The sequence below is a fragment of the Corylus avellana genome, chromosome ca7, assembly GCF_901000735.1.
Source record: "Corylus avellana chromosome ca7, CavTom2PMs-1.0".
In the NCBI taxonomy this organism is placed as follows: domain Eukaryota; kingdom Viridiplantae; phylum Streptophyta; class Magnoliopsida; order Fagales; family Betulaceae; genus Corylus; species Corylus avellana.
In genome coordinates this window covers 29364328-29501184 of record NC_081547.1, presented here as the reverse complement: position 1 = coordinate 29501184, position 136857 = coordinate 29364328, and the positions used below count along the sequence as shown (strand labels likewise).

The following is a 136857-nucleotide window of genomic DNA, read 5'->3' as shown; positions in this document are numbered from 1 at the left end:
ATCTGCAAAAATAAATAAATAAAGTTGAGAGAATGATGTATAAGATGCCTCTCTTATATTTTGAATTAACTGAGTCTCGTATTATTATCCAAACTCACATTTGTATTGATTAGAGACAGCTAGGCAACCCTAATTGATCTAATTTATCAATGTAAGTATCCCTAACTGAATTGCTGTTGGACCCCATCCCTGTAATAAGTAAATAGGTACGTGCCACCTAATAATTAAAAGAAGAATTCTACACTCATTTTTTCGTTTTTTCTTTCAAAAGGAGACTTGTGGTCTAATTTAGTCGGTGGATGGATATGGTCCACATTTAAACTAACCAATTATAGACTTTAACCGTCGCGCTCCATGTTGCGTTTTTACATGCACGCAAAGGAGAGAGTGAAAAACGTGTTCATCGCATCTTTGTACGAAGAATCAGTCATACATTAGAAGATCTAGGAAAAAAATAATAATAATAATAATAACAATTATTGTTTTTATTTTATAGATGAGAGAAGAGTTACAAAAGAAAAGAAGAGGCAATTACAAATATGAAGAGGGTACATTCGTCTTTCAACACTTTTGTAATTATACTTTTTATACTTTTGAAAGTGTCAATTTAATATATCAATTTTTATTTTATTATTATTATTATTATTATTATTTTCAATTTTAACCATCAGTTAGTTTACCATTATTAAACGATGGATTTTTAGGCACAGCCTTCTCGTTTGTCTTGGTTTTTTTCTTTCTTTCTTTCTTTTAATTCATGCCCACTATTACGAGGAAGAGGCAGCTTGGACTAATGCAGATGTTGTACACTGTTCCTTTCTAAAAACCTTTAGCACCTATCAAACTCATCCAAAACATAAAAATGCTCTATATATATATATATATATATATATATAACGTTTTCTTTTTTGTCATATCATAACATTATTTTTCAAATCAAAAAAAAAAAAAAAAACCCGCAAAATAAATTAACAAATTAACATATATATTAGTCCTTTTCATTTTTTTATTTTTTTTATTTTTTAATTATCGATGGTGATCCTCTCTATATATATATGCCCTTGGTATAGTATTTTCAAGGGTAAAATTGGTTATTAGAAATTAGTCTCCACGAGTAATGAGTACTGCTAAAAAAAGGGTACAGATTTGACCTTTTTCAAATGCACATCATTGAAAACATTAAACACAAAACCGTAGAATAACGATGCTTTATTGAAATTCAACCCCTAAAGAAAGAAACTTGTCAAGCAAGTTAAATTTGAGAGGCCAGTGGGTGCAACAACTGCCATAGCTAGGTTTGAACTAAGTTTGCTCCATTAAAACCTAACCTGTCAGCCTCAAACAACTATCTCTCTCCTCTTCTCTCCTATAAAAAAGCCTCCTGCTGCCGGCATGTCTCTCACTCCTCACTTGCATTGCCACCTTAAGCATCATACAAAGGCTTAGTAGAGATGGAAGCCCTCAAGAGCTCTTTTGCTACTTCTCGCTGCTCTCTCATTTTCTTTGGTCTTTTACTTCTCTTTGCTTCAGCAATGTCCTCTTCACAAGCCAAAACTCACCTGCATGACTTTGTCGTACGCTCTCTCTCTCTCTCTCTCTCTCTCTCTCTCTCTAATTATTATGATAAAATACCAACTGTTTGGCATGACAGATTCAAGCAACACCAGTGAAGAGGCTGTGCAAAACCCACAACATCATCACAGTGAATGGCCAATATCCGGGTCCAACCTTGGAAGTCAACAATGGTGATACTTTGATTGTCAAAGTCACAAACAAAGCTCGCTACAATGCCACCATTCACTGGTAATTACATGCATGATCGAGCTTTTGAACATCAGCATACATATTTGTCCTTTACTAAGCTAGCTAACTCTATATATATATATGCATGGGACACGCATGCATGCATGTTCATATTTACATGACTATATATAATATACATACATGATACATACGTATACATTTTAGGCATGGCATTCGGCAAATGAGAACAGGATGGGCAGACGGTCCAGAATTTGTGACACAGTGCCCGATTAGGCCAGGAGGGAGTTACACATATCGTTTCACCATTCAAGGGCAAGAAGGAACATTGTGGTGGCATGCTCATAGCTCATGGCTTAGAGCCACCGTTTATGGAGCCCTCATTATTCGTCCCAAAGAAGGAGATTCCTATCCATTCACTAAACCAAAGCGTGAAACACCCCTTCTTCTTGGTAATTCTCACTTATTAATTAATTTAATTCACAAATTAATACCTCTTAATTTAGATTTTCTTTTTCTTTTTCTTTTTTAACATTTTGATTGCATTGATGATTAAATGATCAGTAACTGACAATGAATAATTGCGATGAATATTATTAGGTGAATGGTGGAATGCAAAACCCATGGATGTTGTGAGGGAGGCGACTCGCACAGGAGCATCTCCAAACGTGTCAGATGCATACACCATTAACGGTCAACCTGGCGATCTTTACAACTGCTCCAGCAAAGGTTTGCTTCTAGAAATTAATCTAAACGGGTCAGATGCTTGATATGCTTCAATATTATCGATTTCAATTTCAAAGATGATGCCTATGCAGACACCGTCATAGTTCCAATAGACTCCGGCGATACAAACCTCCTTCGAGTCATCAACGCCGCCCTGAACCAAGAGCTGTTCTTCACGGTTGCCAACCACAAGCTCACAGTTGTTGGCGCTGATGCCTCCTACACCAAACCCTTCACCACCACAGTCATCATGCTAGGCCCTGGCCAGACCACCGACGTTTTGATCAGTGGTGACCAGCCTCCAGCTCGCTACTACGCCGCAGCACGCGCCTACGCTAGTGCCCCAGGCGCACCATTCGACAACACCACCACCACAGCCATTCTTGAATACAAGTCAGCTCCTTGCGCTGCCAAAAACTGTGCATCAAGCAAACCCGTTATGCCCTCTCTACCGGCCTTCAATGACACACCCACTGTCACCGCCTTCAGTAAAAGCTTCAGAAGTCCCAGGAAAGTGGAAGTCCCGACTGTGATCGATGAAAACCTCTTCTTCACAGTCGGTCTAGGACTCAACAAATGCCCAAAACATTTTAGAGCCAGGCGGTGCCAGGGCCCCAATGGAACGCGCTTCACTGCCAGCATGAACAACGAGTCTTTTGTGCTCCCATCCAACATCTCCATACTGCAGGCTTATGAGCAAGGCATACCTGGAGTTTTCACCACCGATTTTCCAGCAAACCCACCCCGAAAATTTGATTACACCGGCAATGTCAGCCGCTCACTGTGGCAACCTGTTCCGGGGACTAAGGGGTACAAATTGAAGTACGGGTCAAGGGTGCAGGTGGTTTTACAAGGCACAAATATCTTCACCCCTGAGAACCACCCAATTCATCTTCACGGATACGATTTCTACATCATTGCAGAGGGTTTTGGAAATTTCAATCCCAAGACTGATACACCAAAATTTAACCTTGTTGATCCACCTCTGAGGAACACAGCGGCAGTACCTGTGAATGGATGGGCAGTCATCAGATTTGTCGCCGACAATCCAGGTAAGAGTTACTCAGAAGTTCACATGGATTACAATTTCCATTATATTTTCAGTTGTTTCACATAAAAAAAAAAAAATTCAACCATCTCTGTTTGACTTATATAGGTGCCTGGCTAATGCACTGTCACTTGGATGTTCATATCGGCTGGGGTTTGGCCATGGTGTTCTTGGTAGATAATGGAGTAGGAGAATTGCAGTCGATCGAGCCTCCTCCAGTGGATTTGCCACTTTGTTAAGATCATCAATAGAATAATTACCATTAAATTCATAAGCCCATAACAAGGTGTTTTTTTTTTCTTCCTGCTATTAGTACACGATTCCTCTGTTGTACTCCCTGCATTTGGGGACCTAGTGCTTGCTCTGTTTCATTGTTCTTTTTGATAGATAAAGCGGGTTTATAGGAGATGGTGAAGTGGTTGCAACACTGAAGTACGTACCATCTAATTTAGCTGTAGACCCGAGGCATGTTTCTTGGTTTGAGATGTATTTTTTATTGTTTTTCTAAAGATAATGTTGCAGACAGATTTGAAACTCAGAATGTTTTTATGGTGTACGAGTCTCATTATATTTCAATCAGTATAAAGATCCTTCCATTTTTTTCTTCTCAACAGTATCAATATAGATAGACCTGTAAAATCAAGAACATTCTAATGCCGAAAGCAACATAATCACAAAATGCTAGATAATGAAGGTATTCCGTCCGTAATATTATTTAAATGGTTAAATTCAGTATTTTTTTTTTTTAAATTTTTTATTTTATCGACTTTAGAGATAAATCCTGAGTTAATGAACCTTATCATCTACCATATTTCAATTACATATTTCACTGTCGGTCCAACCAACAACCTCAGCTCATAAACAAACGAAAAAACCTCCACTGAACCAAGCTACAGGGGAAACAGGGTGAGAACCAAATTCTGTGATTCTTCAGCTCCTGAAGCAAGAAAACAACGAGAATGAATGAGAGGAAAATCCAAGAATGAGTTTCTTTACGAGTCCAAATCCAGAAATTAAGCTAAAAGGAAGGATAGAATCCATGTTGGCCAGGAAAGAAGTGAATATGAAAAACCTTTTCCTTTGGAGGGGGACAGAGGAAGAATTGGGTAAGCTTCCAAATACGACGGCAACTTAGCAATTTGGTTAATACATGCTAATACTTTGTCGCTTTATTCATTCACTAAAAAATAATCATGCATAGTGGGTCTTCACTGCAACAGACTGTATAGGTGAAACGGGGAAAAAGATAAAAGATAAAGGAAGCAAACTACAAGAAAGTTAAGAAACACAAGCGAAACTAGTTTTAAATTATTATTTTTTTTATAAACTTAATAAATTAATTATTAGATTGTCTACCCCACACAAATTCAATGATAGACTCATCTATTACTATGGATATGGTTAAAATATGTTTGAAAAAGATTGAAATCTATCATTTCTAACTTTTTATAAAGATTGTAAATAAAAATTACTCAGAGTTGAGTTTCTTCTTTGTTTTCCTTCAAAATCTAAATAGTATCTGACTTTTCAAGAAGATTTCTTAAATTATTTGGTAGAATCAAGATCTAGAAATACTTGTCCGTTGCTTAATGTTGTTATTCGCTGCAGCCCACTAAGTCACGCTGCATCATACATAAATAGTAAAACATAGAAATCTCTAAATTAATTAGTTTATCTATTAGAATTGAAGTTCTAAATTTGCTTCTATCAGGTTTCTCTTACTTTGCGCGAGTATTGCTCAAACAATCTTTTAATAAGTGAGGCTCAATACAGAAATATTTAACTTATATGAGGGTAGATTTATAGAATCAGGATTCAAACTTGTGACATCTGACTATAATACCATGTTAAATTATCACTTATTACAAAAGCTCAAACGGATAGGAAAATGTAAATTTAATCATTGAATCAATAAGAAATGATAAAAATCATTATTTCAATCATCTTTCAACCATTTCCGTATAGTGAATTGGTAAATCTACTATTAAATTTCTGTAAAACCCACATGAATCCACAAATTCAATGATGAATCTATTAAGTTTGCAAAAAAAAAAAAAAAAGTAGAGAGAATGATTTATAATATGCCTCTCCTATATTTTGAATTAAGTGAGTCTCGTATTATTATCCAAACTCACATTTGTATTGATTAGAGACAGCTAGGCTACCCTAATGGATCGAATTTATCAATGTAAGTATCTCTAAGTGAATTGCTGTTGGACCCCATCTCTGTAATAAATAAATAGGTACGTGCCACCTAATAATTAAAAGAAGACTTCTACACTCATTTTTTCGTTTTTCCTTTCAAAAGGAGACTTGTGGTCTAATTTAGTCGGTGGATGGATATGGTCCACATTTAAACTAACCAATTATGGACTTTAACCATCGCGCTCCATGTTGCGTTTTTACATGCATGCAAAGGAGAGAGTGAAAAACGTGTTCATCGCATCTTTGTACGAAGAATCAGTCATACATTAGAAGATCTAGAACAAATAATAATAATAACAATTATTGTTTTTATTTTATAGATGAGAGAAGAGTTACAAAAGAAAAGAAAAAGCAATTACAAATATGATCGAAGAGGGTACATTCGTCTTTCAACACTTTTGTAATTATACTTTTTATACTTTTGAAAGTGTCAATTTAATATATCAATTTTTATTATTATTATTATTATTATTATTATCAATTTTAACCATCGGTTAGTTTCCCATTATTAAACGATGGAGTTTTAGGCACAGCCTCGTTTGTCTTGGTTTTTTTCTTTCTTTCTTTCTTTTAATTCATGCCCACTATTACGAGGAAAAAGCAGCTTGGACTAATGCAGATGTTGTACACTGTTCCTTTCTAAAACCCTTTGCCTTTAGCACCTATCAAACTCATCCAAAACATAAAATGCTCTAACAAAAAAAAAAATAAACAAATAAATACAAAAAACGTTTTCTTTTTTGTCATATCATAACATTATTTTTCAAATCAAAACAAAAAAAAATCCCGCAAAATGAATTAACAAATTAACATATATATTAGTCCTTTTTTATTTTTTAAGGATAGATGGTGATCCTCTCTATATATATATATATGCCCTTGGTATAGTATTTTCAAGGGTAAAATTGGTTATTAGAAATTAGTCTCCATGAGCAGTGAGTACTGCTAAAAAAAAGGGGACAGATTTGACCTTTTTCAAATGCACATCATTGAATACATTAAACACAAAACCGTATAATAACGATGCTTTATTGAAATTCAAGTTATTCAACCCCTAAAGAAAGAAACTTGTCAAGCAAGCGTTCAATAATGAAATTATTGAGTTAATTTGAGAGGCCAGTGGGTGCAACAACTGCCATAGCTTGGTTTGAACTAAGTTTGCTGCATTAAAACCTAATCTGTCAGCCTCAAACAACTATCTCTCTCCTCTTCTCTCCTATAAAAAAGCCTCCTGCTGCCTGCATGTCTCTCACTCCTCACTTGCATTACCACCTTAAGCATCATACAAAGGCTTAGTAGAGATGGAAGCCCTCAAGAGCTCTTTTGCTACTTCTCGCTGCTCTCTCATTTTCTTTGGTCTTTTACTTCTCTTTGCTTCAGCGATGTCCTCTTCACAAGCCAAAACTCAGCTGCATGACTTTGTCGTACGCTCCCTCTCTCTCTCTCTCTCTCTCTCTAATTATTATGATAAAATACCAACTGTTTGGCATGACAGATTCAAACAACACCAGTGAAGAGGCTGTGCAAAACCCACAACATCATCACAGTGAATGGCCAATATCCGGGTCCAACCTTGGAAGTCAACAATGGTGATACTTTGATTGTCAAAGTCACAAACAAAGCTCGCTACAATGCCACCATTCACTGGTAATTACATGCATGATCGAGCTTTTGAATATCAACATACTTCTTTGTCCTTTACTAAGCTACCTAACTCTATATATGCATGGGACACGCATGCATGCATGTTCATAATTACATGGCTATATGTAATATTTATACATACATACATACGTATGTATTTCAGGCATGGGATTCGGCAAATGAGAACAGGATGGGCAGACGGGCCAGAATTTGTGACACAGTGCCCGATTCGGCCAGGAGGAAGTTACACATATCGTTTCACGATTCAAGGGCAAGAAGGGACATTGTGGTGGCATGCTCATAGCTCATGGCTTAGAGCCACCGTCTATGGAGCCCTCATTATTCGTCCGAAACAAGGAGATTCCTACCCATTCACTAAGCCAAAGCGTGAAATACCCATTCTTCTTGGTAATTCTCACTTACTAATTAATTTAATTCACAAATACCTCTAAAATTAGCTTTATTTTTTTATAACATTTTGAGTGCATGCATTGATGATTAAATGAGTAATTAAGTAACAATGAAGAATTGCGATGAATATTATTAGGCGAATGGTGGAATGCAAACCCCTTAGATGTTGTGAGGGAGGCGACTCGCACAGGAAAAGCTCCAAACTTGTCAGATGCATACACCATTAACGGTCAACCTGGCAATCTTTACAGCTGCTCCAGCAGAGGTTTGCTTCTAGAAATTAATACCAATTGATTGCCACTTTCTGTCTTAATTATGGATCATTAGACCATTATTTGTGCCAGGAAAATGGTCAGCTACTACATTTTAATTATTAATGTAATAAATGAAATGCAAACTGCCACGTCTATATATAGCACGTGGTACTCTCCCGTGCTATATATATGCCCCGCAGTCATCACATGCATGAACATCTAACACGGTACCACCTAAAAGGCTTTTAAATTTTAATAGGCAAAATAGTGATTAAATACATACAGCTAACTCGAAGCTTCTTTTTCGGTCACGATATAAAAGTCCTTGGGCCAGGCCACTTAGCTTTGACATGGCCCACCTGCACTCTTGTTATGTTTGTTATGCGCCTTCAATATCGATTTCAAACAAGATGACTCGATTAATTGCTTATGCAGACACCGTCAGAGTTCCAATAGACTCCGGTGAGACAAATCTCCTCCGAGTCGTCAACGCCGCCCTGAACCAAGCGCTGTTCTTCACGGTTGCCAACCACAAGCTCACAGTTGTTGGCGCTGATGCCTCCTACACCAAACCCTTCACCACCACAGTCATCATGCTAGGCCCTGGCCAGACCACCGACGTTTTGATCAGTGGTGACCAGCCTCCGGCTCGATACTACGCGGCAGCACGTGCCTACGCTAGTGCCTCGGGTGTACCATTCGACAATACCACCACCAGAGCCATTCTTGAATACAAGTCAGCTTCTTGCGCTGTCAAAAACTGTGCATTAACCAAACCTGTTATGCCCGTTCTACCGGCTTTCAATGACACAGCCACCGTCACTCGCTTCAGTACGAGCTTCAGAAGTCTCAGGAATGTGGAAGTCCCGACTGTGATCGATGAAAACCTCTTCTTCACAATCGGTGTAGGACTCAAACAATGCCCAAAACATCTTAATAAAACCAGGCGGTGCCAGGGCCCCAATGGAACGCGCTTCACTGCCAGCATGAACAACGTGTCTTTTGTGCTCCCATCCAAAATGTCCATACTTCAGGCTTTTGAGAAACGCGTACCTGGAGTTTTCACCACTGATTTCCCAGCAAACCCTCCCGTGAAATTTGACTACACCGGCAATGTCAGCCGCTCACTGTGGCAACCTGTTCTGGGGACTAAGGGGTACAGGTTGAAATTCGGGTCAAGGGTACAGGTCGTTTTACAAGACACAAGTATCGTCTCCCCTGAGAACCACCCAATTCATCTTCACGGATACGATTTCTACATCATTGCGGAGGGTTTTGGAAATTTCAATTCCAAGACTGATACAGCAAAATTTAACCTTGTTGATCCACCTCTGAGGAACACGGTGGCAGTACCTGTGAATGGATGGGCAGTCATCAGATTTGTCGCTGACAATCCAGGTAAAATTTACTAAGAAGTTCACTTAGATTACAATTTCCATTATATTTCCATAGATATGAATTCCACCATCTAATCTCTAAACTCATCTGTTTTGACTTATATAGGTGCCTGGTTATTGCACTGTCACTTGGACGTTCATATCGGCTGGGGTTTGGCCATGTTGTTCTTGGTAGATAATGGCGTAGGAAAATTTCAGTCGATCGAGCCTCCTCCAGCGGATTTGCCACTTTGTTAAGATCATCAATATAATAATTATTTACCATCAAATTCATAAGCCCGTAACAGGGTATTTTTTTTTCTGCGATTACTACACGATTCCTCTGTTGTTTTCCCTTCATTTGGGGACCTAATGCTTTCTCTGTTTCATTGTTCTTTTTCATGGATAAAGCAGGTTTAGAGGAGATGGTGAAGTGGTTGTAAAACTGCAGCACCATCTAATTTATAAGCTATAGACCCGAGACATGTCTCTTGGTTTGAGATGTATTTTTTATTGTTTTTCTAAAAATAATGTTGAAGACAGATTTGAAACTTAGAATATTTTTATGGTGTACGAGTCTCATTATAATTCAATCAATATAAAGATCCTTCCTTTTTCTCTTGAACAGTATCAATATATATAAGACTGATAAAATCAAGAACATTCTAATGCGGAAAGCAACATATATAATCACAAAATGCTAGATAATGAAGGTATCCCCTTTAGCCCCTTGCATCCTTATTGGCTTCAACATTATTGCCAATATGCTTAACATGTTGATGATATTCTATAATTAATGATGAGAAAATAGGAAAATGATCAACAAAAAAAAGCAGGAATATATATAGTCACATGAATTTTTTATATCATTATGGCTATATGTTTTGGTATGACAATCCATTTTCACTGATCACTTGACATTCTAAGAGCAAATAAGGGAATTAAAGTGTGTATATAGTACAAGTTCCTTTATCTACAAATAGTCTGCAAGACCAACACAGACATCCAACTTCCATTGAAGTTCAACGAAGCAAGTACATCGCCGATGAGTCCCAAGTCCTCATGCTCTACAAAAGCAGGCATTTCTATGTCGCTTGCCACCATGGCTGGCGCCTGGTGGTGCCGCCCCACCATCACAAGGTCGTAATTGCACTCAAGAGAACAAATTGCATCCACCACCGCTACACTATCCTCCACCACAACCTCCCTACGCACCAAGGACTCATCGGTAAGAGCATTTTCAATGGAAGAGCCAAATATTACTTTTATCTAAAATAGCTCTTCAAATGTTTAAAAAACCCCTACATTGGATTAGCCAAAAGAAAATGTAAAATAGATATTTGATTGGAAGAGCTAAAAGAAAAGCTAAATGTAGCAGCACTTTTCAGGGGAGCTATTTTATTTTTCGTTGTTTCTCTCACATGTTTTCTCTTTTTCCCAAATCTTTTCTACTTTTTCTCTACATGTTCTTTTTTTCTCAAATTTTTTTCCATTTTTCCTCACTCATGTTCTCTTCTTCCCAAAACTTTTATTACTTTTAATAATATTTTAATATAATAGATGAAAATATAGCTAATCGGATGTAAAGACATTTAAAAATGACTTAGCTAAACTAGATAAAAGTGAGTTATGAAGAGTCATTTTACATAAAAATATGGCTCCTCCATTGGGAATGCTCTAACACTCTTAATCTTTAACTCGTCAAAAAGATCATCGTCCAAAAACCTGTCCAACTTCTCCACCTCGTTCTCCCATTTCTTCTCACGCACGACGACGCACATCACGGTGACCCTCACGTCCACGTGGCCTGACATGCGCGCCGCATACGCAAGGGCCTCGCGGTCATCCTGTCCTCCAATGAAAACAACCGTGACATGGTACGAGAAATGACTGCAGCTCGAGGCACGAAAGCTCCTGTCGACCAGAACCCCCACTGTGCAGGGGGAATATGTTTGTATATTGGTATTTAGATCACGTATTGCTGTGGCGATGATGTTGCCTTGAATAGCTTGCTGGTCTTCGTGGTAGGGAAAGATGATGAGAGTGGCGTGTTTGTCTTGAGCGAGCTTGCAAATGTTTCGGTGCATGCCCCTGTAGGGGGCGATCATCATCAATGGCTGGACGGTGACTCGGCCACTACTTGTTTTCGTGGCGTAGTTCTCAAAGGCGGACACGGAGCTTGAGTAGCTGCCGGAAAACTTCATGAATGATTTCCTCTTTCGCTTATTGAGATGGATATATATATATATTTCTTTCCCTAATTTTACCCCTTTGTAATTCTTTCATTTGCTATGAAAAGTGTACGTGTATATATATATATACACGAGGGTATTTATAATTTATGTATGGGCTACATGTACTCACCTTGTTTGTGTTCCTAATGTACGTGGCAGGTAATTGATGAGCAATCTTATGTTGTAATCGTGTTGTCCATGCTGGCTATTACCGCAATTGTATCTCCATTGACGGAAATCTTGTACAAGCCTAAGGTGCGAGTCGACACGTCAAAAAAGCACGAAAACATGAGAGCAATCCAAACCATGCCGAAGCCATCCGAGTCTCGGATAATCTCATTGGTCCACAGCGAAGAACATGTGCCCAGCATGATCAGCCTCCTTGAAGCCTCCAATCCAATAGAAGAAACCCCAATCTGCGCCTACGTGGTCCACCTCATGGAACTTGTGGGTCGAGCCGCTAGCTCCACTTCTTAATTTAGAAGGTGAAATTGAAAGTTTTTGAAATTTTGAAGATCTTTTCAAAATGCATTATAATTTAAGAGTCCTGAGTGAAGTTTTCTAAAAAAAAAAAAAAAACAAACACAAGGTCGTTAGTCATAAATTAAAGACCCACGCACGGCCTAGGGCGGAACTAAAATTTTAGAAGGGGGGACAAGATCAAAATTAGACGGTGGTAAGTGAAGTAATATTTTTTATGTTTGTATAGGACAAGGTCAAACTTGTGTAAAAAGAACGTATAAACAATAATTTCCCAAGATTAAAATGCAGAATTAAGAGGCTAAGAACTCCAAGAAGCATACCGGCCAGGACATTGCAGACAATTTTGGGTTGTTTCAAAGGTCTAAGAAGAAAGTATAATAGCCGGGATGTGGTGACGGCCAAGATGATTTGGATCATCATCAACTCATGCTGTCCTGACCAAGAAGTTTTGGAGTAAGGTTTCACAACATATTGTCTACAGGAATCTACCGATCGAGCCTGCCCCAAGGTTGTAGACGGTTTCGTTGCTTGGGGAGGACATTTTGCCACCCCAAACTCCTTCAGGAGAATTCTCAATCAACACCCAGAAACCTCAAGCAAAAGAAGGAAATACAGGGAAAAAAGTGAGAGTTTTAAGATTTAAGATCAGTGAAATGGCGGTAATTATAAGTAGGAAGCTGGCGATCGACAAAAGCATGAGTTGTAAAGAGGTTAAAGAAAAACAACATTGCCTGAACATCTTTCCCATGTGCTCAATAACGTAGCTAAACAACAATATTGGCAATCTTCTGCCCCTCCGCTAATCTGTTGCTGGAGTCGTTGCACAAATTTAAGGTAACTTCAGAATTATTTGTTTCTTAATTGACAGCCTTTTTTATCGTTGGAAGTTAATAACAATTACAAATAATTACACGAGCTCAATCTTCCAATTGCATTTTATGGGATAGCAATAAAAATTACAATTAGATTTTGGGTAAATTACTATCAAATTTTAGATTTAATAGTAGTTTTTAATGCCACATCATATATATATATATATGTGTATGTGTGTATGTGAAAAATATTAGATATATAACTCTTTCACAATATTTTTTTTTGATAATTACAACTTCTTCTTTTTTGAAATAATATCACTGCTTCTCATTAAAATCAAGTCAAAGAATGATTTTTTTTTTTTTTTTTTTTTCAGGAGTTTTTCAATTCGAACCTCAATATTTAAAAATTGGCAATGTACCTCCTAATGTTTTAAAAATTTTTAATTTAGACCTTCTGTTACTAATTTCCATCTAATTTGACAAAAATCATCCCACGAGCGTCTCACGTGGGATTTTGATGCCTTCTATTTCAATTTTGCCTTCATTAAAACCTATAAAATTAATTACTTAATTTTATAGGTTTTAATAAGGGTAATTACGTAATTTAATATGTTTTAATGAGGACAAAATTGAAATAGAGGGCATCAAAATCTCACGTGAGACGCACATGTGATGATTTCCATCCAATTAGACGAAAATTAGTAACGGGGTCTGAATTTAAAATTTTTGAAACATTATGGGACATTGTCAAGTTTTAAACATTATGATTCGGATTGAAAAACCTTTTGAAACTTCAGAGATAAAGTGAATTTAACCCTACAACTTTTAACATGTCTCAGTATGGGATTTTTTATTATTTTTTTTAAAAAAATCTCGACTTTTATTACTTTCTTTAAGTCGAAACAAATATCTAGAAGACTAGAACCCGCTAGGTTCAAAATGGTAAGAGCATGGAGCTCTAATCTCGGTATGGGATTTTGAGAGGGCGTTAAAGGATGATAAATGCTTATAACTTTTCACAAACTAACACAACACGTGTCAAAATTTGTATCAAAGTGTATGTGTAACATTTTTTGTTTAAAGTTTGTAAGGATTTTTTTGTAAGAATTGTTTGTATTTGTAACAATTCTCTTCTCGTATACATAGATGTAAAGCTTTCATCATCCTTAAGCTATTCCAAACCAATACGCAACATCACCAATTTGATGACATATGCCCGCACGTCAAGTAGACAACAAGTATACTCAAAATATAGAAAGAAAAAAAAGTACACTCGGTGACGCGTGGCTCACATGCACGCCTACGGACTTGGCTGATGGGTGATGAGATGAGGATGAGGAAGAGGAGACATTGAGACGGCATCCGTTTTCTTGTTTCCCCTTCGCAATAAATCCTAGTGATGGGACACGAGAAACGAGAAGGGCACGTACCACTCCAAGTCTCCAACCAAATAAATAAATACTCTTAAGTTTGTATTAAAAGAATTTTATAAAAAGTGAGATATTTATATATAGAGGGATGATAAACATCATACGGACTTAGCACGTCCATGTGATTTAATATTTTAAAATATTAAAATATTTTAATTATAAAAAAAAAAAAATTTATACGAGCGTACATGACTATTCATGCACGAATCGGAGTGATGTGTATCATCACTCTTATATATATATATATATATATATATATATATATATAAAAGAGTTAGAACAAACATGAAATTAATATGTCTTCTACACAGAAATTACGACAAAAAATATATTAAAATCCATTTCTTTTTGTCTAAAACATATTATAGTACTATTTTATAATATTTATAACTTATTTTATTGCTTTTTTTAAGAGAAATAACACTAACATTCATTATTAAGATGCAAATTATAAATAGCATAAGGAATTTAAGAATTTGGTATTTGATGTAAGAATATCCACCCGACTGACGAAACCAAAGAGATACATTGGTTTTTTATATTCCCGATAAAAAAAAAAAAAAATCAAGCAACGCTCTTAATGTGATTAACGGACACATAGCACAATTTAATCCAATAAAAATTTTGAAAAGTAGAAAGATCATTGAAGAAGGAAAATAAGAGAAGAGTTATATTAGGTACTATCTTTTCTTTTTTTTTTTTTAATTTTTTTAAAGTTAATATGACTTTTAAAATTATCATTAGATCAAAATTCAAGTATAATTCATCTAAAATTTAATGATATTTTTAAAAGTTACATTAATTTAAAAACAATTTTAAAATAATAAAAAAAGATACCTAATATTACCCATAAGAGAATGCACGGTAAATGTCTTTATCCAATGCATAACTCTTATCTAGTATTGTGCATTTCTCAAGCCTCTTGCTTTTGCAAACATTTTTGACCGGAGGTCAATCGCGTAATTTATTGCATGATCAGTGTTCCCTGGCATAAAACAAACAGATCAAGATCTTCTTTAATAATTAATGTTTTATGATTCTTGGGATATTCTTCTGTATAAATTTTAAATTAAATAATCATACAGAAATGGATAAAGACGAAGGAAGGAGTTATGAGAAAATTGAGAAATACTTCGGAGCAAAGAAAGCTACAGCTGGGCTCGGAGTGGCTCAGGAAGCTTCAGGTGCCACGCGCCACAAGGTTCGGGTTCCCGAAGCGCTCAGAAAGGACTAGAAAGCGCCACGTCAAAATATCCAATTAAAAAAAAAGGCCCAAAAGCAGAGGTGGGAAATATCAAGAGAATGCTATAAATTCCCTTCCCAACTCGCGCTCAAAATGATTTCTGGATTTCGCTGCCTGAAAAAGACGTCCAAAAAGCCTTGCTTATCAGACGGCAAAGTATCGCACAAAGCTTTTTTTCACAGCGAAGAGAACAAATTGGAATGTTGTCGAAGACTACACCGGCTGAGAGGTTGGTTCGTTCAAACCTCTTCCTTTCATTTCTTTGAATGTTATTAGTTCTTTTGTTCTTTCGATTTGTGCATCTTGGTTGGTTTTTCCTGGAGTTTGTGATTGTGTGAGTGTAATTTTTGGTTTTATTCATCCAAAAAGAAAGAAAACAAAATTTGGGTTTCGGGAAATTCGATTTTGTTTCTTGGATCATTCGGTTTTCCTTTCCAGTGTGGTTTTTGATTTCAGTGGACGTTTTTGTCCTCTATGGGTTTAGGGTTTATGAATTATGGTTACTAGCGTTTTACATTAAAAAAAGGAAAAAGAAAAAAGGTCAAATACTTGGAGCCGAAGGAAACTCTAGATATCGTGCAAAGTTTGCATACTATAATTAAGTGCCACAGCCGCCAGTGCGTTGGGAATAAAAACTCTGTTCTGATAGGACTCAGTTTCTTGTCTTGTATTTGGATTTCCAGACGTATTGATAATCTATGTTACAGCAGTTTCGTTGTTGAATTTCAAGATTTTAACGGAGTGTTTGCTTCCAATCTTAGTGCAGATTCTGAAAGTATCATATTAGGAGTAATACCCATATTACGGATTTGGTTGTTGATTGACTTCGGAGAATAGCAATAGCTTTATTGCTTGATTGTTGCTTGAAAGGTGGTTGCGGTTGCTGTGCAATACTATTAAACGATCTCTTGTGTACTGAATTTTGCAAAGATGGGTGCTTGTGATCGAGGTGCTAACGAGACCTCTCTGCCCTTAAATATTTCCAGGAAGAAGTCGCGGATTAGAGGTGATGGATCCATGTCCGTGGCTGAAATCCTCGCCAAGTGGAAAGAGTATAACGCCCGGCTCGATTCTTGCAGTAATAAAATCAAACCTATTCGTAAAGCTCCCGCGGTTGGTTCGAAGAAGGGATGTATGAAAGGGAAGGGAGGACCGGAGAACTCGCGATGTAATTACAGAGGGGTGAGGCAGAGAACATGGGGCAAGTGGGTTGCAGAAATTCGAGAGCCAAACAGGGGGAAGAGGCTTTGGCTTGGTACTTTTTCAAATGCCGTTGAAGCTGCCTTTGCGTACGATGAAGCTGCAAGGACCATGTATGGTCCTAGTGCTCGCCTCAACTTTCCGGGTTATTGTCCGGCCACCACCTCCTCAGGCTTTTGCTCGGTTTCAACTCCCTTCGGTTCAGATTCTACGACAACATCAAATCACTCCGAGGCCTACCCCAATGTGAAGAATGAGGATGGGGAAAGTGAATCGGGAATCAATCCTCTGCATGCTGCAGTCTCTGAAACTAGTACGGTGCAGCCAGAAGCAAAGGTGGAGTCCTTACATGTTACAAATGGCACTTGCAGTGACATCCATAAAATTAAGCAGGAGCCAAAGGATGAGCCTATTGGGTTCAAGAACAATTGTTGGAACAATGGACAGGAGAAATTGGTGGGTTACGTGGATGAAATGTTTGATGTGGATGAACTGATGGGGCTCTTAGACAGTAATATTCCTCTTGGCAACAATAAATCCATACTGGGTGTGGGTTATGATGCTGGTCAAATAGGGCTCCCACACAGCAATCAATACGAGAAACCATCAATTTTGTCATACCAGTTTCAGAATCCAGATGCCAAGTTGCTGGGGACACTGAATCATATGGAGCAGGGACCTTCTGGAGTTGATTATAGCTTTGACTTCTTGAAGCCGGATAGGCTGGATGATGAGAAGAATGGGACGGATGGATACTATACTTCAATTTAGGATCAGATTTTAGATTTTGAGAGATAGGATGAATCTGCTTGATAGATATCCTTTGTATTTTTTCATTGCTGACCGAGCTTACAGCTTTTAGATTCCCCAATTTAGCTTGTTTTTCTTCATCTTATACCACTTATGAAAACACACTGTTAAATGGAATGTCCTTTAAAAGTGTGGACTTATGTTGGAAAAAAAAATTTTGGTTGTGCATTTGTGTTTGTTTACTCTGTTGATCTGTGACCTCTCAAAGGCGGCAGAAGACATCATAGAAAGGCAACTTGAAATATTTTGGTAGTTCTTAGGTTGGAGCAGCGGTAAATCTTAATTGGAGGTAAGTTTTGACAATAAAGTGGGGCAATTTATCCGATCCATAAGCTTAACTGCAATAATAATACGCGAACAAGAACAATAATTGATTGTTATCGTGTTTTTCTTTCTTCTATTGTATCTTTCAAGAGAACCTGATACCTTTGCAGAAACAGCATCCTATGAGACAGCCGCATAGTGAGGCGGCTTGTCGATGCTTTGTTGCAAGGATCTTGATTTCAATCCGAATTTTACTAAAATTCGGACAATTTAAGAGATAAGCTTTGGGTCGGAGTAAGTTCCACACCCTAAATCACTTGGAGCACATGGGCCTTGCAGCCTCTCTTTATTCGATGTCCGGGTTTCACTTACGGGCCCAATTATTGTTGCAATTAGGACCACTTTTGAAAGCTTGGGCTAAAAATTAGGACCCATGTTGCCACTGTTGCAGCCCGGGCCTAGATGCCGGCAGAATGTCATTCTTCCGGCCAGAAATATTATTCGTGACCACTGACCATGCCATTGATAATGACGAATATCAGCATGCAAATGTACCACTCACATTGGCCCAATAAATATCACATGGTTGCTGGTACTTCTCTTTTGTTTACGTAGACCTTTATATTTAGATGCAATGTCTCTCTTGCCTTCATTGTCGCGTACTTCTCTTGTCAGATATCACGGTATTGTTCCACTCCAATGGTTCCAATCTAGCTACTATTAGTGCTCTCTTTCCTTTTATAGTTTTCAAATTTGCTTCTTGTTGTAGTGAGTGATTTTCACCTTGAATTTTTATTTTTTATTTTTTTTTTTAAAAAAGCTATTTTTATGAAACGAAGCTCTTAAAATTAATTTATACCCGCCAATTTTTTTTTTTTTTTTTTTTTAGTTTTATTCCCTCTTTCTTCAAATTATAATTCTATCCCTTATGGCTGCCCGTTTGGTGTCTAGTGGGTAGGCCTGGGTATCGGTCAAAATTGTCCGGTTTTGGCTCTTATCGGTTATTAACTGATAATTTTCGGTTAAACGGTTTATTAACCGATACCGGACCAATAAGAATTTTAACTGAAATTATCGGTTATAACGGTACACGGTTAAACGGTTTCGTTAAACCGGTTAAATGGGCTTTATATTGATTTATTTTGTTTGGCCAAAAATGAGACTTTACTTTTGAGAGCCCAAATACTTTTTGTTGGGCTAAAATAACTTATTAAAAATTAATTGTTTTAGGGCCCAAATACTTTTTGTTGGGACCCAAATATTTGTTTTTTGGGCTAAAAATTGAAGCTTTTTTATATTGATCTACCACAGCTTTTTTTATATTATAAAATACATTTTTTCAAAGCAAATGGACTAATTAACATAATGAATGCTAATTAAACTAACAACTAGTTAATGAAAAATGCTTTCACTATAGACAAAGAAATCCCATCCATTATCATCACTAAAAAAAAATCAAACCTACCCAAACCCAAATTAAGATAAGGTTACATAGGTAAATATATAATCTCAAAACTATGTCGTTTTGGCATCCCTACTTAACGGTTTATATCGGTTAAACGGTTAACCAAAATGAAATTTCTAACTGGACCAAACTGAACCGATAAGCATACTGGTATAAAAAATTTAACCGATAAAGATATCGGTATATCAGTTACGGTTAATATCGGTTCGGTCGAAACCGATACACAGCAAGTAATCGGTAATCCATTAATCTGCCCACCCCTACTAGTGGGCCAAGAATCCAATGTAAAGAACCATTTATTGAACTCAATTAGCTATCCCACTCGTGTGTTTTTTTTTTTTTTTAATGTATTATTTCCTTTTCCTTTTCCTTCTCTTTGGCAGTTACTTTAACCCAACAAAAAAGAAAAAAGAAAAAAGTGACCTTTTTTAAACTAAAGCTAATACCGAAATAGACACGAAATAGACAGAATCACGTGTCAAATCTAATACAAGAACCCGTGGGAAAGAAACACTGAAGTTTCCAGCTCACACAAGTTAGTTACTTTCCGAATTTTGAGAAGCATCTCATTAACATTATCCCTTAGAAGTTACCCAAAATTTGCTAAAAACATTAATGGCAAAACACATCTATATGCAAGGTATGAGTAGACTTGTCAAATTTGGTTGGAAATTTTTTTATTTAAGACAGTACATTAAATTAGCACTTGTATTTACTTCATACATGCATCTTTAAAAAATATATATATATATAAGAATCACGTGCCATGTTAATAATGGATAAGGATCCCCTCTCATTAGTGGGAGAATATGAGGCTCTCATATTGCTGATCCTGACCATTAAATTTAATCAAACAACCCACATTATGTCACGTGTCTTAATCAAAATTAAATAATAAAATATTAATTATCTTTTAAAAAGAAAATAAAATTTAAAATAATAAAAAATTTAAAATCAAATAACAAAAAATTTAGGGAGGCCGGCCACCCTAATTGAGCCTAGGGGCTAGGGGTGGCTTCGGCCACCCCAACTTTTTCTTTCTTTGATTTTAAATTTTTTATTATTTTAATTTTAATTTTCTTTTTAAAAATTAATTAATATTTTAGAATTTAATTTTGAGTAGACACGTGGTATAATGTGGGCTGGATTAAATTGAATGGTGAGGATCAACAATATGAGAGCCTCATCTTCTCCCAATAATGGGAGAGGATTTGGATCCGTTAAAAATATATGTAAAAATTAAATAAATATCAATTTAATAAATCGATTTTTTTTTTTAAAAAAAAAAAACAGTTGAATAAACTTTCTCTCAACCAATTTGGAGGATTAATTGTCTATTATTTTAGAAGACCGAAGAATAACAATAATGCTACTTTTTATGCCAATTTTACACCAATAATTAATGTATCATGTTTTAAATGACTTTAAATGTTAGCAACTTTTACAAAACTGTTAAACAAAAGTAGTAATGACTTAAAACGTGTAGCATTAGTGACTCCCCTATATTCCAACTCCCCTATTTTGCTTATTTTATGAAGCAATAAATGAGTATAAAAAGTAAGACTGGGCTCAGCCCACTAACCAGAATGAAGAACTTGGTTCAGCTCAAAGCCCGAAAAAGTCAACAGCGAGACAAAAGCATATGACTATTGACTATAAGGTTTCACAACCGAATATTTGTCCCAGTCACGAACTCACACGCTTACACTGACATCACCCCGATGGTCCCACCCAACTACCTCAGACAACTCATCAGAGCTGTTAATCCACACAGAATTTCTGTTCTACCCTCCTCATTTCCACTTATCTACTCCACCTGCCCTTAACCGCGAGTGTTCCCAGTCTCAACTACCACTTTTTGCTCATGCAAAAGCACGAAACTCAAGGATTTCAGACTGCCCCAGTAAAAGATAAATCAGTTTTATAGATTTCTTCTATGCTGTACTGTCCTTGTCTCCCGTTACTCCGTCACTCAGCTATTAACTCATTCACTCTCTCTCTCTCTTTCATCACTTCACTTTCTTTGCCCAATATATACCCAGTTTTTTCCCCTTTTAGACATGACCGTTATCTGATTTCCAAGCACCAAACTCGCCGGAATCTGACTTTCATTTCAGTCAGACCCAGATCTTTCTTTTCTAAGGTAAAGTTTTGGTATTTGATGTTTTTTCTTGGGTCTTCCTGGAATTGTAGCAGCTTCTGCTCTGTCGACTGTCGACACAGTTTGGATAAAAATCTTGTGGTGATTTAGTTTGTGTAAATTGATTGATTCTCACACTGTTGTAAATGTTTTGTGTGATTAACAATACTTCTAGTTTTTTTGCGTTTTTCGGGTATATAATCATAATATGCATTTTTTGCCATTTGAAGAAAACTTTCTCTGTTTTGATCCATCTGAGTGAATAACCAACGTTGCTTTGTGCTGCTATCTAACGCCATTTATGACTTTGGGGGTCTCTGTCTAATGATGTGATTGTTATTTTTTTCTTTATTTTCTTCGGAAAAGGAATAACCTTTTTTTTTATTAATAAGATAAAAGTGTCGTTGGAGGTTTTCAGGGAAAGTTAGTGGCTCACGAGTATATTCTGGAGCCAGGGCTCTGAATGCATTATTGTCTTTTCGGTAGTGCGAATCTTTTAAGCCTTTTACCTTTTACACTTTTTTTTTTTTTTTCTTTTATTATTATTATTATTATTATTATTTTGTCCCTTTTGGTACCGCAAGGAGATGAGGTTGGATGTTCTTATGATTCTAATATTTGATTAGTAAGGCTCTTCTGAAATTGAATGAAGTTAATAATTGCTATTAATATGATGTGATATGAAGCTTGTTGTGCTTCATGTAGAATGGTAATAGGTTTTCTAATATCATTCTGAGGTTAGGACTTAGCAGAAATTTGCAGAAATGGAAATTTTGAATGCATAACCTTCATGCAAACCAATCCTGTAGAAGAAGAACCAGCCATCGCATTATTACATGTATATAAGTAGAAGCCTAGTCAACTTTGATACAACCTGCTGGAATTTCTGTAAGCCTTGGGATCTTGTTTGAATTTTGCACCTTGTTCAATTAAACTTGGGTTTGAAATGCACCTAATTGTCCATGTAATGCAGATATATGTGACTTTGTACCTATGATTGTGGGAATTGTTGAAACTTGAAAGGATTGAGCCTGTTAACTAGTCAACAATGATGAAGAAAAGGCATCTGCATCAATCCAAACATGTATTTGATGATTACCGTAAGAATTACCTCCTCCCTCTTATTCGTTTATTTTATTTTACTGTTGATAAGTTGTATACTATTTCTTCTTTTCTTTTGAATTGAAACTATATAGATTGTCTTCAGCTTATGATTTCTGGTAAGATGAGGATTCAGTTGCCATGTTTGAACCATTAGGTAGGTATTGCCATTTTTGCATCATGAGTTGGAAGACTGTTTATTCCTATCTATACCAAAAAAGGAACAAATTGCTGCCGAATTTCCATCATTGATGTTACTATAGAACCTGTTCTGAGTGTGATGAAGTCCTGAAACATGAGAAGTCACTGGGCACTTGAACGCCCTCCCTACATTTGTTTTTTTGGTTGTGGGAGGGGGATTAAAATTTTTGTTTTATTTTTTAATTTTGCTCCATGATGTTAATAACTTTACCACCAGGGAAGACTACTGTGATAGGGTTATAGGAATGGAGTTATCAAATACGTTGGAGAATGTAATGAATATTGAGAAATTAGTCCTTTTTGAACCATGAATCGATTGCTATAATTTAACGCGATGTGTTCATTTCAGTTGATACGTTGGAGTCATCAAATACGTTGGAGAATGTAATGAATATTGAGAAATTAGTCCTTTTTGAACCATGAATCGATTGCTATAATTTAACGCGATGTGTTCATTTCAGTTGATACGAAACAATTTTATATAATTTCTGTGGTTATCGAATACCAGAGATTTTTCTGTGGGAGTTATGTGAATGTTCTTAAACCTGTTCCAATTCCTAGGAACTTACTGCTTTTTCATCTGACAGCTTTTGAAGCTCTTTTGTATGGCTCATGGGAAGCAGTGGAGCTCATCAGAATCATAAATGGGACTATGGCCATGCATTTCATGGATAGTCAGTACATAATTGAGGATAAAAGTCCCTTCTCAAACCTCCGTATACGGTCAAGGCAAGCTACTTTATCTGACTGCACCTGCTATCTGAGACCCGGCATCGACATATGTGTGCTTTCAGCATCTCAACATGCAAAAAGTTCAGATGAGGAAAACCGGGAGCCTGTAAGTCACATTTTTATTAGTCTTTGTAACCTGGATTTCTCTGTCACAGCTTCAACAGGCAACGCTGACAGCCCAAATGTTTCGACATGTTTTGTGTGTGTGTGCATGCGTTCGTGTTGCGCATACATAATATATTTATATTTATTTACTTATCTCTCATGTGTAAAACCTACTGACAATATCAAGCCAATCTTTTTTTTGCAACTCCCAAGTTACATGTCCACTTTTTTGTAGTAGCGGTGTGTATGTGCGTGTTGGGTTATAAAATGCATAGCTTTTGCTTATGTCTGCAATGTGATACTTCAGTACCATGGTTTATTTTATTTTTAAAGTTATTCTTTGTTGACTTGTTGAAATTATCACACCCCTTCCCCCCTCTATTCTTTGTACTTCTAAATATTTTTGCAATTAGGACTGAGTTCTAAATTCTTTTCTTTTACTTCACAGCTTTTAGCAATTTTATGTGATGATTGTAAGTCTATGTTCCGTAGTATTGTTGCACATTCTGGTGCTAGATTGATACCTTAGAAGGAAAAGAAAAAGGCTTAGGTGCTCTTTTGAGCTCTAAGAGAAGGGAATGCAATTACCAAACTCAAGTCCTAATACCGAAGGTTCTTCCTGTGCATGTGAAACTCATGCATTTTTACTGGCTTGACTGATTGTCACGCCACTTTTCTAGCGTGCTCAGCTTGCATATGACTATTATTTCTTATATAATACTTAGCTTGTTTTGTTATACATGTTTGATTAGCAGATTTCTCTTTCTAATATAGGTGTGGCTTGATGCTAGAATAAGCTCTATTGAGAGGAAGCCTCATGAATATCATTGCTCATGCCAGTTTTATGTTAATTTCTATGTTAACCAAGGCCCTCTAGGTTCAGAGACAGGAACACTTAGTAAAGAGGCTAGCATAGTGGGAATCGATAAAATCTCCATCCTCCAAAGGCTTGAACGTGTTCCTTGTGAAGATCGACACTATCGTTGGGCTTACTCTGAGAACTGCTCTGAGTTGCCCAAAACTAAATTGTTTCTGGGGAAATTCGTTTCTGAGCTTTCATGGTTGCTTGTTGCATCACTTTTTAAACAGATTGCTTTTGATGTAAGATCGGTGAAAAACAAGATTGTCTATCAAATTTTGGGAGCTGATGACGACAGCTGTACATTAGACTCGGGTAATTACTTAAATGCTGTAAATTTTAGAGTAGAAAATGATATCTTACTACCCACTGTAGTACAATTTTTTCCGGCAGATGCCATTGAGGCAGGTCCAGCTTCTGAAATGCAAGAAGCTGGATCACCATCTTATGATCTCACGGGCTTGCGACGTTCCAAACGTCGAAATGTACAACCCGAGCGCTTTCTTGGCTGTGATAGTGCGTCAGAGATAGATGTTGGCTTTGTCCGAACCAGGCCATACAAGATAGAACAGTGGAAAGATGACGAAATGTTATTACCACTAGCTTGCCTGTTTGGTAATCATGCAACCAGTTCAGAAGTGCAAAATGAGGTTGAACAAAAGATCTATTCCCGAAGTAAAAATCCCTGTAAAGATCTACTAGTCTGCAAAAGTAAGAGTAAATCAAGGGAGGTAAAATCGAGCATAGCTAGTCAAATAGAACATAAAAATCAACTTGCTATTGTTCCTCTGCCTGATGAAAGTGATCCAATAGCCTTTGAACACTATCACCATCATGCCAAGAGTCGCCGAAATTATGAAGATGATATCACTGAAATTTCCTCCAAGTATTATTACATTGATAGTACCCCTAAAGCACAGACAAAGAAAATTTCTGGCTTGGAAGATATGGATTTTGAAGGTGGATGGGAAGGAAAAGCTTCTGAGAGAGAAGTCCAAAGAAAAAGACATCACTCTGTATATACAAAAAGGGATATTCCTAGTGAAGAAAGAACTTATCAGAAGAGATCCTTGAGTTTTGGTGCATACAAGGATATGATAAATTCTTTCTTGAAGAACATGGATACAACAGTCAAGAAAGATGAGCCACAGATCATTGACCAGTGGAAAAAATGCACAGAAACAAACAGCTTGGACCAAAGCACGGGGTTGGAACCGCCCCCAGATGAGGATGAGGGGGAGATCTCAGAGACTGACATGTTGTGGAAAGAAATGGAACTAGCCATGGCATCAAGTTATCTTTTTGAAGACAATGAGGTATAGACTCTTAACCTGTTATCAGGATCAAAGTCTCTATTTATTTGATCCTCAGTTGATAACTCTGTGTGTGTGTGTGTGTGTGTGGAAGCTCTTGTGGAGTAATGAGAAAATGGTTTAAAGAAGGGATGTTTGAAATTATTAAACACATGCTTATCTTAATCTTTTCTAGTCTTTATTGGATCTGCATCCCTTAAGGCTCATTCAGTCTGGTAAAATGATTTTCAGGGCTCAAACGCTGGAATGTCCATTGGGATCATGAAAAAATTAAGTGAAAGTTGCCAGCATGAATACAAATTGGATGAAGAAATTGGAATTCTGTGCTCTAGATGCGGCTATGTGAGCTCTGAGATAAGAGATGTTTCAGCACCCTTTGTAAGTTTGGAACTCATGAATGCAATTATTTTCTTCAATTTTTTCTAATCTTGCCTCCTCTTTGTTTTTTCCTGCCCTCTAGACGGAGGCAGGATGTCTTTGATACCATTCTGCTGCCATATGTGCTGAATATGCAGGGGAGAATGTTTAATTTTTTTGAAACCTATAAAGAACAATGAAGTATATGATCCTGGAGTGCGATGTACCATTTCCTTTTCAGGCTATCCATTTGTCTTAGAAAATAACATAGACGCCTCTGAATGGGGGCCAAATTATCTGATTAGGTTTATCAATGATATTAAATATTAATGAAAAAAAAAATTGACCTTTTTCTATCCGCTTAAACTTTTGGGATAAGTGATTATTTATCATAGTATCAAAACAAAGGTCATAAGTTCCGACCCTAACTCCCATAGTTTACCTTCTATTTCAATTAAAATATTTCACATGCTGTCCGCTTATACTTTTAGGATAAGTGGTGGTTTAACACATGACAGTGCTCTACTACATGGTACAATGAATGTCGGGTTCATACCCCTGTACATTCATCACTTTTCATTATTCTATAGTGACGGCGTTGTTTCACAAGATACCTGCTTACTTGTTTATTTCTCCAGATGCAATTCACAAGCTGGAACACAGAAGAGAAGCAATGCAATGAAGAAAATTCTATGCATAAGCCGGATGAAGATGATGGTTTGGAAGTTCTCTGTCGTCAAGCCTCTGCTGATGTGCCATTATCAGAAGAAAATGAGAATGTGTGGGCCTTAATCCCTGAACTTAGAGGAAAATTACACTTGCACCAAAAAAGAGCTTATGAATTTCTATGGCGAAATATTGCTGGGTCTTTAAAACCTTCACTTATGAAACCAGCATCCAAGAAAACAGGTGGTTGTGTTATTTCTCATTCTCCTGGAGCTGGGAAAACGCTTCTCATTATTTCATTCCTTGTTAGCTATTTGAAATTGTTCCCTGGAAAACGACCCTTGGTTCTTGCTCCAAAGACTACACTGTATACCTGGTACAAGGAATGCATCAAGTGGGAAATTCCTGTTCCAGTTTATCTAATTCATGGTCGTAGAACCTACAGAGTCTTCAAGCAGAAATCACCATCCTTTCACAAACCTATGTCTTTTCCAGGAGTTCCAAAGCCCACTGATGATGTCATGCATGTTTTGGATTGCCTAGAGAAAGTACAGAAGTGGCATGCACACCCAAGTGTTCTTGTCATGGGTTATACCTCATTTCTAGCATTAATGCGAGAAGACTCAAAGTTTGCACACAGAAGGTTTATGGCTAGAGTGTTGCGGGAAAGTCCCGGGATATTGGTACTAGATGAAGGGCACAACCCTAGAAGTACAAAATCAAGGTTGAGGAAGGTTTTGATGAAAGTTGAAACAGACTTGAGAATATTGCTTTCAGGTACATTGTTTCAGAACAATTTCTGTGAATATTTTAACACCCTCTGCTTGGCAAGACCCATGTTTGTCAATGAAGTTTTGAAGGAATTAGACCCAAAATACAAGAGGCAAAAGAAAGGGACAGAAAAAGCACTCTATTTGAGAGAAGCCCGAGCAAGAAAGTTCTTTTTGGATAAGATTGCTAAAAGAATTGATTCAAACGTCGGAGAAGAGAGGAGGCAGGGTATAAACATGTTGAGAAATATCACAAATGGATTTATAGATGTGTATGAAGGTGGAAGTAGTGACAGCCTTCCTGGTTTACAGATTTACACCTTATTAATGAATTCAACTGACATACAACATGAAATCTTGGTTAAACTGCACAAAGTAATGGCTGAATGCCATGGATATCCGTTGGAATTAGAGCTTCTCATAACCCTTGGGTCAATACATCCTTGGTTAGTGAAAACCACAAGCTGTGCTAGCAAGTTTTTTAACATGAGGGAGCTAATGGAGCTTGACAAGTACAAGTTTGATCTGAAGAAAGGCTCAAAAGTAAGATTTGTTTTGAACCTTGTGTATCGCATTTTCAAGAAGGAGAAGGTACTCATCTTCTGCCACAACATTGCACCTGTTAAATTGTTTCTGGAGTTATTTGAGCACATCTTCAAGTGGCAAAGGGGTAGAGAAGTTTTGGTCCTTACTGGGGATTTAGAGTTATTTGAAAGAGGAAGAGTGATGGATAAATTTGAGGAGGCAGGGGGGGCATCAAGGGTACTTCTTGCTTCAATCACAGCTTGTGCTGAAGGGATTAGTTTGACAGCAGCTTCTCGGGTGATATTATTGGATTCTGAATGGAATCCTTCCAAGACAAAGCAGGCTATAGCAAGGGCTTTCCGGCCTGGTCAGCAGAGGGTAGTTTATGTGTATCAGCTCTTGCAAACGGGCACGCTCGAAGAAGACAAGTATCGAAGGACGACGTGGAAGGAGTGGGTGTCAAGTATGATTTTCAGTGAGGCATTTGTGGAGGATCCTTCTCGTTGGCAAGCTGAAAAGATTGAAGATGATGTTTTAAGGGAAATGGTGGAGGAGGATCGAACTAAAACATTCCATATGATCATGAAGAATGAAAAGGCTTCAACAAGTTGATCAGAGGCAATGAAAGTGCAGTTGCCTGCCTTTTCCATTGGACGCTCCTTAGTACTCTCAGGGAGATGCATGGCTTAATGCCATAATTCATCATGCAGATCCGATCATGTTATTATTGCATATGTGAATTCTCATGTGCATCAAGATTTATTTGCTCTCGTCATTTCATAGACCACTCTCCTTGTATGAAACTTAGCTGAACTGCTCAAATATTGCACACAGCCTGAACTCAACTCATATGTGCTTCGTTAAATCACCAGTTTCTCTAAGAGTTTAAGTTGATAAGAAATTATGAATTTAATCATTTAATTAATGTTCTAATATGCTCCTTCTAGTATAGCTTACTTTTGCCATCTAGAGCTTAAGCTCTGCATGTATTTTGCTGGAAAGGAAGATTTTGCGAAGTAAATAAGAAAAAAAAAATTTTACTCTATAATTCTCTCTCCCATCAATTTTTTTTTTTTTTTCTTACAAATAAGAATAAAGGAATTGGAATAGTAAAAGTAGATAGCTAAAATAGAGAAAGCAAGATGAATGTGCTTTAGAAGAGTAGGTATCTAAAACTTAGCTAAAATAGAAAAGAAATTTGTTGAGCATGAGCATTCACATGCTCAGCAAATTTTAGCGATCTCTTCTTATTTTATAAGGGATCAAAGTGCTTATATCTCATCATTTATTTTAGTTATTCATTTTAACTATTTTTATTTAAAATATTCTTTCTTTTATCCCCTTTCACCGTCCCTTCTTTGTAAGAAAAAATTAGATTATTCTTTATCATTCAAGTAAATTATCGTCCTTTTAATTGTCACTGAAAAGCAAAATTTTCAGGACAATTAATTTGTACGTCCGCATAGAGTCAGACTTAGATGAGGAATGTTACAATGCATTCTAGGAACCATCTACTCACCATCTCATCACTTGCATTTTGATTTTTTTTTTTTTTTTTTTTTTTTCAAGAAAGTAAAGAGAGAAGAGATGGTGAGTAGATAGTTGGTAGAATGCCAAAAAAAAAAAAAAGCATTTCTCAGACTCAGACCGGGTCTTTCAGTCCAATTGGTAGAGGCTTGGTCAAGTAAAGAGAATTTTCCATATTTAGAATGTCATCTACGTATACACGCAAAAGTCCATGCCTCGTGTTGTCTGAAAATTTGAAAAATCCTGCTTTTTATTATTATTTTATTATTTTATTATTTTTATATTCAATTAAGGGAAGCGAGTTACATGACTAACTAATTGACCACAAAAAGGATGAGCACCCCAACAACACAGCCCAAAAGGTAAATGCAGTACAAATTCAAGAACGAAATCTGGATCTGACCAAACAGCAGGAAATCCTGCTCTATTTTGGTCGTGGATACATTGCACCAAAATTGAGAAAAATTAAGAATATTGGTTTGGCCAGCCATTAATTATTGCCTATTGGTGCATCATTAGCAGATAACCAATTAGTTGCATAGTTTTGGAAAATTTCAGCTAGGGTTTTTTTTTTTTCCTAAGCAATATTTGCAGATATTAATTTTGATTATTGAGATGGACATAGCTTTGGTGGGAATGCTTTTAAACATCTGATAAAAAGTAGCTCATTTGGTAATTAGATGTACTTTTGATACATTTACTAATTTTCGAAACAGGCCAACTCAATAAAGGAATTGTTGTTTGAATTGGGGGTTGCCAATTTTTGATATAATTTCACACAAAATTAACAGATTATAGTTAACGTATCTGACCCAATTAGTTTAACCCCTATCTAGTCTTATATCAATAACTCGATACAACCAAAATTCGACATGCGACATTTAAGATTAGTAATTTTAAACATAACTCGAACCCAACACACAAACATGAATTATCTCCTCTAGTTTGGTACAATTTGTCAACCTACTCTACACGCTTCTCAAGAGAGAGAGAAGTATTGTCTGATCTAAGAAAACAATTGGTTGGGTTGAAAATTAAAACATAACAACTGGAAAACAAGAATATATATATTGAGAGAGAGAGAGAGAGAGAGAGAGAGAGAGATTCCTAAGATAGGCTCAAACACATGAACAAATACTCAGATAAAAACAGGATGGTGGGGTTAACCTTTGGGTTTGGGATTTGGATAAAGTGCCTCTAATAGATTTTTCTTGACAGAAGGTTCCTTCGACAAAAAACACATCAAGTTGGAGTTCTAAAATTAGCATTACACCAACTTGAAAGAAGCACCCAAAAACCTTTTCTTCTCTCTCTCTCTCTCGTAGACTCCTTCCAGATTCACTTCCCTGACTAGCCTTTTGTTCTTTCCGTCCTATTTAAAATATCGTGCATGCGGACAAGCCAACTTGGCTATACTTATTTGAACTTTCCCATTTCGCTGACAAATCTAACTATTACAGATTCTGGTCTGTTTTGTTATGCATGCCTTAATGTTTTCTTCTACCAGATTTACTGTACACAACTTGTTAACGGTCAGTACATACGTAGATTGTTCCAGTCAAACGTTTGTTTTTTCGCCCTCTTAACCGATGTGGTATTAAATTCAAATTTTAGCCGGGTTTTGTGTTTCAACATTTTTTTTTTTTTTTTTTGACATGTCCGCATAAGAGGGAGAGGGGGATTCGAACTGGTGACATCCACTTCATTAAGTGTGGTTCCAACCGATTAAGCTGCCTCTTGAGGACAACATTTTTTTCTTTTTGTTTGGACACCACTCATTCCAAAAGTTCCATCAATCTCTGTTAAATCATCATTCATTTTCTCTTTAATACCAGGTAAAAGTTTGTGTTTTGGCGACGGCTTAAAAACTTGCCAAAAACACAAACTTACACGTCCGAGCAGAAGAACATATTCAAAGAACTCAATTGTGCGGCTTAAATGGCCTGTGTCGGATGCCTGCTTGGTTAGTACAGCACAGATGATATCATCTACATGCAGTAGTACTACGTTACATTCATGAGAATATTCCAAATATGATGCGCGCATATTTGTACACGTACGCACATAAACTTTTTCAAGTAACGTTTTGGGATGGCAAAGTTTTTGGTTGTACTGAAAATTTGTCCCAATTGACAAACGTCCCTTAGTAGAAATTCTTCGAAACCTTACGATTCACCCAAAAGGAAGATTGTTGTGGATATAAATTAGCGGTGGATCCCACTTTGGCATTTCAGCACATGAAAAATAATTGAACAAAATATCAAATATATAGTTATAAGCTTACCAAGTAGCAACCAAAAAAAAAAAATCTCTAAAGTTAGGGATTAGAGGTACGGTACAGTTCTCTCTCAAAACTTTATTATTCAGGTATTTTCTTAAATATATTACTGACTTAACTATAGGAGTGTTTATGATCTCTCAAGGACCAATGAGTTTAATTTATAGTAACCATTTTTTCTCTGTTTTGCAAATGACCCGTCTAACTGCTCGAAAAAATATTTCAACAAACATTGTTATTATTTCATCTCTTTTGGGAAAAAAAATTAATATGGGGAGGCCATTTGGAGCCATTACACCAATACTTTTTACTTAAAATAAAAAATTGTGGGGAACGGTAGTTCAGGCGTCATTTCTAGGGTTTGACTTTATAGAGACAAACAAATAGGTTTTCTAGTAAGAGCATCATGTGAGGAGCGGCTCCAACTTAAAAACGATCAACTTGGTAAGAAATTAATAGAGGTCATTGGACAAAAACAAAGTTTATGGAGATGGCCGGAATCATGCTTAATTAAAATAAAGTAAATTAATAGACGGTAAAACGGCATCTCTAAAGAGATGATTAAAAAAAAAGATGATTAAAGTAGATATCGGTAATAAAATAGAACCAAGTTGATGGATGGATTAGTTAATGAAATATCCCATCCCCCACACCGAACCCCCAATTGAAGACAGAGAGAGAGAAGGATGGAGAAAAAAACAATAAGACTTTTTCAATTCCGAGGGCAGAAATAGCGGTTTGTTAATGTGTTTTGAATTTTTAATTTGAAATTTTTTTTTATATATAAATGTGAAAATAATTTTTCACTGGCTTTGAGTCTAAAAAGAGGCAAACTATATATAATTATATATTACCAAAAGAAGAAACGAAAAATCAAGATGTGGCAGCTGTGGTCAATTGTGAAATGGATAAGAAAATAATAATATTTCTTTTTTTCTCTAATTAGCTAATAATAACCATGATCGCGAGTAAATCATGTCATTGAAAAAGAAAGACAACACTTGGGCCTTTTTAATATATAATAAAATGAGGCTGATTAGAATTTGTTTGGCTTTTCTCGAGTGAAAAAATTATTGAAAATTTTTGTGAAAAATAAACGGGTAGAGATTAGAAGACCAGAGGAAAACTCTAATTATTTTTTCACTAGAGCCTATTTTTACTTCTTTTTCTTTTTTTTTTTTTTGTTTTTTGGAAGAATCTCTAGTTATTTTTTCACTGGAAGCAAACCAAACTCTATTAGAGTAGATTTATTTATTTTATTTTTTTTCTCTCATATTCTATATGTCTTGTTTAACTTTTTTTTAAAAAAACTAAATTGATGAATTTTATTGATAATAAAACGTAGGTGGAGTATGAGAACTCCAACAACAATCATCGAGATAGAGCTAACTGGTCCATCAAAACAATATATTACTAATACAATTAAGAGTGTTACCCCTCCAAATTTTATCACTGACATCAGTAGTGGCCGCTTTCGCCAACCTATAAGCCGCCTCGAGCTCATTTGCCTTGTGAGGAACAAAGACACAATTCCACCTTGATAGTGTGAGTTGTACACGCCTTATGTCTTCTATTAGATGCCCAAATTAGTGGAACGTCTTTAGCAATAATGAAAATTTAATTTCATTATCATCTATCACCTTTCAAGCATCGACCTTTTGCAAGGGTTTCTTTCTAGCTACAAACATTTATTTTCTTAATCACTATTTTAGACAATTCCCGATTTCCCGTTTTCTTAACCACTACCACCGGCCTGCATTAACTATTAGAGCACCAATTGGCGTATATTTGTGTGTTTGTTTATCATCTTGTCACCTGTTTTGTACGACTGGTATATACACATAATACCATGTGCGTTTTAAAACCAACTTCGACAATCTCAATGCGTTTTAAATAGAGTAATAGACAAGAACAATATTGTAATATTAGTAGTTAACATAGTGGGAGTAAAAATGTTTTTATGGAGAGTGCGGAATAATCTACTTCGAATTAAAGAGAACATATTTAGGATAAGTGTATTGTCCGATCCTCATTGTCCTATTTGTGGGTTGGAAGTGGAAACCATCAACCATATCCTATGGAGTTGTCCTTCAGCTCGAGATGTTTGGGAAACTTCTATATGTGATGAAGGAAATGTTAGAGAAATGTGAGAGCGAGGAGATGCAGAATTTAGTTACAAAAAAAATCATATTAGAGAGAGATGCTATATAAATAAGAGTAGATTTAAAGAGCTTGTGGATGATATAATTAAGAGGGATTTTGAACATGCATGTGAAAATGGCCAGGAAGCTGATATTGTTGTACTTGGGCTAGTGAACGTGAGAATTAAAAACATTCATGGATCATGTTTGAAATGAATGAATTCTTAATTGAATTTCCTGATTATTAATGAATTTAATATTAATTTTAAAAATAAAATAAAATAAAGAAAGGGATAATTAAGGCGAAAACATAGTCCAAACAAGTTGCAACTTGACGACCCACTTGTAAGTACGGCGTGATCAAAGCTCCTTTCTCTCGCAACAAGTCTAAAAGATCCACTCTCTCTCTGCCTGTGAGGGATCGGAAAGAGCAAAACTAATGCAAGTGGGCAAAAGAAAATAGCCCAAACTCTCTCTTTCTTTTCACAAAGCATATTATTTATATGTACCGTCAATACGTATTGGAGACGGCCATAACTTTCCCAAGAAAACCAAAAACAGACAAAACACAATGCCTTCATCGATCCAAGTCCGCAGAGCCAACCCCGCCACCGTCAACCGCCCCAAACCCTCCCAAACTACCACCCACCCGGTCGTCCCAGTACCCGACTCCGTGGCTCGCTACCACACCCACACGGTCGCGCCCAAGCAGTGCTGCTCGGCCGTGGTGCAGACCATCCACGCGCCCGTCTCCACTGTCTGGTCCGTGGTGCGCCGCTTCGACAACCCGCAGGCATACAAGCACTTCCTCAAGAGCTGCCACGTGATCGACGGCGACGGGAACGTGGGCACGCTCCGCGAGGTCCAAGTGGTGTCGGGTCTCCCCGCCGAGTCCAGCACCGAGCGCCTCGAGATCCTCGACGACGATCGCCACGTCATCAGCTTCAGAATTGTCGGTGGGGACCACCGCCTCCACAATTACCGGTCCGTCACTACCCTCCACGCCTCCTCTTCCGGCGGAACAGGAACGGTGGTGGTCGAGTCCTACGTGGTCGATGTACCGCCCGGCAACACTAAGGAAGAGACGTGCGTGTTTGTGGACACGATAGTACGTTGCAATTTACAGTCTTTGACTCAGATCGCCGAGACCATGGCTCGAGCGTAACAAACAAAGAAACGAGATATAATATTGGTCTTGATTCGTGAATGATTCTTTTGCTTCTTTCTGTTTCTGATATGGGTCGGATCGGCTGTCGTGGATCATTGAGATCCATATTATGGGAAATTCGTAGAGTGTTAGGTTCTTGTGAAGGCTCTCTCAGAAGGCAATGATTGGAGGTGATAATATGATAATATGATATTGTTATATATTATGATATTAAGATATTGCCCCTATATGTATATGTTTAGATCTTTTTTCCTTTACCATCAATCCCTTCTGAAGGTGCTTATAAATTGCTAGCTCCTACATTAGCATTATAAAATATCACAGGTGTATCAAATAGTCTATGTTTTATGTATATTCATGTCTCTTAATTTCTTTGTGTGTGTTTTGTTAATTTTTGTGTATGTAATTTTGAAAGTGGTACCATATATATATACTCATTGTGAATTCTCCCTACTTAATTTGCTTTCATGTCTTCCATTCTTGTTAATTCCTGTCATCTTCTTGTTCTTGTACTGATCACTGAACCCTAGTTGGCATAAGATATTTCTTGGAGAAGAAATTCATCAGCACAACCCTAATTTAATTTTATCATAGGTAATCGAAATTTATCAAATGTGGCCCCTTTTTGTCAGCAATTAGAAGATATGGAATTTATAATACAGTAAATCGTTCTACATTAGTTGTTTGTAGTGGTTGAATGTATATTTCCTGTTTGAATAGGGTAATTATATTAAAAATCGTACTTTTATTGTACTTTTAGGGTTAAATACCTAATTTTTCTTTGGGTTTTATCACTTTATTTTTTGTCCCCTAGGGTTTCATTTGAATCACAGAAGGTATATGTAGTTTTGATAAAGACAGAGATGGTACCTCCGTTAAAATTTCGTCTAAAACTTAACGGAACGCCATGTTAGCATTAATCAAATATCGCCACTTAACAATGTTAGATAAATTTTTAATCATACTATCAACCAATTTTTTTATTTTTTTTAGTAACAATATCTAATTCAAGGGTTAATTGACATTGATATAGTAGCAATGTTAGATAAAAATAAATAAATAAATAAGTGATATTTAACATTATATATTATATTGATCACTTGATCAGCATGGACAGTATGACTAAAATATACTATTTCCGGCACAAATCCATTCAACATTTGAGGATGTCCTATCATCCATACTTAATATAAGTAGACATCCCGTTATTTATCCAAATTGAGATTTTTTAACAAACTTATTGTCTAAACGGTTAATAATTTAGTCAATCAATGTGATAAAATTAAATTAATTAATATAGCCTCACTTTAAACAAATTTTGAATTGTCTATCTTTTATTTAAAAATAAATAATAAAATTTATTATTTTAACCATCTTTATATAGTGAATGAACTATATAAATGAATCAACTATTAAATTTGTGTATGATTTACATGATCAACTGATCATTAATTTAATAGTAAATAATAATTAAAAGTTAATTAAAAAATAATAATATATGATATGCCTAACACTCTAACCATCTAAATAGCAAATTAGTGAGAATCTGTATCCATTTATCCAAGTCGAACTCGTTTATATATGTATATAATAGTCTAATACGTGATTCCAGGGTGCAGTCATGACAGACCTCGTACGAGATAAAGTTGACCAAATGCTTTTTTTCAACACAACAGTAAATAAGAAAAAAAAAGAAAAAGTATTTTGTTGATGGTGATTATGATAAATTTCCATTTCGTTGTCGTTTGAGTGCATCATATAATTAAAATTTTAATGCTAGGGTACTTTAGTAGGTAGTGCATGACAGTCGGGATTAGTATTTTTGTAAGTTTCCTTGAAACTTCTAGGAAGAACAAAAAATAAAAAAGAACACTTCAACCTTATTTAATTGAAGAAAGAAAAAAAGGCCTTGGAATTTTAGTTTGAATTCGGAATTAAAAAAAAAAAAAAAAAACTATTTTCTGCATTGAAGAAATCAACAGCTGCACTGCAACTTGGCTTTAACAACTCAACTTGTTGTAGAAACTAAGGCAACTTGTTATATATATATATTTTTCCTCTTTTATATTCCACATCTCTTTGTATTTTATGTGTTGCAAGTTGGATTGCAAGTGGGCAAGGAGGCTTTCAATGTCCCCCGTGTTTGCATTAGAATGAAATCCAAAACCCACCCATTTTCTTGTGTCCCACGGGTGATTTGACTGGACGTGCCCTTCTTCCACACGACTTTCTTAACTAAGCCAGCTGCCTCTCAAACGGACAGGAATTCCATGTTAATTAGAGCAAGGGCCCATATCTTTCACAGCTTATTGATCTCATGAATACTCCTCCTCTTTGGACAGGTTAATTTCATTGACGTTCTCTCACACTATCGAATCATAGATCCTAATGATAAAGGCAATTCAAACGACAAATTAATTACTAAAACTTTGGATTCCAATTACAAGGGATCCAAATCCCTTTAAAATCAATTCAATCAATGGATTGGGAGGTCCACGACACAAAAACAAGTGGCAAATCTCTTCCCCCAGGGCGGACCCAAGTGTAAGGGTGGGGAGATGAATGTCCACCCAAATTTTTTACAATTCTTTATAAAATATACATATTTTACGAATTCATCCCCAAAAATGATATATTTGTTCCCAAAATTAACATATTATGCGTCATTCCGTTTATATATATATTTTTTTCTCTTAGCCATCTTTCCCACATCTCGTTTTTCCTTGCATTTATTTGTGTGTGTGTGTTTTTATTTTTTTATTTTTTGTGTGCAAACGTGTGGAATTAATATGATGGAAATATCTGTTTTTATTTATTTTTTGAGTGATTATTCTGCAGTCGTGTTAACAATATTTATTTTTGGTACCATTTTTCTTAAACTCTATAGATCATGTTTAGTTTATTTACTTATTGTGAGTTTGTGATGTTTTGAGATTAAATTTAAAAATTCTATGTTTTTATTTTTCATAAATAAACACAAACACATATAGATAAAATTATATTTATTTATGTGTTTTTGTATTTATATAAGTCAAAATGTTCCTAACTTTTATATATATATATATATATATGTTCCCCACACCAGAAATCTTGGTTCCGCCCCTGTCTTCCCCCCAACACTCTCTCCTTTTTTTTTTTTCCTGAGAAAAAGAAGTCAGAAGTGAGAATGAGAGAACAATTTTGTTTGGAATGTATAAATCAACTTATTTACAATGCATCATTAAAACCTCAAGGACGAAGTAATGAATTTTATCAACTTTTAGTAATTTATTTATGATTAAGTTCTTATGCAAAATTTATGCTTTATGTAGTACTAATTATGTTCAAAAATTAGAATATATATATTAATATAACTCCACTCACATATAAAAAGACATATTGTACGTTAACTTTAAGTTCCTATGAACTACTTTAAGGCATACTTTTAGTAATTCAAAACTTTTGGAGCTACCTATTTCACATGAGCATGTTCTTTCAGTCCATGTCGAATGCCAATCCTCAAAGAAGTAATTTTTACAAAATTCACAACTACGTACACAAATTCAAGCAATTTTTTAATTATTAAGTCTGCAAAATTAAAGAAAATGCACGCAATTAAAAAAAAAAATAAAAAAATAAAGAATATAGAAAGTAAAAATCAAGTGTTTTTTTTTTTTTTTGTAAGATTAAACTCAGCTAAAAATATCTCCAACGTACGTCTAAATATAGTCAATTTGACTACTATACGCATGCAATCTATATAAAAGTTTCATACATTTTTCCTTTTTTATGTCAGTTTTCTCGTGAATCGATCACATTAAATTTCATGAGATCATGAGTAGTTGGACGGACAGAAACAACGTACGTTAGACTATTTGAAAAATGCTCAAATCGGTCAATTATAACTGCTGAATGCCTAGACTGGGATGTGCCTGGGTGACCCGCAACCTTATTGGAAAGGGAGAGCAAAGAGATACAGAGAACCTTTTTTTTTTTTTTTTAGTAAGAATTCAAATTATCACGAAAATCGTGAGAAAAACAAGTACAATATCACATATAAACTTACGATATTTTTCTGTCAGGTAGAAAAAGACAACAGAAAGATAATTGTAGAGAAAATTTTTTTTATTTCTAATGTGTATTCAATGGTACAATAGAATGATCTATTTATAGTTGAATGAGGCCCTAAAAGAAAAAAATTACAATAATTATAAAATCATATAAAATCAGCATATTTACAATAATAAATACGGTATCAAATATTTCCGTAATATATTGAAAATATAATATTGCGAAAATATAATATTCTAACATGTCCAAACTTTTTCTATAAATTAATTTATAATTGTCTTCAATAGACATGAGCTGCTATGTTTGTTTCTTTTTTGATATGCTTCAGTTGCCGCGATTAAAAATCTTAATCAACTTTGCATCGGCAATCAACTGCTCATTCTTATTCCATTGTTATTCTTTATTCCTCCGTGCTTGAACTACTTCCAAAACATCTCCCTCCAATATGACATTGCAAGACCCAAATTTCTATTAAATTCTATTACCTTCCATGCTACAAATGCTTTACCATTGGCTCAATTATCACATATTATTATATATTATTATTATTTCAAAGTATATTAATTGGAGGCATATTCTAGACGTTCTTCTTATGTCCTTCTTGAGTCTTTCTAAAAATGGTGTAACTATTAAAATCAATATTTGATCAAAATTCAATAACAATCACTTATAAGTTCAATGATAATTTTAATAGTCACATCATTCTTAAATAAATTTAAAATAAACATAAAACAGACTTATAGCATTACTCAAAGGAATGCTGCTACGCAGAGAAGACGCACGGTGTAATGAAATGGATGCTTGCGTGGAAGAGTCTCATGTTGTTTGCAAGCTAACAACGTCCATTTGAGGCCCAGGACTTTGTTTTGATGAATGTACATTTATCCCCATGTGCAATGAATTCACCAACCTGCGATATGGGCTTCCCTGATGAATAAAGCTGCAACCAGCTTTGAGGGCCCAAAGACTTTCTTTCCAGATGAAAATGTTACCTTTTTTTTATAAGAGAGAGAGAGAAAAAAAAAAAATTAAATCTGAATCTTTTTTTTTTCTACACAAGATCTCATTTAATTATGTTACAGCACCTATAGCCTATATCATTTTTTTTTTTTAATGCAATTTTTCTTATAGCACCTAACCCAAATCCCTTTTTTTTTTTTTTTTTCTTTTTTTTTTCTTTTTTTAATGCAGGTCTACTTTATTTTTATATAGAGAAATTTCCTATACCCTTGACTTTTGACCATTTAACAGATAAAAACTTAAATTTTTTTATCTTGATAATTAAATATTTGAGTTTTTATAATTTGACAAATATGTTATTTTGCAATGTTTTATGTTCTACTTCTAACAGAAGTCTTGTCTGCTGGCGTCTTTTTCATGTATGCCTCCCCCCCCGCCCCCCCAAAAAAAGAAGTCACATATAGCAAGAGGCCTAACACAATGCCACATATGCACATTATAACACAAGAAAAACAAAAGAAAAATAAAAAATAAAAAATAAAACCCGATAGTGTGACTGTGAGCGGGGATGATCACATTAAAGCACATAAAAATCACATGTTGTTAATCCTATTAATGGATATATGTTAAAATCTTTTTAAAAGTGCATGTGAAAATTATATGCTTCAAGACGTAATTTCTTTACACTCGGTTTGGATGAAAACTTTGTTCTCAGTTAAAATTGAAGTATTTTAAAAACTTTTAAGGATTGAATTGGAATAATTAACCACAAGACTGAAACTTTTTTTGTCATTTTGAATTTTATATTCTAATTACAAAAAATGAATTTAATTTTCGTTTTTTTTTTTTTTTGGCAACAATCACTATTATTGTACACAGAACTGTTCTTTTCTTTCGTACTCTCCCCAACACTTCTCTCAAGTGTCAACTTCAAAACGCCATCCGAAAGAAAGATTTCTCAAATTATGACAGCCGTCCGCCATTTAAGGATAGAATAGCTTGGCGAATAGAAGCTCATTCCAGGTGTCTTGAAGGCCAGGCAAACACCAATGCACACAATCTGCGTAGCTAACAGGGTTTGCCTTCTGTTCCGGAGTTAATGGATTCCATTGCTGCTTGTAGATCGAAGTGTGCGCATCTTTCCGATAACTTGAGAGTTGGGTGATGTTGAGAAATGTAATGGGAAACTTTGATTCAGCGAATACTTCTCCGATCACCTGCATTATACTTTTCCGGCAATCTGAACCCCAGTAATTGGGATCGTCTATCAAACTTGTCTCGTTGTAACAGTTGAGCCCTGCTTCACCTCCCCAGTCTATGCTCCTGCCAAACTTCAAATGTTAGTGTTACCTTAATCTTACTTCCCTTTCAGGCCATGAGAGAGAGAGAGAGAGTTAAGATTACAGAAGTTCTTACTTCCCATGAGAAGGCGACATGCTAGCGAAGAAGACCCTTGTCTTCTTGGGGTCCATGTTCTTCCTCACCCATCTCAACATACTTTTCATTGCCATTCTATAAGCATCCTCAGTTGACAGCTCCACAATATCTTTCACTTCATCGTCAAAAGATCCTAACCTGAAAATCGTCGGGCAATCAGAAGGAATTATAGGAAAGTGATCAACAGAGACAGAATCAGGGACAAGAGCCTAAAGAAATTATGGCTTTTGAATGAGTAATTTGTAAAGGAGCAAGATCATCATACAAGATCTTCATCTTCAGGCCGGTCATCCACCAAAGATAGGTGTTAAATACTAATATATCAACGCCTTTCCATTGCCGGCCATGCTTATTGATTGAACCTTTCCGAACAATCCTATCCGGGATCCTATGAACCACAGCATTATCCGAGTTTGATTCAAGAAGAAATGGCGCCCAATAGAACTCGATTGTGGCGTTGTATTCCTAATTAAACATGGAAACAAAGTTACAAAAAAAAAAAAAAAAAAAACGAAAAATTTGAACACTTGACAAGTAAATGTAAATTGCAGTTACTATTGAATGTCACCTTGGCAGTGAAAACGGTGAGTGAATCGAAAGTTTCCATGGATTTGGCTTCCTCATCAGGTATAATTGAATGGAGAAGACACACCATGGAAACATATTGACCCCGGTTCAAGGAATCTCCCACGAACATCATCCTCTTCCCTCGGAGTGTCTCAAGCATGAAGGTGGCATTAAAACTGCACATTATTAGTTTGAAATGTTAACATGGCTTCAGAATAAAAGTCTTTTAAGTTAAAATTATGTCTATGTAATTTGACAGTTTAAGATTAGGCATAAAAAAAAAATTAAAATATTAATTAAATAATTAAAAAAATTAAAAAACGAGTTGCAAGGTCATTTATATATCAAACCTACAACTATTACTACGTTTAACTTTTCAGGGCATGTTTGAGATTGTGTTTAAGAGGCCTAAAAATGTTTTTAACACTAAAAAAGTTCGTTTAAAGAAAAAAGTACTTGTTTGATAAAAAAATTAAAAGCGCTTTTAATGGTCCAAAAAGTCTAAAAATGACAACAAAAAAAAAAACACTTTTGACAAAAGCTTAAAAATAAAGCTTTTGTCCAAAAGCTCTTTTTTACTTAAAAACTCTATTTCTCAAACACAATTCTAAACATGCTCTAAGTCTGGAACAAAAGCTTCCTAAGACGAGCTGGCCCAGGATTAATATATATATATGAGTAATGATGCAAAGCACGCGGCGTCCCACGCACGCCAGTGCAAAAAATTTTTTTTTTTTTTTTTTAAAAAATAATAAAATAATAAAAAAAAAAAATTTTGTGCCTGGCGTGCATCACTGTTGATGCACGCCAGGCGTGCTTTCCATCATTACTCTATATATATATGTTTCCACACAACACTCTAGTAATTCTTTTTGTCTTTTTGGTCACACACCAAACTGTTCGAATTTTTAATTTCGGGGTCTCGCAAAAACTATAGAATGAGAAACATAATCGTTGACCATATGGTGGGCCGTGCCGACAAGCCTGAACTGTGGGCTCATCTCTCAATCTGCTTTAACGGCCCTAAACCGACAGTTTGTTTTTATTCCTACAAATCTATTGAAGAAATTCATTAAAAAAAAAAAAAAAAAAAAAAAAAGGCAGACAAACAAACAAGTAATGATATTCTCCATGCTTGCTTAACGTATTTTAATTAATTTTTTATTTCATCAATTTAAAATATGTTACATTAATCGGTATCAAGTTAGTATAAATGATAATTTTACTAATAAAAAAATTCACAGAGACGAAGTGAGGATTTATACAAACAAACACCTATAAGGAGATTAAATAGACAAATAAAACTAATATAGTTCATTAGAAAAATCAACTGAGTGATTAACAGAAGATATGAATCATGATTGTGTGTTTTGGTTTTTGGTTTTTGATTCTTTAGATGCAAATAATTTGTTGATTTTCAAAGTTTGGGTTTTAATCATTGTGAATTTTTTGTACAGTGTTGAATGAGTAATTATAGAAGTCCCTCTTGTATTTCTCTTAAATTTCTCAAAGAATGATGTGACTATTAAAATCATCATTTGATCAAAATCTAATAATAATCAATCACAAGTTTAATGGTGATTTTAATAATCATATTATTCTGAAAAGACTCAAGAAGGACTTAAAACATTACTCGTGTTGAATATCTACGTTTGTAAAGACAATTATACGAAGCTAATCAAGGAAAAAAAGCCATATAAATATCGTAAAATTGAATGTTCCACCAGGCTAGCTAATTGAATGAAAACTTTGGTCTTTGTCAAAAATATTACTAATATTCATCCTGAAAAAAAGGTTAAAACTATTTCGTATATATATAGCCCCAACCGACAAACATATTTACGCGATGGCTTCTTTGTATTTGGGTCCCACTTCTGGTGCAACCCGCCACCACAAGCAGACACGTGGAAATGACTGGTGCAGCTCACGTATACGTATAGGTGGGAGATAGGGACGTGCTTCCGTGAAAGAGTTATTGCCGCTTGTTTTTTTGTTTTTTTTTTTTTGTAAGTAATTGCAGCTTGTTGACTTGTCTTGCCAAACATCATTTGACACATCTCCGTGGTTACGACAGGCCGGCGAGTTGATTCATCCAACGGTAGATAATATTTTTGGAGTCTCTCTCGGGTGAGTTGGAAATTTGAATCCTTTATTTATTTATAAATAAAACTAAACTTTTACTGAAATATAATAATTTTTAGCAAATTTTAACAAAAATATTAGTTTAATAAATTAAATGATTATATTTTAAGCTGGAAACATATGCATTATAGATGTTTGGTACCTGGGGAGAGAGCAATCATGAGGCTGCCACCTCCAATACTGATAATCCTTCTCCGGGCGTCCATGTTCCTGGCAGGTCAACTGGGGCTGTATGTACGGGCACTCTGATTCTTGGTAAAGCGGCCGACTCTCGTCCCAAACCCATCTCCCGCTGAACACATCACACCCTTCCTCGGTCTTCCCTATGGCGAACGGCAACTTCTCCCACTTCTTCCCTAACCCCAAAACACACACACACACACACACAAAAAATAAAAAATTAAGAAGGAATTAATTATCTTACAATAAGTATTGAGCGGACGGGTGGGTTGAGTCAACTCACCGGTTCTGGAGACGGGTTGGCCGAGATCGGTGACGATTTGGAGCGGTTCGCCGAAGATGCAGACGAAGTCCTCGCCGTAGAGAATGGCGACGAAAAGTATGAAAGCGAGTAAGGTGAAGACGTAGGGAGAGAGACGAGCTTTCCGGAGAAGGGAGGAGGAGGAAGAGAGAGGTGGCTTCATTTGTTTGTATGGACGTGGGGGAAAGTCTTTGGTGGGTGTTTATGAGGTGTAGCACCAACATGTTGTGCGTGTTGAATAAATAGGAAGTATGTAGGTTGGAGAAATTCATTAATATTAAAGTTGATTATAACACTAAGACTATATTTAATATTAATACCATGTGAACCCTAAGTGGCAATGCATTATTATGTATAGTTAAGTGCTTTATATAAATATGTATGGGCATGCATTTTGAGTTTGGATCTCAATGGTTACCAATTTCTATAGATGCTACAAGTTTTATGTCAATTTTTAACTTAAAATGTCCTGCTATCGACAAAAAATGATAGTTTAACATTTTATTTTCAAATCCTTACATTAATCAAGAATAAGTTATCTTCTTCTTTCTAATGATCCGATGCAACGTGACGTTGAGAATATAGGAAAAATAGAAGAAAACATTTTTCTAGAGAATAATAATAACAACTCTGACGGTCTAGCCATCTTTATTAAAAATTATCACATCATTACTCAAGCCAATACCCAGCGAGAGTCGAGTGAGATTTTTGCTTGTTGCACAATCGCATATCCTGCTCCACAAACCTTTCTCCTTCGCCCATGATCCTTTGTGAGGCCATGTGCAAGTTGAGCTGCATGATCATAATCTCACAAAATTTATTCAAGCTAAATATTTTTCTTCATTCATTTTTTTTTCTTCCAATTACTTGTTAGAGGGTATGATGGTAAATGATAGAGAATTCAATTGTCATGTTAGTAAGGGGGGGAATTAAAATGTCAGATAGATAAATGCACTACCATGTCAGCCACAAAAAAATTAAAGTCTTGTATTTCTCAATTATCAGCAACATTGTCTCTGTCTATCCTATCACCTCAGCCTGCCTCCTATTGTCACTATCCACACCTACATTGACGATGCCAACCACCTAGTCTCTTCCTTCTCTAGCAAATAGGCGGCTCACTCGGCCACCTTCACAAAGACTCACAACCAAAAACTGTGGGTCTCCATACCTATAGCTGGCCATGGGGTGAATTGATCATCTCTAACAGTTCTTTATGGGGGTGATATAGGTGAAGTGAGTGTCATGTAAACTATCACATTAATTTAATGATTGATGTGATAAGTGTCATGTGAACTACTATATTAGCTTTTAAGAGAATGTAATACAATCTTTAATATCCGTACTCACCATTGTAAATGGTATAAAAGTCCTGCTTTGGGGGATAGAAAAAATAATAATAATAAGAGAAAGAAAAAGAAAAGAAGAAAAGTAAAAAGATATACAGCCTTTATTAGAAGGGCGTGATGTAGAAGGGTGGTAGTGGGTGCATGATGGTTTTGGAGGTTATAATGTCGCTTGGCTTCAAAGGCAAGATTGTCTTAATTAGAGCAATAGCGAATCATAGCCGTCACCTTTTCAATACAAAAGTATAGTAGCTAAATGGATTTGAGAAAAAAGCCAACAAGTATGATTTAAATATACAAGGGTTTTAGGTAAAGGGTGATTAGGCATTTGGTAACATTTCAGTTTCAGTTGGTTGGCACTCACCTGCTCCCTTCCCCTCAATCCTCACCAAAAACAATTGAGATAGCAGCCTGTAAGCATGCTAATAGTCACTAGCATAATAGCGATTGATCAACTAAATCGATTAAATTAATTTTAGTTCATCTAACTAATGATTAGTGGTCTTGTCTTCAGGTTTTTTTTCTTAAAGAGATGCTATGACACTTGAGCTGTTCTTAAAATTTGGAATAAAGTGGTCATACAATTCGGGCAGCGAATTTCAGGGAATTCGACTTCCTTATCATAGAAGTTGGGATAATTGTAGGGTTTTGGAATGAGAGAGAGAGAGAGAGTGGGAGAATGAGAGAGACAGAGAGAGTGGGAGAGGCACTCCTCCATGTTGTCTAATGTGTGTTACAAAAGCATGACACAAGTAATGACATCAATTAGGTTCTTTTTCTCCCTTTTGTTTTTGTACTTTTCTCAGGGATGCATGGTAATAGACCCTTCAGCTTCTCTGGGATAAGAAAAGGTAAGGAATAAAATCATGAAGTATGAGAATAGCTTCAGCAATACTAAAATATGATGCATTGATGCAGAAAAGAAAGTTTTGATCGTGCATGCCTTTCAATATGATGGATGTTTATTCACCACAGCTAACTCAAAGTTCTTCCCTGTCAGTTGCAAAAAGCCTCTATGTTGGGTAATGAATTCCACTGCCTTATTTGTTTTACAATTACATCAGATGGTAGAGGAAGCTGCACTAGCCACCCAAACTTTGTTCCTCACAAGCCTTTACCTTCTCAAAACTTTCTTTGCTACAACTTGCCATTGCCATGGCTGCTGGTGTCTCTCAATTGAGTAGAAGCCAGCCGCATGCTGATTCCAGTAAGAGAATATTTTCAATCAGGTATTCCTTATTCCTTGGTAGGCTAGAAGATGTTAGTAGATCATTTTATTAGGACTTAGGAGGTAATTACAAGATCATCTAATCCATGCAGATTATCCTCAAGCATCCATCCAAAGGGTGTATATTGGGTTAAGGGTTTTTTTCATCCCCTCAACAGCAAGATTTAAACAGTTCTGTGAGTTTGATTCAGTATGTGACATCCAAAAGATTTTATGTGAATTTTCTTTCCCCGACAAGCGTGTATAAGATCATAAAGAAAACACTACATTCAAAATGTAAAAAAAAAAAAATAGCACCACTTATATTCAGTTTTTAGGGACAAAAATTAATTGAATATCATTGATGAGAAACATTAGGGTTTTAAAGATACCAAAATCACCTGTAATACGATGGTATGTCAAGCATACTAGGATCTAAAAAACTACACTCCGTCGGAGCCAATAGCCTTCAGCCTGTAGGCAACTATCCAAGAACTTAACTATTTGCACTTGTGTGTGGAATGTTCATGGCAGAGCTGAGATGAGACAAGATGAATTCTCCAGTAGAATCCTAAATGGAAAATGTATATGCTCAGAAGTTGACAGGAGAATAGGAGCTCCGGTGACTTTGAGAAGGTCCCCTAAATTTCTGCACCAAAGATGTAAACGAACTCTGCAAAAAAGGAAACAATAGAATTCAGAGTTATTAAGTAGCAAAAGCATATATAGAGCTTAAGAATAAAGCACATTTAATCCAAACTTGTTCATACGATGTGAAACAACACAACATAAAGAAACAGAAACTGAAGCAAAGTAAGTGGAAGGAATACCTGTGTTCTGTGAGGTAAACCGGCCCAGAAGTCCAAGTTTGGGATGATCTAAACAAAGATGAGGAATAAAGTCAACCCCATTCCACAACACAGCAGTCATTGAAAGTATAATATGAGAAAATATAGAGCAACATATAAATAATACTTATTTATCATACAAAAGCCAACTGACGAATTCATGCATTCATATGAATTCACACGCATAAAAAGAAGCCCCCCCAGTTAGGTGAGAAAACATACTTCTATTCCACGAACTCCAACGATGAAATACCGATAAACTGTACCAGCTAGCAGATATCCTCCAAAAAGGCACAATGAACTGTAAACCAGAGCAATCAAATGATTCCTTAAAAGTTTAGGGCTCACCAAAGTGTCATTTTGTAACATTTAAATGTGTAAGAGAGCATATTAAAAAACTTACATGATTATGAAGGTGCCAACCCAACCCCACCCTTTCCCATGAAATTGTACAATCTTGGCACAACCAGAAGGATGCCTCAGCACTGTAGCCTGTCAAAGAAATATAATTATGAAACTGAATCACTATGAATCATGCATGTACACTCGACTAATCCAGTTTTGGATGCTGAGGAAACATTTACCAGTCAAATTAGAAATCTCTTTGGGATCCATGGTTGCAGTAAACTACATACTATAATAACCAGAGCACTTGATTATCAAATGCTACACCCCTTTCCCCCTCTCCAACAGCACCACCACTTATAATACCGTTTTCCTTCCATTTCACAATCATCATTCAGCCAAGACACAAGCACGCAGATTTACTGGTCATCAAATAATGGATTGAGCACATCTTCAGTTCTAAGTTCGCATATCATACTAATCTTATTGTTTTTCTCTCTTTTATTGTCTTTGGTCTAAAATTGGTTGGCTCAGTCCAAAAAATATGGTTGGCAACAGACTCATTGAAGAATAGAAGCCTAAAGGCACTTACAAAATCAGGTAGTAATTTAATCAACATGAAGAAACCAGGTAGAACAGCCTCAAAAATCTACCTGAAATACAACCTTATGAATCACGCAAGGAATTTATTGTTCATCTCCCAGAATTGGCAACAATTATGCCAGTAAGTCACCATTTAAACATGTATGATTGCTGTTCAAGCTAAAGGCTCCCTGTAGCATAAAATAGTGAATGCAAGGAGATGTAGCCACTACCAATTAAAACTCTTGCAGACCTAGAATCAAGTTAATTTTGCTAGTATTTAAGAGCCATATTAAGTTCAAAAATCAGTATCGTCACTGCTAGAAAAATATGGATCCAGCAAAAGCAGAAAACAGGATGCCAAAGGATTACAGAAACAGCCCAGATTGTGGACAAAAGCACCATATTCTAATGAATATATCAAAATCTCATTATGGAGTGTACTAGGATACAGGAAGATCCAACAAGTTTCCAAAATATTTTAATTAGTTCCAATCATGCCACATTTGTCAAGGGTCCTTTTGAAGATCACCAATAACTGGAAATGAATCACCATCTTGAAGTGCAATTTTTCTTTTTCTTCTTCTTCTTCTTCTTCTTATTATTATTATTTGTAATTTATACACGCACGTAATGGGTGTTGAACCCATGACCTCACTTTTCACCCCATTCTTATGGGAGGAGTACGTGCCATTTGAGATAGAACTCATTGGCCATCTCAAAGTGCAACATTGATTCTACACACTTGCACACACATATACAAAATGCGTGTTCCAGGAATTAGGTTATGTGATTTTAAAAATCAATATTGTTAAATAACATAAAGCAATAAGTATGGAGGCAATAAAACAATTTTCTAGAGGTTCAAAGGACTCACATAATCACAGGTTCCTAATTTCTCAAGTGAATGTGGTCCCTGTAAAAAAGAAAGATAAAAAGCAACATGAATATAATATGTAACAACCCCAGGAAAATCCAATCCATTGATTTCAGAAAGACTAAAGGAACAATACCCCACCTGAACACCATTTGGGTCACAAATAACAGAGACAGAGAGTGAACAGTTGAGCTCCAGGCCAGTACTGGACATCTTAACAATGACACCAACATGGGGATTCTTTTTATCTGCCAAATGTTTAAACTGTTTACAATTCCAAGTTTAATGCACAAACAAAAACATGCTATGAAATGATTTACACCTCAGAATTGAGGACACTAGAGCAAGCATAGGCTAACCAAGCAACATGAACTAATAAGATGAGATTATTCTTCTACTTTTAATCTGAAGAGATGCCATTAAATAAGCTTACCAATGATTTTAATGTCTGTGCTAGAGGCACGACCAATGGTGGAGCACACATAGTAACCTGCATTAAAAACATGATTCTATTAGAAGAATAAGAACTATCACCCAATCTAACCAAAAAAACTTCATCTTCTAAAAACAGAGGAGAAAGGCCCTTAATTAAGCACTGGTTTTGTAGAAAAAATAAATGAAGAGCAGCTCAGGTGGAGACAATGTAATAAGTAATAATTCCTTAAGCACATGTTTCGCAACTCAGGTAGAGACATCGTGAGAAGTACTAATAATTCCTTACACTACATCTTTTCTAGAACCATTAAGAATAAGTACTCTCCCAACGACTAACCGAAGCATGCCAATCATTCAGATACGGAAACCAACCTTCCAGAAGAGGATTACTTAAATGCTTCACCAAGCATGGATCTTACTAAGCTAGCCACTTTAAAGTTCACAACATGCACACTATTCCTAAACATTCATTTTTGATATCAACAAGGGATAGCGTCCATCAAGATGGAAAGGATTAGGGGAAGGTTATTCTAATATAATCCAAATCCAATTATGGTGAACTGAAAGATTCAAAGAGTTAAACTTAAGTATCTGCGACAAATTCTAGAATCCCATTTCTGATATACCCCATACTTGCTTAAGCCATTGACTCCCATTTCATTCTCACACCTACTTCCATAACACAAACAACTCTCTCCAGTTAATCAATTAGCAGATCTCTAAAGTGTATCATGACATGAAAAATGAGATGCTTCAGAGCCTCAGAGGACAATTACCTCCTATGTTGTTCACCCTGAGGGCACTACAATCCATGCCACAACGTGATGGGCCACCACAATCCTACAAATAAGCAGGCAATGTTGTAAAAATCACTAGTACATGACTTTATACAAAAGAAGAAAAACAACATTTAATCGAGAACAAGAAAATGCAATTTGCATTCATCATATTTATTCCAAGAAATACTTCATTAAAGCTTCCTAGGATTGAGAACCCTCTAACTGCTAAAAAATTACATCTAAAACTATGCCTCCGAAATCCACTCCAAAGCTATTCTAGTTTCTGATCTAAGATTCTAAAATTGTGCCTCAGTTTCTTTTAGTTTGCATTATTAAAAAGTAATCAGTTTGTAGTGAGTAACCTAGCAGGAAAAGCTCCAATTACACCTCAAAATATATAATCTTACCAAAGAAATAAAGACATTGTAAGTCAATAAAAAAAATTACTGTATTCTAGCTTGCTCTATCACTGTAAAGAAATAACTTTAGTAGGAATTGAGAAGTATTTACCCTGCAGTCAATGCACTTAGGTGGGTCATGATTGAAAATCATTCCATCGCAGAGCTGCTCCACATTACCACAAAAGAGAAACTAAATAATGAATCGACCTTAAGTGATAGATATCAAGTCTATAACAATCATTCTGATAATGCAAGTTTTGCAGAGTGGACTAGAATTTGCATCCAACAGTCCCACTGAAGTCCAATGCACGAGTCATGCATCTAAACCCACACAATTCAGTGAGCTTGCTGCTTGCAAAAAAAATCTCGTTGGCCAACACAATAAAAAAGAACAAAGTAAGTTTTATATTTACACAATTGTGTACAAGCTGGAGACACGGATACTATTAACATCTCCTAAAAGGGTGACGCCCAAGAAATGAAATGGCATAGAAACAGAGTGTATTCTGATGGAGCCAACCTGAAACCAGACCACGGTCTCATTCACTGCCACTTTGTAAAACCTATATGAAGCAACATTATAAATGTAATACTTGTGTCATTACCAAACCATTTGGAAAGAGAAACTATAATACAGCCATTCATCGAAATCAATTGCACACTAGATTCAGATACGAAAAAACAAAGTGCTTTTTCCTCCCTTAACGGGGTGTACTTTTATGCATAAAGGCCTTAAAACAAATCTTTTTTGCACCATTACTATTCGAAATCCCATAGTTACACAGCTCTCATTTCTCCGAACGTTGAGCTTACCATTTTAAACTGACAAGTAATGGAAACAAAATTTTCTCTATCGTCGATTGTTCTAACTTTGTGACCCAGTAAACCACAGTTCTTTAGCATAAATAGGACAGAAATGCATCAATGTTCACATTTCAAAATCTAAAAGTCCTCCACAACTCCAAATAGTAAAAGACCAACTATATTTCAAACCAAAACTTAAAACCCAGCAATTTCATTCCAAGAAAGTAATCAAATATGCCAATTCATTGGTACTCACAACATATTCACCTAAATAAATAAATACAAAGAAAATCAAGATACCCAGATCAAGGAAAAAAGAAAAAACCAAAGAGAAAGAGAGAGTACCCATCTTCGCTGAGAACCCCGTGAGGGAATTCAGGAGTAGGAGTGGCCAAGCTATAGTTGTAGAGCTTATTATTGTCGATAACACTGAGTTCGCAAACAGTAGAGACGGACACAACTCGGCATACAATCTTTGAGAGACCAATAGCAATAACAATAACAACCCATCCGGCACAATCCAATCCAGTTATCATTGTTCACCAACCAGCTTAGTTTTCTGTGTATTTTTTCTTTCTTATACTATATTTGAAAGGGATTCGTGATCAATCAACATCACGAGGAGTCTTGGGGCAAAGATTGCAGATGCAGTATGAGCGCAAGGCACAACGGAAGGAATGTCCTGGCCATGCGTCGGGCCGAGATGGGCGGGGCAGAGCTTCAAGATAATCTTAAGATGTAATCTATGGTCCGACACCAGCCCAGGTCGGGGATCTGTCCTGGCTTTAAGCCCAAGCCCAACCTCATAACTTCTTAACACACGAGTCAAGAAAAACCCCAAGCAAACAACGTGCAGTTTTCAATACTTGGCCATGTGTAGCAAATAAGTGACACGTAGTTTTCTTTTTCCCATCTAAGCAACTTTAAAGCAGCAACTCATCTCCGTCGTAAGCCCTCAAAACAAACCAAGTGAAGCGAAAACGGCGGTTCCTCCGTACCCATGGACTCCGACTCACCCAACTCCAGCAGCGCTTTAACCAACACGCGATTCTCCGATCTCAACCCCTCACTCTCCGAGCCGGTCCTTGAAGCTCTAACCGAAGCCGGCTTCGAGTTCTGCACGCCGGTCCAAGCCGCCACAATCCCCTTGCTATGTAGCTACAAGGACGTGACGGTCGACGCCGCCACCGGCTCTGGCAAAACTCTAGCCTTCGTTGTCCCACTCGTCGAAATCCTCCGCCGTTCCAAAACCCCTCCTAAACCCCACGAGGTTCGTTTTTATCAAATATATTTTTTTCTAAATCCTGTTTGGTTGCTGAGATATCTGAGGAAAATAATGGAAAATAAACTTTTGGGCTTGGCAGGTGATGGGGGTAATTATCTCTCCGACAAGGGAGCTGTCGTCGCAGATATATAACGTTGCACAGCCCTTCATATCGACGCTACCGAATTTCAAGTCCATTTTGCTAGTTGGGGGAGGGGACGTGAAAGCTGACTTGAAGAAAATAGATGAGGAAGGAGCTAATTTATTTGTTGGCACGCCGGGGAGACTACACGACATCATGGAACGCGTCGATGGCTTGGATTTTAGGAACCTCGAGGTATTGATTCAAGCATGGAAAATAGTTAGTTTGGACAACATTGATTATTTCTTGTTTTGGTTTCGTTTGAAATGTAGACTGACATTGTTGCACCTTTGTGCCATCTAGCATGAATTGGAAGATTGTAAGATATGTAGCTAAAGAATTGTTATTGGGATCTTATTCGAATATTTCAAATAAGTAGCAATAATGTTCTATTTGCTAGGTGCTGGACTATATTAGTTTGAAATATTGGCTGCAAAATGTTGGAAATGCTATAGAATAATGAGCAGACGGTTTATAGGTTATTTTCCTGGTTGGTGCAGATTTTGATTTTGGATGAGGCCGACAGGCTATTGGATATGGGGTTCCAGAAGCAGTTAAATTCGATTATAACTCGCTTACCAAAGCTTCGTAGAACTGGTCTTTTTTCAGCTACTCAAACCGAGGCAGTTGAAGAGCTTGCTAAAGCAGGGCTGAGGAATCCTGTGAGGGTTGAAGTTCGGGCAGAAACAAAACAGGTGAATGGTCCCGCATCGTCAGAACAATTGGCCTTTTCGAAAACACCTTCGGGCCTTATCAATGAGGTATACTGTGTTACGAGTTAATGTATTGCCTGGCTGATGCTTTGACCATGTTGTTCACAGCAATTGTTTGGTTCATGTATATGTTTGTGTATATGGTCTCTTTTGAAAAATCCATTGAATTCTCTAGGATGGCTTCTTATTCTATATTTGTTACACAAATAGGGGAAAAGAAAATAACTCATCCTTATAAATTTATGTTTACTTGGAATCTCACTTAGGTAGAGGTGAAGAAATATTAAAAAAGGTGACAATTTGGTGGTGCTGTTATCTTCTAAGATTGAGAACATTGAGAAACAGTATCGCCTAGATGTTTACCCACCTATAACACTCATACCAGAAACCATGTAAATTGTGTTACATTGGCTACAGTTTCTCTTAAAGAATTACACATTTATCTTTCCTTCATCGGTGCCTTAATTATAAGTTCAATTCTTCTTTATTTTTGCAGTACATGGAATGTGAAGCAGATAGGAAATCATCTCAGCTTGTCGATTTCCTTATCAAGAACAGGTCTAAAAAAATTATAATGTAAGTTATGCCATCATAATATGGTTGACCTGAATATATTTAAAACATCAAGTTAGATGCAAAAATGATTTTTATTACTTTCTGTAGATACTTCATGACTTGTGCTTGTGTTGACTACTGGGGAGTTGTTCTTCCACGGCTTCCTGTTTTGAAGGGTTTCTCTTTGATCCCTTTACATGGCCAGATGAAGCAGGTAATATTAGCATACTGAGTCAATGTCGAGGATTATCATTTCATGGACCAATTTTGGGTATTCCAAATCTTTAACATATTTTCTACCTAATAGATTGCAAGGGAAAAAGCATTAGCTTCTTTCAGAGCTCTTTCAAGTGGTATTCTTCTATGTACTGATCTTGCAGCAAGGGGACTGGACATTCCGGATGTTGATTGTATTCTGCAGGTAGCTTAGGAACTACCTAGATGGTGTAATCTATGTGTGTGTGTTTTCTCTCAATTATATGATTTCACAATTCACTCTGAGAGCTAAGTGATAAGTGATGACTTATCTATTGGTTGCCTTTACAGTATGATCCTCCTCAAAATCCAGATGTTTTCGTACACAGAGTTGGCCGAACTGCCCGCATGGGTAGAGAAGGAAGTGCTATTGTTTTTCTATTGCCAAAGGTGAAATTTTCGCATCAGTATCCATGCGATAATTAAGCTCTACTTCCCTTCCTTTTTACACTTGCTGGTTTTAATTTAAGGTGAAAATATTTTTTGTGGCACTCTTGTAGGAAGAAGCTTATGTAGAGTTCCTGCGTATAAAAAGGGTTGCTCTTGCAGAGAGGGAATGCTCTGATGATGCTCCTGATGTTGTTCCTCAGGTAAGCTTGAATTTCTACTGAATTTGTGCAGTCGTATCTCTCTCTCCCATCTCCACCAAGCTAATGTGATCAGGTTTCTTTGGTTTGAGTGGTTGCTGTATCTGCACCAAAATGAGAGGATTGGTGGAGGATTAGAAATTTGAAAAAGTTCACAAGGCTTGTAGAATATCTAACTCTCGTAATTCGTAAAGTCCATTAAGCTTCACAACTAACCCTATAGACCTATTTGTGATAGTGGTGTACACATCCATTGTATTGATGGAATTTGAATTCATTGCCAAAAATCAACAATGGCACTGTCAGAGGCAACAAATACTTGTATCTTTATGAGATATATCCTAACCCCATACTTCCAAAGTTTGTTTTGGTGGATAACTGATCCAACATCATACCAAAACTTGTTTCAGATCCGGACTGCTGCCAAGAAAGACCGTGATGTAATGGAGAAAGGACTCAGGGCATTTGTTTCTTATATCCGTGCGTACAAAGAGCATCACTGCTCTTATATTTTCAGGTGACTTACAGAACTTTTGTTTGCTTTAGTGCTGCTTGTAATTCTCTTTTTATTTATGCGATTGTTATTGTTTATTTGCCCAGGTTGAAAGAACTTGAGATTGGGAAGTCGGCCATGGGATATGGCCTATTGCAGCTCCCTTCCATGCCTGAGGTAAAGCGTCACTCACTTTCTACGGAGGGATTCACTCCAGCTGAAGACATCAATTTGGAGGAGATCAAGTTTAAGTAAGGACTCTTCACATCATTTAACATTTAGAAATGAGCTCTTTAAATAAAAGTTAAATTTGAAGAGAAAAAACCGTTTTTTTCTAATCTAGAGAGCTACTTTTAAAATGAATCAAATATCAAACTCTTTACATCTTTCTCTATTTTAGCTAAGTATTCTTTTTTAATTCTTTCTTTATTCTTGGTAGATGAGAGAGAGAAGGAAAATGAATATATAAGCTTAAAAAACTAAATAACTGTCACGTTTGGCTTTTGATATTTGGACAGCCTTGTTGACCAAAGTTAAATTTGAAATAGAGTAGAGAGCTTGATAAATGGCCATTTTTGTGAGTGTTCTCAAATTTTTAAAGAAAGGCCAAATTTGAAAAGCTCTATAGGCATTCTCTTTTACAAATGATACAAATGGCTTTAAGATGGTTTTGAGTTCCTAATGAGTTCCTAATGCAGTAGTGGCAGTCATAAAGGATGAGACCTCTTATATGACTATTTGGATTGTGTCTTTCTATTGGTTCTATTAAGAGCATAATCTCTTGATTTTGTAGTTTCAAGAAAAGCATTAACTTTATGTCAAACTAAATCTGTAGTTGGGAACATCTCTTAGAATCAAAAAAGGACAAGGAGGGGTAAAAAAAGAGAAAGAAAAGATACGTTTCTCTTGACAGTGGTATACTCGACTCAAAATTGATCTGAATAGTCTTGTAAATATTGAAAAAAAGGCTACTGTTCTCATGTTAGAATCCAACAAGAAATTTTCATATGATTGTTTCTTTTTCTAAAGAAAGTATCAATTTCTCGCACACAATCATAAAACTCTCATTTATGCATGCCTTGTGCATGTAGCGTGATAAATTTCAATTTCTTCTTGCCAATTTAAGCCTGTGCTTAAGGTCCTATATCTTTGGTGATCAGAGATAAATCTCGGCAGAAACAAAGAAATAAGAATCTGCAAGCAAAGAAGGAAGCAAAGCTGCAAGAGCCAAAATCTGATAAGCCCAACAAATCCTCAAAGCCTGTAGCTAGCATCATGAGGAAGAAAACAGCTAAACAGAGACGTGCTGCCCAGACAATTGAAGACGATGATGAGTTGACACGAGAATACCGTCTGTTGAAAAAGCTTAAGAGGGGGGCTATCGATGAAAGTGAATTTGCTAGGTTAACAGGAACTGATGACTTACTTTGAAGTGCATAATTTATAAGTTGTGATTCCTCAGATTCAGATCTGGACATGGCGGGATTCTGCTAGTATCAAGATGTATGTTTCGGAGTCGAAAGATAAGTTAAAGCCACAGACAGTGCAGTTTTTTTATGAGCCTGAATGTGTCCCTAACATCTAAAGCTTGTTTTGGGCGTGGTGGGTAAAACTGCTGATCAATGGAAGAACCTCTTACTCTTGTCACTTCTGGCTTTCGGAGCTCCACCCTGTCCAGGAGTCTATTAGATTTCAAGGCTGATCTTTTTGCGCCCTACAGCGGTCCTAATTTGATGTATTTTTTTTTCCCGCTTACATCTCACGCTTTGAGATTCTCTTTGGTCCTGTTTAGTCAGATGTTGTGGAGATTGTACCAAAATCAAGCAACGGTGAAACAGAATTGTTTCCTTAATTTCTAATAGGCATTCATACAATTCTTGTACGGGAAATACCTATTTTGATTGTTAGTTAAAGTATATCATATATTCCAAGATGTCTTGTATATTGTACATTGTTAGTTAAAGCAACCTTTATGGGGAGATTTTCTCCATCTTGAGAAAGAGTGCTGCCGATTGCATTACAAAGAAGTTTGCTATAGAATACCGTTAAATGCATTTGAGAGGAAAATCCTGTGAATTGCGTGTAATCCGGATTAGATCCAGAAAAGTCAAAAGAAGAAAGTCTCTTTTTTGTTTTCTTCACTCTTCTTTCATTGCCCGAAGTGTCCAAGGGTCCAAGCATTGATGACACCAACGACCAAGACCAAAAGGCAACCACAAAAAAAATAAAACAACCAAGACTTAAAAGACCAACGAGTCACCTTCGTCCCACGTTCACGGTTACATATTCCGCAACCTGGAAAGCTGGAACCCCACGAAAAAAAAAAAATTCCAAACTTCCAACGCCTAGTCTGCTGCACTCAAGCTTCGTCTGCCGTGCTCACCCATTCACGAATCACACTTCCCTTGTTCCAATCTTCCCAAATCCAATACGCACCATTTTCGCACATGTCTGTAACGTCCATCTCCCACAAACTTCCTTTGCAACATCTCCATGTCTGCGAGTCAACGTCTTCTACCTTCAACTGAACAACACTGTACAACATCTCAGACAAAAAAGAACACTCTACCACACACCCTGCTGCAAACCCTCACGCCTCCACGTTCTTTTGTTCGTCGGGTAGTACCTGTTACACGAACACTGATAAACCTCCTCAGAGAGATCCACAGAAGGCTCCAAAACCTCTTTCGCTTCCTTACAATGTCAAAGCCCACCTGGGAACCAGAGCTTCAATCCTCTGCACCTGAACCTCCTCCACCGTTTGATCCAACGCAGCCTTCCGTGCCGATCTCCTATCCAATCAAAACCCTCGAAGACCTCGAGTCCCTGTCCTACTTAAAGTCCTTTCACTACCCTTTTAACATAGCTTCGGTTGCTCTTCAACCTGGGTCTTCTTCTTCGTCTTCGTTGCCGAATAGGCGTAGATTGCTCGTGTGCCACGACATGCAAGGAGGGTATGTGGATGATAAGTGGGTCCAGGGAGGGACTAATCCCGAGGCCTATGCTATATGGCATTGGCATTTAATCGATGTTTTCGTCTACTTTTCGCATAGTCTCGTCACGCTTCCCCCTCCGTGTTGGACCAATACAGCTCACAGGCACGGCGTTAAGGTATATCAATTTTCATAGTTAGTAGCTTAATGTTTCTGGGTTTGTTTGTCTGTGTGTGTTGGCATGGTTAGTAGCTAAAAATGTTTCTGCCTTAATATTTGGGTTAGCTATTTCAAAAAAGTCTAATTTGAAAACGTGATTCTTAAAAATGCAGTTTTACTCTTGGTAAAATTGCAATTGGCCTTTAAAATCACATATTAGTGTATTTGAAGACATAAATTTTTTTACATTTTCAAATCGCAATTTTTAGAACGTACTCCCAACCGATATATATTTTGCGATTTGATTGAAATCACACTTTTGGGCTGCGAAATAGCAGCTCCAAACGCACTCTTCATTATTTTTGGTTGCGTGTGTGCTGGATATTGGTCGTTTTGAGTTGAGTTGGTTATGTTAGTACTTGAACTTTGTGAAGTTGAGGTAGAAATGTGTTACTCTTGATTGGAATGAGTTATAATGTGGGTTAATTTAGGTAAAAGAATTGGTTTAATTTTGGAATTGAGCAAGTATTTGTCAAAATGTGAATACCGATATAAGAATTTTGGTTATGGTATTCTGTGTACACCTTTGTTTAATACTTCTGCTTACATTGGCAAGGGCTTGATCTGTTTTATTTTTGAGGCGAGTGTTGATTTGAACGAAAATTACTAAAGGATTTGTGATATATGATTCTTGGTTTTGACTATGGAATATAAGGTACTGGGGACTTTCATCACAGAATGGGATGAAGGGAGAGTTATTAGCAATAAATTGCTCTCAACAAAGGAGTCCGCTCGTATGTATGCCGAGCGCTTGAGAGACCTTGCTGTTGCTCTGGGCTTTGATGGATGGCTGGTATATATTTACTAAACCTGCATACTTTCTTAATTTATTTCATCTAGCTTTTGATTTTAAATGCCCTAGGGTGGTTATGCAATATGAATCATAACAGTAGTACATTTTCACAATAAATTATTGAACTTGCTATGATCACAGATGTAGACACATTATACTTAGAAGCTCAAACAGATTTAGTTCAGATGCACCAAGAAGTTGTGTTTTCAAGCTGAATTGGTACAGATAGCTGATTTTTTTTCAGAGTAAGATTAAAAAAAAAAAAGAAAAAAAGTACATAAATAAAGAAAAATGATGAAGGACCAATTTTGTTAATGTATTGTGAGTGTAATTCTTAATATCTAAAACCCTTTCCTAAGAAACTTCTATAAGTTCATAACAGCAAATGGCATTTTTTATGATATTTGACACAGTTGCTTACATGCCTTACACATTAAACAATATGGCCAAATAAGGAAGACTGTAAGTTGCAAACCAACATCTTCAGGTGGACTTTGGCACTCCCATTGAACTCCCTTCCTATAAATGACATAAGAATCACTTGCAGATTAATATGGAGGTCAACTTGGATTCAGGGCAAATCCCTAATCTGAAAGAATTTGTCAACCATCTAAACCAGTCTATGCATTCCTCAGTGCCTGGTTCTTTAGTGATATGGTGAGTGTTAGGAGATATCATGTTCTCAGTCAATTGTATTTCCCCAATATAGTGAATCATGTCTGAACTTGTAATTGATTGTTTATTGTTGGTTTTGCAGGTATGATAGTGTTACAATTCATGGTGATCTCCAATGGCAAGATCAACTGAATGAAATGAATAAACCTTTCTTTGATATTTGTGATGGAATATTTGTAAACTATACATGGAAGGTATGGCTTTCTCTTCTTTCTTCCATGTCTAAATTTGATTTCAATGTTTCATTGCCATAAAAATGAAACGTTTCTGTAACACGCAGGGAGACTATCCAAGGCGATCAGCTGCTGTTGCTGGTGATAGAAAGTTTGATGTTTACATGGGGATTGATGTATTTGGAAGGAATACTTATGGTGGTGGGCAATGGAATGTATGACTAATATTAATCTTGTGAGATGCTTCAATCTATATTTTTTATAAGTTGGCCTTTTGAATTCCTGTTGATTCACTCTTTGTGAACCAGACAAATGTTGCACTTAATGTGCTAGAAAAGGATGACGTGTCGGCTGCCATATTTGCTCCTGGATGGGTTTATGAGACTAATCAACCACCTGATTTTCAGACAGCACAAAATCGGTAAATACAATTATCTCTTGCTATAGAGTTTCCTATATATATAGTCTCAGATGCAAACTATTCTGACTTTCTGAGGTTTTTAAGTAGGTTGTCCTCAACTAATTATGTTATGATTCACAAAAGCTGGCATTAATTTTTCAATATTCATCTTTTGAATTCTTTGTGAACTCTTATGGTTATTACCTGGATGATAAAACGTGAATGATTTGCCCCATCTTGATGCTATGACGTGACATTATAGACTTGGTATGTCCAGATTTTATAGTTTCTTTCTCCCATCATATGTATGAAATCAATGTCATCTTTGAAAATTAACCAGTATTGGCCTGCATGAGATTTTTTTTTTTTTTTTTTAATTTTTTTTATATATATTTATACAACCTTTAATCTCGTTGCATTTTGAAGAATCCATGGTCTTTTCAGGAGTTTTGTGTGCACTTATAACCAACCATTCCCATTCTTTCGAAATGGACTTCCATAATCTATTTTATTTAAGCTTAAAAGTTCTGAATGCCCTTCTTTCTTTATGATGGTGGAATGTGTGTGTTCATAGTTTAATATTTCTACTTCATGATTGAGTCTATATCCTGCAAGCCTTCCTCAATTGTCTGACAAGATTCATTAAATATAATTTTGACTTTGCAGTTGGTGGGCCCTTGTGGAGAAGTCATGGGGAATACTACGAAATTATCCCAAAGTACTGCCATTCTATACAAATTTTGATCAGGTTGCAACTATTTAAAATCATTTCTCTTTCATTTTTATGTATATTTTTTAAGCATTAAGGCATATGAAGTTCCTAGTATGACATAAGAATTGGAAATCTATTGAAAAGAAAAAGAAAGAAAGAAAAACAATGGCAGAGAAAAAGAATAGAGGACAATGTTACATATATTCATCTCAAACTTCAGATAAAGCATTCTATAAAATAAGTTGTTCCCTTGTAAGATAATTTTGTTATTGTTCTGATCTCCTTGACACTGTTAGATATAATAATATATGATCCATATAATGAGATCATAGATCATAAAATATGATACTGCTATACACAATATAAATTATACACATTCTATGAGGATGCTTAACAAAAAAAAAAAAAAGAAGACAGAATATGCAAATTGCTTGGGTAAAACTCTTAAGAGTCGAAATGACATGTAGAATACTTTTTATTGTTCAGGGGCATGGTTATCATTTTTCAATTGATGGAGCAGAAATATCAGATGATCGTTGGTATAACATTTCATGCCAAGGTTTCCAGGTATGCGCTCGATGGACATGTTGTTTCTTTCTTTTATTATGACAGGGTTTGGCTTTTATTTATTTATCCATTTTTTTCCACTTACGGTTTGTGTAATCAAACTCACTTCAGATTTTTTTTTTTCAAATGAAAAATTTATATGATTATGGCAGTTATAATAAAGTCTTCATATTGTTGAATCATGGTAAATATAAAATTTTACAGTCGTGTTTGTTCTAGCCATTAAAAGGAGAATTTGAATGCTGATGGGATGTAATCATAGAAGAGTAATTATCATTAGACTCCGATGAAAATATATAAGATTAAAATTTTGTTTTTTAGAACATACGAGGATCAAACTAATTAAGAATACCCAAAAACAGTTTTAATATTATAATTCATCGCGGCTGCTCAAATTATTTCAGCTTTTCAAGTTTACGTTCAGATACTTGTCTCTTGCACTATGCATGTGTAGAGATATAATTAGATGAAATGATTGGCTAATCTATTATGCAATTCAATGGAGTCGAAGTCCTCCTATTGATTGAACGTGTAATTGCTTTATTGACGTCAGCCTTATTAGCATGTTTTTTATTCCAACTCTTGTTCTTGTGGCAGCCTTTACTCGATTTTGCTGATAAGCCTACTCCAGACACTATTCAAACACTTGTTGAGTAAGTTTTGATCCTCATATGTGTTTTATTTGTTTAAAAAAGTGTTGGTCTTCCATTCATGTTGTTTCCACTGAAGAGTGATATGTCACATACCTGTATGACTCAATCATGTCTAGAATTGTGGAAGGTTTATGCATTAGCTCTGAGTTTCTAGCCCATGAACATGACTTCTATAGCGCATTTCTCACAAACTGTTTATGTAGGTCCATTTTTTCCCCATTTTCTAAAATCTAGTATTAATTCATTTACTAACTACCTTTAATTAAATATATATTTTTGTGAATGGTAGTTTTAAGGAAGCATCTTATAGCGGAGGTGGAAACATCACATTTAAAGGAACTCTTGAAGACAATGCCTTTTCCACTAGAAGGCTTTTTCATGGAGAACTTCCTTTGGGGGATTTACCTCTCCACTTTACATACTCTGTAAGCTATCTCTTATGTGTATTAAAGTTGCAGAGGAGTTTAGTGTGAAGCTTAATAATTAGGATTGATCCGCTTTTGATATGTCTTTAGCATGGGAAGAGCTTTTGATAACAACAGACTAACTCAACTCTTAATTGTACTGTCTGTGCGTGCCAGCAGAGACTGAACTTTACAACATATTGCATGCATGACAAAAACTATACCCCAACTGATCACATCGAGCACTCACATTGGGGTAACTAAAACAACCTTTTAGCTACCCCTTAAACAAAAAATACCAACAAAAAAAAGCTCCACATCCGACTAGCTATTTTGGCTAAAGATTTGACTAGTTGTTACAGTGCTCAGCAAATTTTCTGAGTATTATAGCTCAACAATGCATAAAAAAATAAAAAAAATAAAAAATAAAGACTAATAAAATATTCAATATGATTCTCTCTCTTCATTGAGAGGAGTGAAAATAGATAAAGAAAGAATATTTAAAATAGAATAGTAAAAGAGAATAGCTAAAATGCGGAGACAAATGTAGGTGCTTTGAAAATGTGGGTAGCTAAAATATAAAAAATATGTTCCTTTAGTTTTAGGTAAACATTTACCGAGCTGGATGTGAAAACTTATATATTCCATCTGCTTTTGTACTTGCACATAGCTCAACTGTGAACTCCATGTTGATACAGGTGAAATCAGAGGGGGAATCTCAACTGGGCCTTTCTCTTTGGTTCTCTTCACCACAGAATCAAAGCATGTCAATACTTCTTACACCACAGGAAATGAACCAATTCCGAAGCAAATTCGGTAGAGTAATTACAACACGCCGGCTTGAAAAGCCAGGAACCATCCCAGGATGGGTCATACAGGAGGCCAGAATCTCAATGAACCATTGCACATTAACAGAAATCCATGCTGTGTGCTACCCATCACAGCAAGAACTTAGTGAAATGAGACCAGCTCGCCGTCCTGTAGAATATTTTGCAGTACTTGGTCATATCTCTATTAAAACTTCTGGAAAGAATTCAGATTTTCTGCCCTCTTCCTCATGGCTTGTTGAGGGTGAATTTATCAAATGGACTTCTAGTTCTAGAGTTTCCAAGTCCCTTAGTGTGAAAATTGTTTGGAAACTGACAAATGGGAGTAATACTGATGCATTCCCAAACTACAACATCTATGTCAAAAAACTAGCAAAACAGGGGGTTGGCAATCAAGATGGAAAACTAGAAGTGGAGTATCTTGGAACAGCACACGTGGAAGCTTTCTATGTGTCTGATCTTGCAGTTCCTTGGGGAATTTCTAGTCTCAAATTCATTGTTCAAGTGTGCGCTGCTGATGGGACTTTCCAGAAATTGGATGATTCTCCAACTTTCTCAATTGATGCTGAAGGGCCTTAAGTTTATTATTGCCTTTTCTTTTACCCTTCTGTGTATTTCCATTTTTTCTTCCTCTTTTCAAGGAAGCATGGTAAGTGAAGCCTCTTTTCTCTGACTAGTGTTGTAGCATGACGATAAAGTGACAATAAAAGTAGATTGTAATAAAAGTTCTGTCACCCAGATTATAATAAAATTGTCATTCACTGATGATGTTTACCAATGCTTTTGCATCTTTAGCGGAGTCTGTTTCTTGAGGTGACATCATGGTGATTGAGTTTTGCTCGGTAAATCACCGATTCTCTCAAAAGATTAAGCTAACGTAGGAAAGATAAGAAAATACGATAAGATTTGAACCGAGGACTTTTGCTCTCATATCATATCATCTTAAATTATAAGTTGTCTAAAAAGTTTAAACCGATTGAAAAATGTTAATTTAATCAAAGCAAGATGATTAAATTGCTGGTAATTTGTATTTATTTAACACCTCTTTTTGGCTTTATTTTCATGTTATACGAAAAAGAAAAGAAGGGAATCATCCTACCTAATGATAGATTTTTCCCTTTTCACTTGTACTTTTAACTAATTCTTCTTAGCTTTTTACTCATGGGCATGCTGTGAATACAAGTTAACGCAATTGGACAATTGACGCTTTTGACATGTGAAAAACACCGAAGTTCATGGAAAATAGTTGAATTTTGAAAACCCAATGCCTGGGCCCTGGCCAATGTCTGCAACACACCAAACTTCCAAATTGTTTCAATTTAACCATTTTGACTTTTTTTTTCTTCCCAAAATGCCTCCATCCTAAGTTAAGAAAAAAAATTAAAAAATTAAGGGGTGGCTAGTCTAGTGTGGCTGAAGCCACCCCCAGGCCCAACTAGGTTGGCTGGCCACTCCTTAATTTTTAAATTTTTTTTTTAAAAAAAAAAAAAAAATTATTTTTTTTATATTTTTTTTTAACTTGGGATGAGGGCATTTTGGAAAAAAAAAAAAAAAAAAAAGTCTGAATAGTCGAATTGCAACAATTTGGAAGTTTGAGGAGAGGAGTAAAGTGTCACTTTTTAAATATTAAGGTTAAAAATGCAAATGAGTAGATAGTTCAGGGAGGTAAAAAGTATTTTCCCCTTTCTTTTAATAAGGACCATTAGGCTTTGCCATATAGAATATTTGTGAGATATTAATATGGTATATAGCATTTCTCTTTTGTAGTTATCATTTTCAGGTTCTTAAATTTTAGATTGACACCCAAATTCTCAATCTACATGTCATATGTCGTATAGTGAAACACAAATGGACCTAATTAACAAAGATTTAGTTCGCCAAGAGTTTACTCTTCCAGTCTACCATGTGTACAGGATGCAAGCAACGGTTTCATATCAATAACTAAAGATGCGTGACACCTCAACTTGCATCTCGTGCATACAAATACAGAGCACAAAACAAATTCATTATTTGGAGGGTTAAAGCCTACTTTTTCCATGAGGATAATCTGAAGAAAAAAAAATTGGAGAAAAAAAATTATAGTCAAACATTTGGAATGTTAGTCGTAGAAGTGTCGAACAAAACAAAGTTATTAACTCCAGATTTTAGTTGACAGGTGAGCCGGTTTTGGGGTCAAACGGTTCATAGTTCTACTCCACTATCCTGTCTAGGGTGCGATGAATATAAAAATGGTGAAGAAAACTTACTATAATTTTTTTAGAAGAAGGTGGGGTGGGTCGGTTGGAAATATGTGCATAATATTGCAAAATGGTCCATTCTTTTATGTAATAATGAATAAACTATAACTGACATATGGAAACTGGGCTTCCATAAACTTGAACTCAAGGTAAAAGAGGAGCATTATTATTATCTAATCATATTGATTGAGACCTAGTGAATGCTCCTTGATAACTCCACCACATAAAAATAAATAAAATAAAATCCAATGATGAAGAGCTAAATGTTTCTTAAGAGAGGTGTTTTCTGTTTTTGTTTTGAGAAAATGTTTGCAAATATTTTTTGTGTTTTGAGAAGTGTTCAGTGTTTTAGGATGTTTGTTAATATTTTTAACTTGAAGACAAAAAAAAAAACAAAAAGATAGAGAACAAAATCGTTGACAAACATCATACTTAGATATGGAATCATGTGGATAAGCAAGTGATGATTAACCCCATCAATCTCTTGAAGCAAAGTTTCCCCAAAAGATATGATCCCCCAATCAATTGGGCAAAAGAAGAAAGTTGAAGATATCTACAAGAGGGAAAGATATTTGAAATCCAAACCACTTTTGTTTGGAAGCATTATATACCTCGAGCCCTCAAAGAGAGAAATAAGGCTCCCACAGTCCACTATCTCATTCCTGTCTCTAAAAGGAGTCAAAAATCGAGGCTGATAGATAATAGGGAAATGCCTTGGTCTTGTTTATGTAACTTACATTAGTCTTCTCTCTTGGTATGTATTTTCAACATTTGACTAGTAAATTCCCTTTCTAATTTCATCTAACTTAGAAGTTTCGTGTACTAAATCAAATTGGGTCTCCAGTTTCAAGCTGAAGTTCGTAGAATGTCATTTGCACTAATTAAATACGACACCGCAACGGGATCAGGATCCTCTATAATTAAAAATTTTAGTTTATTTAATTTCTCCTGCCCTCCACAAGAGATGTGAAGGGTGTTTGTGGGGTCTTTGTGGGCCTCTACAATTTTCCGCTTTTTGGACGTGGAATTGTGGAGAATCCTCTCCACAGCAATGAGAATCGAGTAGGTAATACTTAATGTCTGGACATGTCAACTTGCACTTGCATTAATTTGAAATCACAAGCACAATATGTGTAATGAGACTAAGTTAAAGCTTGATAATGACCCAATAAAGAATTTGAGGATGACATTAAATAGAAATATGGCTAAACTGAGGTGCACAACTATTAAAATATGAAGTAATTTATATTTAAATTGAAAAAATACCATTATAAACAAACATAACCTCAGTGGAGTTGATAACCCTAAGGCATCCTAATATGAAAGCTTGACAATTCAAAACTATCTAGCAAGCATTCATTGGGTTATGATGAAATGATTGGAAGACCAAACAGCCAGATACAGACACAAAAAAAGGAGGATTTGATATTGGGATAGAAGAAGAAAAGCTCTCAAGTTTGACTTGGGAAATGCTTCCACGATAAACAAAGCAAATTAGGAATCTTTAAGTCAGTTGTTGCCTTCTGTTTTGTTTCTTTAGCAGCTATAATATTGCTTTGATTCGACGTATAATTGTATTGAGAGATGGATTGAGGGAAATGTATTTTATATATACATTATATTTCAATATAAAATCAATCTGTCTTCTTGTGTACTTCCCATGAACTGAGCAGTTTCTTGCACCAACCCCCACGTGAACGTGCTAGAAGAATTTGATTCTGTAATGGATAGAAATTGTCAGAAATTTCTTTGTCTAGATTGCTAACTATTCGAACCTTAAAAGTCTTGTCTAAACAAATTTTAAGTTGTCTGTCTACTTGTTTAAGCAAGTGAGCTGCATAAATTTTATTATTTTTTTTTATATTTATTACTCGTTTTGTTCTGAAAATTTGAAAGACACAGGGTGTTTGATGAATTTTGTGTTTTTCCTCTTTTTCAAGACTAAGCATTGTTTGTTACTACAATAATTATTAGATAATTAGGTGAGTGAGATGTGGAATTGAAAGCAGGAACAGCCGCCCAATAAGAGTATTGCAACGGTTCATTTTCACAATCATTTTGGAAAAGAAGGGCCTTGTCTTATCAAATTCTCATGATGGTATTATTTATGTCTTTTCTGCGTGAAAAAATATCATTCCATAGTATTTTTGGGAAAGGTTTAGCTGGAATTTCCCATCTTTTAATTTGAGAATTATCATATATAAGAATATTCTTCATTTCAAGTGAAATTGAAAAAGAATGGATAAGAATAATAATAGGGGAGCGAAAAGAGCCATCCAGCTCGAATGAGTTCTACTCAAGTAAATTCTTGTTTTGACGAGACTTTCGTGCTCGAATAGGCAAACCCAAAAAGGAGAATAGGCTAAAAAAGAAAAATAGAAAATCATAGAGTATGAGTTGTCCAATTCCAACTCATGTTCCCAAACATGGAGAGGCCTTTTATTTTAGGTGAGGGTGCCCTTGTCCTTTAGGAATAGGGATTGAAGTCGCATATTTGGCTTATTATCCTTCTACGCACAGTTGATGATCACTATATAATTAGTTACAAGAATTTATGTTATATATATATATATATATATATATATATATTTTTTTTTTTTTTTCTGAAAATCCACCGACACAAGACAAATAAACTAAGAGCACCTTCACTTGTTTAACGAGTTACTAAGAAAACTAACATTTTCACATGCTAGAGTTGACTCCATCATCTTACCCTTGTTTCAAGTTACCCTCCGATGTCTCATTATTAAAAGATCTCTCTCTCTCTCTCTCCCTCTTTCATATTATAAAATTTTATACCATTATATCTGTGTGTGTGAGTGTAAGGAAAGAATAGGCTAAAAAGGCCCAAAAGGTGGAAACAATTTTATTAAGAAACCATGTCATGTCCAAAAATGCTCTCTCTCTTGAGAGAGTCATGAATTACATTGCTAGAGGAGGAGGCAAAATTAAGGTACTGAGGGAGATTATCGTGCAGAAAGTATGATTTGTCATCTGGGTCCATCTGTGTGGTTGGCATGGCTGGCTCCTGCTGCATTTGGATGCAGAGTATCTCTGCTTGAGCCACTGCTAGCTGCATTTGAAGCTGTGAGACCTGGTTCTGCAGGTAAGATATGGCTCCAACACACCCATAAACAGGGTCTCTCACTCTTGCGTTTGCCTCGTAAACTAGACTGCTCACTGCGTCTGCTCTCTGGTGAACCGGAAGCTCCTGCACCACATCATAATAATCATTCACATTTTCCTCTGTTTTTTTAGAAATAATAAGGGAAATTAATTAAGGACAAGAAAGTTAAGAAAAAACAATGAGAAAGTTTCATGGTACTTTTAACTCAAAAAGGTTGGCTCGAGTGATAATTAAGTCGCTTGGCTTTGGTGGTCCTGGTACCTCATAAAAAGCATAAAGTCTAAGATTCAACTCTTCGAGTGTAAACAATTTCTTGGTACTTTTGGAGAACCAAAAGTAGGCATAAGTTTCAGAAATGAATGTGTGTGTGTGCGGGGAAGAGAGAGAGAGAGAGAGAGAGAGAAACCTGCAACATTTTGCTGACGTTGCTAGCACCAAAGACCTTGTGAACAATGGCAAACTTGTGAGGGTCATCAGAAGGGAAGTAAGGGGAGAAAATGCAGTCTTTGGCGCATCGACGCCTCAGCAACTTGCAGGAAGCGCATGGGGAATTGCCGCCCATTTTTTGTTTCTGGATAACTTGTGATGAGAAAACTCTATGTGATGAAGGGAAAAGCGAGGGGGAAAGAGGAAAATATGCAGGGAAGGTGACTTAAGAACAGAGCTTGGAGAGAATGAGATTGGAGTGTGTATATTTATAATAGCTGAGAACGTGTGCTCTAGATCAAACACACTCAACTGTTTAAGAACATTAATAACTACGCATTAAAAAAATGGGAAAGTAGTATCATGGAGTTTTGAAGAAGGGTTTTTTTTTTCTTGAGCTCTCAAGAACGTTATAGATCAAACCAATGGGCACACTACAGCTTTAAACAGAGATAGGTAATTCCAGAGAATTCTTAGGGCACCCAAGTAAATTCTCCAGGCATCATGCTTCCTTGTCTTATTGTTAATGTTGATATAATTTTTATTTTCCTCACTGTACTAAAATTGGACATTTTCCACTCTTTCTTGTAACCTGGTGTCGGCTCCAAATTTAGGTGGGTCCATAAATGGATCCCCACTCCCTAAATTTATTATTAATAATAGAAAATGTTGCATGTGTACATAATGTTATATGTTGGCATGCAGATGATTAATATTGGGTTCACTGGAAGAGGTTCAGGCCGGCATGTTGCTTGTTCAAAGCTTCTAGTGATTGTTGTACTTGTCCATAGCTTGGTACACTTGAGAGAATTCAGGATATGTTCTTTTATGATGATGTTTTTAGTTTGAGATTGGATCATATTTTCTATTGTTATGATGAGTAAACCCAATTCTGAATAGTTAGGATCATTGTTAGACAAGAAGGTGGGGGGGAAAAACAAAAACAACAACCACTGTTGTGGTTGACACGCCGCCAAAGCGTCAACTTTATTTTTTATGGCGTCCACGTTCTCCTTTGACCCTTATAGATATAGGGGAGTGTTTGTACGTGAACATGGGTGTGTTGGTTGAAGTTTAAATTCCTAATAATTCAAATAGTAAATATGAGAGAATCTTTATGAGACTTACTTGTTCAAACATTTATACGAACACGTAAGCTTCATAAGAGCTCTTTCATGTACAAAAAGCCCCAATTAGTTCCGAATAATTTTTTTTTTTTTGACATGTTCGCACAAGAGGGAGGAGGGGAATTCGAACTAGTGACATCTACTTTATTAGGCTTGGTTCTAGCCGATTGAGCTACCTCTTGGAGACAGAATTAGTTCCAAAGAAATGGCTCAACTTGAATGTTTGTTAGAGCTTCAAACATTCCCGTGAAAATCACATAAACACAATCTCTCTCCCTTTTCTCTCGTCTGACCCAAATCATTAAATAGAATTGGAACTTAAATACTAGTTCTCAAAGGGTAGTTCAATCAACTGTAGACCACGCCTAATGAAGCAGAAGTCACTAGTTCGAATTCTTCTCTCCTTCCCTTGTGTGGACATGCCCCAAAACAAAAAAACAAAAAAAAATTGGAACTTAGATACGGCCTAATATGGTGCTGCACAAGGCAAAGCCTCAAATAGTTGGCTGATTACTTTAATATTTTGTAAAAACTATAGAAAAAATTTTTGTAACAATTTGTTGACCGAATTGCAGCATAGTCAACCCCTTCACGAGATAGATTTTAATGAGAATTTGAACTCTAGATCTTTATTCTACTACTCATTTAAGCTAATAAAAATTTAATAATATAATTAATATTCTGACTTTTATAGATACTGAATATCAAATAAATTGTAAGCTAATAATAAAGGATCAGCAATTAGTAGATTTTATTCCTATATTATGTTCTTGTGCATGGTCAGTAGTTGAACGGAAGTGAGCCCGTGAGTTCCATACTATCTTCATCGGATAGAATTTGGGCTGGTCAGCAAATTAATAGTTCATTGTCTCAATTTGTCACAACAATGTTTAAAGATAGGGATGATACAGAATTTTAATGGATAGTGATTGACAGCAAAATCGTTCTTATGATGCTATAGGAATTATATGCTTACGAGAATTATATATATATATATATATATATATATATATGTGTGTGTGTGAGAAATACATAATTTTTTTTAATAAAAATTATAATATAAGGTTCATTTGCGTCAAACAAGTTTTTGGTTGTTCATCCACTTGATCGGGCATATTGATTGACCCATAAAGACTCATATTTGGCACTCAAATTCCTAGTGAATTAGGATTCTCTTAATTTCATTTGAGTCGAAAAATATTCAGTTAGTTATAATGAAAGAGTATTTTTGTCCTCATAAAAAATAAAAAGACAAAAATACTCATCCACTATAACTAACCGACTTTTATACTAGTAAACTGAACAATAAATTATATGATTAAGGATTTTCCCACTTTCACCCGTGATTCGAATAGTTATCCTTGGATTGATGAACAGACAAAAAGAAGTTGTGGCCAAAAATTATTAAATGATGCTAATCAGAGACAAAGTAAACGGAACACCCCCACCAAGAAATTAATGAGATCCTGACATGTTAAGTTGTAGAGATTGTTAAAAATGAAACCCACTTCGAGGGAGATTAGTATTGAAATTTCTTTGAGTCTCCAGCATTAATTGCCCATCACATGATTCCAGGCTTCTTTTTCCTTCTTTCAAAATAAAACACCTCTCTTTTTCTTGTACGTTGGTCTCACTGTTCTAAGTTATGATTGGTGTTTATTAAGAAGTGATTTGGGCACTCTTTAATTTTATTAATAAGTGTTTTTTTTTGGAAAAAATATAAAAAAACCTCTCAAACTACCAGCCGTTTTTTATTCAACCCCCTAATATTTAAAAAATTATAAAGTAGCCTCCCAAACTACCAAACCATTGCATTTTGGCCACTCCGTTAGTCAAAACCGTTAGTTTGAACGAAAATTACATTTTTCTCTTATTCTCTTATGAACTATTACTCATTTATAACTTGGCTTTATGGATTGACACATGTCACACTCAACCTTATTGAATTATCATTTTGTTAAAAAAAAAAATGGAAAAATATAAAAAGCCTTCCAAATTACCAACAATTTTCGATTTAGTCTCATAATGTTTCAAAATTAATAAAGTAACCCTACAAACTACCAAACCATTACATTTTGGCCACTCCGTTAGTCAAAACCGTCAGTTTGGACGGAAATTGCAAAACACCGTCGTTTTGCTATGGATAAATTACTACAATGCCCTTTTATGGAAAAAAAAATGTGAAAAATATAAAAAAGCCCCACAAACTACCAACCATTTTCATTTTAGCCCCCTAATGTTCAGAAAGTGATAAAGTAGCCCCCAACAAAACGACGTCGTTTTGCAGTTTCCATCCAAACTGACGGTTTTGACTAACGGAGTGGCCAAAATGCAATAGTTTGGTAGTTTGTAGGGTTATTTTATTACTTTTGAAACATTAGGGGACTAAATCGAAAATGATTGGTAATTTAGAGGGCTTTTTTATATTTTTCCTTTTTTTTTTTTTTAACAAAATGATAATTCAATAAGGTTGAGTGTGACATGTGTCAATCCATAAAGCCAAGTTATAAATGAGTAATAGTTCATAAGAGAATAAGAGAAAAATGTAATTACCCAGTACAATAACGTCATATGCAATAAAATAAATGCCTTTTTCACTTAAATAGGAGAAGATTCGACCCAGAGTTTTGGCTTTGTTTATCGGTGCCTCTAATTAGTATTGAGCTTAACTTTTATGAGGTTATGGCACAAACACATCATTTTGTACCTTTCAATGAGAGATTGATACCTCAGCTTAGTACAACTTAAGAAAAAAAAACAAATACGCCATATCACATCCAAGTCAATTAAAATTTTAAAAATATCACCTCCCTTGTATGGATGTGATCTGATATATTTGTTTTATTTTCTTAGATTATACTACACTGTCACTCATTGAAAGACACAACGTAGTGAATTTGTGCTACAATTAACACATAGAATAACCTCTCATTAGTATTAGTTGATTGCAAAACATGAAATTGAGTGGCCCGAGCAAGCAATGGCCATTGTCACGATATTCTGTTTTGAAACATGGAAGTTAGGATTGTGAGACCATGTAATTAAAGTAGGGGTAAGATTAAGAAGCTTGTTGTTTGGTTTGTGTGAATAAATAATGGGGAAAAAACAGACATCTTCACCACTTTAGAAGGAAAAAACATGAGGTCTCAAACGCGGACATTAAATGAGCATCGTGTGATGAAGATTCATTTTTGTGACGCATACTTTTCTATCATTATTTTTATTTTATTATTATTATTATTATTATTTTAATTATTTTTTGTCCTCATGAACTACAGTGTCTTGTCATTTTTTCTCCATAAACTATCAATTATGACACCTAACCCCATCAAACTACCATCTTATATTAAGAAGCTTGTTGTTTGGTTTGTGTGAATAAATAATGAGGAAAAAACAGACATCTTCACCACTTTAGAAGGAAAAAACATGAGGTCTCCAACGCGGACATTAAATGAGCATCGTGTGATGAAGATTCATTTTCGAGACGCATAGTTTTCTATCATTATTTTTATTTTATTTTATTTTATTATTTTTTGTTCTCATGAACTACAACGTCTTGTCATTTTTTCTTCATAAACTACCAACTATGACACCTAACCCCATCAAACTACCATCTTATAATAAAAAGCCCAATTCCGTCTGTCAAAAAGATTAAAATTGAAGGTTAACGGTCATGTGCAAGTCATGTGCTATTTTAATTTTTTTCTTCCACTTTTGCCCTCACTTCAAATCGAGAAAATGACGCTTATACCCTCCTAAACCCTAATCCAACACATGAAAACAATTTAAAATGAGGGCAAAAGTGAAAGAAAAAAAAAATTAAAATGGCACATGACCGTTGACCGTCAATTTTAACCCCTTTGACTGACGGAAATGGGTTTTTTGTCATAAAATGGTAGTTTAATAGAGTCAAGTGTTATAGTTGGTAGTTCATGGAAGAAAAGTGTCAAGACACTATAGTTTATGGGGGCAAAAGGTAATTACATATTTTTTTTTTGGCACATTAATGCCCAGCAAATAAAACACAATTTTTTATTTATTTATTTATTTTTTGTCGTCTTCATTAAGTCTTTGGAAATTAGAGAAAAAATAATAATAATAAAGTGAGTGACCTAGCCGAGTCATAACAGTGGTCATGGAACACGACCTAACATGACTTGATCATCCCCCCAATCACCGAAGGCAGTGGCTAACAAGGCGGCTATGAGTCACCCTCAGATAAGGACAATCACGAGCCATCTTCTCTAATCACTGTTGACCCACCCACTACTGCCATTACAGTTGGGTTGGGACACCCCATCCCTTTTGTTTGTTTTTCTTTTTTAATATATGATTTTTGGTGTTTTTTTTTTTTATGCATGCTGACAAATGTCTCAAATTTAAAATGAACTTGAATTCCATTTTTAAATTTATCAAATTAAAAACTGAAGTTTAAAATCAAAATGACTTAATTAATAATAGCAATGTCTTTTATTTTTATTTTTAAGTTTCTTTCTTAATCTTAAAAGTCACCTCCTCTGTTTTTTGCGCAAAAGCCCAATCCGAAAGGCCCAAACCTTTCATTCACGTGAGTCCTTTCCCTTTCACTTGAAATGGTCCCGCCACCCAAAACAGAGTCACTTTTAAGTTTTAAGGGTATAGAGGCAGAATTTGCCTGGGCTTCAAATGGCTAGCCAGCGAGCGCATTCGAATTGGTGCCCTAGGTTTCATAAAACTTCCTTTTCTGTGGGAGCCTCAGCCCAAGGAGAATATTACACTAAGCAAAGCCTCTATCCTTTTTCTGGCCAGATATCGAGGTTTTTTAGAATTTTTTTTTTTTTTTTTTTGAGATTCTTAAATTCATAAATCTTAACCGTTTATCTTATTTAAGCGTTTAAAATAAATTATGTTTTAGCATTTAATAATAAAACATAGCTTATTAAATTCTTTGGGAATAGATCCAAAATGGATTGAAAAATATTCAGTTAATGGTCATGATCTCTTTAAAAGATCCTAAAACCATAAATAGGACATCTATCCCATTAATTAAAACAAAATTATAAAAAAATTAAGGGGTGACTTCAGCCACCCCAGACCAATGGTCTAGCCACCCCCAAGGCCAGATCTAAAAAATAAAAAAATAAATTCTTTTGGCCCTTGGGGGTGGTCCGGCCACCCCAAGGGTCAAACGATTTTTTTTTATAGTTTGGATTTAGGGGTGGCCAGACCACCCCCAAGGGCCATAGGGTGGTCCAGCCACCCCTTATTTTTTTTTAATCTAAAATATTTTATTATTATTATTTTTTTTTTGTAGTGGGACAGTTGTCCTATTTGTGGTTTTAAGATTTATAAGAAGAAATCCCAGCCAGATAATGAACTAGACAAGATCCTATTCCAATTCTTTAAGGATAGCTTTTTCATTAAATTTTCTTACTAAATACTGAAACATAACTTATTTTAAACGCTTAGATGAGATGAACGGTTGATATTTATGAATTTGAGAATCTAAAATTTAAAGAGAATTCTATGGTATCTCAATCTCCTGCTGCTACAAAACCATATTAATTTAAGGACATAAATTTCATTTAAATTGAGTTAGAGAAAAAATTTATCCTTTAAAATCATTTTTTATTAAAAAAATATGTAAAAATTATATATAGATTGAATTTGAAAATTTTCGACCCCAGAACTTTGTCGGTCATATATTTATTTGTTTTCTTAAGCGTGTCTCACCCTCTAGATGGTTACCTTGAGTTTGGTATTTTATGGTAATGAAAGGACACGTGTACCATCGATAGCAACCAGAATCTTTTCACGGGATTTGCCTTACTTCATCATTTCATATTTTAATATATTGAATATTTTCCATCTTATCTTTACTCCTTGTCGTTTACTCGTTCCTGTGAAAAAAGTTATACAGAGTATCCCACTTGCATATAAAATTATCAGATAAATTATAATCATTCCAAAAAAGAAAATTACTGTTCTTTATGAATTGAGCGAATCAAGTCGAGTTTCATCATCAACTGAGCTCTCCACAAGTGGGAATTTCCCCATTGTAGCTTTGGCTTCAAGTATATCCTCTTTGTCTTGTATTTACATTTTACACTCGGCTAGACTAAGATTATTATTGCTAGTCTGAATGAAAATTTGGATGAAAAATCATTACACAATAGACTAACTACTTTAACAAAAAGGTTGGTAAAATGAGGCTAATGAGCACAACATATTCACCAAATGTTAAAAAGAAATATTTAAAAATTTGTCATTAAACCCAACTCAATTAAAAATAAAAATAAAAAAGTCATTGAGAAAAAATATTTAAATAAAATAATAGAGAGTGATAAGAGTTGTTGAGCTTCAAAATTTGTACTTCCTCTCATGAATTTTTCTTTTTAATGGTTCGTGCACGGGAAAAAAATATGAGAGCAGCTGTTGTTAGGTCATGATAAAAGGGGGGGGTTTTTTGCCACGAATAAGAAGATGCCACTTAACCTAATTCTACCGAACTTAAGTTTTCAAAATAAACACAACTACACCTAATTATTGATTTAAATATTAATTAATTTTTTTTAGAAAAAAAAAAAAAAACAAATTGGAAGACCCAAAGGGAGGAGGAGCAGCCACCCCAGATCTTGCTGGGGGTGGCTCGCAGACCACTCCAGCTAGTTCTAGGCCACCCCACGTGGCTGATAGAGAGAGGCAGTGGCGGCGGATGGCGGAGGCTGGCGAAGACAAGGTGGTTGAGGGGCTGTAAGGGAATAAAAATCAAGTGCTTTGATCTCATTTTATTTTTTTGCTCCAACCTGATTTGGCATCTTCTTATTGGTGGGCAAAAAATTCACCCTTTTTATCATAACCAAATTGAAGATATTCCCCAAAAATATTGTTGAGCTTTACATCTTGTCAATTTAATGGGCTAATATTAAACAAATAAAAAATAAAACTCAACTTGAAGGAGACTTTACCATGATTGGAGTGCCATGACAAAGTAAAGTCATTGTTAAGGGAATAGAAAATGAAATGGAGTCGAGTCACTTAATTATTTTAGGAGAAGTTTTTTTTTGAAATAACTAATTGGGTCTTCTTCATTCTAAATAAAATCAAGATGATTATTTTCCACCGTTAAGATCATAAAACCATATAAAATACCAGGTATAAGATTCTTGAATAATGCTGTTACTTACACAGACAAATGTTAACTTCTATTTTTTAAGCAATTAATATAAAATATATCACTTTAAACACGCCAAAGCATTTCTGGTAAATTTTATCTCGAAAAGCTAAGTAGACGTACAACTCAGCGTCTAGAGGCTACCGATTAATGCAAAAAGATTCGTAACCCTTTTGTCTTCTTTTAGCGCGCCCATGAAACGGCACACGACTTGGAGAAGCTGCCAAAAAAGATCAAATTTCTCAATAAATTTATTTATTTATGGCCAACAATTATCCTACCACTCTGAATCTGGACCCAAATTTCCAGATATTTCCAGGATTCCATAGCATACAGCTAGGCAGACCACGAGTGCGCCACGCGCCCGCCTCCACTCTTCAATCTCCACCGCCCACGTGTCTCTCATCCAAATGGCCCATACCGATTCTCTGCTGCTCATATATATCGCTCTCTTCCTCCATCACTCTTCACCACACGCCCTCACATTTCTCATTTCCTCTGGTTCTTGAAATTCCTCGAATTTTCTCTGTTTTTCTCTGTTTCTTTAACACCATGCTGCTTAAGGCCGCCCCAGCTTTCTCTCTTCTGAATCCACCTCGTGGAAAGACTCTTGGACCTCTGTTCTCTGTTTCGTCACCGTCTTCTTGTTCAGTTTCTCCTCTCAACTCTTCGGCTTCTTTGGCTTCGAGTCTCCGATTTTCTTCGGCCAAGAAAGATAGCGGCTCTGCTATCTGCTCGGCTTCGAAGGGTGCGAATAACAAGCCGCTCACCGGCGTCGTGTTCGAGCCTTTTGAGGAGGTCAAGAAGGAGCTCGATCTCGTCCCCACCGTCCCTCAGGTCTCTCTTGCTCGCCAGAAGTACTCCGACGACGTCGAGGCCGCGGTTAACGAGCAGATCAAGTGGGTTTTTTGTTCGGATTTCATTACTTTGATTCTTTTATACTTTGAGAACTCATAGGGTGGTTTTGTTTATTGTGATTCGTTTGTTTGCTCATTCTGATTTTGGGTCTTTTGTTTGTTTGTTGGAAAATTGGAATGACAGTATCGAATACAATGTCTCGTACGTTTACCATGCCATGTTTGCCTACTTTGATAGAGACAACGTTGCGCTGAGGGGTCTTGCCAGGTAATTTTTTCTTTTTCTTTTTTTATTTGTCTCTTTAAACTACTTTTGTTAAATCTGAGTTGCGATATTTTTATGTAAATAGGTTTTTTAAAGAATCAAGTGAAGAAGAAAGGGGACATGCCGAGAAGTTGATGGAATATCAGGTGTTTGATACGTTGCACCTGCATCTTAATTGTTGTTAATACTTTTGTCGTCTTTGATCTGTTTTTATGTCTTCCTTTTTTCTTTTTCTTTTTTGGGTTAAATATAACTTGTGATTTTGTTTGTTTTGGGAAATGCTCAGAACAAACGAGGTGGAAGAGTGAAGCTGCAATCTATACTGATGCCCCTCTCTGAATTCGATCATGAGGAGAAGGGAGATGCGTTATATGGTGAGTTTTCCCTGGACCCCATATGAATTGATCCCAATTCTTCTAATTATGTAATTCAAACGTGGTAATGTACATGCCTGTTTCGAAATGGATGTAGTTTTGATAATTGAAAAATTTTATCCTAAGCTTCCATAGGTATTACATGTGGCGTGAAGGAATAGTAATTCCGGTTTTATATATATATAACTTTGTCTCATATTTATGAGACGTTTGTGTGGTATATAGCATTACTGGGGGGTAATAATAGGCATTTTATGCCTATCTAAAGAGGCTGTTTGTTTGTGTTGTCTGGCTTAAGTTGTTAACCACATTTCTTATTGGGGGGCTGCTGCTTGTGTTGTCTTGTAAAAACAAACACTTTTATCCCACTACTTTCCATTCTGATGGGTAGTGCCAATCGATGTTCTCAATTTTAGCATAGTGGAATGTCAGTGAGATAAAACTATGGTTTCTATTTATTACTCTTTTGTTTGTTTTTACAAGTACTAGCGGATGTGAAAATTAATGAATGTTCTTGATGTATCTTACATCTTTAACAATGTGCATGCAGATGTCGATCTTGTGATATCGTTTAGTAAGATGTATTTTAATGGTCTATTTATGTATGGTGGACAAATGACATATAGCAACATGGCCTGTTATAGTTTTTACATGATATTGTTAACTTGGTAGTTGGGGCAGAGTGATGAATTAATTAATACTTTAGCATTGTTTCTCACGTTTGGGATGAGACAACAAGTATAATATTGTAATTGAAAATGGGGATAAATTGAAGAGTTGGGTCTTTGCTTTGATATCATGTTAAATCATCGGTAAAAATAATATTTTAACATAATGTTATCTATTTTCTTGATTCAGCCATGGAGCTAGTACTGTCTTTGGAGAAGCTAACAAGTGAAAAGCTCTTCAACTTGCACGCCGTAATGCACCTCTCCTTACTCTTGTTGTTTGCTTCGTTCGAGTTATTATATATGCAGGTTGCTTTATTTTGTCTTAAGCCAACGCAAATGCAATTTTTTGATTCGTGCTCTTGACTTTGATCAACAGGTTGCTGAGCGAAACCATGATGTGCAGTTGTTAGATTTTGTTGAAAGCGAGTTTTTAGCTGAGCAGGTAAGCAAAATGTTCTCTCTGCTTTCCCATGTTTGAACAAGAAAGAATCTATGGAAGACCGGGCTCCCCCGCAATTGGGACCCGGAAATTCCCCCTGCCCCTTGTAATCGGGCAGGGAGCCCCCGCTCGTAGGGCCTGCAATTTTTCCCGCTCCTTCTATTTGGTAGGGAATTGCATGTAGGGAATCTCAGCATAGGGGAGGGAATTGATGTTTGATTAGTATGATTTTGGCCTGATGGGTGTTTCTTTTCTAGGTGGAAGCCATCAAGAAAATTTCAGAATATGTTGCACAGCTGAGAAGAGTGGGGAAAGGACATGGTAGGGATCCCCAAGTCCACTTACTTATTGTATACGCATTCTCATGTGCTTCTCGAATTGCATTTTTTTAAAACCCTTTTCTCTTAACTGGCTGTTGCTTAAGCTCTTTTTTTTTTTTTTTTTATTTCCTGGTCCCTAAACTGGGTGGTGTTGTGGATTTTCAGGAGTGTGGCACTTCGATCAGATGTTGCTCCATGAGGAGGAAGCAATTGCTTGATGATGTTTGGTTTTGTTTCTTTCACGTTTACTACTGTGGAAACTGGAGGGTTCTATGCAGTCTTTCATTTTGGTAGTTCTACGTTTAGAGATGCTGATTGTGGTAAGAATTTTGAGGTAGATGTAGAGGGTATAATAATGCATGTGGATTTTGATGTTCATCTCCTCAGTATGGATTCTACTACTACAAGAAAACTAATGAATATTTCCTTTTGCTTGAATTGTGTTGAAGTGCAATATATCACTGGTTTGCTCCAAATGTATGTGACCAATTAGAACAAGCTAAGAACAACCCGTCAGGCTGCAGCCTAATGAGTCGATGACCAAAAGGGCAGGCTTGAGATGAATCATAACTCGGGGCACCATGGATTCGATTCTGTATTAGGAATTTTCCTAGATGACCTTATAGAGTAATTTTATAAGTCTTTTTAGAGTCATTCATATTTCAAATTTAATGATAATTTTAAAAGTCACATCACATTTAGGAGGACTCTAAGAAGACTTTATAGCATTATTCTAACCTTATATATGGTCATGACGGGGTGGTTCATCTATGCGGGAGAGAGAAAAAAGAGAAATAAAAAAATCTTACAAGGTATTGAAAGTTCACTAGAGCAAAAGAATTTTTAGCAAAACTTTTATTTTGAAATATAGCTATATGGAACCAATCCAGTGACTAAATAATGTGGTTTGCCATTCTCAATGGAGGAATGTTACACTTTTCAAAAAAAAAAAAAAATTTGCCTTTCAAATGATAGTATCATGAAATTATTATACATTTTTCAAAATAATAAATTACATAATATCGAAACATATCATATCATATGAGAAGCAGATTTTGGAGACAAATTTTGGGAAGAATATCATTTCTCTTCTCAATGACTATCTCGATAACTAGCAACCACTCCACCATTTAATCAGCCGAAACATAGAAATAATTTGCAGCAAATCGAGCAAGGAAAACATGGGAAACAAAAACAAATAACTACTTTTCTGGCCTCATTAACGATAATTGTGGCATCATGTAAGTAATACTCTAAAATCTATTCTAAACCCATTAAATGATTCTCTCTCAATTTCAATCAATCCCAAGGATTCGTGGAAATCCCCTTGTAAAGCTGCACTCATATGTGTGTATCACCGAAAGTTGTATTAATTTGAAATTCTGAATTATCTTTCGAATGGCAATGAAACAGAGGAAAGAAAAAAAAAATGCAGTAACTATGGAAAGACTTGATCCCAAAGGCAATCTGGATGAGGAAATCTCTCAAATCATAATCTGTCAATTTGTCTTCTCCTTTTTTTTCTGATCGAAATCCTTGATACTGGTTCACTCCCTTCGGTAAATTCAAATTTGCTCAAGCGTCCATATATATCGCCCTCTTTCTCCGTCAGCTCCTCACAACACACATATTTCTCATTTCCTCTGCCTCTTGAAATTCTCTGAATTTGCACTGTGTTTCTCTGTTTCTGTAACACCATGCTGCTTAAGGCTGCCCCAGCTGTCTCTCTTTTGCACCCACCTTGCGGAGAGACTCTGGGTCCTCTGTTTTTCTCTGTTTCATCACCGTCTTCGCGTTCAGTTTCTCCTCTGAACTACTCTTCGGCTTCTTTGCCTTCGAGTCTCCGATTTTCTTCGGCCAAGAAATTTAGCGGCTCTGTTATCTGCTTGGCTTCGAAGGGTGACCTTCCGCCGGCCGGCGTCGCGTTCCAGCCCTTCGAGGAGGCCAAGAAGGAGCTCGATCTCATCCCCACCGACCCTCACCTCTCGCTCGCTCGCAAGAGCTACTCCGACGAGTGCGAGGCCGCGGTTAACGAGCAGATCAAGTGGGTTTTTTGTTTGGATTTCATCGCTTTGAATCTTTTACATGTTTTGTGAATTCATTGTGATTCGTTTGTTTGCTCATTCCGATTTTGAGTCTTTTGTCTGCTCGAATGACAGTATCGAATTCAGTTTCTCGTACATTTACCATGCCATGTTTGCCTACTTTGATAGAGACAACGTTGCCCTGGAGGGTCTTGCCAAGTAATTTTTCTTTTTCTCTTTTATATATATATATTATTTAAACTCTAATTTTTTCCTTTTGTATTTGTCTCTTTCTTCTTCTTGCTTTTTTAATTTTTTGTTAAATCTGAGTTACGATATTTTGTTGTAAATAGGGTTTTTAAGGATTTGAGTAAAACAGGAAGGACAAATGCCGAGGAATTGATGGAATATCAGGTGATATGATGCACCTGCATCTTAATTATTGTTATTACTTTTGCCCTCTTTGATCTGTTTTTATATCTTCTTTTTTGTTTTTTTTACTCGTGACTTTGCTTTTTCTTTTCGGAAATGCTCAGAACAGTCGAGGTGGAAGAGTGAAGCTGCAATCTATAGCGGTGCCTCCTTCTGAATACGATCATTCTCAGAAGGGAGATGCATTGTATGGTGAGTTTTTCCAATTCTTCTAATTATGCAATTCGAGTAGCAAATATAAAAAAATTCTTGTGGAATCCACCTGTTTAAGTAAGTTTCAGACAATTCGTTCCTATAAAAAATTTTCACATTTACTATCTAAATTGTTATGAAACAAATTACTGAAAATCTGTTTGCCAAATCATATTTTTTATGGGGTTGCTTGTGTTGTTTCTCTGGTCTTTCAGGTTGCAAATGCTAAGTTTAGAATGGTGACGAGGAATATTTGCCTTCTGTTTTTACAAGTATTAATGGATGTGTATCTTGTGATATATATCGTTTGCTTAAATGTATTTTAATGGTTTGTTTATGTATGGTGGACAGATGACATGGATTTAATACCATTAATGATTGTTATAGTTTTTACTTTGTTTAATAAAGTTTTTTAGAGAGTGTTTTTTTCACTTTTAGGTTGAAAAAGCTTTTAGATACGATATAAGGTGAAAATAATTTTGAGTATTTTGTGTTTTTAATTGTTTGTTAGAGCGTCTAACCCTAAGCAAAAAGCTCCTCCAAAAAACGTTGTTAAACGAGACCGTTATCTTAGTAGTTGGCATCAAGTGTTGAATTAATACTTTTAACTTTTTTTCTCGTGGAATAGAAAAATATATCATTTTAACATCATGTTATCTATTTTCTTGTTTCAGCTATGGAGCTTGCATTGTCTTTCGAGAAGCTTTCATATGAAAAGCTCCTCAACTTGATCGGCGTAATACATCTCTTCTTACTCCTTGTTGTTTGCCTAGTTTGAGGGCCTTTCTTTTTTCTTTTCTTTTTTTTTTTCTTTTTTCTTTTTATATATATTTGTGCTCTTGATTTTTATCAACAGGTTGCCAAGCGAAACCATGATGCGCCGTTGGCAGATTTTGTTGAAAATGAGTTTTTAGATGGTCAGGTAAGCAAAATGTTCTCTCCATCTTCTAACAATTGGGATCTCGAAATTTCTAGGAGCCTCAATATAGGATAGGATAGTCTTATACCCATGTCTCGATACGACTCAAACCCGACACACAACATAATTGCTGTATATTTTTGACATAACTTGCGAACTCGATCTGAATTCAATCCAAAATTAGAGAGTTAGAGTTAAAAAGTTTGACCCGTTTAGTTAAATAAGTTGAGTTATGGTTGGCTTATATAGTCTTATACCCCTACCTTGACACTACCCGAACCTGACACTCAAACACGACTAGCCACCCCTAGGGGAATTGATGTTGCATTTATATGATTTTGGCCTGATGGGTGTTTCTTTTTTAGATGGAATTTATCCAGACATTATCAAAATATGTTGCACAGCTGAGAAAAGTGGGGAAAGGAGGACATGGTAGGCATTCTCGTGTGCTTCTAGAATTGCATTTTTTTTTTAACCCTTATCTCTTTACTGGTTGCTTAAGCTCTTTTTTCCTGCTCCCTAATTAAACTGGTTGGTGTTGTGAATTTTCAGGAGTCTGGCACTTCGATAAGGTGTTGTACGATGAGTATTAAGGAATTGCTGCTAGATGATGTGTGGTTTTGTTTCATTCATGTTTACCACTGTGGAAACTGGTAGCTTCCTTTAGAGTTTCTGATTGTGGTTAGAATTTTGAGGTTAGATGTAGAAGAAGGCTAGTAGGGACTTGATGTTCATCTCCTCAGTAGGGATTCCACTGCAACAAGAAAGCTAATAAATATTTCCTTTTGCTTGAATTGTTTTGAAGTTCCATATATCTGTCTTGCTCAGTTGCTCCCATTGTGATTTGTGACCAATTAGAATAAGATGAGAACAGGATGATCATTCAAGGTTTGTCTGGTTTTATGGTTTCAATACGCGATATTTAAAAAAGTACAGATATTAAAATCTAATTTTTAAAAATTCAATTAAGTGTTTGGTTAAATTATAGTTTGACATTTTAAAAATATAATTTTTTACTTTTTTAAGCAGTTATTTTTTATTTATTTTTTTTATAAACGCACTATGAAATGAAATGTTTTTTGCGATTTTGTTTAAAAAATAAAAACACTTTTGATGATACAAATTTTTTGTATAATTCACCTTTAAAACCGGCGTACCCTTTTTATTTTAGCAGCTCTGTACACCTATCAGTATTTTAATGTAGCATGTAGGTCGTCCATTTTGTGACTTAAATCCTTTATGTTTTGACTCTAATACCAAACCTTGAATAGAACTCATAATTAAGAACCGGTTTACAAAGAGAGTTTCGCCCAAAAATTATATACATATGATTAAAATTATTCTTAATCAATGTAAGATACTCGCATCGTAACATTTGATGTGCAAGATTGTAAGGCCAAATAGACTCTCATTGCGTACTATCTTTATACTTCACTTTTTTTTTTCCTTTTTTTTTTTAATGTCTGGAAGGAGAACCATACGAGTTGAGGGGCTGGAAACTAGACCTGGGTGCCGGCTAGAGCTCTTGGAACCCATTTTTGGGACCATGATTGTGTCCGATAATGTCAATGCAAGTAGAAATAACTGACTCCATTAATTATTGTACCACTAGAACACGACAACATATAAGAAAGAGAGAAAAAAAAAAACAAAAAAAAAGATAGTTTGCAAGCCAAGCGTGGCATGCAAGCTATTGGGGCGGTCATAAGGACTGGTTAAACCAGTCCTTTGACCAATGGGAGTGGTTCAACCACCCTAAGCCAACTTTTGAAAGTGACCAAACCACCCTCAACTCGGCTAATGAGATTGGTCAAACCAATTTGTAGTTAAAGAGAGTGATTTGGCCATTCTTAAAAGCCAACTTGAAAGTGGTCAAATTACTCCCAATAACCAAATGAAGTGATTTGGTCATTCTCAACCGCTTATACGCCACTCGTATTACAATCTACCTAGATCTTTCATTTTAAATTAAACAGTTCAAATCAAACTTATTAAGCCTTTCAAGTTTTGATAAATCAGACTCTTGGTCCCTAAGTTTTAATAAATGAGAAAGAATGAACATTCACAGCCTTCATTATCTTGTAGATTTTGGCTCTTTCGAAGAAGGAAAGCGATCGAAAGTCGAGGGCTGAAAACTTTTCACTAGTCGGATTCAATTGATTGCAGGATTCTTGGGTTCTCCCATAAAATTTGCTTGCAAAGCTCCATCAAAGCAAATCGTGGGTCGCTCAGTGTCCAAGAAATTATTCTTGCTTCTTTCAACTTTCGCCCTTATGATTTGTTAAAAGGGGGACCCTCCTTGTCTTTGCATGTTCTTGGCATAAAAACCATGAAAATTATCAACAATATATTTCCGATATATCCCGAATTTCATTGGTCTCTGTCTCGCTTTCTCCTACATCGAAGGTTTATCTTAATGCACTGCCACCGACTGGCACATTCCAGATCTTCAAAGAGAATGCAGCAAATACTGGAAGCACTTTCGACACTTTCATGACGCATGCCTTTATGGTATCCAGTGTTTTTATAACATAGATTAACATGTAACCTGGACGAATTTTTCGGATGCACTCCTATTTGACAAACAAATTAAGGAAACAGCTAAAATATTTTTTATAAATCCCCACTCTTTTCTTTTTAACCATGAATGTCTTAAAAAAAAAAATCTCATTTCAAAAACTCGCTCAAAACTTTCGTCTATTTTGAAACTTTCTAGGTGTGGACGGAAATCGCCACCACCTACAAGAAAATCCGAGAATTAGTATTCCCTACAACTGGGATGCCCGAATTGCAGTGTTATTTGGGCAATCCCCAAAGAAGGGAGCTCTAGAGCCCACCAGGCCCAGGTGGCCTCGGGTGCAAGGCTTACAAACCTAACGCTGTGGGCTGCCCGACACAGAAATTCAGAATTGTAGGGGAATCCCAATCCATGAAAATCCAGTACCTTGCAAGTCTCATGACGTCACGTAGAATTATGAGCTTATAACCTACAGATGGCCTCTACGTGATGCTACTACTATTTGTCGCAGGAAAGCTTGCCCATCTATGGCCAGAAAGAACGAAGAAATTCATCCAGAGAAAGAAAAATACCACGAGAACCAAATATTAAAGTAGTCAAGCAAAATTTTCAAGTCGAAATAACAATAGTTTAAGATAATCTTTTCAAACTTCGAAGCATAATAAAAAGGACAAAAAAATGGAGCATAAATCCGGGATCAAACTACAAAATAACTGTCAACTTAGTCACTTTGAAGAATGTTTTTACCAAGATTCTTTATGCTGTAGATGCAGCTGCTTCTGCTCCATGCCTCTTCCTGGCCTCTTCAATGATTGTCAGCTTAATACCCTTACCCTTAGGAAGGGAAACCCATGGCTTTGTCCCCTTTCCAATGATGAACACATTCCCCAACCGAGTTGCAAATTCATGCCCACTGGCATCCTGAACATGGATGGTCTCAAAGGTACCCTTATGCTTCTCCCTGCTCTTGATGACTCCAACACGTCCCCTATTCCTTCCACCTGTCACCATGACTACATTCCCAACATCGAACTTGATGAAATCTGTGATCTTGTTGCTCTCCAGGTCTAGCTTGATTGTGTCGTTTGCCTTAATTACAGGGTCCGGGTAGCGGATGGTTCGTCCATCATAGGTGTTCAGGTAAGGGATACCTTTTTGGCCAAACTGAACAGAGCGGACTTTGCAGAGCTTAAACTGCAAAAGCACACTAAAAATGTCAGAATAACACGATTAAGGATGATCCATGACACAAAAAGACTAATATGTTTTATTATTGTCTATTAAAACTTTATGACTTAGGACAACTCACTGATAAACATCTGGAATTCTATGTAATTGCAAACTTTACATAGACAGTATATGAGACAAATAACTAGAGGAATAAAAGCAAAGCTTGACAGGTTGAAATGTGGAAGAAATCCTTTGTCATCCATGATAGTGAAGCTGAGAAGTTGATTTGGTCTTTATTGATACTAGGTTCACCTTGTGTATACACTGATGGGATATCTCTTCACAAAGGGCATGCACTTCAATATGCTGAAAACTCTCTTATATCAAATCATTGTTAAATGAGGTGTCTTTAGAGAGTGGAACCCAAGGAACTTTGAAGTTCGTGAAAATGGATAGTTAGAGATGAAGAAGAAGATGTTACAATCCCTATATCTATGGAAAGTGGCATGAAATAGTAGCATGTTTCTAATTTTTTTTATTTTTTCCAACTACGTTCTTTTTCTATATGAAAAAAATATCAAATCATTCATAACTAGCAAAAACTACATTCACTCACTCCCAAGATTTAAATCATATCCTTGCTAAAGAAAGTAACTAAACGCATATTTAAGAGGACAGAATGGCATTACCTTTGCCTCTTCATCCCTAATTGAGTGGAGACGGAACCGACCCTTGGTGTCATAAAGGAGACGGAAATTCTCATTTGTTTTAGGGATTGATACAACATCTGTGATAACCAAGCATAATTTAATAGAAGAGTACATTCCCAACCAATAAGATCAAATAAATAAATGTTAGGACAAATAAATACTGGGCACCTAAAATGAAGCAGGCATCATCCTACATGTCAAAAATTGATCAAAACAACTAAAACTATTGTCTGCCTCAAGCCATGGAATATGTAATACAGTAAAGAGTATGGCTAATTGCCCTGCACTATTTTTTCCTACAGTAGTTGCAACATTCTATATATGTGGGTTCAACTATCCAAATCATATCTTTGAGCGAACTTCTGCTCAGCATTCCCCTTTAACAAATATTAATTTGCTAACTTTCCTTTTATTTCCCTCAATTGCATTCCCACTTCCACATGAGACCATTTCATGAAAATACAACGCATCACACAAATACAAATACAAATACAACCAAATATCCAATTTTTTAATAAAAAAAATCAAGAGTTTGATGTGCATACCCATGAATCCTGCAGGATAAGTTTTATCCGTCCTGACCTTCCCATCAACCAGAATATGGCGTTGCATCAAAATGGCAATGACCTCACGGTAAGTGAGAGCATACTTCAACCTGTTTCGTAGAATAAGGATCAATGGAAGGCATTCCCTGGATTTGTGAGGTCCAGATGAAGGCTTGGGAGCCTACACAGAGAGAATAAAATTAATTAAAAAGTCAAAGAGTACATTTTCTAAACAGGTGTACCATGCAAAACATCATCATGTTGGGACAAAAAACACTTAAATTTGACTTACAAATGCACCACCAAGTTTGTCGAGCATCCAATGCTTTGGGGCATTGAGCCTCTTCAAATGTTTCTTCAATCCTCTCGCCTGTTATAGCCACACAACTGATATTTAAGAAACCAAAGAATCCATCTTGAAGACAACAAATAAACATTTAATCAACATGCAATTGGGTTGTTTTGCTTCCTAAAGGATAATAGCACCCTAAATACCCAAGATGTAAATGTATCATTGACCAATACCATCTGATCAGATAATTTCTGCACAATTTATTGAGACCTTAAAATCACTGCTTCCCTTTTCCAACTAAAAATGAGTACAAATAAACACTAAGAAAGTTTGTAGCCATTCCTTCATTAAAAAAATAGGTTTAATAATATGTATTAGTGAGTAAAAAAAAATTCAACAATTGTTACCATTCATAACAAAATTTGGGATAAGCGCATAAAAGTCGTAAAAATGACTCCCTCCATCATATCCATTATGTGATGACTCCAAAAAAATTAAATTACATGTTCTATCGCTCACACTCAAGATCGGTAGATACGCGCATTAGATTATATAAACAATATTGAAACATGCAAATTCAATGGGACAACGCCTAAAAAGCCTAAAATGCTTAAAAACACAGAAACGAAACCCCATCTCCTGTTTACCATCAAACAGGAGCTTTAAAACCACCTACCCATATCATATTTGAATCCAAATCTGGATGTTAAGAAGAACCCATTTGAATGTGATTGGCGTGTTACCATTACCACCACTCAACAACAACAAAAACCAAAAAAACAAAACAAAACAAAACAAAACTTTTGTGTAGTAAAAAAGCCAGCCTTCACATTGTGTACAAAGTTAAACAGATTCTCCTAGGAATATAACAGTGAGATATAGAAGATCCAATTTCAAAAGGCTCAATAAGATCAGTTAAAGAGCGTAGAAGGTCAAGAAATGAGAACGAACCATTTTTGTTTGGTGCGCTTGAAGATCTCTTGGGAAGGGGCTGCGCCTCCTCTGCTGCTTCCTCTAGCGCTCTGAGAAGTGAGAGCCTCGAGTAGTGAGGGCAACCTTAAACCCTAATATCATATATAATGGAAGTTGTACTTGGGCTGGGCGAAAATAGACCTTTTATGGGCCTATACTGCTAACAGAAGCCCAATTTCATTTCTCTATGAGGTTTGAACCTGAAGACGCACACAATTTTGGGCCGGAAAAAGTACAGGTATTTTTTTTAGAACCAAGGCTATTGGGGCTCAATTCAACTATCTAAGACCGGAAATTTATTGAACTATTCCATGCTAGGATGTCTTTGTTGTTTTTTTTTTTTTTACATGTCTGCACAAGAGGGTAAAGGAAAATTCAAATTAGTGACTTCTGTTTCATTAGGTGTGATCGCAGCCAATTGAGCTACCTCTTGAGGACGATATCTCTGTCGTTTTTGTTTTTTTTTTGTTTTTTTTTTAATAAGTACTCTATCGTTTTTGTTTGTGTTCTTGTAATTTTCATTTTCCCCCACTTTGAATAGATAAAAAAAAAAATACTGAAAATTGAAAATTTGAGGCCATTATTACCTTTTTATGAGGTAAAAATCTTGCTGTTTTTTTTTTGTCGTGCGGAGAATTTGGTCATGTGGTATCATGCCTCTTTACTTTTATCAAATGAATATGGTTTGATTGGGACAAATCACTTATAAATTGATGTGATAATTTTACATGATACTTGTTACACCAACCATTAAATTGACGTAATGACACTCACACAGACACCCCAATTATCTTGTCTCCTCATTTGAGCACCGTTTTGATGTTAACATAGAGAACAAACATACACATATCGACTTCATGATCAGGTTGTTGGGTCTTTATTCGTGGAGACCACAGCTTGGGATGTCTCCTCGTTTGGACAAGATTTATCAAACACTATAATAAGGGCACGTTTGATACATGAAATTACTATACTGTTAGGAAAATGAATGGTTATTATTGGGAATGAAAAAATGTTGAATAAAATAGTTATTTAGTTTGGTGACAATGTATTTGTTTTCATTGGTATTAAATCAAAATTATTAAAATACCCACAAATTTTTTTTTTTTTTCAAAAATAACTCGCATTATTTATTTATTTATTTTTTTTAAAAAAAAAAAAAACTAAAACTAAAACTAAAACTAGTTGCATTTTGTGAGTGGCTAACCACCACAAAAGAACCATAGGGTACGTGGTCATACCACCCCCAAAGCCCCTCAATCAGAAGTGGTGCAACCACCCCCAAAGCCTACTTGCGGCCACTTTAAATGGCAATGTGAATGGTGTGGCCACTCTCAGGATTTTGTTATGGGTGCCCAACCACCCTCGGGCATCCACATAATGCATTAAGTTTTAGATTTATTTTTTAAGGTGCTTGAAAAACGTAAAAAGAGAAAATTGTAGACGATAGTGAGTAAAGGTTTGTTCTTCAAAAATGATGAAGAAATGGATAGCAAATATTATATTTGCTTAGAACGCCGCTTCTTATTACGAATTTGGAAGTATTTTCATAAGATCTTCATTCTCTTTTTCATTTTGATCAAGAATGATAATGATTATCCCTTGTAACCATTTTCTAATTCAATTAAAAAAAAAAAAAAAAAATCTGCCTACCCAAAATTATGGTCCCAACATCTCTGCCCATAACCTAAGCGGGTTGGCAAAAAAATGGCAGAAGTGGGATCCAGATCCCCCCATTGGAGGGGGAATTGGAGATTCAGATTATCTAATTATCAATCTTAGCCATTCAATTCAATATTATCCAACTGTTCACATACTGTCACATGTTCCATTAAAGTTTAAATAATAAACTATTATTTAACTTTTAAAAAGAAAATTAAAATTAAAATAATAAAAATATATGGGGTAACCACCCTAGCTGAGCCCTAGGGAAGCCACCCCAATCGGAGCCACCCTTGGCCACCTATATTTTTTTATTATTTTTATTTTTATTTTATTTTATTTTTAAAAGTTAAATAATATTTTATTATTTAAACTTTAGTGGGATACGTAGCGGTCAGTGAGCTATTGGATAATATTGAAGGGCCAAGATTGATAATTGGGGAATCTCCAATTTCCTCCCGAGGGGAGAGGATCCGGATCCGCGGAGGTGGGCCTTTTCTTAACCGGCCCGCTGTGCAGGCCTATTTTGTACAACCAGAACTATCGAGAAAAAGCCACGTGACATTCTTAGACGGGGGAATGGCGTCACCTTCGTGTACATAAAGGAAGCACCAGTTGGCAACACATTGGGAATTTTGCTTTCCCTTTATAGACCGATAGGGGACGTTTTCACCTCTTCAATTCTTTCCCGTTTGTTCGTCCTTTCAAGAGCGACACAGAAATTGCACAGAGAGAGAGAGAGTGAGAGTGAGAGAGAGAATGGAGAAGTCTTTGGCTTTTCTGCTGCTACTGTTTTTATCACATTTAACTTATTCAAATGCAGACGAAGCTTTCGATGTTCGGCAACATCTATCTACCGTGACCAGGTCCACCCTCTCTCTCGCCTCCACTAAATCACACACTAATCACAAACAAAACAGATTATACATTATTCACTTCTGATGTTTTAGCTTTCTGTTTCGCATTGGTTCTGAATTGATCTTATCCTGCCCCTAAAAATTACTGATTCAGTGGTAGAATTTTGATCTTACTATTCTGTTTGGCTGCCGAGAAATTTGAGGAAACGAATAGAAAGTATGAGCTATTGTTTTTAATATGCTGTATTGTTGTGCAATAAACGAATAAGAAAATCAGAATCGGGAATGAAATAGTCTCAAGTTAAGTAAGTTCTCTATTTGTCCCGCGTAGCATGTGGGAAGCTGAATCTGCAAATGCTAGATTACCAACTCTCCTGTAAAACCTTGAAAAAGTTTAGGATTATAGGAAAATAAGAAAAAATTCTCTCAAGAGTGTTTCTTAGTATAAAACTGAATAACAATGAACAATTATCACAACTCTTGAGATAGTTTTCCCATGTTTTCCTATAATCCTATAATATTTTGAGGCTTTATAGAAGAATTTGTAATCTAGTGTTTGCAAATTCAGCTTGCATCCCTATGCGTGTGCAGTGCTCATAGTTTCGTTCTTGCAGTTATTGTTAGTAGAAGACCGGACGATAAGATTTGGTGGTTTCATCTAATTAATAATTATGTTTCTTTATTTTCCGTGCAGATATGGTCTCGTAAAAGAAGTTGCTGAGAATTCCTTTGTACCTTCCAATGTTCCTGATGGATGTAATCCTATCCACTTAAGTCTTGTGGTAATTTCACTTCACAGGCTTTAGATTGTCAATACTTGATTTTGTCATTTATTTAGTAGCTTGCACATCTTTCATGTTGATTAGACACTCGTTTTATAGATTATGGCATTAGATATAATGTCGAATTTGAAGGCACCTCTAACGTGGCTTTTGAAGAGAGGACAAGATGGAGAGGAGAAGAGATAAAAATAAAAGACGATGTAGAATAAAACATTGAAAAATAAATAAAAGAGAGCTCTTCAAAGAAAACCCCATATAAGCGAGGTATTGCAGTTTGGATTAGCCCAGTATAGTGTATAATATAATTTGTTTGCACATTTTTATATCAGGGCACCTTGGAAATTTTGTACATATGTGCTGTTTAACATGATTCTGTTATCTCGCTTTGATCATGTAGTAATAACGTGATACTCATTCAGCGCCTCAAAGGTTAATTTATGCTTTGATAAACCCAAAAACACCTAATGCAACTTTTATTGTCAGGCGAGGCATGGAACTCGTTCTCCTACGAAGAAACGGATAAGAGAGTTAAACAGTTTGGAAGATCGTCTAAAAGTACTTCTAAGAGATGCTGCAGAACAGAAACTGTCTTTGGAAAAAATTCCTTCCTGGTTTAGAGGATGGGAATCTCCTTGGAAAGGAAAGTCGAGGGGTGGAGAACTAATTATCAAAGGAGAGGACGAACTGTATGATCTTGGTATCAGGATTAGAGAAAAATTTCCAGATCTGTTTAATGAGGAATACCACCCTGACGTGTATGCAATAAGGGCAACTCAGGTGAGCTGTACTTAAGTTTTATTTCTTTCTTTCAATCTTGTAAAAATGCTTTCTATCGAAATGTTTCCTCGGGCATTTCTTATGAGATTCAGTGTCAGAAATTAATGGCAAGTTATTCTACCTGATGCTTTGCTGTCATTTCTCACTCTGGAGCTGTGCTCTATAATTACTTTTTTGGGTTGAGGTGCTAAACTGGTCTTGGTTGATTGCATTATTTAGTCTGTGATTATGGTCTAAGATACTTCTGTTTTCCTCCCTCTAAAACCTATAAACTTATTTATCTTTGTCTTCTGATGAGATAGGTTCCTCGGGCGTCAGCTAGTGCTGTAGCATTTGGAATGGGGCTCTTCAGTGGGAAAGGAAATCTTGGACCAGGACGTCATCGAGCTTTTGCTGTCACTAGTGAAAGCCGTGCAAGTGATATATTGTTAAGGTTTTATGATTCTTGTGAAAACTACAAGGTATTTTATGTATGACATTTTCTTTTGGATTTCAAAGTTTTACAATAAAGCATGATTTTCAGTTTTAAAGATTTCTATTGCAGAATACATTAAGACTGCTCAAACTTAATGTGATGTAGAGAGAAATGTACAGGATTCAATAAGTTTGTCATTCTTGATGGTTTAGGCCCTCATATATTTCTGAATTCAAAACCATGTTAGCTTGCGTTATAGTAGGAGCATTCTTGTGTGAACAGCCCATTTTAGTGTGAAGAAGAAGTAGAATATGTGCAAAGAAAGTCACATTTATCTGATTTTACTAACAATATACTGTTCTTGTTGGTGGTATAATATTTTCTTTTACTGCCTCTATCTACATTGGTATTTTGCCTGCCTTTTGTCCTCAACGCAACCTTAAGTCATATTTTTTGAACCCATATTAGATAGACCTTTTGTCCATCTCATTATAAAAAGTTGTTGCCTAAAGTTCTCTTTTGTCAAAACTGGAAATTGTTTGATTAATTTGTAGGCTTGACCTTGTTGTCATGCTGTAGAACGTATTATGTGTAAAATTCTGGTCCCCATAGATTTGAACATTGAAATATCTTCTTTTGTGTGTGTGTGATCATGAGCATATAATCAATAATTTTATAGAATTTTGTTTTTTAATAAAGTTTTATTACTTATTAAAAAAAATATATGTACTGTAACTATCAACAAAAATTCTTTAAAACCTAATACCTTATGATTTAAGTCACTGAAAAGTTCAAGGAATGTTTTCATATTTTTTCTGTTATAGATGTATAAACTTAAATCTTGTTTCAATCTATAAAAATTGACACTTATATCTTAAGAAAGGGCATTTAGATTACTGAAAGCAAGCGAAGGGGGAAGATAATATTCACATGATTAGGTGGTGGATTACCCATATTATAAGGGCCAATTGGCATTTTCTCTCCTCATAACTGTGGAGAGAGAACTCATGGGTTCAATTTGTACAGATGTGTGAATTGTATCTACCTATCACAAAAAGTAAAAAAAAGAACGACTGGGTCATGGATTTTTGCATGGCGTATCTGTGTCACAGTGCTTCACATGTCAGTATACACTATCTGATGCAGGATTTCAGGAAAAGGCAGGAGCCTGCTGTTGATAAGCTTAAGGAACCCATCTTTGATGAAATTACCTCTGCATTAGCGAGTCGCTATGGGTTGAATTTTACAAGGCAGGATACTTCTTCTCTCTGGTTTCTGTGCAAACAGGTGATTATTTCGCCCTTTCTTTCAGTTATTTTATGACCACCTAATTCTGGTTATTGCATGAGTCTAGAATTAATTTGTTGGTGATCAATTGAGACTCGCCTCTTTTACAATTGTCCCACTGGTTTTCCAATTTGGCAGGAAGCATCCTTGCTGGACATTACTAATCGAGCTTGTAGTCTTTTCAGCCCTTTCGAGGTACATGAGATTTATTATTTGATTTAATCATTTATTCTTGTTTTTGCATAATTGGTTCCCTGATAAACCTTGTGCAGCTTCTTGTCTACTCCTAGTCGTATGAGAAAATTAAATTTTGATCTGCAACATCACCAACTGTATAAAGAAGAGTACATCCTATGTCAAAGTTCATCTTTAATAAATAGTTTTTATTTTTAGGTTGTTTATGTTATTGTTCTCGGGCTGAAAAAGTAAGAAAGCTTGTTGTGGTTGATTTGACAATTCTAAGAAAACAAATATTTTCTTCAGCCCTGATAATTGACATCTTTTCTGGTCAAGTCTATATTGTTTGTTCAGTAATATAAGTTAGGAAATAATTCTTGTTTCTTCTTTATATGCTTATTAATATGCAAAATTTATTTTTGTGTTTAGATTGCTTTGTTGGAGTGGACAGATGACCTGGAGCTGTTTATATTGAAGGGTTATGGTAATTCCTTGAACTATCAAATGGGAGTTCCATTACTTCAAGATGTTTTGCAAGTCATGGAACAAGCTATCAAGGCCCAAGAAGGTATTTAGATTTTTTTATTTTCACTCCAACAGTAATTATCCAAAAAAAAAAAAAAAAGATTTTCACCCTAACAGTGTTCATATAAAAGCCATGTCCTCTGATTCGAATTTGATGATTGGTCACTTTTTCACTTTGATCAATTGTTGATTTTGTCTACTTTATCTCTGACTTCAAATTTGACGATAGCATACTTTTTCACTTTTATCAATCTTTGATAGGTTACTTTCGTATTATCAATTGTTTATTTTGGTATGATCGTTTTATTTTTTGATAAGCATGCTATTTTGTGGTAGCTCAAAGTGGGGAAGTTCCATATTAGCAGGCTGGGCCTAGGATGGGTACCGATAATATGGTCTGAGGCAACTGCCAACACCTGTTTGATTTTCTCATAGTGCTGCGCTCTCTGTTAATGATATTAATTCCTTGCCTCATATAGCATGTTATGATTGTGGTTATTGTTTCTTTCTGTATTCATGCCTCAATTAGATCTGTGGGTCACTTGTCCACCAATTGAAAAATATATGTCATGTAGGTCAGACTGAAATCCACCTTGTATCTTTATATATTTTAAATTAGACATGGTTTGTCTTTTAATTTCTGATGAAATATTTTGTATATTTACTGCAATTATTTTTTTGATAAAAGAAAGAGCCTCATTTGAATTAAAAGTGGTTGCTTGACCTTATTAAATTTGTTTTCAAAAGCTTTAATGCATCTCTCGAGCCTAAATTATTTTGCTACTCCTTTCTTCATAGAAAAACATGCTCGTGGAAGCTATGAAAAGGCAAGACTTCGGTTTGCACATGCGGAAACTGTGGTTCCATTCTCATGTCTGCTTGGACTTTTCCATGAAGGATCTGGTTTGTGCTTAACATTCTGTATTTCTCTTATGATGTGTTTGTATGTGTATGTGTATGTGCTTGCGTATGTGTGTGTGCAGCATTTTTAAGCATAAACTATATCTGCTTGCATATGGGTTCTCGCTATAGGCTGTCTTCTTAGCAAGTTCTATCTTTATAATTACAGGATATGAACAAATACAAAGGGAACAGCCCTTGGAACTTCCTCCAAAGCCACCCCAAAAGAGAAATTGGAGGGGCAGCACCGTGGCACCTTTTGCCGGGAATAACATGCTGGTTCTGTACAGCTGTCCAGCTAACTCTTCAAGCAAGTACTTTGTGCAAGTACTGCACAATGAAGATCCCATTCCAATGCCGGTGAGCATTTTTTGCCTCATCTCGTCCACCCCCCAAAAAAAAACACGTGTCAATTTTTAGTTATGTCTACTATATTTGGGATTTTAGATTCTCTTTTTAAATGTAACATGAGAAGTACGCTAAAATATGTATTCTAAAGTAAATCTTAATGTTCAAATTATTATGCTGACTTTCTGTTTGTCCAATTATGGGTGTCCACCATTGTCAAGCTGGACCACATCCTGCTATATTGTCGCAAGTTATTGTATGCCTTTCTGATGTGTACTGATTTAACTTTTAAGACATTAATGTATTGTATTTCATTGAATAGGGTTGTGATGGTTCTGATTTCTGTCCGTTCGAAGTTTTTAAGGTACTAATACAGTCCAACTTTAATACTCAGGGAGAGGATCGTTTATTATATGCTCATTGTAGAACTTATATTATTTATTTTTTCCTTTGTTCAGGAAAGAATAGTTGCTCCTCATCTGAAGATCGATTACAATAAAGTTTGCGCTGTAAAGCTGGAAAAACCAGAGCAGAACCCTTCTATAACCAGTAAGTTATCACTGCTGTTCCGTTGGCCCTTCGTGCAGGGGAATGATGATAAACAGTCTCGCAAAGATGATTTGTAGTTAATTTTTCAAGATAGGAAAGAAATATTTTTACGTTCTTTTTATCTTTTTTGTACTCGTTGGCACTGCTGTATTAACATAAATTTCAGCCACACTCCTAGCAGAGGTTGATTTTGTGTGGCTTCCACTGTTAATACAAAAAATGCTTACACTAATCCTAACCCAGAAGTTTTAAATCTGGAGTATTAAGGAGCGTGATGTTGTTTAATTGTTTTCCAGGTTGCCTAGTGGCTAACACAAATTAGTGACTCCTTGGGTCCAGGTCTTGCCTGATTTAAGTACTTTGGGAAGTAGGTGTCATTTTGCAGTTTTAGCTCAAGTGTTTAAAGAATAATATATATGAGATGTATCAATTTTGATTGAACTCTGTAATTTATTATTTTATGAAGCACTTGTGACACCTAAGAGAGAATTTTATAGATGGGTCATTGCAAAATGCAAAGTGTACACATACAGTATTAATATCCCAACTCCAATTCAGGTTCATCTCAGTCAAATCATCTCCAATCTCCATTTGATTATACATCATCCTATTCATGTAACTGAGTAACGTCATGGTATAAGCTCTAGCAATCACATTTATATTTTGCCTTGCCATTTTCATATAGCGCAGATGAGTCAACGCAGGACGTTTAAACTACCTTTTCCTAGATCCTTTACAGATCTTACATTCTTTATGCGTGTAGCCGTATTTGCGTTCCTGCAACTTGTACACATGTAGAATTTACATGGGATTCATCAAGGCTTCATGAATTGATATGGTGGAGGAATCATCTTTCTTCCTTGGCAACCTGCAGAGTTGAATTTGCAGTTAAAAGGTATGGAACCCACCTTTGGCTAACAAGTTTAGTAGGTTTCTTAAGCTAAGTGATGAGCCAAATAGCTCGGTTTATTAGGAGTAAGAAACTGATTTATGCTCAGTAGGTGGTAATTTGAGATTTGGTTCATCCAATAGTAGGTTGTTCAAGAAACTCCTTATCAAGCCAATCCTGACTAGCCTAATTTACCATTTTTCATGGAAAAGTGAATGGATAAAACCAATGATTTGGATGAGGACGATGGGGAATAGGATCATCTTTTGAGTTGACTAAAAACCTATTTTTTGGCAAAATTTTGCATCGGTGGAAGGACAATTTTTCTTTGAACTGGGTTAGAGGTTCTTTTAAATCAATTTATTAAACTGACATATGTTCTTAGATCACATAATTCTCACATACATTTTTAATAAATGTAACAGAGCATGTGATACCTGTCTTTAGAGTATGTAAAAATGTATGTGATAATCGCATGCTCAAATAATGAATATCAATTTAATTGACTGGAGTTGGAGAAAAACTTTGTTATGTAAATAGCGAAAGGAATGTCAATTTAATTGACTGGAGTTGAAGAAAAACTTTATGTAAATAGCGAAAAACAGTTCCAAAAATGTACCTACCTTCAAAGCCCCTAATTTCGAGCTCACGCCACTCTTGAACCAGGGCGCAGCAACAACACATGAGATGAGTTAAGAAATCATCTATTGAACTTCCCTACGAAACAAGACCAGACAATAATAAGCTAATATTCTGTAACCTTCACACCGAAGTACTTCTTTCATGGTCAAGGGAAGTACCCACCACAATGTTATAATGTTCCCGTAGTTTCTTTCTCACACAGCCAGTGTAGCAGCAACAACCACAGCAGAGGGAGTATGCAACTAGATCATTGGTTGCACTTTCATGAGCTGTACCTCAGAGATGGAACATGTGCAATTTATGTTAACAAACTAGCAGGTTAGTAATGATAATCCCATCACACTGTTTGACTGAATAGGATACTTGAAAAGGAGATGAATTTTTTTGTGGTTCGAATTAGATTTTATAACCTCTAACATACGTGGCAACGAAAACAACATATACACTGTTAGATGTTGTAAAACTTAATATGGACAAGCAAAATGAAGTTTTGTTTGAGAAGCTCACATATTTGTCCTTTTGACAACAAGTTAGCCATTCGTGAAAATGTTCCACAGGGGTATACGCAGGTCTTTAAGCCTGTAGTAAGATAAGAAAACTTAGCTAATTGGTGATTGAACATTTCATAGCAATCCGATCTACTTGAAATCCATACCCACATAATAAGATCAGATTATATAAGTTCACTCTCATTTCTAAGCAGACAAAAATTAACTCGCAAAACATATTCTTGTGTCATTAGGCCATGTCTACTAAATACTGATGTTAGACTCTCACATGGACGGTCTTATTGCAGTGCAACCCCATTATGTCTACTAAATACTAATGTAAGACTCTCACATGGACGATCTTATTGCAGTGCAACCCCATTGTATTCCTTCCCTATTTGATTAAAAAAAAAAGAAAAATCCAAAATCCCGAATGTGGAAAAGAGAGTTTTTTGTACTCACTCAAACAAGGATCTTTGCAACAATCGAAAAGGTCAGCCTGCCATTGTGATTGATTTTGATACTGTGGCAACCCAGGGTATTCCTCACAGCTGGCTTTTGCATTGGAGATGTACCTGCATGCGGCATAATTTCATAAATCCTCTTTGATAATTCAGTGAAGAGACAAACATAGCAAGTCTCACAACTCGCAACTTACCTTGATATCACATAAGTCGGTTCATTGCCAAGAAGTTTCCTAATCTTCTTACCAGGAACCGCATTGACAACATTTTTTGTCACATCAATAAGATGTTCAATCAACCGGCATTGATCCAGGTCGTTATTTGTTTGTGCCCGCAACAATTCGATGTCTAATTTGTCTTTCTCTTCTTTGAGGGCTTCATGGAATTGCAGGTCCGGATACACACGATAGAGCGACTTTTCCAGGATCTCCGAATCTTGCTTTGTCCGATCAGGTTTGAGTATAACATCTTGGGCCTCAATATCCTCTTCTTCAAGGGTGTATTCCCTTTCATCCTCTTCAATTGCCTGCAATCCTTCCTTTATATTCTGGGTTCATTGTTTTAATACTACTTGGTTAGCCTCTGATTCATCCGCATACAATGAAAAAAATAAAATGTAGTTAATGAAAACACGATATTTAAAATTGTAGTTAAAATGTGATAAAATTCTGGTTTAATTAGTCTTTAAAATCGTAGTTCAACCTTTACAATCACTCTCAAACATGAAAACGGGAATTTTTTCAAACTGTTATTATTATTATTATTATTTTACAAAAAGCACTCCCAAACATGATATTTTTATGCAATTTTGTTTAAAAATGCGTGTTTAAGCTGTAAAATCACGGGGCAAAATGCACTCTCAATTCGAAACGTTTAGGGAACCAAACATAGAGATAAAAAAGATTTTTTATTCATAAAACGTCTAAATGCGTAGAGTTGCCTTATTACTTCTTTATATGAAAATATGAAATACAACATCTACTAGACACTAATGAAGTGAATTTGTTTCCCTTTTTCCCCTCTCCCGCTTTGGAAAAAAAAAGAAAAAAGAAAAAGTGAAATTGTTTCCTCGGGTCCCAAGTAATAATGAAAAATATATATGAGATTTATTTGTTAATGTATTTTGAGGGTATTTTTTATTTTTATTTGAAAAGTTTTTTAATATAATATATATGTAAAATTATTTTTGTATTTTTATGAGTATTTTGTGTTTTGGTCGTGAGTCGTCGTGACTCATTGAAATTGACAATTAATTTGTTTCAAAGAAAATGAGAGAAAGCATTGCTTCTCTTCCTAAGCAAAATACAGGAAACAGATTACAACGGGAAAAATATTATAGTTAGATGCACCTGCATCTGGAACTCGTGGACCAATGAAATCAACGGCACGAGACGAATATGACGATCGATCTCAGTCTGGACTTGGCGGAACTGATACACCGCATTCCACCCCTTGGCAAGCATGTAAAGACAGCTCTTCTCTCTGCAGCTCTCCACCAGCTCAAGCGCTTTCCTCAGTGCCTCCTCTAAGCCATCCAACGGCTCCTTCGTGTCCGGCAAGTTCATCAGGTCCGTCGATCTCATCTGCTCCAACAGGTTCCCTACCAGCCTCACGTGCTCCGCTAGTTGCTCGCAGTTCTTGCGGTGTGTCATGGCGTTTCCGGCCGATGATATGATCATGTTGGCCAGGGTTAACGCGTCCACCCCTGATGATGCCTCTGCATAACTCGCCATGCTGGTTCACTCGAAGCGATGGCTCCAGAGAAAGTGTTTATTTGTAGGAAGTGACTTGAAGACGAAGAGCAGAGGTTACTTTAATTATCTTATTTTTAGTTTTTGTTGCTTTTGTTGCTTTTTGCTTCTTTTTTTTATTTTTATTTTGCTTTCTCTTTTTTGGCTTTGCTTTGGAAGGGCAACGAAGGAGGAAAGTAGGCCAATAGAGGGATGCTAGGCTTACAAACAAATTTTACAGAAAAAATTTTATAAACTGATGTGGCACAACATTATTGGATATAAGATAAGTTCAAATTTTGAAAAACCTAATCTTGTTGTGCCACATAAGTTTGTAAAAGTTTTTTTGTAAAATTTGTTTGTAAACCTAGTACTTCCCAGACCAATATATGTCCTCATTAGAAATTTAGAATAGTGTAACAAAAGTAACAAAAAAATTCCTCTGAAGTTGTGGCAGAGAAATTCTCTTTTTTTGGATCTGTTATTTCTGTTAAAAATTTTGTTTTATATCATGTGTTTTTTTGTTGTCAAAACAAAAATAATAACAAATAACCAAGATTTCTCATGATATGGAGGGGCCAAAATATGAATGAGGGGTTAAAGCTATTTTTGATAGGGGCTAAGCCTAATTTTTAAGCCTATATATATATATATATAACCTAATAAAAAAAATTAAAAGAAAATTTAAAAACCAAGGAGGCTATATACCTTGTCTCTATATGGTTCTGTCACTGTAAACCACCTATAAGATAAGACACTCAAAATTATTTTCACATTTATGTTATATTATAACACTTTTTTGCAAATCAAAAACAAAAATATCTCCTAAAATACATTAACAAACATATATAGGTATGTTTCATTGTTTATGTTTTCATTGTTTATTTGTTACATGATATTTCAACTTAATCATATGGTCCGTTATAATTTGGTAATGTTTGATCATATGCTATTTCATAAAATATATGATCATGATAAACTAACTTTTGAGATGTAAATTATAATGTGCAAAGAATGAAAAAGAAATTACATTAAATAATGAACACCCAAGTACATCGATTAAAATTCATTTGAAATGCTATTAAAAACTTTAGAAAGCAAAGTGTTGAAAAGAGTAGTAGTATAGATCTCAATTTGTATTGAATCGCTTTTTTTATTTGTTGGAACGAATCAATTGAATATTACGAGTAATACTACAAGACTCTTGTGTCATTCATGTGTCCCTCCAAGAATGATGTGATTTTTAAAATTATTATTGAGCTTTGATTGATCATTATTAAATTTTGATCAAATGGTGACACAAGAAAATCTTATAAAATTACTCGAATATTACATATACTAGGAAAGCTTATTCTAAAAGAAAGGATTGTGTGTAATACTTAAGGTTTCCCACACGATCTAATAGCTTTAATTTGGACCATTCATTTAATGTAACATCATATAGGAGAGAGGAAAAACAAGTGGAGTTGCTTCTTTGGTCACATAGGTGTTTCAAACATTCACTCACCCCTAAACATCAGCGTGAGGTGGCCGAACCATCTTAGTAGCCAAAAGAATTGGTTTGGAAACCCTCAATTATTGGATTAGGTGGGTAAATTGTCTCCACGGATTAAAAAAAAAAAAAAAAAAAAAAAAAGGTGGTGTTTCATCCATCATTGTAATTCAAGAGGGTGATTTGGCAACTCGACCCACATCACCTATAACCAGGTTAAAGATGGTTCGGCTACTTCAACAACTACTCAAGCCATGCAAGCTACCCGTGTTATTTATTTATTTTTGGTGTTATTCAAAGGGGGAAAAAAGAGGGTTACAAAGAGAGTTTTTTTTTGCTACAAATTCTTAAAGATGAGAGAATGAGAGTGAGAGGTAGGCCTGGGTATTGGTCAAAACAGTCCAGTTTTGGCTCTTATCAGTTATTAACCGATAATTTTTAGTTAAACGGTTTATTAACCGATACCGGACCAATAAGAATTTTAACTGAAATTATCGGTTATAATGGTACATGGTTAAACGGTTCAGTTAAAGCGGTTAACCGGTTTAACTGTGGGCTTTACATTGATTTATTTTGTTGTGCTAAAAATGAGTTTTTTTTACTTTTGAGAGCCCAAATACTTTTTGTTGGGTTAAAATAACTTATTAAAAATGAGTTGTTTTAGGGCCCAAATACTTTTTGTTGGAACCCAAATATTTGTTTTTTGGGCTAAAAATTGAAGCTTTTTTATATTGATCCACAACAACTTCTTTTTTTTTTTTTTTTATATTATAAAATACATTTTTCCAAAGCAAATGGACTAATTAACATAATGAATGCTAATTAGACTAACAAAAATAGTTAATGAAAAATGCTTTCACCAAAGGTAAAGAAATCACATCTAATGCCATCACTAAAAAAAAAAATTAAACCTATCAAAACCCAAATTAAGATAAGGTTACATAAGTATATATATAATCTCAAAACTACTTCGTTTTGACATCCCTACTTAACGGTTTATATCGGTTAAACGGTTAACCGATATGAAATTTTTAACCGGACCGATAAGCACACCAATATAAAAAATTTAACAGATAAGGATATTGGTATATCGATTACGGTTAATATCGGTTCACAGTCGGTAATCGATAATCGGTTAATCTCTCTACGCCTAGTAGGGAATGCTTCTAAGCTAACCATGTTTTTTCTTACTTGCAAACCGTTTAGTTAAAATAGACGGGTAAAATAAAAACTATTACACCCGCTTGCACAGGATCCGAATCCGAAGTGTAGTTTGGAATCTAATAGTAGCTTACGGTTTAAATCGTGGGTTCGAATCGGACGGTGGTTTGAAGTCCGAATAATTAATCGGAGTAGGATTTTCCGCGAAACGTTTTTTAAGAGGAACAAAACCCACGACCGTCTTTGCTAATTGCTATCACACTCTCTGCTAGCCCTAAACCCTCGTGCTCTCTCACCAAACCCTCGGCTTTTCATTTCCTTTCTTTGATTGAGTCCTCGGCCATGGCAACGCACACCCCGAACCTCGAGTGCCGAATGTACGAGGCCAAGTATCCAGAGGTGGACATGGCGGTGATGATACAGGTGAAGAACATCGCCGACATGGGCGCGTACGTGTCCTTGCTCGAGTACAACAACATTGAGGGTATGATCCTGTTCTCGGAGCTCTCCCGCCGTCGGATTCGTAGTGTGAGTAGCTTAATCAAAGTGGGTCGGATAGAGCCCGTAATGGTGCTCCGGGTTGACAAAGAGAAGGGGTACATTGATCTCAGCAAGCGGAGGGTCTCCGAAGAGGACATCCAAGCCTGCGAGGAGAGGTACAACAAGAGCAAGCTCGTCCACTCCATTATGCGCCACGTGGCCGAGACGATGGGCAACGATTTGGAGGTATAGACAATAGTTGTTTCATAGAACTCTATTGCGAGATTCATTGTTTGATTTGTTTTCGATGCCCGCTTCGCCTTTTCTTTTGGTTTTGTGTTTAGCCCTGAATTTTGTTTGCAGGGGTTTTACGTTTTGCTGTTGTTTTGGTTTCTGATTGCGTTGGTGTAGGGTTTCAGTTTTCTTTTGTCCCAAATATTGTAGAATTTGTGGGGTTTAGGAGTCAATAGTGTGACTATGTATCGGAGTTTGTTTCTGGAAATACAGCTCTGCACACTCTTAGGGTGCTGCGAGAACAGAGGGAAAATAAAGAATCTCCCGCATTGAGTCTTATGCTTATCCGTTTGGTTTTAAGACAAATGAAAACTCCTTACAAAGATGTCTTATAGGACCTGTATTTAGATGATATGGATATTGCAAATATTTGTGGTTAATGTTTTGTTTCTGCTTGAATATTCCCTTGTTTAACAGTTTGAGTGCTGAGAAAGAACAGAATTTGTGTATGATGTTTCCTATGTTTCTTTCAACTAAGCAAAATACTTGTATTAGGCCTGGATGCAGATATTAACTATTATTGGGGGAAAGGGTGCTATTGGCATACGATATTTTTGGGGAGTTCAGGCCTTGGAGGGATGTTTAGTTAAGAGTGAGGCAGCAAAATTGTGAATGTAATAAGATAGGGCATCAGTAGTGCATCGGGAAGTTGACACTTAGAGCATGTTTGAGATTGCGTTTGAGAAATAGAGCTTTTAAGTCAAAAAACATTTTTTGGCAAAAGCTTAAAAATTAAGCTTTTGCCAAAAGTGCACTTATCAAAAAAAAAAAAAAAAAAAAAGCTTTTGCCAAAAGTGCATTTTGGCAATTTTTTAGTTTTTTGGACCCTTAAAAGCACTTATAATTTCTTTTACCAAACGAGTACTTTTTTCCTTCAAACAAACTTTTTGAGTGTTAAACGCACTTTTAGACTCCTCAAATGCACATCCAAACATGCCCTTAGTAGGAATTAGAATTACTCTAGCAGGCGAACCATTCTAGTGCCTATTTTAGGCAGTTCTGCATTGGAGGATCCATTGCCATATGGCATCGGATTAATTTGTGGTTGACCTATTGGAGCCAACCTGCCATTATTTGTATATAAGCTCTCCAGTTTGCGTTTAGGCTGTAAATTTGCTTTTGGATTTCCTATTCGTGTGTGTTTGTGAATAAGACTAGGTTTATTTGGGATATAACAAATAGCTTTTTTTATTGTAAGTAATCGAAATGTTATTAAAAAAAAGAAAAGAAAAAAGAAGGATACTCATGTACACATGAAGTATACAAGAAGAACACCTAACTAGAAATGAAAAGGTTGTAAAAAAATCATGAAAATAAAGCACACAAGGAAAGTCTACAGCAGATGCCCAATGGAAAGGAGTATTGAAAAAGAAGGACTTTAAATCCACCACCATCCTCTTACGGTCTTCAGAACTCCTATAATTTATTTTCCTCCAAATACACCATAAAAGACAAGACAAAATCATCTTCCACGCTGCTATACTCTGGGGATTGCCATTCAATCCTCTCCAACAAGCATTTAGGTAAGCCACTCTCCTAGGCATTACCCAAGTAAGACTAGCACGACTAAAGATAGCACACCATATGGCACTAGCAATCTTATATTATAGTAAAAGATAATCCATAGACTCCACATTTCTTATACATACAACACCAACCCACCACAATGACATGCTGCTTCCTAAGGTTATCCATGATGAGGATTTTTCCTAGAACAGCTGACCAAGCAAAGAGCAGCACTCTCAAGGGGACCTTATTGCCAGATATACTTTCAAGGGAAAGCAATACAATCATGGAAGATAAGAACATTATAGAACGATCTAACTTTGAATAACCCTTTCTTGGAAGGGGCCCAACAAAGCTTATCTTCACTTCCCCGGCCCGCTCTAGAGGAATACAATAAATTGAAGACCAAAGCAAAGACTTCCACCTCTCAATCATGAGCCGCTTTGATAAAGTTTACGTTGCACTTATTGGATTCACTAGAAACTTCCAAATGATCTGCTAGAGAGGCATCCTTTACGCGAGCTATACTATGCAAAACAGGGAAAACTTCCTTGAGGGCCTAATTTTCACACCATGTAACACGTGAGTCTCATATTGGAAAGATAAGTAGCCCGCATAAGATGAGTAGTTTATAAAGATACTCATGAGTGCTAAGTTCCACATTGCTTACTTATTAGGTGAAATTGAGCCTTATAAGATGGAGGCTCCGAATTGACTAGTCTTTTTGGAGCGATAGCATATATGTAGGTAGTGTTTTTCCTGGTTCGTTATAAATGGTGTTAAAGCAGAAATCCTAAGTTCGAACCTTGTTTTCATAATTTATCTCAAATTTTAATTAAATATTTTACGTGGTTGGCCTCATCTATTAAGAAAAAGTTTGAATCCTCGCATGAGCAATATTAGAATAAAAATTAAATGATTATGAAATTCATCATTTCCTATAAATTTAAGCTTTTGGGATAAATTGTGATTTATCATAGAATCAGAGTCACCTGGTAACGCAATGTGGTACTGGAGAATTATATAACGTAACCTTGATGAGGACGTGAAGTATTTAAGGGGGAGAGATTGTAATACCCCGGTCTCATATTGGGAAGATGAGTAGTTCATATTGAGTGGATAGTTTATAACGACACTCATGGGTGCTAAGTCTCACATTGTTTACTTATTAGGTGAAATTGAGTTTTATAAGTAATTATATGAAAGCTTCAAATTAACTAGTCCTTTTGGGGTGATAATGCAAATGTGGCTAGCGCTTTCTTTGAGTTGTTGCACACCACTTGCCATTCTAAAATCTAATCTTAAAGTTATCTCCCATCTCAAATCTGGTGTGACTAGCAAACTTTCTTTAGCCCCTCCTAATATTTTCTATATCCCACCCCAAATGACCCATGATCCTCATTAGAGCATCGCCCACTCCACGAGCTACCATATTTAGAATCCACTACAACTCTCTACAAGGCTTCTCTCATGCATATAGTGCTACAACCACTTTCCCAAGGGAGCACGATTGAAGAGGAACGAATTTCGAATCTCCAACCCTTCTCAGAAATCGGAGAAGAAACATTGGATTAGCTTACTGTGTGATATTTTAACTCTTTATTTAACAAATAGCATTTTTATTCACAAGCATGCGATCTTGTTATGTCCTTTTTCTTTTTTCAATTCTTTCATCCGCACTTGGTGGTCCTTTTTTTATAATCCTTAGTTGTTGCCAAGTTCCTTTCAGCTCCACAAAGACTTGGATCTTTTTCTGGTTTGGTACTCTTAAGTCCTTTCAACATTGCATGTATAACCAAACTTTTGACTGATGGTGGTGCTTACATATTGTTCTCATTTCTTTTCGTTAGTTATTTCTAAATGGAAGTTACTTGTTTCAGGATCTGTACATCCATGTTGGCTGGCCTTTGTACAGGAAATATGGTCATGCTTTTGAGGTGAGAATGCTTGCTATTTGTTGGAGGTAATTTTTATCTTCTGAATTTGCAGTTGGGGATCTAAAATTTTTCATGCGCAGGCATTCAAAATAGTCGTGACTGATCCTGATACTGTCCTTAATTCTCTTACCCGTGAAGTCAAAGAACTTGGCCCTGATGGACAGGAGGTAAGTGTTCTCTTTGTAAGGTATTATTGCACACTCTTCCTCTTGATGACTAAAGCCACCTTCTATCTCATTTGCCAGGTGACTAAGGTAGTTCCTGCTATCACAGAGGATGTGAAAGAATCTTTGGTAAGAAATATTAGGAGAAGAATGACCCCACAACCTTTAAAGATTCGGGCTGACATTGAAATGAAATGCTTCCAGTTTGATGGTGTTCTTCACATCAAGGTCTTTTTTTTTTTTCTTTTCTTTTTATCCTTTCTTTCTTGGATGGGTGCTTATTTAAGTTGGAAAGGGCTATCCTGTTTACACGTTTTAATCTTTGACCTTGTAGGATGCCATGCGGAAAGCTGAAGCTGCTGGGAATGATGACTGTCCTGTGAAAATTAAATTGGTTGCTCCTCCACTTTATGTTCTTACCACTCAGACTCTTGACAAGGTTTGTGCAAACCCTCGCACAGTATTTATTTGATGATTTATTTTTAACACTTTATACAAATGAGCGAAATATGGTCAGCTAATTCAATGCAATGTGCCTATGTGTAAGCTCTACTTGAGGCAATGAAATGTCTCACTTCATACTTACCAAAAGAAGAACAAATTATGGGTTACTTCATGTTTCTGTTTCAATGTTGTGGTCTAATCAGCCTAACAGTGGAAGATACCATCTTTTCCCTGGTTATTTTGTTTTGTTGAAGTTCATTTCTTTCTCAGTTTTCCCCCATACACCAATAGGAAATTCTGTAGATTAGAGCTTGTAAACATGGTATCAGTCCTTCAACTTCTTTGGAGGCAGTTGAAAAGTAGTCTACTGGTCGGAATTTTTTTTTTTAACCGACTTCTTTTTTGGATGGGGCAGGAGCAAGGAATAACGGTTCTTACCAAAGCAATTACAGCTTGCACTGAAGCAATAGAAAAGCAGAAGGGAAAACTCGTTGTGAAGGAGGCACCCAGAGCAGTGAGTGTCACTCGCACTTTTAACTTTAATGTTGATTTTGTTAGGCGTTCTCTTATTTACTTGTGTACTTGGAGCGTTTTATGCTTTTAATGTAAAATATGTTGATTTTGCCATTTTTTGACATCCAGTGGACTTTGAATTCAGTTGACATCTTCTTATAGAAAAGCCACAGAACTTGATGTATTTTCTAGGCAATATGGCAATATTTTTTACTAAATAGGTTTTTAGTTACTTAGCATAGCAACGTGCTATTTTTCTTTGGGGACTGATATGGTGCATTTATTTAGGTGAGTGAACGAGATGATAAACTACTTGCTGAGCACATGGCTAAGCTACGTCAGGATAATGAAGAGATTAGTGGCGATGAGAATAGTGAAGAAGAGGAAGACACTGGAATGGGAGAAGTTGATGTGGAAAACGCAGGTGCTGCCATAGCAGACTGAAGCAGCATATAGAATGACTATTTATTTTTTTCACCATCTTCGTGTAACTTTTTTTTTAAAATGAGCTGATTTTGTGGTTGTATACAACCAAGCAAGTGATTGAGCAGTTTTCCAAGTGCGGAACATTATACCTCATTATTTCAATGTAAACTATTTTGTGTTATGTAAAATTGTAGTGGTGCCCTCAACAGGGGCGGAGCCAGGGGGTTTGAGAGGGGGCATATGCCCTCCCTCAACTCCTAAAAGTTTTCCTTACCCCTTGGTAAAAAATTTTCTTATGCCCCCTTAGCCGTGATTATGCTCCCCCCCAGCCATAAGCATGCCCCCTCAACTATGATTATGCCCCCTCAGTAAGTTAAAAGTTTTTAGAAAGTTGAGACGAATGAAAGGTTGAGTTTCAGAGGAATGAAAGGTTGAAGATGAAGTAAGGTGGAAGAGAAAAAGAAATAAACAAAACAAAAAGACTTCCGACATCCTACAGGAGTGTAAGAAATGTGGAAAAAAATAAAAAATACATTAAAAAAGTGTACCGGCTAGCTTACAAAGCTAACAAATAACAAATTAACAATAGCTAGCAAAAGGACAAAGACATGTATGTGTGTTGTGCAAGTGTACCATTTGTTTCTAGTCCTTTAGATAGACTAGACAGGTGCGCATGCAATGTAATACATACTTGCACGCATGCCTTTATCTCATTATTTGCATGGAGATAAAAATATTTTTTTAGAACTATACAACAGCATACTACACGTTTTTGGGGTTTTTTTTTTTAGAGCTATTGCAATTTGCCAATTAATTCTAAGGATTGAAGGAGATGAATTGTCAAATAAGCGATTTTCTTCTGCGTTTTTTCCTTTCACTTTCCAATTTCAAGCATTCAAGCCCCAACATAAAAATTGAGGTATGTACTTAAATTTTTATATTTAGATTTAAATTGTTCTTTTAAATTAAGTGTTTATATTTAAATTCTTTTAAATTGTTCTTTGATATTTAATTATTTTTCTAATATTTTTATTTAATTTTATTTTTTATTCATTAAAATTTTTTTGCCCCCTATCCCTAGCAACATCCTGACTCCGCCCCCTGGCCCTCGACACTAATTTAACACTGTCTAATAAATTTTAAGTGATATATGTATTTAAAAATAAAACATGTCAATAGATGTAAAAGGGGTGTAAAGAGTAGCATTGCTATGCCTGAAAAACTGCCTCCCTCTCTCCCTGTGCATGTGTTTGTGTGCGCGTGTGCGTGCGCACTAGGGCCTGCTCATCTTGTTGGACCCAATTCCAAAACAATTCGTATTGATTGTAGTTCGACATTGAATAAATTTCGGTGGCACCTCCTCCACCAGTGAAATTATATTATATTATGGTGTTTCTTTCCTTATCTTTGTCGGCTTTTAAAGAATTCTGAAAGCTATTTGATGTCAAATGATGACTCTCATGACACATCATTAATGCCTCTAAGCTGATTCTGAAAAACATACAGCTAAGCCATCCTTACTTTTTCATTTTGGTGATTTGAGATATTAACAAATAGCTCTCTCAGCTTAGCTCTATGTAGCCCACCGACAGTTTTTGTGTTTTTTTTTTCTTCTTCTAATGGAGTTTATTAAACCGACATATTTTAAAATATGTAATTTATTTTAAATAGATTATATAATTTTTTAAATACACTAAAAATCACGTGCTTTTAAACAGAAATATGGGTCCAAAAGACTTTTATTAAATAAATTTCATCCAAACTATACTAGTTGGAGACGAGTCGGGGCTCAAATTGATTACCCGAGCCGAGCCCAAAAGCCCAGCGTCTCAGAATTGGAAAATGATTTAAAATATAAAGCTGTTAAATTATACCCGCACCAGATAACGACATTTCGAATCCCACTAATTCAATCACTCACCGCGTCTCTCTGTCTCCCTCCACAGTTTCAGTCAGATCTTGTTCAGCTCCTTTTTAGCTCTTCAATTCAGTCCCTCTTTCTCTTTTTCCCTTTTCTAAAAATGGCCATCACATTCATCAAAGAAAGAAAATTCCCATTCATCGTAACCCTCGCAGTACTTCTAATCTGCTTCACAATCCTCCTCTTCACCAACACCAACGCCAACCGCTACCCTCTCTTCCTCTACTCCTCTTCCTCCTCCGACACCACCATCCATCCCTCAAACCCTAGCGCCCCCGCAACCCCGCCCCCAAAAAACGACACCGCTCCGGTACTCAATGCGGATTTGGATTTTGATCTTAAATGGAAGCTCTGTAAAGGTGCCGTGGCCGTCGATTACATACCGTGTTTGGATAACTTTAAGGCGATCAAGGCGTTGAAGTCCAGGAGGCATATGGAGCATCGAGAGCGGCATTGCCCGGATCCGAGCCCGCGGTGCTTGGTCCCGCTTCCCAGTGGGTACAAGTTCCCGCTTCCCTGGCCTAAGAGCAGGGACATGGTGAGATTGCTTCTTTGGTAAGATTTGTTTCTGTCGTTTAAGAAAAGTGTGTTTGTTTTATCCTCCAGATTTTCTAGGTAACTCTGAAATTTGATTGATGGGAGTACTTCTTTTGTATTTTCTGAATCGAGATGTGTCTCTGTTTTCCAGATTTGGTATGATAATGTTCCTCACCCAAAGCTTGTTGAGTACAAGAAGGACCAAAACTGGGTGCGTAAGTCTGGTGATTATCTTGTTTTTCCTGGAGGTGGCACCCAATTCAAGGAAGGAGTTACCAGTTACATTGAATTTATAGAAAAGGTATACCATTTTTGTGTGGCTTTATCAGCCTATAAACCTTACCATGTGTTGAAAGTATTAATTAAATAATTAAATTTATGGTTTGTTATGAACTTAAAACTTTTGGATAAGCATTGATTTATTATAGTATTAGACTAAAGGTATTGAGATCAATCCTTGACTCGCTAGTTTATTCTTATTTCAATTAAATATTCCATGTGTTGGGTTTTACTTGTAGGAGACCGCATGTAAAGGAAGTATTAATTAAATAATTAAATTTATCATTTCCGCTATCATCTTAATTTTTTGGAATAAATGGTAATTCATTCATGCGCCTATTTATATCATCTCCATCTCTGTTGTGTTTAGCATTAATAGTATTTGTTCTTGATAACCATGTGATGAACTTTGTTTTTCTTGTGTTACTTAGACTTTACAAACTATTGGGTGGGGGAGGCATGTCAGGGTTATATTAGATGTTGGTTGTGGAGTTGCTAGCTTCGGTGGCTATTTGCTGGACAAAAATGTGATTACCATGTCATTTGCTCCAAAGGATGAGCACGAAGCTCAGATACAGTTTGCTCTTGAACGAGGGATTCCTGCGACCCTTTCAGTCATTGGAACACAGAAGCTGACCTTCTCAGACAATGCATATGATTTGATTCACTGTGCACGATGCAGGGTTCACTGGGATGCAAATGGTACTTTATATAACCGCTTTTCACTATTAAGTCTGAAGATCTATCTTTAATTCATTTTCACTGTGTTCTGTCGTTTTGGTTGTAAATCTTAGGTGGGAGACCCTTACTCGAACTCAACAGAATTCTTAGGCCCGGTGGTTTTTTTGTATGGTCTGCTACACCAGTTTATCGGGACGATGAAAGAGATCAGAATGTATGGAATGGTTTGTGTTCTGATCTCATTCTCTTGATTGTGTCACTCTAGTGACTCATGATTTTTTAGATGTTGTAGTTAATTCTTATTTTTGTATTCATCATTTCATCACATTTAGCAATATGAGATCCAGAGAAGCTTGAATTTGTGTGTAGTTAACCAAAGTTGGACATTTGCATTTAATATTTCTTGCAGCTATGGTGGGTCTGACAAAATCGATGTGCTGGAAAGTTGTGGCTAAGACTGTTGATTCATCTGGAATTGGGCTTGTAATATACCAGAAGCCTGTTTCACCTTCCTGTTATGAAAAACGCAAAGAAAATAATCCACCTTTATGTGAACAGAAAGATACGAGAAACAGCTCATGGTATTTTCCTAAAACTAAGCTGTGATCTCCATCAAACTAATATTGCTGCTGCTGCTACTGTTACTGTTATTAGTGCTAGTGGTGGCACATGTGATATGCTTATGCCACATTAGTATGTCAGCAAGGGCTAGAAATCCCATTGGTTGAACAAAGAGAAAGACTTCTTTAGTCAGAATACTATTCTGAATATGATAATCTTTTCCATATTTCCGTGGTAGGTACGTGCCTCTCAGTGGTTGTCTTTCTCTGCCTCCAGTCGATAATATGGGTAACTTGTTCAGCTGGCCCATGCCCTGGCCCAAGAGGCTGAACAGTAAACCTGCAAGCCTATCAACCGAACCAGGTGCTGAAGAAATGTTTTATGAGGACACAAAACATTGGTCTGCACTTGTATCCGATGTTTATTTGAACAAACTCGCCATAAACTGGTCCAGTGTGAGGAATGTGATGGATATGAATGCTCATAATGGAGGGTAAATTAAACGACCATTTCTTCATTTCTGTTTGTTTTATTAGTTACCCACTAATCTATGGTTCTCCATTGCTCTTGGTTTTTTCTTTCTCTAAAGGTGAACATGCAAATAGAGGGCTGAGATTCGTCTATAATTTACTAATTAGCTTTATTTGATCCCACCCTTTCTTTTTTTTCTTTGCCACTTCTGTGTTGCAAGGAGTCCACGTTTCTGTCTTGATGGGTTCTTTTCTAATGTTGTCTTTGGGTCCATCAATAGCACATTGCAGGATCACCCTCCATCTCTCTAAACTGAATTTGAGTTTCTGCTTATTTCAGATTTGCTGCAGCACTTACTGGTCTTCCTGTCTGGGTAATGAATGTGATCCCCATTGATGTACCAGATACTCTGTCCATTATATTTGACAGAGGATTGATTGGCATCTATCATGACTGGTGCGAGTCTCTTAATACCTATCCTCGAACATATGATCTCCTGCATTCCAGCTTTCTCTTCAGAGATCGTACACAAAGGTACAGCAACCATTTTACTCGCTGCCCTCTTATATGGCTGACTAGTTATACATGTTTTCAAGTGCTCGCTTTCTAACATGACAATGAAAATCACCATTGAATAAAATAACAAATGAAAGTATATATAGCATTCAATAATAATTTTCACTGTCACGTCAAGAAATAAGCACTTGGGAGTATGTGTAACATTTATCAGACTACATTTATACCCTTTCTAAGTATCACCCTATTTGCAATGTCTCCCTCTAGATTCATTCTTTTTGCCGAAAATTTGAGAACAAACCTAAATTAATATTTTCATTTTGGCTTTTCAACGGTGGCCTAAGAATTTGGGATTTTGTCAGATGTGATGCCATAGATGTAGTCGTTGAGATGGATCGCATATTGAGACCAGGCGGGTATGTTGTGGTTCAGGACACCATGGAAATGATTAACATGCTTACTCCAATCTTGCGTTCGCTTCATTGGTCGGTAGCCTCCTATGAAGGTCAGTTTCTTGTTGGTAAGAAGGGTTTCTGGCGTCCAACGGTTGGAGAAACTTAATCATTTATTGGAGTTGATCATTTACCACTGTAAAATTTTTTACTCCTAGTTTTTATATGTTCTATTGACAAATATAAGAAAGAAAAATAGATAGAAATATTTAAAAGAAAGAAAACATTCCTTCCTACTCTTACTACAAAGGTTCTTAATCGCAAGATCCAAATTCGATCTTCTCTATTTTTGTCCCAGTGTGAATTCTATAGATTTATTAAAATATTAATTAATTGATCAAATTTATTATTTCTTATTAAAAATTGTTATATACTACATCTATATGTAATGTGACAGGATATAATAATAGCCTTTGGATTAGTTCTTGTTAAAATAATAATAATAATAATTTCAATGGCTATTAGACTATACTACATTACCACAGTGGAGGAATAAAGATGTAGTGTATAACATTAATTTTCTTATTAGTTTAAACTTTTGAGATAACTGATGATTTAACATTAAGAAATGTTATATATAAAAGTGGGATAAAAATGTGGGGTATAACATTTTTCTTCAATCAAATATTTTACTTCACCTTTCTATTTTGAGAAAATATTTTACATGAATGCAAACCCCACAAAATTCAAACCAAATGCACATAAACACAAACCAGTAGTCTCAAATTATTTACATTATTCTAAAAATCACACAGGCTAGTAAAAGTACTGTAAAAGAGTTGACCCAAAATCATGTAGATTGCAAACCACAATTGGTATAAATATCTTGAAACAAGAATTCATGAGGCGGAGAACTAGAATGAAGAAAGGCAACCAGAGGTGGTATTGTCACTGATAAGCCTGCCTTTGCTTGCTAGAACAGCCCGCAAGTAGCAACCAAACACATTCCGATAAGCGACGCTCTGTCGAGTAATCGCCGCACCAGAGAGAACCGAATGATCCTCCACCTCCATCCACCCTCGAGAATCCTGCATATTGTTAACAACGCTCGCAGAGTTTCCCTGCATATACCTCTCGCTCAAAGCATGAGAAACGTTCGTGACAAGCAAGTACGTGTTCTTCTTCTTCTTCCTTCCCGGCTGAGTTGAGGTGATGAGAGTAAGAGGGCATCCCCTCTTAACGCTCACATGAGCCACCGACTGATCTCTATCATTCGAGACCCTCACCTCTCGATTTGACCTGACCTTCTGCTTCACCAATTTATACGCTCCATTGTTCTTGAAACTCACCACGTTCTTCAACCTGTAGTTTTGCGAGAAAACCGTCGTCAAGTTGCCGAAGCTCGACTTAACCCACCCCACAAACAGAGCTCTACTCTCTGCCTCCACCTTGAATGACCCATCAAGAAGCTTGAAATCTGATTGACGCTTGATCTTCAATCGAGGTTTGTTATAGACAACAGACCTCGCGTGGACCTTGGACGATTTCCGATCCACCCAAAGGTGCAAATTCGCGTTCACAAGCCAATACGCAATGCCTTCGGTCACTCCAAATCCAAACCTGTGAATTTTCCCGTCCAAAAGCCTACCTAAAAACGGTGTCAGATCGAAGTCGTAGCTTGGAAGGTTAAACGCTCCGATTCCCACAACCGGTTCCCAGAACAACGGGTTCACCCCGCCAGTGAACACCACCGGAAACGGAGCCTCCGACCCTACAAACTTCCCGTCTATCGTCACGTAAACCTCTCTATAAGCTCCGTTACCGCGTTCGGTGGTTAAATTGTTCGTTTTGATGTACGAATTTGGCGGGTTCGAGTACCAAAACTCGTCGTTCCCGTGAAACGACACGTACAGTTCCAAAACGGCTCGGTATGTATTCCGCGGGATTCGAATTCCCTTGGAGGGCGAATCCAATTCGCTCTCGATTCTGAACCAAAACCCCTTATCGCCCCGATCCGATATCGGGATTATAAAATCGGCCGATGGTTCATACAAGCCCCCTAGGCCTTGCCACATACGAACCCCATCCGCGCGTTGTTTATCCCTAAGAAGCCCGAAATTTGGATCTGAAACCAGTGACGGAACCTTGGCGGCGTTATCCTTATAGTAGAGGAAAGTGACGGTGATGTGGTAAACGCCGGTATAGATGTTGTTGACGATGTTCTCGAGCATCATGGTGAGGTTGAGGTCGTAGCGTTGGAGGAGAGAGGAGTACCTGGTGATGTCCTTTCGAACCTTCCAGAAGATTCCGCACTGTGTGGGCTCGGCTGTGCTGGTGCGGAGAAGCTCGGCGCCGCCGAGCCACACGCCGGCGATGCGGTCGTATTGCTCTCCTCTGCACTTGGCGCGGAGATCGAGGACCACGTGGGACCAGGGTGCGGGGCAATCGAACGGCGGGGTGTAGTGGGTGGAGAAGGGAGGGGAGTTTATGGTGTTGGCGAAGGAGTAGCGGAAGATCTGGTGGGTGCATGATGGGACCAGGAAATCGGACGGTAGGGGATTCGCGAGCTCCAAGTATTCTCGGGGTCTGCGTTGGATGGGTTGGAGGAGGGATTTGGTGTAGCGGTCTGGGGAGGAGGAGGGTGAGACCGGAACAGTGAAGAGGAGGATGAAGAGGAGGAAGAGGAAGAAGACGGACATTTTTGTAATTGGCTGTTTTTTCAACTCATCGAAAGCATTTTAGGAAGCTTCGAGGATTTGAAGCGTGTGCTTGCGGTCTCTGCAGTTCTCATATAATTGTGCTTCAATTAACCAAAAAAGGGACTTGATGGTGATGGGCTTGTGATTTGTACACTTGATGGGCGAATAGAATAGGATCGATTTTGTCAGAGACTTCAAGCAATTTCTCACTTGTATTACTAGCAATTCCGGCAAGAAAATGCCAGATAGTTTCGATGAAGTCCAAAAAAGTCCCGAGTAATCTGCCCCTGCTTGAATAAATGTAACAGAGATCCAGATTTGTCGTAGCTGTGTTAGGTGAGTTCACTAGACAAAGTTAGAGAAACTAAAAGAAGAGAAAAAACTAGAGGTAATCATGAACGTGTATCCTAAATTACTTCACAATAAATGAAAATTGGTAGCATACAGATTCTAACTAGGAGAAGAAAAAGATGTAAGAGAAGAGTCGGCTCCCCTGCTTATGAGGAACTCAGAGATATCATCGTAACCCATGACTCTAGCTATGAAGAGCGGGGTAGCATTCTTCATGCTCTTGGCATCAACATCAGCCCCCTTCTCCACCAATGCCTCAACTGTCTCTAGGCTGCCACCCTCCACAGCTAAATGTAGCGGTGCATGGCCTTCATTGTCCTGGCATTCCAAGTCCACCCCGTATTCAACAAGCATCAGCACTGCATCCCTGTGCCCCTTTATAGCTGCTGCATGGAGGGCTGTCAAGCCATATTGGTCGCGGTAGTTTGTTGTCGCGTCTTTCCGGAGCAGCGACTCGAGGTGCTCCGACTCTCCGCGCATTGCAGCCATTAGCACTGCTTTTCCTCGTTCCAGAATCATCACAACCTCTTTCTGGATGGTCATACAATAATTTTGGTCACCGGCCTACAATAGCCTTTGTTTAAGTGTAGTAAAGTGTAATTCAGTGTACTACAAAACGCATTAACACTTTTGATTAGAGAAGAGGGCTAGAACAATAGAAATTTCAATTTAGTTTACAACCCAATTTAAAAGAGTGCCAATTGAGGGGTTACAGCATGTAAAGCCTTTACAAAATTGGAATCAAAACTATAGAAGTAATGGATTGTATGCAATATAAACGTGTTCCTTGCTATATTTGTAATTGCATCCAACAACAAATATACCAGAGTGTTGGTTCCTTGGTGCAAGTTAAGAAGGGTGAGAGCGTTTCACCTTTATTATAGTTTTCTTATTATCAGGTGGATTGCAACATTGTTTATAAGTGATTATAATTGTAATAGAACACAAATTTCTTTCAAATTGATTTGGACGAAATTTCTTCAACCTACTCTAATAAGTGACAAATGTCATTCAACATGTTTGAGTTTCTCGAAAATTAATGTTTGAGTTCATAAATTAGTGGAATGACAATAAATGACTGTTAAAATTTTTTTTTTAAAAAATGAGAGATACACTTAACACTTATTAGACTAATTTTAGGAAATTTTTGTATGTACATTGATTGTAATATCTCAATATTTTTTATTTCCGAATTCATTGGCCAAAGTTTGTGATGATTTTATATATAAGATTAACAACACAATTGGGGCTTAGATCAAGAGCCAATTAGCCCATGAAGCCCAACGTCCCTGAAGTATTTAACATGTGGGTTTATTTAAAATACTTACGTGTTCCTTGTCACGAGCAACGTCAAGTGGCGATCGCCCACGATCATTGGTGATTGTGGGGTCCGCGCCGAACTCGATCAGCATCTCCACCATCTGACGGTCTCCATTAGCCGATGCCCTATAGAGCGCGGTGCGGCCGTCTTGACTCCTCGCGTTCCTATCCGCACCCGATTCTAGCAACACCTTCGCACACCCGATACTTCCCTTACTCGCAGCCAAATGCAAAAGCGTACGACCCTCCTTATCCCTCCAATCCAACGACCCATATTCCCTCGTCTTTATCAAATCCAACATCTCGTCCGTCCGATCAAACGACACCGCTACGTGCAGTTGGTGCCACACCTTCGATGAATCCACCGTAGAACTCGCACTCTCCAGCTTTACCCGTGCGTCTATCTTCAGCCCAGCTTCAACAAGCAGGTTCACCATCTCCTCCGAGTTGAACAATTCAGTGGCGACACGGAGGAGTGAGTCGGCTTCCCCGGGTGAAAACTCGGCCAGAACAGGTCTCTGCCGCTTGATTAAGCTCCTGACGGAGTCCAAGTCTCCGCATCTGACGGCGTGGAGGAGAAGTACGGGACCCACAAAGGCGACCTTGAGTTTGAGGTCCTGAGTTGACCCGTGGGGCCTGGTGGAAAACCAGGAGTTGATAGAGTCCTGGTGAGTAGACTTGGGAGAGCTGGGAACGAACTCGGCGGTCTTGATGAGGAAACGATCGGACGGTGAGCGGGGGAAGGTGGGTGGGAGTTGGGTCTGGGGTTTGAGGATGATCTGTAACGTGGCGTAGGATGAGGGAGGAATGAGTCCAGTGGGCGGGTTAACGAGGAACTTGTTGGGCGAAGAGGTTTGGACCTTGAAGGCTATGGGGGTGGTGGTTGAAAGTGACCTCAGGCGCACGTTAGCCCGGCATTTGCAGTTAAGCGCGAAGTCTATGCGCACCTCTTGGTCCGACACTTCCACTAGTCTCTCCATTGCCACTGAGAGAGAGGGAGAGAGAGAGAGGAGAGAGGGAGAGAGGCGGAGGGGGAGAAGGAGAGTTTGTCAGAGACCATTTTTGTATGCTTTTGCCTTTTGCTTAGGAAAGCACGTGATTCTGTGGGGTCACTTCGACTGATCACGGTCGTCCCTTTGGATCGTCGTGTGTCGTTTTAGACCGTGAGTTTAGAATTGAACGAAAAATCTTTCGCCTCGTAAAAACACTAATATGCTTTAGCAAACCACAATTAGTTTGGACATCCATGTTACAAACGTGAAACGTTCCTATAAATATTAGAGTAACCACATCTATATTCTACTTTTATTTTATAATGTTAATGTAGGTGGGTTTAGTAGTTATTAAATATTTTTTTTATAATAAGAGCTGATCCATTGCCCATAGGCATTTACACACCTTATGAGGACAACATAATAAGATAAAAATGAAATACAAATGTTGTGTATAGTATTTTTCTAAAAAGAATGTGACATCTCACAACAATTTTATAAATATTGATGTGACAATTTTAATTAATTTATTTTTGTTAACAACAGCAAATCTAAAAGTTAGTTGAGACTGTCACATCAACATTGTATAATAATTCTTAAATGAAAATATAATTTATATCATATTATATTTTTCTCTTTCTCTAAATATTATATATAGAATAACTTAGAACTATATTTTTCTTTCTTGAGGCTCGATGAGATGTTGTATTTGTGGAAGAGGCTCTTCCATTACGTGCAATATCTATAGACAATATGCACCTTTTGATGTAAAAGGCCAATATATAGGATAGTATAAATTTTATTAGACCTAATTTCCTACCTTGTATTATTTATTATTCAACAAAAGAACAAGTTACATTTTAAGTTAACTACTATACATTAATCTAAGTTCAAATCATTGTCTGAAAAACAAGAATGGAGGTGAAGGGCTGAATGCAAGAATGGATTGGAGGTGATAAACGGCGATTCTGTGGGGCCCAAAGACTCAAAACGGTATTGCCCGCGAGTTTGCTATTGTTACCGTCACAGGAATTACTCGCTTTATCCTAACTCTTATTTCCTGTTCGTAGCACCAATAAGTCCAAGCACCTCAGGTCACTGTATCTCCTACACCTCGCTCACTGCCATAGCGCGCAATTAGTTAGTTTCGTTCGGAGAATCAAAAACACAGTAACATACCACTCTCATTGCAACTCTCTCTCTCTCTCTCTCTCTCTGCGATTTCTTCTTCTTCTTCAATCACCGACATTGAAGACTCTTCTTCTTCTTCTTCTCTCTCTCTGGTTATATTTCCGAACACTCGCCGTTGACAAAATGTTCTACTCACACCAGCTTCTCGCTCGCAAAGCGCCGCTGGGGCAGATTTGGTACTCAACATTTTGATTCACTCTCTGATTCATTTTCGTTTAGTGTTTGGTATTCACTGTAATTCCCATCATTTCTCTTTGAAAACGGGATGCGATTTCGACGAATTTACTATGCCTCTGCATTATGGATTTTCAGTGCCCGTAGTTCTTGTGATTTTACTTTCTGAAAACTTAAGCTATCAGCTCGTAATTGAATTTGAAAATGGATTGTAATTTATCGGAGTTAATTTCATTTTTATCCAAATCAAAACTACATGAATTAGATTTAGGTGATTGTGGCGCAGAGATTTCTTTAGTATTTACGTTGTGTGCGCGTCTCTCATTTATGAAGGATGGCTGCAACTTTGCACGCGAAGATCAACCGGAGAAAGCTTGATAAGCTCAACATCATCAAGATCTGGTTATTATTTACTAGTATTATTTTCGTAATTTTTTTTTTGAGAAATTATTTTCGTAATTTTTTCTTGCAGTTACCAATCATTTTTCAATCTATTATGACAGTGAAGAGATTTTGAATCCATCAGTTCCTATGGCTCTCAGGCTCTCCGGAATTCTCATGGGTAATCATCCGCTCTCTCTCTCTGTTTTTCCTTCAATTTCAGTCCCTGTTTCCATACACTCAGAGACACCCTCTCCTCTACGCGGTTTTTAGGTGGGGTTGTGATTGTCTACGAGCGAAAAGTCAAGCTCCTCTACGGTAATCTTCTTTAAACTCTTATTTCATTTTCATTTCAAACCTCAATTCCACTAAATTTCTGAAGAACCATTATATCTAATGCATTTTCATGTACTCTGTTTTGCATCACAGATGATGTTTCCCGTCTTCTGGTACTCACATGGACTTTCAAGTCTACTTTTCACACCCCCCCACCCCTCTTTCTTTAATTTTTTAATTGTTTTTTCGCTTAAATTATGGTTGTTCCCAGGTTGAAATAAACGAAGCATGGAAGGTGAAAGCTGCTCCAGACCCCACTGTCCTCCCCAAAGGAAAATCTCATGCCAAGTCAGTCATAGTGTTTCTCTTTGGTTTTTTCACTCTTTTCTCTCTTTGATGATGCTTCACAAGCATATGTACAGGACAGTGCCACCAAGCTCAGGGAAAAGAGTAGATTAGCGTAGTTCAATACGGCGCCGTATTTGCAAACGAGAGAGACGTGGGGGGCAGGGAAGGGTAGGAAGGTCAATTTTAGTGGATTTATTTAATTACGGTCGTTTGGTGTGTCTCCGTGTTTGCAGGAAAGAAGCTGTGACGCTGCCTGAGAACCAAGAGACAGATGTCGGAGACATTGAGCACTCCCTTCATTTTTCCAGCACCACCGCCACCGCCACCATGGGCTTCCAACAAACCGCCTATTTTGCCATGGTAAACGAAACAAGACACCTTTATTTATGCATGATTGGTTCATCATCATCAGCTTTTATGAAGTCCCATTAGGGTTAGTTATGTCATTTCGAAGAATTTGAGTGAAGAGAAGAGAAAGTATATAGTGTCTTCTCACTTCTGCACTTTTTTATTTTTTATTTTTTTTTTTTTTCGATGAATGTGTCTTCACCACCTCTGCATGGCATAAGGTTAAGGATCCGACAGTGAATTTTCACCCTGACTGGTATATGTTTGACCAATTTACCGAGTCGACCATCAGCTATAGAAGGTCTTTTCCTTTTTCAAATAGATAAACATATGTGCACTGTTTGTTTACGATTTGGAAGATGGGTCTAATGACCTCAGGTAATTCAGGCACCGAGCACGCATTGATGTGGAAGTTGCACCTCCTTCCACAGTTCCACACTAAGTGAATTAATGTATCGTTGCCACAAAACAAACAATCATGCTTTCATAGGTTTGTAACTTAATGTTTTTCTCTAATATTGTAGCTTAGTATCTGATCAGCTTTGTGTGGAGCTGTGGTAGCTGGCCTATAATTTCTTACTTCTTCCAGTCTACAATCATGGGAAGAAAAAGGGTATCGTATTCACAATAATGCCTAATGCACAAAATTCAAAACTATTCTGCTTTTCTAGTTTTGCTAATCGTCACTATGTGATGGTGATTTGCCTTCAAATTGATGTGGCATGGTTTGGCGTCACATACCCAGTGGAGAGAAGTAACTCCCCTCTTACTTGGCCAATCAATTTACTGCCCCTTTCCTCCAATTAACAGGCATGAGATGTATTTTCTATGTCATGTTCACGCGAAAATGTTCTTATGAAAATTGTCAATGGAATAGTGTAAAAGAGTCCTATTAGGAAGAGGATTGCATAAGTCACTACAGTTTACCAATTGGGACCAAACCCTATGTATAGGCTGTAAGGTGGTAGTGGTCCTGACATCTTCACAGTTATATAACCAGAAATTAGACTCAATGAAATATCCTCCAAAATTACTCATGGAGTTAACTTTCCATGTTTGCAGCGACTAGATAGTGTGGATGAACCTTTTATTAATGATAATGCTGGGGAGGAAGATCAATACCACAAATTGCATCAAGGTTTTGTTTTATTCCTTTAATCTGCCTCCTTCTTAGTTTTAATTTGGGGCCATATATGTAATGTCAAGTATGTTAATATTCCCTTCTGCTAATATCTGTTACTCTTTTGCTCAGCTTTTGCCGACAATATCACCTTATTCGAACGTTTTGATTCTTACCAAGCTAATGCAGATCAATACAATCGCTTTGAAAGGTTAAATCCATTATCGTGATGCATTATAAATTTAGGTTGCACATATTTTTTGTTATTCTATACTGAAGGATTGTCAGGACATCGTTTTGATGGCTAAAAATATATATAATGCACACTAGAATTTGAAATACCAGTCATTAAGCATTCAAAGAATTTGCATGAAACAAACCCATACCCGTTCATTCCTCTAATCAGATCTGCAATGTATTTTGATAATCCTCTGTGTTAAATTATATTCTTATACACTGCCCATTTTGGACCATATGCAGATTTGATATTGAAGGGGATGGGGAGACTGAGCTGAACTTCACTTCAGGAGAGCATACACAAATCCCAACGACACTTGTACCCTCCCCACCTCTACAAGATGAACCTCAAAGAGGTCAGCATCATGACCCCTTTTTTAATGCTTACAACTCAGCTTACATAAGGCAAAATTTTTGTTTCTATTCCTAGAATGTAAAGGACTATGAATTATGAATCCAGCACTGCCTAAACATTCACTTCAACTCCTCTTCACTTTCACTCCACAAGTCACTTCTATATATTCCCTACTTGTGAAAATTAACGTTAAGTAAAACATTGGGTTTTGGTTGAGGGAGGTGGCATAAGTGAACTTAAATTTATAATTTGCAGATATTAATTCGTTTCCTCAACCATCATTCACAGATACAGTCCATATTGCTGAGCCAGATATGTTATGTTTTTGTGTTGCTTTTTCTACAGCTACAATCTATCACAGGTTTTGTTTGTTAAATGAATTGATAAAATAAAATGCTTGGCTATGATAGGACAAATTATGTTCACTTTTAACTGTTAACATTTCGAGCATTGAAAGCGTAAACAAGAGAGTAAGAAAAACAAGTTATGGTGAAAATGCTTTCTGTGCAGCTCACCAATAAGTACAACCCCACACACGCACAAATGAGAAGCCCGTGATGCTTCTCTAGAATGTGATCTTGTGAAAAGTATCAGACATTTTAGAATGCAATTAGCAGGGAAAGACAAAAGCAAGCATTCCGGGTTTTCTTGAGATGATCTTTTGACATGGTAAACCTGGCAAGTTTTCTTGAATGTTAACTTGGATTTGTTTTTTATTAGTTGTTACCTTGAATGTTTACTGTAGACTAATTGTTAAGCTTTTCTCAGGTCTATTGACAGGGTGTATTAGTACCTCTCATTTAATGTGTTCGTCTTTCTTCTTACACTTTTCAACTAACTAAGAAATATTGAACCTAGGCATGTTGGCAAAGGCCTTAGATTATTATGTGAACATGTAGGTCTGTTTATCTTAATTTGTCCCCTCAAAAAGAAATCTATAAACCTGGCTGTGCTTGCTAACCTCCAAGCCCTTCTGCAGCTGATGAATTTCATTACCAACATCCAGATCACCAGGTCAATCAGAAATCTGATGGATACAAGGAAGCTAGACAGGTAGCATAATTTACCATTAATTATGTTACCCCAAAAAATATCATGTGAAGAATATAACAAAGGAAACAATACAAACTTAACCAACCAAGAAAGTTTGATGAAGCAGGATCAAGAGAGGCCAAGACCCAAAAAAAGGAAAACACGAATACCAGCAGCCTCTATCATGGATTATGAGCAAACCATGATTCCTGGTCATGTATACCAGTCTTGGCTTCAAAATGCCTCAGATATTGCCTCCAGAAGGGGAAGAAAGAGAAAGGTTTGTCCCTGATTCTTAATATGAATCCTTCAATTTATTCTATTCTATATGGTGCAGATATGGATCAAGTTTGACCACTAATGTTATGTCATGCTTAAAGCATACTTTTTAGCTTCTGGGTAAAATGCGATGTGAATTCGATAGGTTTTAGAATGTACTGACTACCAATTAATTGTTGAGTTTAGCATACTTGGACAGTAAGACTTGTATTTAAGAATTATCTTGGACGTTAATCTGAAACGTCGATATTTTAAAGAATGGCGTACAAAGATTACAGATTTTTTATAATATAGAGATAGCAAGTATCTGTCTTCAAGCAATAGAATACAAGTTTTTGTGCTCTTTGTTGCAGCACACAGAGATTATGTCTACCATGAAGATAGTTAACCTCATGAACCTGCCACCTATTGTACTAATTGGTGATCTATTTGTAAATGGAAGTAGAGCAGTCTATTATCCACCACCTCTTCTGGAGCTATGGATGAAAAGCATCCAACCTCCGCATGACTCACCTTCTGGTCAGTATTACTCATTGCTTCTTTTGATAATTTCCTCATGAAAATAAATATAGGAAAGAGAGATAAGTAGTACTTCCGCATGCAGAAAAGACCTCTTCACCCCTGCCCCCAGAACCATCATTGTCATCACCGCCAGAGAGAGTACATTATCCAGACCCAATGGGATTTGTAAGCCACTCAACCAATCTGTTGGTTTACTCTAATATCTTCCAGGATAACAGCTTAGTCTATGTCTGAAGATTTTATTAAAATGTGAAGCCTTTTGAAGATTTTCATAGCGGAGTCGGCTCCCAGTCACTGGGAGTTTCAATAGAGAAGCAACGGGCAAATGTTGTCAACAATGACATACCAACTGAAATCCTAATGGAGGAACTAAGAGCCAACCTTATGAACAATGGGACCGGGTTAGCTGAGGTGAATCTGTTGGTCACACCTGGAAATTCTGGTATAACGCATCTTTGTTTAACAGTTTGTATTTCTCACTTTTCTGGAAAAGTCTTGATGTCACCAAATGATTGTGAGGATACTCTACATCAACTTTTTGTGTCCTGTAAATTGCTGTAGACGATGTAAGATCCATTCCTAACTCAGCATCTGGACAAGGTGTGTTCTCACATAATTCAGAAGTCAATTCAGGAAGGTTTGTAGAATATATATATTTGACCAAATCCTTTATTTACTTATAAAATATATATAAATACCAAGTCCGTAAGGTAAAAAGAATGTTGCATTAATTGTTACTTCAGCCTTAAGTAGTGACCATATATTGCACATGTAAGGGCCAAGAAGAGTTTTCTGCTACATTCAAAAACATTGTGATTGATTTTGATTGTTGAAGTATTGACTGCTGACAGATCCAACAGGAAAAAGCCCTATTCTTCCTCTAGACACAGCAGTGGTGGCCTTGAACCAGTAGCTGAGGAGCATACATGGAAGCACTCTGATCCAAAATTTAAGTTAGCAAGGCTGTCTGAAAAAGGTCTAACACCTGATCAAGGTATATAACCTAGCATCCTTCTCAATTGTTGTATCAAATATAGCTTTCGGAGTAGTTTCTCCATCTACTTGAACATTTTACTTGACCTTATTGAACTTCTTTGTTGCAGAACTATTAGTGGAAACTGGAGTCACACAAACCCAACACGAAAAAATCAACCATCCTTTTGACCAGATTACTGATTCTATTCGAATGTATAATTCTCTTTGACATCTGTTGAATTCTCCAATCCAGGAGTCACTTTGAGTTTATAGTTAACTTAAGCATGTTCCTTGTACTAAAAATGCCTACAGGCAAATGAAAGCACATTTTAACACACCGGGAGCCCCTCAAGTAGAATCCCTGAACAACCTCGCAGCTGGAATGAATAGGAAAGGAGCAGCCCTGCTCTTTTATCAGACTTGTGGTACACATCTATCCATGCTACTAGTACTTCCACTGCATACTATAGTACGACTATGACTCTGGTGATTTTGACTGTTCTAAATCAGATCACATTTTGCAAAAATAAAAATAAAAATCAACTAACAAGAAACTATAGTAACTGTGTATTTGATATCATGTAGTTCTAGCTTCTAGCGATATGCTAAGAGTTGAACAGATGGTGCCTTATGCGGACATTCTCATCTCTAGAGGAGCAAAGATGTGACAGATGTGAGCACCCCAAATTCAGAGTTTTCTTCTCTGATTTCTGTCTTTAGCTTACCAGTTTATGATCTTTTCTTGTTGCAGCTAATGTAGCACTAACAAATACTGGAATTGAAGAACTTTGTGTAGATCAAAGAAGTAGAAAAGGTAGGTTAAAAGAAGGGGGGTCACCCCTGTTTCTATATGGTTTATATATACTATATATATACCTTCGTGATTTATGGGTCAGATTGAATTTTAGTACTATCATCTTTGTTGCACTGTAAACTTGACACTGATCGCTATTCTTCCCAACAGTTTATTTGTAGTTCTGGCTGTTGTTGGGTAATCAGAGATTTCTTATTCCTACTTTGAAGCATGTTTTTGAATTCAAATGCACGACCGATCATGGCAGTTGAGTGAAAACCTGATAAGAAAGATCCCCTTGACTCATTTAGGATTCTTAATTTTTTATTGTAGATTTGTAGGAGTGTTGTTTTTAGCCAAAGGATGTTTTGAATGACTAGAAAGGACAAAACACATAAAATAGGAGCAAAACAAAACTGGGGACAAGTGGTGGAGATCATTAGAAGATACATTAAAAGTTCTGCTTGCCACCTTGTTTTTGCACTCGCGAGTCGCGAACAACTCACAATCCCACATGTAACTGTTATTTTAATTATCATACCTTATGTGCATGCACGTGGTTTGACCAAGTATAAACGTAACATTTACAACAGAATGTTTTTGATAATAGAGATATTAGCAATTTTGTTATTTGGATGGCTAATGATTTGGATAAATAAATGTTAGAGAGCTAATATGGAATGTATCGGTCTTAGCAAAACTTTGGGCTGCCTACCCACTTGTTTGGGCAGGTAAACTCCATAAAAACTCTCTCATATTTGTTATTTAAATTGCTAGAAATCGAGATCTGGTCCGCCCACTCTTGGTAAGTTGTACCATTGTGTTATAATTTTACAAGCCAATGGCAATGGAGGAAGTTTTTTTCCAATTATATAAGAAGAATTTTTTTCAATTTAGTCTATTAAATTAACCTGTAAGCATGTGAGTCTTATATATATATATAAAATATTTGAAAATTTCAGTGTACAATAACTTTATCCACGAGGAATATCATTTACACCGTAGGTTTCCCCATCTTTGACGTAATCCCTGGCCAATAATTATCATATAAAACAAATAAAAAACTTATAGTAGTCATTTAACCATTTACCATATTTAAAACATCTCGTTCCCGCCTAGAAGAATACTTGACATCACTTGCTTAGTTAGGATCTCTCTTTATCCTTTCCTTAAAGAACCCCTATTTATTATAACTTATAACCCCAACCAGCAACTAATAAACACATCCTTCTTTTCTTGCCCCTTCTTGTCTCTCTCCTAACCCTAGCTCTCCCGGCCCCTATCTTCTCTCTCGATCTCTCTCATGTGGGCGCCATGGTTAAAATCACCAAGCAGGGTCCGCACCACATCAAAGCCACGCCCACTAAATTTCTCTTGCTCATCCTTCAAAGACATCCAAACCCTCTGTGACGAAGAATCCAAACCCGAACCCGAACCCAAATCCCCAAAGTCGCCCTCCATTTTCCACCGGGTCCGGGTCTCCGCCTCAGTCCTCCGCGCATGGGCCCGCCGCAATGCAACTCCGCCACCATCCCCTTCCCACTCATCACAACCGTCCATCACACTCCCCGGCGCTGATCAGCGCATCGTGCTCTACTTCACGAGCCTCCGCGTCATACGCAAGACCTTCGAGGACTGCAGAGCCGCCAGATCGATTCTCCGAGGCTTCCGCATCCCGATGGACGAACGAGATGTATCGATGGACGGCCAGTTCTTAGACGAGCTGCAGGAGATCATAGGGTGTAAGAATTTTAGCCTACCAATAGTTTTCATTGGTGGGAGATACATTGGTGGGGCCGAGGAGATCAGACAGCTGCATGAGAGTGGGGAGTTGAAGAAATTGATAGCGCGGTTGCCGGTGGTCGACCCGAATGCATGTGATCTATGTGGAGGACTTAGATTCATTGTATGTGAACGGTGTGATGGGAGCCACAAGTTGTACATAGAGAAAATCGGGTTCAGGAGCTGCACGGTCTGCAATGTGAACGGTCTGATCAGGTGTCCTTCTTGTTCTTCCGTGCTCCAGCGCACCCCCAAGAAATAAATAAGCTTCTTTTGGTGTTTTTAAGCAATAGAGTTGCTTACTGTTATGTTAAATTAGACATCACGGGAGCTAACTGTATCTAAACTAATATTAATGGACAGCTCATTTCGCTACAGACAATATTATGCTTTTATATGTAGTCGGCAAATGTGATTTGTAATTGTATGTCCAGTTGGAAATAGTTGTCATCTTCATGATTTCAAGATCAATTGAAGATGTTGCCGAGGATATATTAATTGACAAAGTTTTTTTCTTAATTGGATGGAACTTCTTTCAATTTAATTTATTAAACTTAATAGTATACATATTCTTGTTGGATACCTCTAATGGGTCATGTGTCAACCTAATGGGTTCTTAACAAAATTCTAATGGGAGACTCCAAAAACCCTAAACGAATGAGGTCAGAATGACTGGCCTATGTAAAGAGGGCAAGGCCCTTCATCAGGTGTGCAATTATTTGCCACATTCTCATTTTACCTTTTTGGCTTTCCTTTTTATTTACCCATTTTGACCTAATCATCGTAGGTTGTTATATCAGATCTTTGGTAAACCTTTTTAATTATTTTTTTTTTTCTACAGCCTTCTTCTCGTGACTCGCGTGCAATCATTGTATCAACAACTTGATACCCCTAATGTGTAGAGTAGGATTTTCTCAATTTCACGTGAAATGAAAATTTTTTTATATAATTGTCTAAATTATATTTTGTAGTATTTAAGGATACATATGATAGTATATCATTTAAAAATGTTAAATTACGTGACAATATATTCATTGTTCGGCAACATATATGACATTAAATCTCTAAAATTTAACCTAGATTATTAAATGAATCTTGAACTTTTCAATGAAATCAGGAGGATCCTGATGCACATTATACATAAAGGATCGAATCGTAATTACCTGGATAACACTTTTTTGAGTGAAGTACGGTACACGATGTGCGCAGCGTGGAGTCTGGACAGCATTACCTCATTTTGTTATAAAACTTGTACGCTAAAGATAAAGCCCATCAAGCCCATTTCTGGAATTGCTTCAAAGGTACAAATGATGGTCTGGCCAGAACCAAAACCAGGTGGGTTTTGTTGGATTTGTGTGAGTTTTACCCAAAATAATAATAATAATAATAATAATAAAAATATTGAAGAGTTGAAAAAATTTCTATTAAAAATTAAAAAACATGTATTTTTTACGTGTTAATAGACCTATGACAATTTTATAAACTAAATTAAAAAAAAAAAAAAAAAAAAAAAAATCAACCCAGTTTAAAGAAAAATTCCGCTCCTCCCTCTTTTTATGAGTATAAGAGAAGGAGATGTTCGGGCACATATGGGCTTCATAGGCATGTATTTATAAAAAGATGATTAATTGGCCAATATTATAGCTTTGTACCATGGATTTTTGCTAATTTTATTAAAGCTTTAACTAAATAATTAAGTTTTTTTTTTTTTATCAATTTAAGTTTTTGTGATAACTGGTGATTTAACATGATACTAAAACAAAAGTCTTAAATTTTAAACATGATTCTATCGTTTATCTAAAAGTAGCATCAAAACATTAATTAAATAATTAAATTCATTTTTTTTTTTTTTACCTTAAGCTTTTGCAACAACTGATTTTTTAACATATTCAATATTAAGTATACAAAAGAAAAATTAAGTGAGTAGAGAGAAGTTGGGGGTAGCTTGCACATCAATTAGAATTCCTACGAATCTAAAATTAATTGAATTGCATAAACAATTGTACTACAAGTAAAGTAACTCGTCCCTCCCAACCATATTGTGGACTATATATGATTTGTTGGTAGCTTGTGGGTTAACTGTGAACATACCCCCTAAGTTTCAACTTTTGCTAACATAAGCCGAAAAAGTCTTCAAACCCCACCTAGCTCTCTCTTATTTGTTATTTAGTAGGTCAATTAATTAAATTCTAACTTATTCAATCTGAATTCTCTCCATTTTTAAGAGAAATCCGCTTTTCAGCCTCTGTTAACTAGGCAGAAAAAAGAAAAACCCTATTCTCCGCCACTAATAATGCAAACAAAAATTTATTTATTTTTTTCTTAGAGAGAGAGTCGCAGGCAATTCTAGCTCAAATCCGACTTAATGATGGCCGAGTATGAGATCGCACGGGATCACTTCAATTTTTTGGTACCATATACATCATTAAATTAAAAATAAAAAATAACACGAAATATTTGATCTCCATGTGGATGAAAATAGTACAGTAAAGCCCATTTCTGACAAAAGAGGTGCAGGAGAAGAAATTTGCGCAAGCAGCAAGAAGTCAACGCGAGTGGATATGCCGAGGTGGCGATGATCACGTGGCTAACAGATGGTGATTAGGTGGGCACAGATATATAAAAGACGACCATGTAAGAATTATATGTGGTTTAAGAAGTTGAATAAGCGTGCGGGCGCCGTTTGTGGAATTTTAAGATAATTGGATTATTCTGCAAAAAAAACATTTGATTATTCGAAGCCAACCCACAGTAAAAATAAAAAATAAAAAAAAATGAAGATTAGATGGAATGATAGCCAACATTATTGGAATTTTTCAAACTTGGAAAAAATAATTCGTAAATCAAATATTTGAATATTAAGGCCTCCATCCTTCTGAGCAAACCTCACGAAGTCATCCCACCTTAAAGGAAATATTCATCTCTCCACGTATAAAGCTAGAAGAATGTGCCGTTAACTTCCGGCAATGGTAGAGGGTAAGGTCAATAATTTATTTTAAGGTATATATATATATATATATTGATGTAACAAAATAAAATTTAAATTCTAAAATAACTCTTCTTTAAAGGATCCTATTTCGTCGTAGATTAAGTTGTCCAATTTCTAGATTATAGTGTTTTTATATTGCGTTGAAGCAATTTTTCAGAAAGTCGTATGGGCGACAAAGCTCCTGCAAAACGAGAGAAATAGTCGTTGGAAATTGTCGGTCATGAAAAATAGGGGAAGCGTCCGATGCTTAAGTCGGTAAGATATTTTGAGAAAAAATATATACATATATGTTACCTAACATTTGGGGAAGCATACCCTTTTTAAAAAAGACTTTTTAGTAATGTTTGCAAGCGCAAGCTGAAGGCGGTATGATTATTTTTTCATACAGTTTGATGTGTTTGAGTGGACTTATCGTAAATTTATTGTACCAATATAGTGCATTTGAACAAGGCCTACACCATGCTTCACAAACAAATAGAAAGAACATAAAATTCTGGGTTCATTTCTTATTTTCTTTTTATTTTATAGCGTTGATGTGACTTTTAAAATTACCATTAGATTAAAATTTAATAGTAATTCATTCAAAATTTAATAGTAATTTTAAGAGTCACGTTAATTTTAAGAGTAAAAAAGAAAATAAAATAAACGAATATAACATTGTTCTTCAGCAAGCTGCTCTTATCTTAGAGAAATGTTACACTTCCCAAATTTGATTCCCAAAAGTTTGTTCTAAAATGATATGTCATAATCTTATGAGCTGGTGACACACTTCCTAAAA

The 136857-nt window shown here is 36.3% G+C and overlaps 21 protein-coding genes across 27 annotated transcripts; 14 read left to right on the top strand and 7 right to left on the bottom strand.

Annotated features, from left to right (window-relative positions):
- Window positions 1-1427: 1427 nt before the first annotated feature.
- On the top strand, window positions 1428-4051 carry LOC132187091 (laccase-12-like). The gene is made up of 6 exons (XM_059601264.1): window positions 1428-1574; window positions 1652-1803; window positions 1969-2213; window positions 2362-2490; window positions 2580-3539; window positions 3644-4051. Exons 1-6 carry the CDS (start codon window positions 1452-1454, stop codon window positions 3772-3774), a joined length of 1740 nt encoding a protein of 579 aa, XP_059457247.1. The 5' UTR covers window positions 1428-1451; the 3' UTR covers window positions 3775-4051.
- A 2960-nt stretch (window positions 4052-7011) lies between these two features.
- Window positions 7012-10046, top strand: LOC132187167 (laccase-12-like). The gene is made up of 6 exons (XM_059601373.1): window positions 7012-7164; window positions 7236-7387; window positions 7548-7792; window positions 7932-8060; window positions 8485-9447; window positions 9553-10046. Exons 1-6 carry the CDS (start codon window positions 7042-7044, stop codon window positions 9681-9683), a joined length of 1743 nt encoding a protein of 580 aa, XP_059457356.1. The 5' UTR covers window positions 7012-7041; the 3' UTR covers window positions 9684-10046.
- A 5655-nt stretch (window positions 10047-15701) lies between these two features.
- Window positions 15702-17808, top strand: LOC132186090 (dehydration-responsive element-binding protein 2A-like). Of its 3 annotated transcripts, XM_059599893.1 has the most exons (3): window positions 15702-15859; window positions 16397-16500; window positions 16617-17808. In XM_059599893.1, the coding sequence occupies exon 3, from the start codon at window positions 16648-16650 to the stop codon at window positions 17599-17601; it is 954 nt and encodes a 317-aa protein (XP_059455876.1). In that variant the 5' UTR covers window positions 15702-15859; window positions 16397-16500; window positions 16617-16647; the 3' UTR covers window positions 17602-17808. The 3 variants fall into 3 exon arrangements, with proteins under 3 accessions (XP_059455876.1, XP_059455875.1, XP_059455874.1); XM_059599892.1 differs by lacking the exon at window positions 16397-16500 and having other exon boundaries at window positions 15703-15859; XM_059599891.1 differs by having other exon boundaries at window positions 15703-15859; window positions 16397-17808.
- Window positions 17809-21209: 3401 nt separating this feature from the next.
- On the top strand, window positions 21210-29073 carry LOC132187543 (SNF2 domain-containing protein CLASSY 1-like). 3 transcript variants are annotated; one of them, XM_059601887.1, is made up of 6 exons: window positions 21210-21512; window positions 22483-22609; window positions 23399-23649; window positions 24423-25823; window positions 26052-26198; window positions 26816-29073. In XM_059601887.1, exons 2-6 carry the CDS (start codon window positions 22558-22560, stop codon window positions 28748-28750), a joined length of 3786 nt encoding a protein of 1261 aa, XP_059457870.1. In that variant the 5' UTR covers window positions 21210-21512; window positions 22483-22557; the 3' UTR covers window positions 28751-29073. The 3 variants fall into 3 exon arrangements, with proteins under 3 accessions (XP_059457870.1, XP_059457871.1, XP_059457872.1); XM_059601888.1 differs by lacking the exon at window positions 21210-21512 and adding an exon at window positions 21975-21991; XM_059601889.1 differs by lacking the exon at window positions 21210-21512 and adding an exon at window positions 22382-22397.
- A 5441-nt stretch (window positions 29074-34514) lies between these two features.
- LOC132186854 (abscisic acid receptor PYL4-like) lies at window positions 34515-35705 on the top strand. Its single transcript, XM_059600954.1, has one exon. It carries the CDS (start codon window positions 34656-34658, stop codon window positions 35247-35249), a length of 594 nt encoding a protein of 197 aa, XP_059456937.1. The 5' UTR covers window positions 34515-34655; the 3' UTR covers window positions 35250-35705.
- A 5420-nt stretch (window positions 35706-41125) lies between these two features.
- Window positions 41126-45122, bottom strand: LOC132186853 (protein trichome birefringence-like 33). Its single transcript, XM_059600953.1, has 6 exons — window positions 44872-45122; window positions 44551-44764; window positions 42268-42442; window positions 41965-42164; window positions 41679-41837; window positions 41126-41585 (listed from the first exon to the last, which is right to left on the bottom strand). The coding sequence occupies exons 1-6, from the start codon at window positions 45050-45052 to the stop codon at window positions 41246-41248; spliced, it is 1269 nt and encodes a 422-aa protein (XP_059456936.1). The 5' UTR covers window positions 45053-45122; the 3' UTR covers window positions 41126-41245.
- Window positions 45123-47193: 2071 nt separating this feature from the next.
- On the bottom strand, window positions 47194-53200 carry LOC132188823 (uncharacterized). 2 transcript variants are annotated; one of them, XR_009440920.1, is made up of 12 exons: window positions 52859-53200; window positions 52230-52272; window positions 51819-51872; window positions 51306-51369; window positions 50528-50584; window positions 50236-50342; window positions 50095-50133; window positions 48694-48782; window positions 48513-48591; window positions 48273-48320; window positions 47844-48115; window positions 47194-47433 (listed from the first exon to the last, which is right to left on the bottom strand). XR_009440920.1 is itself a non-coding variant. In XM_059603381.1 (11 exons), the coding sequence occupies exons 1-11, from the start codon at window positions 53047-53049 to the stop codon at window positions 48035-48037; spliced, it is 852 nt and encodes a 283-aa protein (XP_059459364.1). In that variant the 5' UTR covers window positions 53050-53200; the 3' UTR covers window positions 47783-48034. The 2 variants fall into 2 exon arrangements, 1 of the variants encoding a protein (XP_059459364.1); XM_059603381.1 differs by lacking the exon at window positions 47194-47433 and having other exon boundaries at window positions 47783-48115.
- Window positions 53201-53416: 216 nt separating this feature from the next.
- LOC132186669 (DEAD-box ATP-dependent RNA helicase 18) lies at window positions 53417-58471 on the top strand. The gene is made up of 11 exons (XM_059600663.1): window positions 53417-53783; window positions 53878-54114; window positions 54420-54680; window positions 55129-55208; window positions 55296-55401; window positions 55495-55608; window positions 55734-55832; window positions 55943-56032; window positions 56440-56546; window positions 56630-56773; window positions 57683-58471. The coding sequence occupies exons 1-11, from the start codon at window positions 53514-53516 to the stop codon at window positions 57951-57953; spliced, it is 1779 nt and encodes a 592-aa protein (XP_059456646.1). The 5' UTR covers window positions 53417-53513; the 3' UTR covers window positions 57954-58471.
- A 326-nt stretch (window positions 58472-58797) lies between these two features.
- LOC132186668 (cytosolic endo-beta-N-acetylglucosaminidase 1) lies at window positions 58798-65668 on the top strand. Its single transcript, XM_059600662.1, has 11 exons — window positions 58798-59633; window positions 60330-60467; window positions 61015-61124; window positions 61225-61336; window positions 61423-61530; window positions 61624-61736; window positions 62382-62463; window positions 62914-62994; window positions 63592-63647; window positions 63937-64072; window positions 64750-65668. Exons 1-11 carry the CDS (start codon window positions 59016-59018, stop codon window positions 65455-65457), a joined length of 2262 nt encoding a protein of 753 aa, XP_059456645.1. The 5' UTR covers window positions 58798-59015; the 3' UTR covers window positions 65458-65668.
- A 4302-nt stretch (window positions 65669-69970) lies between these two features.
- On the bottom strand, window positions 69971-70945 carry LOC132186671 (LOB domain-containing protein 12-like). Its single transcript, XM_059600665.1, has 2 exons — window positions 70649-70945; window positions 69971-70326 (listed from the first exon to the last, which is right to left on the bottom strand). The coding sequence occupies exons 1-2, from the start codon at window positions 70802-70804 to the stop codon at window positions 69985-69987; spliced, it is 498 nt and encodes a 165-aa protein (XP_059456648.1). The 5' UTR covers window positions 70805-70945; the 3' UTR covers window positions 69971-69984.
- Window positions 70946-79401: 8456 nt separating this feature from the next.
- On the top strand, window positions 79402-82312 carry LOC132186670 (ferritin-2, chloroplastic-like). The gene is made up of 8 exons (XM_059600664.1): window positions 79402-79847; window positions 79990-80073; window positions 80156-80216; window positions 80357-80444; window positions 81303-81364; window positions 81492-81557; window positions 81812-81875; window positions 82040-82312. The coding sequence occupies exons 1-8, from the start codon at window positions 79501-79503 to the stop codon at window positions 82090-82092; spliced, it is 825 nt and encodes a 274-aa protein (XP_059456647.1). The 5' UTR covers window positions 79402-79500; the 3' UTR covers window positions 82093-82312.
- Window positions 82313-82928: 616 nt separating this feature from the next.
- On the top strand, window positions 82929-86219 carry LOC132187454 (ferritin-4, chloroplastic-like). Its single transcript, XM_059601770.1, has 8 exons — window positions 82929-83918; window positions 84034-84117; window positions 84252-84312; window positions 84435-84522; window positions 85197-85258; window positions 85379-85444; window positions 85807-85873; window positions 85994-86219. The coding sequence occupies exons 1-8, from the start codon at window positions 83572-83574 to the stop codon at window positions 86032-86034; spliced, it is 816 nt and encodes a 271-aa protein (XP_059457753.1). The 5' UTR covers window positions 82929-83571; the 3' UTR covers window positions 86035-86219.
- Window positions 86220-88546: 2327 nt separating this feature from the next.
- LOC132187795 (small ribosomal subunit protein eS4z-like) lies at window positions 88547-91722 on the bottom strand. The gene is made up of 5 exons (XM_059602234.1): window positions 91628-91722; window positions 90677-90754; window positions 90385-90565; window positions 89819-89916; window positions 88547-89153 (listed from the first exon to the last, which is right to left on the bottom strand). The coding sequence occupies exons 1-5, from the start codon at window positions 91628-91630 to the stop codon at window positions 88716-88718; spliced, it is 798 nt and encodes a 265-aa protein (XP_059458217.1). The 5' UTR covers window positions 91631-91722; the 3' UTR covers window positions 88547-88715.
- Window positions 91723-93910: 2188 nt separating this feature from the next.
- On the top strand, window positions 93911-100495 carry LOC132187617 (uncharacterized). 2 transcript variants are annotated; one of them, XM_059601986.1, is made up of 12 exons: window positions 93911-94176; window positions 94862-94949; window positions 95433-95726; window positions 96029-96187; window positions 97288-97428; window positions 97567-97623; window positions 98035-98173; window positions 98929-99033; window positions 99200-99390; window positions 99701-99742; window positions 99837-99927; window positions 100224-100495. In XM_059601986.1, the coding sequence occupies exons 1-12, from the start codon at window positions 94070-94072 to the stop codon at window positions 100247-100249; spliced, it is 1440 nt and encodes a 479-aa protein (XP_059457969.1). In that variant the 5' UTR covers window positions 93911-94069; the 3' UTR covers window positions 100250-100495. The 2 variants fall into 2 exon arrangements, with proteins under 2 accessions (XP_059457969.1, XP_059457968.1); XM_059601985.1 differs by having other exon boundaries at window positions 93912-94176; window positions 99837-100495.
- A 79-nt stretch (window positions 100496-100574) lies between these two features.
- LOC132187618 (protein MID1-COMPLEMENTING ACTIVITY 1-like) lies at window positions 100575-104169 on the bottom strand. Its single transcript, XM_059601987.1, has 7 exons — window positions 103760-104169; window positions 102605-102957; window positions 102409-102521; window positions 101966-102037; window positions 101621-101727; window positions 101440-101533; window positions 100575-100795 (listed from the first exon to the last, which is right to left on the bottom strand). The coding sequence occupies exons 1-7, from the start codon at window positions 104141-104143 to the stop codon at window positions 100743-100745; spliced, it is 1176 nt and encodes a 391-aa protein (XP_059457970.1). The 5' UTR covers window positions 104144-104169; the 3' UTR covers window positions 100575-100742.
- Window positions 104170-106996: 2827 nt separating this feature from the next.
- Window positions 106997-112745, top strand: LOC132186451 (eukaryotic translation initiation factor 2 subunit alpha homolog). Its single transcript, XM_059600426.1, has 7 exons — window positions 106997-107519; window positions 110954-111010; window positions 111091-111177; window positions 111256-111402; window positions 111509-111613; window positions 112034-112132; window positions 112420-112745. Exons 1-7 carry the CDS (start codon window positions 107136-107138, stop codon window positions 112573-112575), a joined length of 1035 nt encoding a protein of 344 aa, XP_059456409.1. The 5' UTR covers window positions 106997-107135; the 3' UTR covers window positions 112576-112745.
- A 1705-nt stretch (window positions 112746-114450) lies between these two features.
- LOC132186450 (probable methyltransferase PMT23) lies at window positions 114451-118234 on the top strand. The gene is made up of 8 exons (XM_059600425.1): window positions 114451-115016; window positions 115167-115316; window positions 115726-115996; window positions 116089-116199; window positions 116385-116556; window positions 116775-117029; window positions 117347-117541; window positions 117886-118234. Exons 1-8 carry the CDS (start codon window positions 114579-114581, stop codon window positions 118082-118084), a joined length of 1791 nt encoding a protein of 596 aa, XP_059456408.1. The 5' UTR covers window positions 114451-114578; the 3' UTR covers window positions 118085-118234.
- A 457-nt stretch (window positions 118235-118691) lies between these two features.
- LOC132186744 (peptide-N4-(N-acetyl-beta-glucosaminyl)asparagine amidase A) lies at window positions 118692-120911 on the bottom strand. Its single transcript, XM_059600773.1, has one exon. It carries the CDS (start codon window positions 120612-120614, stop codon window positions 118830-118832), a length of 1785 nt encoding a protein of 594 aa, XP_059456756.1. The 5' UTR covers window positions 120615-120911; the 3' UTR covers window positions 118692-118829.
- Window positions 120912-121003: 92 nt separating this feature from the next.
- On the bottom strand, window positions 121004-123321 carry LOC132186745 (protein VAPYRIN-like). Its single transcript, XM_059600774.1, has 2 exons — window positions 122294-123321; window positions 121004-121496 (listed from the first exon to the last, which is right to left on the bottom strand). The coding sequence occupies exons 1-2, from the start codon at window positions 123263-123265 to the stop codon at window positions 121065-121067; spliced, it is 1404 nt and encodes a 467-aa protein (XP_059456757.1). The 5' UTR covers window positions 123266-123321; the 3' UTR covers window positions 121004-121064.
- Window positions 123322-124582: 1261 nt separating this feature from the next.
- LOC132188292 (sister chromatid cohesion 1 protein 1) lies at window positions 124583-131568 on the top strand. Its single transcript, XM_059602712.1, has 21 exons — window positions 124583-124644; window positions 124976-125044; window positions 125146-125204; window positions 125297-125341; window positions 125453-125472; window positions 125571-125647; window positions 125881-126007; window positions 127058-127133; window positions 127248-127326; window positions 127596-127708; window positions 128687-128760; window positions 128867-129019; window positions 129372-129537; window positions 129623-129705; window positions 129796-129982; window positions 130102-130177; window positions 130392-130534; window positions 130644-130728; window positions 130828-130940; window positions 131101-131188; window positions 131267-131568. Exons 1-20 carry the CDS (start codon window positions 124592-124594, stop codon window positions 131181-131183), a joined length of 1881 nt encoding a protein of 626 aa, XP_059458695.1. The 5' UTR covers window positions 124583-124591; the 3' UTR covers window positions 131184-131188; window positions 131267-131568.
- A 773-nt stretch (window positions 131569-132341) lies between these two features.
- LOC132188232 (uncharacterized protein At5g39865-like) lies at window positions 132342-133572 on the top strand. The gene has a single exon (XM_059602645.1). The coding sequence runs from the start codon at window positions 132612-132614 to the stop codon at window positions 133350-133352; it is 741 nt and encodes a 246-aa protein (XP_059458628.1). The 5' UTR covers window positions 132342-132611; the 3' UTR covers window positions 133353-133572.
- Window positions 133573-136857: the final 3285 nt, after the last annotated feature.

Excerpts from the sequence above, each read along its gene's own strand:
- LOC132187091 (XM_059601264.1), top strand. The coding sequence starts at position 1,452 with ATGGAAGCCCTCAAGAGCTCTTTTGCTACTTCTCGCTGCTCTCTCATT. Across the intron at positions 1,804-1,968 it reads TACAATGCCACCATTCACTG|GCATGGCATTCGGCAAATGA; the intron begins GTAATTACATGC and ends TATACATTTTAG. Across the intron at positions 3,540-3,643 it reads ATTTGTCGCCGACAATCCAG|GTGCCTGGCTAATGCACTGT; the intron begins GTAAGAGTTACT and ends TGACTTATATAG.
- LOC132187167 (XM_059601373.1), top strand. The coding sequence starts at position 7,042 with ATGGAAGCCCTCAAGAGCTCTTTTGCTACTTCTCGCTGCTCTCTCATT. Across the intron at positions 7,793-7,931 it reads TGAAATACCCATTCTTCTTG|GCGAATGGTGGAATGCAAAC; the intron begins GTAATTCTCACT and ends GAATATTATTAG. Across the intron at positions 9,448-9,552 it reads ATTTGTCGCTGACAATCCAG|GTGCCTGGTTATTGCACTGT; the intron begins GTAAAATTTACT and ends TGACTTATATAG.
- LOC132186090 (XM_059599891.1), top strand. The coding sequence starts at position 16,561 with ATGGGTGCTTGTGATCGAGGTGCTAACGAGACCTCTCTGCCCTTAAAT.
- LOC132187543 (XM_059601887.1), top strand. The coding sequence starts at position 22,558 with ATGATGAAGAAAAGGCATCTGCATCAATCCAAACATGTATTTGATGAT. Across the intron at positions 25,824-26,051 it reads ATCTTTTTGAAGACAATGAG|GGCTCAAACGCTGGAATGTC; the intron begins GTATAGACTCTT and ends AATGATTTTCAG. Across the intron at positions 26,199-26,815 it reads GAGATGTTTCAGCACCCTTT|ATGCAATTCACAAGCTGGAA; the intron begins GTAAGTTTGGAA and ends TTATTTCTCCAG.
- LOC132186854 (XM_059600954.1), top strand. The coding sequence starts at position 34,656 with ATGCCTTCATCGATCCAAGTCCGCAGAGCCAACCCCGCCACCGTCAAC.
- LOC132186853 (XM_059600953.1), bottom strand. The coding sequence starts at position 45,052 with ATGAAGCCACCTCTCTCTTCCTCCTCCTCCCTTCTCCGGAAAGCTCGT. Across the intron at positions 41,838-41,964 it reads GGCCTGAAGATGAAGATCTT|GTTAGGATCTTTTGACGATG; the intron begins GTATGATGATCT and ends GACGATTTTCAG. Across the intron at positions 41,586-41,678 it reads ATGTCGCCTTCTCATGGGAA|GAGCATAGACTGGGGAGGTG; the intron begins GTAAGAACTTCT and ends GAAGTTTGGCAG.
- LOC132188823 (XM_059603381.1), bottom strand. The coding sequence starts at position 53,049 with ATGATAACTGGATTGGATTGTGCCGGATGGGTTGTTATTGTTATTGCT. Across the intron at positions 51,370-51,818 it reads CTAAGTGCATTGACTGCAGG|GATTGTGGTGGCCCATCACG; the intron begins GTAAATACTTCT and ends GCTTATTTGTAG. Across the intron at positions 48,116-48,272 it reads GTTTACCTCACAGAACACAG|AGTTCGTTTACATCTTTGGT; the intron begins GTATTCCTTCCA and ends CCTTTTTTGCAG.
- LOC132186669 (XM_059600663.1), top strand. The coding sequence starts at position 53,514 with ATGGACTCCGACTCACCCAACTCCAGCAGCGCTTTAACCAACACGCGA. Across the intron at positions 55,209-55,295 it reads AGGTCTAAAAAAATTATAAT|ATACTTCATGACTTGTGCTT; the intron begins GTAAGTTATGCC and ends TACTTTCTGTAG. Across the intron at positions 56,774-57,682 it reads TTGGAGGAGATCAAGTTTAA|AGATAAATCTCGGCAGAAAC; the intron begins GTAAGGACTCTT and ends TTTGGTGATCAG.
- LOC132186668 (XM_059600662.1), top strand. The coding sequence starts at position 59,016 with ATGTCTGCGAGTCAACGTCTTCTACCTTCAACTGAACAACACTGTACA. Across the intron at positions 59,634-60,329 it reads CTCACAGGCACGGCGTTAAG|GTACTGGGGACTTTCATCAC; the intron begins GTATATCAATTT and ends ATGGAATATAAG. Across the intron at positions 62,995-63,591 it reads TTTCATGCCAAGGTTTCCAG|CCTTTACTCGATTTTGCTGA; the intron begins GTATGCGCTCGA and ends TTCTTGTGGCAG.
- LOC132186671 (XM_059600665.1), bottom strand. The coding sequence starts at position 70,804 with ATGGGCGGCAATTCCCCATGCGCTTCCTGCAAGTTGCTGAGGCGTCGA. Across the intron at positions 70,327-70,648 it reads ACGTCAGCAAAATGTTGCAG|GAGCTTCCGGTTCACCAGAG; the intron begins GTTTCTCTCTCT and ends GATGTGGTGCAG.
- LOC132186670 (XM_059600664.1), top strand. The coding sequence starts at position 79,501 with ATGCTGCTTAAGGCCGCCCCAGCTTTCTCTCTTCTGAATCCACCTCGT. Across the intron at positions 80,217-80,356 it reads AGAAGTTGATGGAATATCAG|AACAAACGAGGTGGAAGAGT; the intron begins GTGTTTGATACG and ends GGAAATGCTCAG. Across the intron at positions 81,365-81,491 it reads AGCTCTTCAACTTGCACGCC|GTTGCTGAGCGAAACCATGA; the intron begins GTAATGCACCTC and ends TTTGATCAACAG.
- LOC132187454 (XM_059601770.1), top strand. The coding sequence starts at position 83,572 with ATGCTGCTTAAGGCTGCCCCAGCTGTCTCTCTTTTGCACCCACCTTGC. Across the intron at positions 84,313-84,434 it reads AGGAATTGATGGAATATCAG|AACAGTCGAGGTGGAAGAGT; the intron begins GTGATATGATGC and ends GGAAATGCTCAG. Across the intron at positions 85,259-85,378 it reads AGCTCCTCAACTTGATCGGC|GTTGCCAAGCGAAACCATGA; the intron begins GTAATACATCTC and ends TTTTATCAACAG.
- LOC132187795 (XM_059602234.1), bottom strand. Across the intron at positions 89,917-90,384 it reads TTATCCTGCAGGATTCATGG|ATGTTGTATCAATCCCTAAA; the intron begins GTATGCACATCA and ends TGGTTATCACAG. Across the intron at positions 89,154-89,818 it reads TTAGGGATGAAGAGGCAAAG|TTTAAGCTCTGCAAAGTCCG; the intron begins GTAATGCCATTC and ends GTGCTTTTGCAG.
- LOC132187617 (XM_059601985.1), top strand. The coding sequence starts at position 94,070 with ATGGAGAAGTCTTTGGCTTTTCTGCTGCTACTGTTTTTATCACATTTA. Across the intron at positions 95,727-96,028 it reads ATGCAATAAGGGCAACTCAG|GTTCCTCGGGCGTCAGCTAG; the intron begins GTGAGCTGTACT and ends CTGATGAGATAG. Across the intron at positions 97,624-98,034 it reads GTCTTTTCAGCCCTTTCGAG|ATTGCTTTGTTGGAGTGGAC; the intron begins GTACATGAGATT and ends TTTTGTGTTTAG.
- LOC132187618 (XM_059601987.1), bottom strand. The coding sequence starts at position 104,143 with ATGGCGAGTTATGCAGAGGCATCATCAGGGGTGGACGCGTTAACCCTG. Across the intron at positions 102,522-102,604 it reads CCGACTTATGTGATATCAAG|GTACATCTCCAATGCAAAAG; the intron begins GTAAGTTGCGAG and ends TGCCGCATGCAG. Across the intron at positions 100,796-101,439 it reads CGAAATTAGGGGCTTTGAAG|GTTGCCAAGGAAGAAAGATG; the intron begins GTAGGTACATTT and ends TCAACTCTGCAG.
- LOC132186451 (XM_059600426.1), top strand. The coding sequence starts at position 107,136 with ATGGCAACGCACACCCCGAACCTCGAGTGCCGAATGTACGAGGCCAAG. Across the intron at positions 111,011-111,090 it reads AATATGGTCATGCTTTTGAG|GCATTCAAAATAGTCGTGAC; the intron begins GTGAGAATGCTT and ends TTTCATGCGCAG. Across the intron at positions 111,178-111,255 it reads TTGGCCCTGATGGACAGGAG|GTGACTAAGGTAGTTCCTGC; the intron begins GTAAGTGTTCTC and ends CTCATTTGCCAG.
- LOC132186450 (XM_059600425.1), top strand. The coding sequence starts at position 114,579 with ATGGCCATCACATTCATCAAAGAAAGAAAATTCCCATTCATCGTAACC. Across the intron at positions 115,017-115,166 it reads GGCCTAAGAGCAGGGACATG|ATTTGGTATGATAATGTTCC; the intron begins GTGAGATTGCTT and ends TCTGTTTTCCAG. Across the intron at positions 115,997-116,088 it reads GGTTCACTGGGATGCAAATG|GTGGGAGACCCTTACTCGAA; the intron begins GTACTTTATATA and ends TGTAAATCTTAG.
- LOC132186744 (XM_059600773.1), bottom strand. The coding sequence starts at position 120,614 with ATGTCCGTCTTCTTCCTCTTCCTCCTCTTCATCCTCCTCTTCACTGTT.
- LOC132186745 (XM_059600774.1), bottom strand. The coding sequence starts at position 123,265 with ATGGAGAGACTAGTGGAAGTGTCGGACCAAGAGGTGCGCATAGACTTC. Across the intron at positions 121,497-122,293 it reads TTGCTCGTGACAAGGAACAC|AAAGAGGTTGTGATGATTCT; the intron begins GTAAGTATTTTA and ends ATGACCATCCAG.
- LOC132188292 (XM_059602712.1), top strand. The coding sequence starts at position 124,592 with ATGTTCTACTCACACCAGCTTCTCGCTCGCAAAGCGCCGCTGGGGCAG. Across the intron at positions 127,709-128,686 it reads ACAAGATGAACCTCAAAGAG|CTGATGAATTTCATTACCAA; the intron begins GTCAGCATCATG and ends GCCCTTCTGCAG. Across the intron at positions 129,020-129,371 it reads GAAGGGGAAGAAAGAGAAAG|CACACAGAGATTATGTCTAC; the intron begins GTTTGTCCCTGA and ends TCTTTGTTGCAG.
- LOC132188232 (XM_059602645.1), top strand. The coding sequence starts at position 132,612 with ATGTGGGCGCCATGGTTAAAATCACCAAGCAGGGTCCGCACCACATCA.